The 141,895-nt window shown below is 44.8% G+C and overlaps 7 protein-coding genes across 11 annotated transcripts in view; 3 read left to right on the top strand and 4 right to left on the bottom strand.

Annotated features, from left to right (window-relative positions):
• Positions 1-15,378: 15,378 nt before the first annotated feature.
• On the bottom strand, positions 15,379-26,653 carry LOC149311520 (lithostathine-like). Its single transcript, XM_089526569.1, has 5 exons — positions 26,587-26,653; positions 25,951-26,066; positions 24,238-24,378; positions 17,658-17,787; positions 15,379-15,543 (listed from the first exon to the last, which is right to left on the bottom strand). Exons 1-5 carry the CDS (start codon positions 26,651-26,653, stop codon positions 15,470-15,472), a joined length of 528 nt encoding a protein of 175 aa, XP_089382695.1. The 3' UTR covers positions 15,379-15,469.
• A 6,774-nt stretch (positions 26,654-33,427) lies between these two features.
• On the top strand, positions 33,428-36,355 carry LOC149311519 (cytochrome c oxidase assembly protein SCO2-like). The gene is made up of 3 exons (XM_089526634.1): positions 33,428-33,464; positions 34,175-34,336; positions 35,127-36,355. Exon 3 carries the CDS (start codon positions 35,139-35,141, stop codon positions 36,105-36,107), a length of 969 nt encoding a protein of 322 aa, XP_089382760.1. The 5' UTR covers positions 33,428-33,464; positions 34,175-34,336; positions 35,127-35,138; the 3' UTR covers positions 36,108-36,355.
• A 1,533-nt stretch (positions 36,356-37,888) lies between these two features.
• On the bottom strand, positions 37,889-63,945 carry LOC149311518 (condensin-2 complex subunit H2-like). Of its 2 annotated transcripts, none has more exons than XM_089526632.1 (20): positions 63,691-63,945; positions 62,466-62,677; positions 60,017-60,118; positions 59,024-59,079; positions 56,382-56,463; positions 54,954-55,025; positions 52,435-52,514; positions 52,162-52,316; positions 50,971-51,066; positions 49,941-50,062; positions 49,761-49,826; positions 49,287-49,353; positions 47,893-48,000; positions 46,641-46,694; positions 44,343-44,413; positions 43,075-43,237; positions 42,056-42,111; positions 41,707-41,808; positions 38,944-39,093; positions 37,889-38,202 (listed from the first exon to the last, which is right to left on the bottom strand). In XM_089526632.1, the coding sequence occupies exons 1-20, from the start codon at positions 63,881-63,883 to the stop codon at positions 38,062-38,064; spliced, it is 2,148 nt and encodes a 715-aa protein (XP_089382758.1). In that variant the 5' UTR covers positions 63,884-63,945; the 3' UTR covers positions 37,889-38,061. The 2 variants fall into 2 exon arrangements, with proteins under 2 accessions (XP_089382758.1, XP_089382759.1); XM_089526633.1 differs by having other exon boundaries at positions 49,941-50,059.
• A 469-nt stretch (positions 63,946-64,414) lies between these two features.
• LMF2 (lipase maturation factor 2) lies at positions 64,415-96,417 on the top strand. The gene is made up of 14 exons (XM_089527346.1): positions 64,415-64,552; positions 70,168-70,421; positions 77,607-77,635; positions 78,541-78,737; positions 81,012-81,190; positions 83,544-83,682; positions 85,307-85,441; positions 88,368-88,473; positions 89,073-89,169; positions 91,030-91,212; positions 92,528-92,696; positions 93,132-93,243; positions 93,883-93,991; positions 95,519-96,417. The coding sequence occupies exons 1-14, from the start codon at positions 64,420-64,422 to the stop codon at positions 95,879-95,881; spliced, it is 2,205 nt and encodes a 734-aa protein (XP_089383472.1). The 5' UTR covers positions 64,415-64,419; the 3' UTR covers positions 95,882-96,417.
• A 2,824-nt stretch (positions 96,418-99,241) lies between these two features.
• Positions 99,242-116,544, bottom strand: LOC149311516 (inositol oxygenase-like). Its single transcript, XM_089526631.1, has 10 exons — positions 116,523-116,544; positions 114,529-114,605; positions 112,883-112,963; positions 111,077-111,239; positions 109,170-109,237; positions 106,675-106,784; positions 106,378-106,445; positions 105,145-105,194; positions 101,232-101,344; positions 99,242-99,350 (listed from the first exon to the last, which is right to left on the bottom strand). The coding sequence occupies exons 1-10, from the start codon at positions 116,542-116,544 to the stop codon at positions 99,242-99,244; spliced, it is 861 nt and encodes a 286-aa protein (XP_089382757.1).
• Positions 116,545-118,705: 2,161 nt separating this feature from the next.
• Positions 118,706-137,871, bottom strand: LOC149311515 (guanylyl cyclase-activating protein 1-like). The gene is made up of 4 exons (XM_089527345.1): positions 137,230-137,871; positions 130,508-130,657; positions 124,677-124,767; positions 118,706-122,878 (listed from the first exon to the last, which is right to left on the bottom strand). The coding sequence occupies exons 1-4, from the start codon at positions 137,422-137,424 to the stop codon at positions 122,748-122,750; spliced, it is 567 nt and encodes a 188-aa protein (XP_089383471.1). The 5' UTR covers positions 137,425-137,871; the 3' UTR covers positions 118,706-122,747.
• Positions 137,872-140,293: 2,422 nt separating this feature from the next.
• LOC149311514 (src substrate cortactin-like) overlaps positions 140,294-141,895 on the top strand; it is a 78,587-nt gene continuing 76,985 nt past the window's right edge. For 3 of the 4 annotated variants that reach the window (XM_089527343.1, XM_089527339.1, XM_089527337.1), the window contains exon 1: positions 140,294-140,397. The gene's annotated coding sequence lies outside the window, so the exon portion shown is untranslated. The remainder of the gene's footprint in view (positions 140,398-141,895) is intronic. The other variant, XM_089527338.1, reaches the window with a different exon arrangement.

Genomic DNA, 141,895 nt, shown 5'->3' with positions numbered 1-141,895 from the left:
AGCCCCCTTAGGACTTCCTAGGCCTTTGCCCTCTTTATAGAAGGTCTAGAAACATTGAAGGACCAGCCTGCATCCAGCAACTAGTCTCAAGACAAGGACACTCCACCGAGTCAATGGAACACACAACAGTGTAGATTGATCAACTTTCCAGTGGGTCTGTTTGGACTGGGACATGCAGTTAAATGGAGGGCATAAACCAGCAGTTCCCAGCCTTTGGTCCTCCAGATGCTTTGGCTTTCAGCTCCCATCATTCATGACTCTGAGCCAAGTTGGCTGAGGCTGGAATCCAAAACAAATGGAGGCCCAAAGGTTGGGAACCACTGGCACGTATCATAAATCCAAATGATGAATTCTGCCTCCGATACCCAATTCCCCAAGGCTGTATCATCGTGGATGCAAAGGTTGCTTCCCATCTCATCCTAACTCTAGGATGGGGAAGGGGAGGGAGCAAGAGCCGTGGAGGATTCAAGGAACCGTAGAGTTGGAAGGGTCCCCCAGAGGCCATTCAATCCAATCCTGTGCTCAATTCAGGATCTCCAGCTAAAGTATCCCCAGCAGGTACCTGTCCAGCCTCTATCTGAAGACATCCAGAGACAGAGTCCCTCCTCCACCTCTCTAGGCATTTGGTTCCATTGGCCAATTGCACTTACTGTATATACTCATGTATGTCTAGAGATTATAGTCAAAAAATTGACCTCCAAAAACTAAGTCGACATATCCATGGCTCAGTGAAGGTACTGTACTTTAACTCTTATTTAAAAAGGAACCATCTCCTGGTGAAAAGCAAGAGCCTAATCTGTCCTGGAAGCACTGGCCCTCCTCTACTCTCTCATCCATCCATCCTTAAGAGTAAGCACAAAGAGTTATGTCTGCTGGAATTTTATAAATTCTTTGACATTGTTTTCTTTGCATCATCCTTTACATCCTTGGTTACATGCCCCTACGTTTTACCCTCGACTTATCTATGGGTCATATCAAAGTTCATAATTTTGACCCCAGGACCTACCCTCAATTTATACATGAGGTCAACTTATAGTCGAGTATATACAGGACTTGCAAGCAGTTCTTTCTAATGTGCAACCACAATCTACTCTCTTGTAATTTCCAAACATTAGACCTGGCCTTCCCTTTGGGCCAGCAGTGAATAAGCCTGCTCCAACTTGGTTACTTCTTTCTTAAAACAAGGCTCCCAAAACTGAACACAGGACTCCAGATGTGGCCTAAATATAATGGGACCGTGGCTTCTCTCCCAGCCTTCCCTTCCATTCATTCCTCTGCTGAAAGCCTTCATACGTACTCGATGGAGAATGAACATTGATGAGGGCAACACATTCGGAGGTGGAGATGGCGGTGCTGGGAGCCCTACCATCCCAGAGGATGGATCCAGATTTATAGGGGGACTTGTCACTCCATTCCCAGGTCAGCCTCTGTCAGAGAGAGAAAAGAAAATCCCTATTATGAGGAAAGCAGTTGCCTCAAACTCTGGGCAACCAGGGGCATCAACGCAAGTCAGGATCCTTGGCAGCGAGAGGGAAGGAGAACGCACTCAATGCCTCTGTCTAGAGTCAACCACAGGGCAGACCTCAGTTGCCGGCTGTCTTGCTTTCAGAGCTTGGATGGGAAATTTAGGAATACACTTTCAAGGATCCCAAGTGCCATTGCCAACCCCAGAGGACTTTGCCAGCATGAAGGACATGGAGCTTCCAAAACTCCATGGAGGACAGCAAGACACTGAGTGTGTCTGCAGACCCAGGACTCTCAGGATGGCTGATGCCAGAATCTGGCATATTCTGTCATATGTTGGATATTGCTGTAATGTATAAATGTGTCCAGCTGGGGATTTGTAGTGTTTTAGAATGTTTTAAACAAAGGCTGGGTGGCCATCTGCCAGGGATACTTTGTGTATTTGTATATTCTTGCATGTCGAGGGGTTGGATTTGATGGCATGTGGGGTCATAGAATCATAGAGTTGGAAGAGACCTCAAGGCCAGTCCAACCACGTTCTGCCATGCAGGAACTCTCAATCAAAGCATCCCCTGTGACAGATGCCCATCCAGCCTCTGTTTAAAGACCTCCAAAGAAGGAGAGTCTACCAAACACCAAGGGAGTTTGATCCACTGTCGAACAGCTCTTACTATCAGGAAGTTCCTCCTAATTTTTACCTGGAATCTCTTTTCCTGGAGCTTGCATCCACTGCTCCATTGTGTCCTATTCTCTGGAGCAACATGTTGCTCTAGCCTCAACATGAAACCCTTCAAATACTTAAATAGCGCTATCATATCACCTCTTAACCTTCTCTTCTCCAGACTAAATATCCCCAGCTACATAAGTCTTTCTCATAAGACATGGTTTCCAGACCCTTCACCATTTTAGCCGTCCTCCTTTGGACACATGGCTCCAGCTTCTCAACATCCTTTTTGAATTGCGTTGCCCAGAACTGGACACAGTATTCCAAGTGAAGCCTGACCAAAGCTGAATGGAGTGGCACTATTACTTCCCTTAATTTAGACACTATAGTTCTATTGATACAGCCTAAAATAAAATAATAAATAAAACTTTTATTAATAACCTGGTTTTCTGCTACAGGAGCAATCAAGGCGGCTTACATGATTAAAAGGCAGTCAATATACACTACATACAGCCTGCATAATACTATATCTAACCTACCCACCCCCATTAAAAAACGATTAAACACATTGCAATTTAAAATCAATTGTTAAAATACTGATAATAACAACAATCTGCTGGAAAAAAGTAGAATGATACTGATGGTGGGGAGAAATCATTAGCTGATTGTTCTATTTGGGAAGGCCAGCCAGAAGAGATCTGTCTATAATGGAAATTTGATGGCTCTCCTCCGGCAAGGCATTCCTCCCAGAGGACCTGAGGGTGCAGGGTGGATTATACAGATTGCATTGGCCTTTTTAGCTGCCTCATCGCACTGTTGACTCATGTTCAACTTGTGGTCTACTAGGATTCCTTGATGATCTATGATCCGATGATATGTAGAAGAATTATATGAATGTTAAGGTATATTGGGATATGATAGGATGATGGGAGGCACAGTACTAATGTAAATAAATGGTGGTGCATCAAAGGGATGCTTGTGGCCTGGCACAGGGATGTGCGGATGTCTGGAGGATGAATTTTCTCAGAGTCTTCTGGTGGGAAACCAAAAGTCAGGATGGACGATATTGGGAGCTGGGTGAATGAGGCTAATAAGGTAGAGAGGATTGGTATGTTTTAATTAGTAAATGAATTTAAGATGAAGCCCATGAAGTGTTGGGGGGGCATTGTGAATGTTATGCCAATGTGTGTGGATGATGGTCCTTCTCTCTGCAGATGTCTTCCTGCTAACACCTATGTCTTTTTCTGGAATAAAGTTTTACTGTTTGCAATAGAGAAGACTTGTCTACTGAATTCTGGAGAGAAATGGCAGTTCTTGACAGTTGAGGGCAAACCCTTGGTACCAACAGTCTGCAAAGGGATCCTGTAGCACCTTTAAGACTAACTGGAAGAAATAAGAAAGAAGCATAAGCTTTCGTGGACTTGAGTCTACTTCCACTCCAAACATGCATCTTAGGAAGTCAGCTCAAGAGTCTACGAAAGCTCATGCTTCTTTCTTTCCACACCTTGGGCTCATTCCCACTATGATTTAAAGCAAATTGCTGATTGGTTTATATAACTGTCATTCCCATTTTGAAACTGGTTCCAATCAGGAGAAGGAAGACCAGAATATCCATAGAGTTTACCACACGAAAGAGACTGGGAGTTTATCCCGTGAATATTCCAGAAAAATCACAAAATTACACAAAACAACATCACACAGGACATCACACAAAATCCATCATTAAAGTGGTCACAAAGAGGCATTAATGCACATCTTTTTACTTTTGGGCTTTCAGTGACAATGCATTTCTGCTATCACTTTATTTGAGCAATTACATGTGATAATCATTCACACAATTACTCACCATTTTTGCTTTATTTGTTGGATGCTTGACATGCACTTTAATCTCTCTTTAATGCTGAAATTAGCCCCAGTGTGATAAACTCCAATGAAAGCTTATGCTATGAAGTCTTTTACACAGTTAGTCTTGAAAGTGCTATAAGATCCTTCTGCATACTAATATTCCAGACTAACACAGCTATGAACTTTAGCTGATGAATGACAAAGAATCCTCAGTTCGTCTAAAGCAGTGTTTCCTAAACTTTGGTCCTCTGGGGATTATGGACTTCAATTCCCAGAAGCCCTAGCCAGTTTGGCCAACAATCAGGAATTTGGGGAGCTGAACTCCAAAAAATCTGGGGGACTGAACTTTGGGAAACACTGGTCTAAAGAGTGAAAGCTGCAGAATTACCCGTGTTTCACATTCCCACCAGACATAGATGGGAAAGCCAAATGATCAAGAAAGAGTCCTCCCCAAGAGCCCAGCAGGCTTGGATAGAAGGAGAGAGTTCCTTGGAGAGCCAAGGCTAGAATGAAGGAAGAGAATGAAGGAAGTCCAAGTGTGGCGCACGAACCGTGGGGTTGGCGATGGGCGTGCGTGTGGCTTGAAGACCAAGCCAGACGCAACAGGTAGAGCTCACACGCTTGATGTAGCTGGAAATCCTCCTTTCCTCCGTTGCCGAGAGAATGGAAGCCAGGTGGCCGTCCTTCCTCCAGTACTCACATTCCAGCTGCAAAATGGGAAACAGATCCAACTATTCAGTGATTTATTTGGTAAGGATTACCAAGATGCTGAGAACTGAACATGGTGCAGTGGTCTGAGTGTTGGGTTATGACTTGAGACTGGGGTTTGAATCCCTGTTTAGCCATGGAGCCCCATGGATTGGCCTCCTCAAGCCCTCTCTCCCCCATTCTTTTATCCTAAACAACACGTTGCACCTAGGAACCTTATCACACCACCTTCTTGTCCTACCACCATTGCACCTAGGAACCTTATCACACCACCTTCTTGTCCCACCACTAGTTTAAGAATGGAAGCATACTGGTTTGGCATCATTTCATATCATACTTTCCCCCATGATAGCACTTTGGAAATCCATGATTGCATGATCTGTCCTCTGGCACCATTTTCTGGTAGGAAGGAAAGGAACAAGTGATCGCAGCTGCCTACTGCCTCCCAAAGCTAGCTGTTGTGCGAATATGTACAAAGCAGCCAGCTCTGGGAAGGTACTGGCAACTGTATGTGTTGCTCCTCTACAGGGCTCTACAGATTGCCCCTAAGGGGCTGTGGGAAGCCACCCCTTTCCTGGCCGGATCGGGGATGCGGCAACATCAATCTGGTCTTTAAAGGACACCCTTTTTGCACCCTGCAAAGCTCACCATAGTCATGACTGTGCTGCCCCTTCAGTGCTGCACCATCTGGAGTGACACGTGGCATCATGGCACCCTGGAGGCAGAGTCAGGGCATACGTCATCAGGATGCTGCCCCCCCCCCCAACTCTGCCCACAGGCCGGCATTTTGGGCCGGTCTATATAGGGCTTACCTTCCTAACGCTTGACACTATTATGTGCACATTCTTACAGCAGCTGCGTGCAAGCGATTGTGGCCACCAACTGTCTCCCAAAGCTGGCAGCTCTGTGAATGTGCATACAGCAACCAGCTTTGGGAAGATATTGGCCTCCACAGTCACTGTGAAGGGGATGGGGGAAAGGAGCACAATCACAATTCAGCACACACCATGCAGCTGCCTGAGAAGCAGAACTGCAGCAGAAGAAACTCATCACAGGGAGACGATTGTAGAATAGCAATGAGATTGAGAGCCTATTGATGGGTTTTGCCCATCAGTGAAAAGGTGCACTGCAATAATAAATGGAATGCAAGACAGCAGCAGGACAGATGCAACGTTGTGCAATAGGTACTGGCCAAAGAAACTTTTGTCGTGTTAAAATTCCTTTTTTTTATAGCATTGTGTGGTAAATTCCCTAGTTCCCTGAACGAGATATCAGGTACACAGAGCACTGAGCAGTTAAAGCAGTGTTGAACTGCATTAATTCTGCAGAGTAGATACAGCCAAAGCTTCCCCTTCCTTGCATTTGGGTGTGCACTAATCCATGCTTTCCCACCCAGTTGCTGCAGTTGCACATACCTCTGCATCCTCCCAGGAGATAGGATCCGAAAAAAATTCATAGCAGAACCTGTTGTAGTAAAGGACCCCGGGAGGACATTGTGAGCGAGGAGAAAGCCGTGAACTCTTTTGGGCGCCTGCAATGGAGAAAGAGAGAGAAAAGAAAGGAGATTCGTTTGGACTGATTAGTGGGACATTTTGTATAACCATTTGTCCCGGGGGGGACTGGACAGTCACCCAGAGGATGAAATCCCAGTCCTTTAACTGGTTCAAAAGAAACACAAGCAACATTTTGGGTTGAAAATCCCAGTGCTCACCTACAACTGCCGCGTGAAAGAGCAGACAGCCCAGGAGGCAAAGTCCAAAATAGACCACTTGTCTCATTTTCAGGTTCTTCTGAGGAAACAACAACAAACATCAGAAGGGTCCCTGCTTTTGATATTCTTCTTCAAGAAAACAATCCTGCAACTGGCCAAACTAGATGCGATGCTGGATTCATGAATGCACTTTCATGTGTCCTTTATTTAATATTTCAAAATAACAAATCTGGGAGGATTGGGACCAGAGCATATGGAGAGCAGGTTCTAACTTTGGACTACAAATCCCATCATCTTCAGACAACACAGCCAAGGGTGAAGTCTGAAGGACAAGGGCATCTGCAGGGCTGCAAACTGCCTAACCCTTTCCCCTGTGCCATTCTCCTTAAAATCTGCCCACACCTGAAGTGGCTACTTGTTCCATATGGAAATGTGAAGCCAAAGTAGCCTGAACTTAGGCACTGGATCCTGCCTGGTCTTGGAAGCTAAGCAGGGACACCCTGGTTAGTACTTGGGTGGGAAACCACCAATGGATACCAGATGCTAGAGACTAGTTTGTTGTCAGCGGTGCATCTACACCATAGAAATAATATAATTTGGCACCATACTGTACCTTCATCCTATGGAATCCTGGGATTTGTTGTTTGTTGTGTCAACAGAGAAGGCTAAATAGCTCACAAAACTACAAATTCCAGAATCCCATAGCATTCAGAGGCTGAAGCAGTGCCAAACTGCATTAATTCTGCGGTGTAGATGCAGCCAAAGTTTCCCCTTCCTTGCCTTTGGTTGGGTACCTGCTCCACTGTCTAGAAATGCAGATTGGAGGGAGGATGGAAGAAAGAGGGACAGGGAAAGGCCTGGAGAATATGCCAAGGCTCTCACCTCTTTGTCTGACTTCTTCTCGGAAGCTGGTCCAATGTCTCTCTCTGAAGGGTTTGCTGTGCAAGGTGGTTGTGTGGTTCCTAGGGATATTTATAGGAAGGCAGATGGGGTGGTTGTTATCTGGACAAACAAACCCAACCCATGTCAAACAAGTCTTCCAGGAAATCAGGCAAGAGGGAAGCTTTCCTTCTTAAAATTGACTCTAGGGTGGTCTACAAGGTCAGAGCTTAGAAATGTTACAACCCACAGGGTCTTGGATTTGGGGAGCTGTGGTCTAAACACAGTGACCATAATGTACATAAATTGAACCTAGATGGTGAGGAAATGGAAATAAAGATTTCCCATTCCTTGGATCAAACACTGACCAGAATGGAGACTGCAGTCAAGAAATCGGAAGAAGATTAGGAATGGAGCGGACAGCTATTAAGGAGCTAGACAGGATCCTGAAGTGCAAAGCTATATAGCCGAGTACTAAAGTTAGAATCATCCAAGCTGTTGTATTCCTCATCATCCCCATGTACGGATTGAGAGCTGGACAATGAAGAAAGCAAAGAGGAAGAAGATCAATTCATTTGAGACGTGGTGCTGGAGAAGATTGCTGAGGTTACCATGGACAGCCAAAAAGACAGACAAATGGGCCCTAGAACAGATCAAGCCTGAACTCTCCCTGGAAGCCAAGATGACAAAATTGAGGCTGTCCTACTTTGGCCACATCCTGAGAAGGCAGGACTCATTGAAAAAAGCAATGATGCTGGGGAAGGTGGAGGGAAGTAGAAAGAGGAAGGCCCCATGCCAGATGGCTAGGCTCAATAAGAGAACATGGGTCTGAGCCTGCAGGACCTGAGCAGAGAGGTTGAGGATAGGAGAGCTTGGAGACTTCTCACTCACATGGTCACCATGAGCTGAGGTTGAATCAAAGGCAGCTGACAGCAACAATAGGTCTAAAAAAGTAACTTTTCCAAGCTGGGAAGGTTAGCACCCTGTATTATCAAGTGCAACACACACACAACTAATGGATTGTTATGAGAGCTTAAAAGCAGTCTCAGTTTGGCTTGACCCACATAGGTGTCTTTCTGGCAGTCCAGATATCATCAGAACCCTCCTCCAGCAGAACATTTCAAACGAGTTGATTTTCTTCCTGTCTGCTTTCTTCACTGTCCAGTTTTCTCAACCACACATAGAAATTGGAAATACAATGGTATGGAGAACCCTAACTTGTAAGTAATATGTTGCATGTCAATCCACAACTGGTTTGGGGCTATCACCAGTGGGAGGCAATGTGGTGTAATGGTCTGAACATTGGACTAGGACTCTGGAGACCAGGATTCAAAGGCCCGCTCGGCCATGGAAACCCAAGGGGTGAGCTTGGGAAAATCACACTCTCTCAGCCTCAGAGGATGGCCATGGCAAACTCCCTCTGAAGAAACTTGACAAGAAAACCCCACAATAGGGTCACCATAAGTCAGGAATGACTTGAAGGAACACAACAACAACTTGTCTAAAGTGCAAAGATATATAACAGAGCACTAAAGTTAGAATCTTCCAGTCCACAGTATTCTTCTTTTCTAAGTATGGATGAGAAAGCTGGACAGTGAGGAAAGCGGATAAGAAGAAAATCAACTCCTTGGAGATGTGGGGCTGGAGAAGAGTGCTGAGGATGGACCATGGATGGCCAAAAAGACAAACAAATGGGTCCTTGAACAGATCAAGCCTGAAATCTCCCTGGAAGACACGATGGTCAAATTGAGGCTGTTATACCTTGGCCACATTATGAGGCAGCAGGACTCACTAGAAAGGACAATAATGCTGAGAAAGATGGAAAGCAGCAGAAAGAGGGGAAGCCCGCATGTCAGATGGATGGACTCAATCAGAAAGGACCTGAGCAAAGCGGTTGAGGATGGAGGTCTTGGAGGTGTCTCATCCACAGGGTCACCTTGAGTCGAGGTTGACTCCAAGGCAGTTAACAACAACAGCAACATGATTAATGTCAGATCTGTGTCCATTTTTCCTTCTGAATAGTTCTCCAGCCATCAGAAGGAAAATCTAATTGCTGACTTCTGACTTCACCACAGTTTATTGTATTTGGTGTTGTGGATGACATTATTGCTGTTGTTGTGTGCTTTCCAACTTATGGCGACCCTAAGGGGGACCTATCATGGCATTTTCTTGGCAAGATTTGTTCCAAGGAGGTTTGCCATGGCCTTTCTTTGAGGCTGAGAGTGTGACTTGGCCATGGTCATCCAGTGGGTATCATGGCCGAGCTGGGAATTGAACCTTGTTCTCCAGAGTTGTCATCCAACCCTCAGACTACTACGCCACATTGACATTACTAGCACCTGCAATATTGCAGTAGTGAGTAGGGTAGCCCTTCTCCAATGAACCACCAGAAGAGGTGAACTGGATCCATGGAAAGTCTTCCTCCAGTGTCCTCAAAAGACATGACAGCACCCTGGAAGGAAAGACACAGAAGGCGGTGGATCCTTTTCCTTATTGCCTTTGCAGCCCAGCTGATCCCTCTATCTGGAGTCTCCTTGTTCTCTTTCTCTTTTATCTTATCTTTGAGCAGAAAGTGAGAGATAAGAAAACAGTGTCAATAGTTTTAGCCTTGGTTCCTGGAACGAAGCTGTTGGTGCTGGAGTTTGCAAACACTCTGATCAGCATAGAAGCCTTTGCCAGGCCTTTCCCTAGAGATGCCGCTTTTGCAACATCCCAGAAGAGCACAGCTGGCAGCTAGAATCCTTCCCTTTATCAGGTCTCCAGCCCTTCTCATTGACACCTCCCCATGGATCCCAGCTGCTATCTCTCTCCCTCCTTGGTCTTTGTTCTCCTATCCACCTTATCATTACTATTCCACCTTTCCCCGCAACCCTCTTTTATACCTGAGATTGTTTGCAATGGGTGCCATCCCTGTTCAAGGCAAGGGAGGTGGTGAAGATGGTGGAAAATCAAAAGGTCCCTTTCCTGCTGGGATAAAGATAAAGAAGACATCACTGACCACCTTCTCGGGGGCTTGAGATGGCTTGCCTCACTCTGGGAAAAGGATGAAGGCCTTTCATCTGTTCTGCCTTCTACACTCCTCCTTCCAGTAAATAAATGGGATGCATAGGATCAGTCCACCAGTGACAAAGGCATGTGGCTCTCTGGGGGACCAGGCATGAAGGGGACAGGGGCTGCCTTTGTCATTCCATGCATGCAGTCAGAACTGATGCATCTAATGGCTCTTCCATGGTACACACCTATAGCGGTTTGATGCCACTTTATTCTCCAAGGCTCCACTCACAAAACTACCATTCCCAGACTTCTATAGTATTGAGCCATGGCTGTTAGAACTGTGTCAACCTGGATTATTTCTGCAGTGCAGATGCAGCTTCAGAGTATCGTAGCGAAAACAGGTTTTGGCGTTAAAGGTAGTGTTCACCAGTGTACAAAGTGGCTCCCAGAAGACAGGGGTTTGGGGAAGATGCTGGAGGCAGGTGCTAAGAGGGAAGGCGTCAGGATTGGTCATGTTTTAATGTTTGAATTATGGAGGAAATAAGATGTTTGGCGGTATAAGCTGAATATGCTTATACTGTATATGTTTGCATTATCTGGACATGAGCAGTAGCTTTCCATTTGTTTCATCTGTTTATAATACGTATCAATTGTCCATAACCTCCCCGGCCTGTGATGGATACGCCTATTGATCTGTTGTTGTTGTTGTTGTTGTTGTTAGCTGCCTTTCCTAGCATTATTGTTTTTTTCCAGTGATTTGTGCCTTCTCATGATGTGGCCAAAGTACAATAGTCTCAACTTGATCATCTTGATTTCCAAGGAGAGCCTAGGTCTGATTTGTTCAAGGACCCATTTGTTTGTCTTCTTGGCTTTCCATGGGATCATCCTAAGTCCTCTTCTCCAGAACCACTTTCCAAAGAGTTGCTTTTCTTTCTGTCCATTTCCTTCACTCTCCAGATCTCACATCCATAACTGGGGATGATGGGGGATACAGTGGCCTGAACGATTTTAGTGCTCAGTTCTTTGTCTTTGCTCTTCAGTATCTTTCCCAGTTCTTTCATAGCTGCCCTTCCCATCCCTAGTCGTCTTCTTCTTTCTTGACTGCCATCTCCATTCTGGTCAAGGTTTGATCCTAGATATGGGAATTCTTTAAGTATTTCCACTTCCTTGTTGTCTAGATTGAATTTGTGTGTTTCTTCTGTGGCCATTCTTTTTCTTTCCTTTATGTTCAGCATCAGACATGCTTTTGCACTTTCAGCTTTGACCTTCCTTATTAACTGTTCCAGATCCTGAATGTCTTCTGCTAATATTATGGTGCCCTCTGCATATCTTAGGTTTTTAATGTTGCTTCCTCCTATCTTCACTCCTCCTTTTTCTGATTCTAATTCTGCTTTCTTATGATGTTTTCAGCATATAAGTTAAACAGGGAAGGGAATAGGATGCATCCTTGCCTGACCCATTTTCCTATTGGGAACCACTCTGTTTCCCCAAATTTTGTTCTGATGGTGGCCCTTTGTCCTTGGTACAGATTCCTCATCAGGACTATCAGATATAATGAAGTCAGCTCTCCACATCCATGGATTCCTCATACATACATATATATATATATACACGTTCCAAAAAGCAAACCTTGATTTTGTCATTTTAGATAAGGGACACCATTTTACTAAGCCACTGTATATAATAGGACCTGAGCATCCACTGGTTTTGGTATTCTTGAGGTCTCCTGGAACCAAACCCCAGTAGATATCAAAGGCCCACTGTAGTCATAATAATAATAATAATAATAATAATAATAATAATAATAATATCCCATTGCATTTAATGGGACTTAAGCTTCCACTGGTTTTGGTATCCACCGGTCCTGGAACCCAACCTCTGTGGATACCAAGGACCCATTGTAGTAGTCATAGTAGTTGTTACTGTAATAATAATAATAATAATAATGCAAGATGGTATATAATGGGACTTGAGCATCCCTGGATTTGGGTATCCACGGGGGTCCAGGAAATAAACCCCAGCAGATACCAAGGGCCTGCTGTATCGCAGTATAACATCAAGCTGTGTAATTATGTGTTTTGTTTTTAACATGATATACTGTTCAGTCATATGTGTTCTTGTTAGAAAAACTCTTTGTTATGGGTGATGTCTCTTGTTGCTGGTGGTTCTGAACTGGTACCAACTGGAACAGATACAGTCTTCTCTGGAACTCAGGAACAAAGTAACTTCAACACAGATTTTCACTCAAATGAGGGTTTATTATTTACACAATGCACAGCAAACTACTATACATCTATTCTCTTTCAGAGTCCATGCTAGAAGAAGAAGAAACCTTGAATGTGACATCAGTCTTTGTTCTCTCAAAAGATCAACTTTCCCACCAAGTGGACGCACCTCTTTCCCATGAAGTCACCATGCAACACAAGAGCATAACAACAACATATTTTGCTTCTGTTTTGTCTCAGCCAATGTCCTTGAGCCCTTGTTTCTTCCAGGCCTAGGCTTTCTGGCCTTCAACAGGAACCATTTTAAACTTTAGTTAACCATTGACACATCTGAACATTTTCAATACAAATAGAAATATATTTTAACAGTTCTCTCTCTCTCTCTCTCTTTATATATATATATATATATATATTGCACTGCTTGGATATATGTTATTAGCAGCTAAATATTGGTTGTTTAACAGGGGAAGGTAAAGATGGGCTGGGCTGTCTTTGAAGCAGAACGGGGAAGGTTGGCATGCCAGCTGTGCCTGGGTTGAGTTTGTTCCAGATGGGCTTAATCAACTAGCAGCTTCTTAGCTGAAGTGGGAAGCACAGGCAAAAAAGAAAAAGACATGGGCCCAGGACATACCTGGGGTTTTGTCCAGCGCAGCGTTTTTTCCTGCGGAGGGAAGCTGCAGCCACCAAACCATGCGGCTTCACTCCACAGGAAAAAGAAACTGAACAGCTAATTCCTCCTAATATTGAATCTCTTTTCCTTCAGCTTGCATCTATTGCTCCATTGTGTCCTATTCTCTGGAGCAGCAGAAAACAAGCTTGCTCCCTCCTCAACATGACCTCCCTTCAAATACTTAAACAGGGCTCTCATATCACCTCTTAACCTTCTTTTCTCCAGGCTAAACATCCCCAGCTCCTAAGTCGTTCCTCATAGGGCTTCATGGTTTCCAGACCCTTCACCATTTTAGTCGCCCTCCTCTGGACACACTCAGATCCTTTTATGTTACCAAAGCCTTCTCACTGCTTCCTATTGAGCCAAATCAGTTTCCCCATTGAATACAATTTGTGGGTGCTCTCTCAGGATTCCCCTGCAATTTAAGTAACAAAACCCCAAGTTGGCTGAATAAGACACAGGAGACCTTCCCAGAAATTCATGCTCAGAAAAGAATTTCTTATTATTCTGGGGCAGAGTGAAGGGGAAGAGAAACATCAACAAAGACAGAAGCTGGCCAGAGGGTCAACTGCCACAACATACTTATGTGCGTCGTAGGCCTTCTTTATTTAAATTGTAAAATTTTGACGATGAATTTTAAGTGCAGATTGTTTTAATATGTATGTGTCATGTTTGTTCTTTTAAACTAATGTATGTTTTCACTGATGTTGCATTTTTAATTGATGTATATTTGTTGTTCTGTTGTTGTTCTCCCCTCAAACATGGGGAGACTCGGCATGGGTGAGAAACAACAACAACAATAACTATTATTATTGCTGTTCCATTTTCAAAGCCCACATGTAAAAGAACAGCCAAGATTATGCATTTTGGGGATGTTTTTTTCTTTAAGAAAACCTCAGCCTCTTTCCACAATGCCACCAATCTTGCTTTCTAACTCACACACTTTGCAAAATGCAGATAGTATGCTTTCTGTGCAAAATCCGAATGTGTCCCTTTTCAGTCCAAGGTGGGATGTTCTCCAGCAGAAGATTCTACATTTGCCCCATGGCAAGTAATTTCAAACCTAAACTAGTAGATGGCTCTTAAAACTAGCAGGAAGATGGGAGGAAAACCCTGTTGGGATTCATTTCCTTTGAGCAGGATTTAGGGGTCCTCTGCACTGGCCAAATAAAGCAGCTTCAAACTGCTTTGAAGCCCGACTGTTCAGATGACACGTGAGATGAAAACGGGTGGAAAGAGAAATGAAGCTGTGCTCCGGGGCTAAAAACTGGAGCAAAAAGAAGCTGGGATATTCCGACTGAAGGTGGAAAATGTGCATCGTCGCATGGCATATAAACAGCCCAGGGCAAGTGTGAGACTATGGCAAAGCAAAAATGCGAAAGTTCGCCAAACAGGGCAGGTCACCAATCACAGAATCATAGAATCCTAGAGTTGGAAGAGACCCCCAAGGGCCACCCAGTCCAACCCCATTCTGCCATGCAGGAACTCTCAATAAATGCATCCCAAACAGATGGCCATCTTGTCTTTCTACCTTAATGCAATGCAAATAATGCAATGGATGTAATTATAACACACAAAAACCAGACAGTACAGCAATGGGGTATGGGGTGAAGGGGGGTGAAGGGAGCATGCAGGGGGAACCTCTGTGATTGTGTTTTGCCAATGTATCACTGGGCACACCAATGCACCAAGGCACTGTGCAAATGGTGCATCGTCCGTGCGACTGTGTGGCCGGTCACACAGGTGGGCCTCCAATGGAATGGCATCTGGGTGGGAAGAAGGAATTAACTGGAGGTTGCAGGTGGTGTGCTTGTGCGATGGTGAACATGCATGGTGGGAAAGCAACAAAAATAATAATAACTATGCGGCACAGCTTGATGCCATGAGGTGTGGACAGCCCATGAGTGTTTGGCCCATCTTGGTAGCAGGCCGTGAGGAAAGTAGGGTTTTGACCCACATTCAGAAAACCCAAGACTGAGCCACTTTTTCCTGCCCCTCTGCTCTGGCCCTTAAGAAGCAAAATGGGTTGGGGGGGGGGTGACTCTTGGTTTCTGCTCTGGCACAAAAGTTTAAAAACTCTGAAAGAGGAAAGGAGCGATGATGGGCAAGTAGACCCAGCAGCACTTTGGAAAAGGAATGATACAACTGGAATTTGAAGGAAAACCACCAGAATAAGAGAAGAGTTGGGTACTTCTTGATTCTGCAGCTTTGAGGAAACCAGGGGTCTTGCAAGATGGAGTCTTCTCCTCTTGGTCACTGAGGAGGCCTTCTCTTCATGCGCCAGGGGATGCTGGGTGCCCACCTCGCGCCTAGTATGCCGCTGGGTACTTGCAAAGGTATGGGTAGTTGCGGTTGCAATGAGTATACGTCCACCTGGTAGTAGCTGTAAGGTAGTGGATGATAGTGATAATGAACTCGACTTATGTATATATTATTATTGTTACTTTATTATTTTTGCTTACTTATATTCCATCTTTCTCCCAATATAGGCATTCAAGGCAGCGATCAGAAAATTTAAAACAATATAGTAATTTTAAAATAATACAAAAGCATCAAAATGTATAAATATATAAATTTAAAAAACAATGAAACAATTTTAAAAGTTAAAATGGCTGTGGTTTAAAATGTAAAATATGTTTAAAATGCTATGCAAACCTTGAAATCTAAATAGCTTTTTAAAGCCCAACTTGTGTCAGTTTGAAAAAGCTTAATTGTACAAAAATATTTTTATCAGCCCCCAAAAGGACAGCAGGAATGGGGCCATCCTGGCCTCTCCAGGGATGGAGTTTCAGACCCTGGGAGTAGCCACCAAGAAAGGAGGTCTTGTCTCCTTTGTTTCTACCCTCCCAAAAATGAGAAGATGGACAATCTTAGCACTCCCATGAGCTTATAAATAGAAATACAGTCCTTCAAATAATCTGGAACTAACCTGCATAGCGCTTTATAGGTCAAAACCAGCATTTTGAATTGTGCCTGGAAATGGACTGGCAGCCAATGGAGCTGTTGCAACAAGGGAAGTGTATGCTCCCTGTAACCAGCTCCCGTTAACAGCTTGGCTGCAGCTCTTTTGGCCAGCTGAAGTGTCTGACCACTTTTCAAAGGTAGTCCCACCTATAGCACATTGCAGTACTCCTAAAGGAGTTGTAACTAAGGCATGTACCACCGTGGCCAGATCTGACTTCTCCAGGAACGGGCAAAGTTGGCGCACAAGTTTTAGCTGTGAAAAGGGACTCCTGGTCACCGCTGAAACCTGGGCTTCCAGACTCAGTGCTGAATCCAGAAGTACCCCCAAACTATGCACCTAAGTTTTCAGGGGAGGTGTACTCCCATCTAACACCGGCTGAATCCCTATTCCCAGATCTGTCTTTCGGCTGACCAGGAGCACCTATGTTCAAGCTTCAATTTGTTTGCCCTCATCCAGTCTATTACAGCAGCCAGACACTGGTTTAGGACAGGAACAGCTTTCTTGGAATTAGGTGGAAAAGAGTGATAGAGCTGGGTATCATCAGCATATAGATGATACCTTACTCCAAAACTCTGGACGACCTCTCCCAGTGGTTTCATGTAGATGTTAAAGAGCATAGGGGACAGGACTGAGCCCTGAGGGACCCCAGAAGCCAATGGCCAAGGAGTCAAACAGGAATCCCCCAGCACCACCTTCTGAGAACACCCTTCCAAGAAAGAATGGAGCCACTGTAAAACAGGACCTCCAAGCCCCATCCCAGTGAGGCGACTTGTTTTCTCTTGCTTTCCCTGACAATAGAAGGAACCCAGGGATGGGAAGACTAGAACTTAGAATCATAGAGTTGGAAGAGACCTCAGTGGCCACCCAGTTCAACCCTCTTCTGCCATTCAGGAAGATACAACCAAAGGACCATCCAGCCTCTGCTTAAAGACCTCCAAAGGTGGTGGATCTGTCTAGTTCAACCAGGTAATCTATTCCACTTCCCCTGCAACCTGACCATTCCTGGGAAACACTGGGAAATTCCTTTTTGCATGCAAAGCATCAGCAGAGATTCAGCTCTAGCAATTGTGTCCAAGGATCTTAGAAAAGAGGACACACATTCTAGACCTAGTAGCCCTTCCCATCAGCACACTGGGTGACAACCCCCTTTTGAGGTGTTAGCAGGAGTGATCTGCACCCCCTGCACTTCCCTGATGGCACCCTTGTTCAGACCGGAGGGACTGGGAAACCAAGAAGCAAGCTGCTACTACATCTTTCCTTCTTCAGCACATAGTTCCCTATGGACTTTTTCATACGGCAACCTATGTGCTCCCATCCCGAAAACTGACTCCTCATTGACCCTGGGATAACCTTCCAATTTCCCCTGTGTGAAAAAGTCCTAAGATGCGAAAGGCCTGGAGCAACCACACCTATTAAAACATATAACCTCGCCCTGGCTGTTGGGTGCTCTCTGACATCTCACTCATCATCGCCAAGCAGTAGAGGACTGCTCTGCTCTCAAGAATTTGTCTGCCGCGAGCCTTAATACGCACCTGCTGGATTCCGCACATTGGTGAGTGAAATGCACTGATAGGATGAGATGCTGTTGCTGGGTCTCCTCCCGTCCCAGAGAGCAGATCCAGGCATGTAAGTGGAGTTGTCACTCCATCTCCAGACTAGCTTCTGTGAGAGAGATGAAAGAACATTTTGATGAATTAAGGGGTCTTCAAGAATTCCAGGCGCTCAGTGATGGGAAAAGAAGAGAGGGAGAAAGAGATTTCTGTTAAGGTACATTCGCATCCAGAAAACGTATCTAGGATAGCCTTGTTGGCCATATACCATAGCAAAGTATGGTATGTTCTGTGAATTTCGGGTGTTAAAGTATATTGTTAGACATTCCCCAATTTTCTTTGGCAGAGGAAATAATTGGAGACTTCTTGGCCTGAATTCTATTGTCAAGATTGAAGTAGAGTAGACCCATTCACTCAGTTATTGAATGTAGCTCGACATAGATAAACCCCACTGATTCAATGGCTCTGCTCAAGCAGTTTGTTAGTGTTTATTCTACTGGCCAACTTTGGTCTTGTCTGCCCTGACCAGGATACTCCAGGAGCAACCTGGAGTATCCTGGCCCTTCAGATGCATGATATCCCCTATTACCTCGGCCTCTGTTTCCATGCTCTGCTACCACAAGAAACCACAAACCCCAGAATCCCATAGCACTGAGCTATGGCAGTTAAAGCAGTATCACACTGTATTAATACTGCAATGCAGATGCAGCCTCAGACCGTGTATATGTGTGTCTTCAAGTCACCCTGCTGACTTGTGACAACACCATGAATCTCACAAGAGCTTTCTTAAGTATGTAGAAGGGGTTTGGCATTTCCTTCTTCTCAATATAGCCTACACCACCTACTATCTCTTGGTGGTCCCCCATCCAAGTAGTAAACAGGTCTGATTCTGTTTAGCTTTTAAGAAGAAATAGTATCTGAGCCCTTCAGGATGTTGTCTCTGACCCCTTATAGACAGCTCAAAATAAAGCTGCTTTGGGTCACTTTGGAAGTACAGTAGAGTCTTGATTATCCGACATAAACGGGACCGGCTTGTAGTCGGATAACCGAATATGTCAGATAATCCAGACTTCCCCCTCCACTTCTCCCCGCGGGTTCTGGCGCTGGAGCAGGCACCGCGCGGGGAAAAGGGGATGGGGCGGGGCCCTTCCTTCCTGCGGGTGCAGACCCCCATGGGGAGGAAGGGATGGGTGTGGGCTGCCTCCTCCTCTTCTCCCTGGGGCTGCCAGGCAACCGCAGGGAGAAGGGGACGGGACCCCTTTCCCCTCGGCGGCCTCCCTAATTGGTTGGGAGGGTGGGAAGGGGCGGGGCTTCCAGCCGCAAAGCCCCCTGGGGCTTGTAGGCAGCCGAGGGGAAAGGGGCAGGACTTCCAGCCGCAAGGGGAGGCGAGCCGAGGGACTTTTGTCCCCAATCCGACGTCCCATGCTGCTTCTCATGAAGAAGCATGGGACGTCGGATAATCCGAAGTGTCGGTTAACCGAGACTCTACTGTATGCTGTTTAAATGATGCATGCGTCCAAAGAGTCCAGAAGCTGTACCAAAGCCATGCTCCAGTCCTTAGGCTTCTGGCCTCTTAAGATGCATGTGTCATTTAAATAGCATACCTCCAAAGTGACCCGAAGCAGCTTTATTTTGGCCTGTCTGTTTGGGGCCTTTCATACATAAAGAGGGGAAAGACCCTAAGGAACCAGGCAGTTATAGACCTATATCATTGACTAATAGTGATTATAAACTTTTAATTGCTCAAAGGATTAAAAAGATATTAAAAGATTATATCCACTCTGACCAAGCAGGCTTTTTACCGGAAGGCAAATCCAAGATAATATAAGAATAGGTCTTAATATGATTGAATATTTTGATAAGCACATTGATAAGACCTTTGCTATGATTTGTGTAGCTGCCGAAAAAGCCTTTGACTGTGTACATTGGAGTTTTCTCATTTTAGAAAATGAACTGTGGTAGTAATTTTCTAACATGGATAGCAGGAATCTATGGAAAACAAACTGCATGGATGATTGTTAACCAAGAGAAAACAAACCCGGTTAATATACACAGGGGACAAGGCACAGATATCCCATTCACCTTTACCCTTTTTGTTGATAAGAAAGATATTAATGAGAAGAATAAGACAAATAAAAGAAATAAGCAGGGTGAAGATAAAAGGGCAAATCTACAAAGTCAAAGCTTGTGCAGATGACTTGATTTTGTTTTTAGAAGACCCATTGAGAAGTGTATCTCAAATGATAGAGGCGACAAAAGAGTTTGGAACCTACGCTGGCTTTAAAATGAACAAGGATAAAATAATAATGTTAACTAAGAATATGTCTGAAACGGAGGGAAGAGAATTGTCCGAAAAAACTGGTTTTAAAATTAATAACAAATTGAAATATTTAAGTATAACAATCTCAAAAAGGAAAAAAACCTCAGAACTTTTTGCAAATAATTATGAGAAAACATGGAATGAAATTAAAAATAATCTTGAAAAATGGAAAACTTTGAATCTATTGTTATTATTATTATTATTATTAATAAATAATTTTATAATTTTTTTATTTATATACCGCTATTCCTGTGTAGATCATAGCGGTTTCCAACAATAAATTGCAACAAAATTATTATTATACTTTATTTATATAGCACTGTAGATTTACACAGCGCTGTACATAGAGACAATAAAATCAATAAAAATGAAACCTGCCAATGGCACACATTCTACAAAAGACATATAAAATAATAGATAATAATACAAGATAGAATTAGATAAAATAAGGAGGCAACAGATTAAGTCCAGCAAGTATCAAATAAAATAAAATGTCATATAACAATCTGATAAACATTCACACAATGCCTGGGAACCTTCCCTGAACAATATAGTCTTCAACTCAGTGCTAGGATTTCTACCATAAAAATGATGGTATTAACAACACTCATCTTCCTATTTCAGAATATTCCTGTTCTTTTAAATGCCAAGCCTTTTATTGCTTGGAATAAATGTTTATCCAAGTTTATATGGAATAGGAAGAAACCCCGAATAAGTTGGGTAACACTTCAAGACGACAGAGAGAGAGGAGGTTTGGATTTACTGGATTTGAAATCCTGCCATGAAGCATGTGCCCTAAATTGGAAAACTGAATGGTTAGAATTAGAGAAAGATGATGTATCAAAGCTAGAAGGAGAGGATGCGGAATTCGGGTTCCATGCTTATATATGGTACGACAAAAATAAAACAGACAGGGATTTTTATGATTGCCAAGTAAGGAAAGCCCTAATGAGGATTTGAGCTAAACATAAAAGGAAATGGGGAGATAAGGAACCGCTTTGGGTATCAACACACGTCAAATGAACAGCTTAGATAGTGTTTAAAAAGCTGTCAAGACAGATCTGTTCACATTAATTGTAATGTGTTTAATTCTTTTTTTTTGGGGGGGGGGATATTGAGATATTATATGCATTACGTATTGCATACTGGATGGCTTTAACTATGTAAGCCACTTTGATTGTTTTATAACAGAAAAGCGGGATACAAATAAATGTATTATTATTATTATTATTATTATTATTACATGAGGGTTTATATGGAAGATGGAGAGACCCGAAGGAAAAATGGCTGAGATATAAGGATATCTTAAAGGTATCTACTGATAACACTGTATTCCAATCTAAGGATAACTGAATGAAAGAAGGAGTGGGATGCCAATGGTTTCTTCACAGACAAATACATGAAAGATACATAATGGACAAGAAGTTACATGGTTTTAATTTTGATAAGCCTGAATTAGAGGGAATTATGATGGCAGAATATTCCCATAAAATTAAAAATCTCTGCAAGGTGTTATTAAAATGGAATACTGAACAAGAAACCGTTGAAGAAGGAATTACAATTTGGGCTAGAAATGTTGGCCACTCTGTTAATTTGAAACACTGGGAAAGTCATGGAAACCAAACATAAGATTTACGCTTAGTTATGATGATAAAATGTTGTTCCGCTGGCATCAGACCCCAGAGAAATTGGCTAAAATGTTTAAAGATTTGGATCTGAATGGTTGGAAATGTGAAGAGAAAATGGGCACCTCCTATCATTTCTGGTGGTCTTGCCCTAAAGCTAAAATATTTTGGAGAAATATCTATAATATTATATAGGAAATTCTGAATATAAAGATACCTTTAACACCAGAAATGTTTTTGTTAAATACTTTACATATGTCGCATAAAAAAGGAAAGGAAAGATTTTGTTATATATGGCCACAGCTGCAAAGTTAGTATAAGCTCACAAATGGAAAGATCCAGAAATACCTGGCATAGAAGACTGGCCCCTTAAATGATATGATCAGTTGAGCATGGATAAGTTAACGCATATGCTCAAAAAAGGGATTGTAGATAACTGGAATGAAGGAAGGACAGAGGAAATTCAATTTTGGAAAGAAAATTGTGGCCAATTAGAAATCATATTTTTTTGAAAAATGATGAACTGAATAATATAAATGGAAAAAGAAAATAGCAAGATGTATTAAAAATGTTTGGAATATGGAAATATGAGAAAAGAAATAGGGACTAGTATAATAGTAATGAAGAGAAAGAAATGGAACTTGGAAGACAAACCAGTAAGGTTAAGGGGTGATATGATAGCTCTGTTTAAATATTTGAAGGGATGTCATAATGAGGAGGGAGCAAGCTTGTTTTCTGCTGCTCCAGAGACTAGGAACCAGAGCAATGGATGCAAGCTGCAGGAAAAGAGATTCCAGCTCAACATTAGGAGGAACTTCCTGAGAGTAAGGGCTGTTTGACAGTGGAACACACTCCTTCCTCGGAGATTGTGGAGGAGTCTCCCTCCTTGGAGGTCTTCAAATGGAGGCTGGACGGCCATCAGTCGGGGATGCTTTGATTTGGATTTCCTGCATGGCAGAAGAAGGGGGTTGAACTGGATCAGGGCCCTTGTGTCTCTTCCAACTCTATGATTCTATGATTCTAAGATGAGGAGGAGCCCATTTGCCCTGGATGGAACTGGCCCCCTTCCCCTGAATTTCTTACAGCGATTGGCCAACTGGATGATGGGTGATTTACCCCTTTCCCCCTCCCTTAAAAAAACAACAGGTGCCCAGGATGTCAAACCTAAAAACCTCCTCTGTGTGTGTGTGTGTATGTTGTGGGGATTTGGGTCACTGCAGGTCATGGATCTTCCCTTGGCCCCATTTGCCCCAAAATGCAATCTAATGCCATCTCTGCATCCTTTCTCCCTGCCGCCCCAGAATGCCTCATAATTAATTAATTAATTAATTAATTAATTCCTCACCTCGGAATGCCAGAAAAGGATGCCATGCATCCATTGCTTTTCCTCATCTACCTCTGAATTCCTTAGAGACAGAAGCAAAAGCATTCTGTATCAATTTGCCAAACTGGAAAGAGCAACGTTTTTAACATTCGCATTGTATTGTTCGCAAAAGGGCAGGGAAATGTCTAATTCACACACTGTAAGCCACTTTGATAGCCTTGAATAAATTATTATTATTATTATTATTATTATTATTATTATTATTATTATTATTATTAAGCCTTTTGCAAATGCCTTTTGCAAAGTGCCTTGCTGCTGGAAGTGGAAATGAAAGGGAAAGGAAAACAGGCAGCCAGCAATATTCTATCTATCTATATATCTACCTGAAGCTAAAACTATGCACATAGTTTGTCAAAAATATTTTTAAAAAACATGACAAAAGAGCAATCTGCCCGGTGGGAGACAGAGGCTTGCTCCGTTCAGTGCCCTCCCTCTGCCCTGCCCTGGACCTCTTGCTGCTCCATTACCCCAATTGCCCTCCATGGCTCCCTTCTCTCCCCCGGCTCTTCATCCTCCTCCTCCTCCTGCTGCTCCCCCTCCATCCCCAATTCTCCTGGCACCCTTCGGCTCCTTCCTTCTCCTCCTGGTCCTGCTCCCGATTGCCCTCCCTGGCCCCCTGCTTTCCCCCGGCTCCTTCATCCTCCTCCGTCTCTTGGGACCCTTTGGCTCCCTCCTCCTCCTCCTCTGATGAAGGGGAGGGAATGCTCACCCTCTGACTACCCCCCCCCATGAACTTCACCCAGCCATGATCAGGGGCAAGTTCATATTCACCAAACCCGTTCTTTAAAAAAAGAGATGGCCTTTTCTCCGAGCTGAAGGGGCATTTGCCCCTGAACTGATGTGAAAGCCTCTGATTTGCTTGTGATAAATTCAGGGCCAATATGAACTTCACATGCAAAAACTGGTTCCTGATCTGGGGTAAAAGGTAATCTGAATGGCCCCAAGGAAAGGAAGTCAATGTAAATGTTATCTTCTTTGTTCATTTTTGGAATTTTGATGTGTATGTGTTATATTATGTATTGTGTTTATGTAATATGTTTAATGTGTATGTTTTTTGTTTTGTTTATGTGCTGTTTTAATATATGTTGGCAAAATACCTTTAATAAAAACTAATTTTAAAAAACCACGTTCTCCATGTCAGGATTGCATGCGCCAAAGGGAAGCTCTCATTCATGAACCATTTGAGTGAGAAAATGGGAACCCAGTAACATCTTTAAACATGGTCTTGCTCACTGTGGGTTTGGCAGTGGCTTTAAGGCCTATCCAGACATCATATGCATGGCTAGAGCTTCTGATGTAATCGGTAATGATCTTTTCCTCTGTTGCAGAGTGAATGGAAGCCAAGTGAGCCTTTCTCCAAAAGCGGCAGGAATCCTGCAGAGTAAGAGAGAGAAAGAACAAAATACGATCTGATGGAGGGATCACTCATTAGGTTGCAACCCCTCAGTCCCATCTCATTGGAAGAGCCACCAATTTGCAGTCCATGGCTGTGGGCAAAGGAAAGATGCTGGGGCCCAAAGCACCAAACAGCCTCCCTGGGATCCAGCAGAGAACAAGAAACCCAGCCAAGGAGTGGCAGCCTGGCTGGCTGGCAGGAGCCAGGGCTTGAGAGGGCTTCCCGAGTCTCCATAGGCTGCTTTCTTTACCCTACAAACAGTCCTATCCAAGGGTAGCTGTATAGCAAAAGTATAGCATAATCCAATAAACAATATTTATTTCATGGTAGCACTCTTTTTGTGGATTTTGGATTATGCTGTAATCTGAAAATGGTCAATTAGCTTTCATCATCAACTGCTCCAGAATAAGATCTTGGCCCCAATCCTGTTGACTAAACCCAACTAGAGGAGACCAATTCATTGAATTGCTGAATTTTCATAGGTAACTCCCATTATGAGTTTACAGTGAGCCCTTGGTATCGGCTGGGTTTGGCTCCAGGAGCCCCCATGGGCATCAAAATCCATGGATGCCCACGTCCCTCTAAATGCAATGGCAGAGTAAAATGGTATGTGTCCCTGATATGAAATGGCAAAATCAAGATTTGCTTTTTGGAATATTTTCAAGGCATGGATGGTAGAATCTGTGGATACAGAATCCATGGATATGGAGAGCTGACTGTACTTTGTTTGGGGCTAATGATATGGACCTTTCCATGGCTACCAAAATCCCTGGATGCTCAAGTCCCATTATATACAATAGTGTATTATTGTTGTTGTTGTTGTTGTTAGAGTATGCCGTTGGTATACATGTTTGCTCGTGTAATTTTGTTTGTTTTAAAAAGACTTTTGCATGATCCAGTTTTGGAATTGTCTTTTGTTTTAACTTACATTGTGAACCGCCTCAAGTCCCATACTGGGGGAAAGGCAGGATATTAATCATTTAATACAGATGGCCCTCCCTATCTATGGATTCTGCATTCTACAAAATGAAAATATTCCAGTAATAATAATAATGATCATTATCCAAAAAACAAACCTTGTTTTTACCATTTTATATAAGGGATGCAATTTTAATATGCCATTGTATATAATGAGACTTGTGCATCCATGAATGTGTGTGTGTGTCCTGGAACCAAATCCCAGCAGATATCAAAGTCCCAATTATAGTGTTATAACCAAACATTATAGTGTTAAATGGGGCTACATCTGCACTGCAAGAATAATCCAGTTTGACACCACTTTAACTGCCATGGCTCAATGGTATTGAATTCTAGAGATTTTCATTTTGTGGATTATTTAGCCTTCCTATGTCAGAGAGCTCTGGTGCCACAGCAAACTACAAATGCCAGGATTTCATAGCATTGAGCAATAGCAGTTAAAATGGTATCAAACTGGATTATTTCTGTAGTGCGGATGCAGCCTGGGTCTGTGAGTTCTTCTGGCTTCTCGGCAGGATTGCACCATGCAATGTCCTTCTTGGATCCATTTGGCTAAAATCCAGCACACTCACCTCTGCTTCTTGCCATCCCACAGAGTCATCAAGAAATTCATAGCACAAGTTCTTGTAGCGAAGGGCACCAGGAGGACATGGAGAGCGAGGGAGAGCTAAAGACGCATTCCTGGCACCTGCAAGAGGCCAAGGAAGCATCTCTTTGCAGAATGAGTAAAGGCTTTGTGTGGGGCACCTATGACCCCACACTCCAAATATACAGCAAACTTGGCAAAGCCCAAACAATGACCCAAGGTACCTCAAAACAAAACAAAAGCACTCAATCAGTTTATCCACCAATGTCATTATTTCTTCCTTTTACTTTCATTATATGTGGAAGTGCATACATTCAGATATGAGGGCAGATAAGAGAGAACTAGAAAATATCCTAAAACGTAAAGATCTACTGCTGAGCACAAAAGTTAGAATTGTACAACCATTGTATTCCTTATTTCCATGGCAAGTGGATAGGAAGAGAATCAATTCATTTGAGATTATGGCTGGGATGGCTCTAATGTTAGAACTCAGTTGTATATCTTAACTCTCTGGTTCTTTCATGGGATTAAAAGAAGGACAAGCAACTCTTTGCTTGAAAATCCAACCGGAAGAAAGGCAGGATATAAATCCATACAAAAGGAAATAATTAAAAATGCTCACCTTCCACTGTGGGGTTAAAGAGCAAGCAGCCCAGGAGGCACAGGCCGAAATAGAGCACCGGTCCCATCTTTTAGTTCTCTGACCTGGGAGAAAATATATATAGGAATATAATTAAATGCATTCTCCACCAAGGAAGAAAAAAGGCAGCATCTGGCCAAATCAGATGCAATATCAGATTCATGAAAGTGTTTCTCTCTCTTTCACTCATGCAAGCCTGGACTAAAAAACCCATCATCCCTAGAGAGAGAGAGAGAGAGAGAGGAGTTTGCATGCAGGAAATCTCTATCTATGTAAAGAGGGGGGGGGGGGGAGAATGCAAAAATCTTCCAACGGAAGAAGACTAAAATGGTGAAGGGCCTGGAAACCATCAAGCCTTATGAGGAGAGACTTAGGGAGCTGGGGATGTTTAGCCTGGAGAAGAGAAGGTTAAGAGGTGATATGATCATAGCCCTGTTTGAGTATTTGAAGGGGTGTCATGTTGAAGATGGAGCAAGCTTGTTTTCTGCTGTTCCAGAGAATAGGACCCGGAACAATGGATGCAAGCTCCAGGAAAAGAGATTCCAGCTCAACATTCGGAGGAATTTCCTCACAGTAAGGGCTGCTTGACAGTGGAACACAAATTCCTCAGAGATTTTGGTGGAGTCTCCTTCTTTGGAGGTTTGTAAACAGATGGGCATTTGCTGGGGTGCTTTGGTTGTGTCTTCCTGCATGGCAGGATGGGGCTGGGCTGGATGGCCCTTGAGGACTCTCCCAACTCTGTGATTCTATGCAACCCCAACAGGGAGCTATCCAGTCTTTTTTTTGGAAGACGTCCAGAAAAGAAGATCCCACCACCTCTCCAGGGAATCGGTTCCATTGTCAATTGCCATTGTCAACTGGTTCTCACTATCAAGATGTTCCTTCTAATGTTCAGCTGAGATCTACCCATCTGTAACATAAAACCACTAGACCTGGTCCTTGCCTTTGGGGCATCAGAGAACAAACCTGTCCCCTGCTCTCTGGGCCAGTCCTTGAGGTATTTAAGGAGTGTGGCCATGCCACTTGACTGAATGCATTTGGCCCTCAACATTTGCGGCTTTGACTTTTGTGGATTTGATTGTTTGCAATGTTGATTAATGTGTCCTCTCTAGGAATCTCTCGGTCCTCCAGCGCAACTGTTGACTATAGAGAACCTAGAGGTTCCTAGAGAAAACACTTCTCTAGGCATTTGTAGGTCCTCCAGTATGATTCGATAGTCAACCTCTGGCTGATGTTGTCCACAGAGTTGCACTGGAGGGCCTGGCGATCCCTAGAGAGGTCTTCTCTAAGATAAAAATAATAGGGTTTTTGGTAGAGTCGCCATAATTTTCCTCTATTACCAGGGACAAAATGTAGGACAACTTTGAGACCAAACTGTAGGACAACTGCAGAACAAAACTCAGCCCAAAATGTAAGACATTTAAGAAAAAGGGAGGACCTTAAATATCCTACATTTTTGGCTGAGTTTTGTCCTGCAGTAGTCCTACAGTTTGGTCTCAAGTTGTCCTACATTTTGTCCCTGGTAATAGTGGACAATGGGTTTCCCACATTAACAGGGGTCCTTCTCCCCTAACCCCAATGAATGTGGAGGATCCACTGTTCACCCAATTCCCTTGACCTTGCTTCATGTGTTTCGATTTCCACACCTCTTATCTTTCTTGCTGCCCTCCTCTGATTCTGCTTCACTTTGTCTTAGGAGCATCATAACCTAGAGTTGGAAGGGGTCTCCTGCCTCTGCTCCTCCACTGCCTCCTGCTCAATGCAGGATCTGCAGGTATAGCATCCCCAACAGGTGGTTGTCCAGCCTCTTTTTGAGGACAGCCAGAGGAGGAGAGCCTACCATCTCCCCAGGAAATGGGTTCCATTGTTGAACCAGTCTTACTGTCAAGACAGGTTCTTTCTGATAGAATCATAGAATCCAAGAGTTGGAAGAGACCCCAAGAAAGGCCCTGATCCAGTCCAACCCCATTCTTCTGCCATGCAGGAACTTCAATCAAAGCATCCCCAATAGATGGTCATCCAGCCTCTGTTTAAAGACCTCCAAAGAAGGAGAACCCATCATTCTCCATTGAGGGAGTGCATTCCACTGTCAAACAGCTTTTACTGTCAGGAAGTTCCTCCTAATGTTCTTCCACTTTAATGGCGGGTTATGTGCGACGTCATGTGAAATCGTTGCACATAATTATACGATTTTTCCAGGATGCTCACAGGATAAACTCCCAATCTCCTTCCTATGATAAACTCAGACGTCCAGATTAACCCAACATTAACCTGGATAGAAAGTAGAAAAGACACGCAAAAGCACAATTGATTTTCAGACAACATTGTTGTTAAGGTGCATTAAGGCAACATTCACCCGGTTAGAAAGCAGAAAAAATGTGACTCTTTTTACTTCTGGTAAATCCTGAAAGTACAAAAGATTGCCTTTTGTCAACAGTTTAATGTTGTGGTAACCTCAATGGGTCTGAAAATCAATCACGATGCTACAGAAATAATCCAGTTTGACACCGCTTCAATTGACATGTCTCAATGCTATGGAATTTTTGGAAATTGTAGTTTTGTGACATGTAACAAACAATGAATCCCAGAATTTCATAGCATTGAACTGTGGCCATTGAAGCAGTGCAGATGCAGCCCTAGAGAAGAAGTGGGGCTCTCACCTCTTTGCTCGTCTTCTGTGCAGCTGATCCAATGCTCCTTCCAAGAGTTTGTGTGGCTCCTAGGAATATTTATAGGCAGATTGATAGAGATATTTATGGGCAGATTGATAGGATTATTGATAGGCAGATGGGGTGCTTGTTGTCTGAACAAACAAAGGCAAGCATCCAGCCACACTTCAAAGCAAAGTGGATTTCCAGCAAGAGCTCCTCCCTTCTTAGAACAAAAAGGGTACTATAAAGCACATATATATGAGCAGGAAACAAAAAAGAGACAAGCTCCACGTGTTTATTGGGGGGTCAACCCTTTATTCCTTTAAAAAGACTCTTTGTGAAACTTTATGCCTCATTTTTTTGGAGAGCATTGTTATGACTCCAGTGATCTCTGTTAAATGTCCCCAAAGAAGCCCCTTTCTTGCAAAGGCTGAAACATGACCAAGAGTGAACAGAGCTTCTCTCTTTTCTGTTTCCCAACCATGATAGCAAACCCTCCAGGAGGTCAGGTATTTGGGGGGAGGGTTTAAAATAATCCATTATGGGGGGGGGGGGTCTACAAAGGTTCAGGGTGGAGGAAATGCGATAGTCCTTAAGATACAACAGGAGACCTTCGGGGCCTCTTCCAACTTTACAATTCTATGCTTCTACGATTCTATGCCCAGTGACCCAAGGGACCAAAAAGTGTCAGAACTAAAATGAAATTACTGACAGCAGAAACATCATTGGGATAGTTTAAGAATACAGCAATAAGCAAGGCAATCTCCCAGCACATTTGTCCCACATGAAATGCCAAAGGGGCTGAAATGAGCCATCCTATAAAGTCTTCTTCTGGCTTGGAGTTGAAGGCTTTCATGGCTGGCAACCATAGTTTTTTGTGGGTTTTTCGGGCTGTGTGGCCATGTTCTAAAGGAGTTTCTTCCTGACGTTTCGCCAGCATCTGTGGCTATGGGCATCTTCAGAGAATGGTGTTGTCCAAGGACAGAACACAGCATCCCAGGGTTGCATTCCCACTATGATTTGAAGCGAATTGCTGATTGCTTTATATGTACCTCGTTCCCATTGGAAACAGTGCTTGCATCAACAATGATGCAAATTTGCGATCATTTGACTGACATTTTTTAAAAACCTTGCAACGGATCAATCACCATCAATTCCTGGAATGCATCCTCTGGCGGCACAAATCCAGTGGAAACGACACTCATGTTAAATAAAATATGAATGCATGGGATAGGGAAATAATTTGCTTCCATAGTGAGAACTATGCACTGAAGTGAATTGATCAATCGATCCGATGTCAATGCAATTGGCAAACCGATTCAAATGCAAGTGGGAATGAGCTCCTGGAAGGAACAATGGATCTGGCGAATGCAGGCTCCTTTTCCTTATTGCCTTTTCGGCCCTGCTGATCCCTCTATAGGGATATCCCCCCTCCTTTTAATTTCTCTTTTATCTTATCTTGTAGCAGACGTTGAAAGTTAAGCAAACAGTGGCAACATTGGCTCTTTTTCTGGAAGAAGGCTCCCAGTGTTGGAGTCTGCAAATACTGAGCAGCACAGAGGACTGTGAAAGGGCACCGCTGGCAGACGGATGGGCCAGGATCCTCCTTCTCATCACTCCTCCAGCCTGGCTCTTAGCGACATGCGTTCCCAGTCTGCTCCCCCTGATTCCCTTTGATTTTCAGCCTGTAAAGAGGATAGATAATAATATAATAATTCTGTATCCTGGATGCTCAAACAGTTTGTTGGACCCTTGCAATTTGTTTGGGCATCCTGGATACAGAATTATTATCAGCCCGATCTATTCTACTTACATACTGGATGACTCTTGGCAAAAGTGTAGCCAAGGGTCTGGTCAGGGAAATTTATTATTATTATTATTATTATTATTATTATTATTATTTCAATAATGCAAGAGGGGCCCTGCTACGACAGCCTTGCGAGGTTGCCTCCCGTTGTGTATACTGAGCAGACCAGGAATTCCAATAAACAGAGCAGAAGCAGACTTTTCTAAGTAAGTTCAATTTCTTAAAGCAGGGGGAAAACACACGCAATTCACTAACGCACACACAAACACACACACACATACAAGGCTCAGGAAAAGCAGAGGTTAGCACTGAATAGGATTTCAGGCATCACTGGGGTGATAAGTACCAGAATGTAGACTCCCTCCAGGAATCGAATTGGGAAGTGGTGAGACAAGTCTGTTCCGCAGCGTGGGTTTGAGCAGAAACGCCCGTGTCCAAGTTAAAGGCCTGACGGACGTGGAGTAAGTAGGCTTCTCAGATGGCAAAGTCTGGGCCTTTTATAGGGCAAGATCTTGCCCCTGGCAAAGGTGATTAATTGCTTTCTTTCCACCTGGACAACTATGTCTGACTCTCTTAGTGGTCTTAAGCTGCTCAGACAAACAGACTCAGGGAGGGATAAGTGCCTCAGGGAAGGCAAGCATTTGCTCTTCGTGGGCACTAGGATAATCCCATTTGCGACTCCCTAGACTATCTCTCATGACAATGGGGTGCCCCTTAGGGGTGGTGTGTACATGTCCTCACGCTTTGCTCTTAATGGCGGACGGGCAGCCAGAGTTCATCTAGGGGTCATAAGGGCTATCATTTATACCACAATTTATAGGGAGCAGCATGGGTAACAATAGGATAATTGTTTTTGCTGCTACTACAGCTTTGCTTTACCACTGAGGAAGACTTTTGATGTTTTGATACTATCTACTTTTAAAGTACTTGTCTTTCATGCATTTTTGCACAGTGTTTTGCACTGTTGATAGACTGCCTATTTTGATGTAAGGGAATGCTTTGCCATTGCATCCTCAGAATATTGTAGACATTAAAACTGTTTTTTTGTTTTACGCTGTGAACCCCTTTTTCAGAGACCCTCTCAGCCCACCCGCCATCCCTCCATTTTCCAAAGGGAGAAGAGGAGGAAACAGAGGGGACAGGCAAGGAAAACCAAACAAGGGCCAGAAGACAGATGAGAGACCTAAATAAAGAAGGTCGTGTAGGTGATCCTCCTTGTGTAAGCCCCACTTAGAAGACCCTATCTGGAGGCATCAAAAGTGTCACACAAGCAGGACAAGACCACTAAGTGAGAGACAGATGGGAACTCAAGGAAACCACACTTGCAAGAGCTGCTAAAGGCAGTCAGAAATGACAAAGCAGGCACTAAACACTCTCAGAGGGACAGACCCCATCAGAAGCAACACCAGACATAAAACAGGGACATGGAGTGTGAGAAGCATACAATCATAGAGTTGGAAGAGACCCCAAGAAGGGCCATCCAGTCTAACTCCTATTCTGCCATGCAGGAACTCTCAGTCAAAGCATCCCCATTGACGGATGGCCATCCAGCCTCTGTTTAAAGACTTCCAAAGATGGAGACCCCACCACAATCTCCACTGAAGGAGTTTGTTCCTCTGTTGACTCTTAGGAAGTTCCTCCTGATGTTCAGATGGAATCTCTTTTCCTGAGGTTTGCATCCATTCTTCCATTCTGTCCTATTCTCTGGAGCAGCAGAAAACAAGCTTGCTCCCTCCTCAATATGGCATCTCTTCCAATACTTAAGCAGGGCTATCATATCACCCCTTAATCTTCTCTTCTCCAGGCTGAACATCCCCAGCTCTCTGAGTCTTTCCTCAAAGGGCTTTATAGGTTCAAGACCCTTCATCATTTTGGACACATGGCTCCAGTTTCTCAACATCCTTTTTTAATTGTTTTGTCCGGAACTGGACACAGGATTATTCCAGGTGAAGCCTGACCAAAACAGAACAGAGTGGCACTATGACTTCCCTTGATCTCGGCACTATACTTCTATTGATGCAGCCTAGAATAGCATTACATCTCCAGATGTTGCTGGACTGGGCTGAGAAGGATGGGACTGACATACCACCCCTGGCGTGTAGGACCCCTAAACTTCCCTCTTGGTTGACGTTTATTCGCATATAGACTAATATTCCCATGTGGACTAATATGATCATATACAGTATTAGACTTTCTACATCTTTGCTGCAGGGACCGTGCAGGCGCTCCCTCTGCTGGCCACTGGGAGCAACAGCAGCCTTTCTCCCCAGGCAAGAAAAGAGGGCGTGGCAGGAGGAGTCGATGGAAAAGAAGGCATGCCGCGCGCATGCGCACCCCGAGCTGCCCTTTCCTAAGCAGAAGGAACCATTTGCAGTAAGGGAAAGGTGAGCCAGAACCCGGAAGTAAGCAGCAAGGGGAGCCACGTGGGTGGGTCTTTGGGGTGGGAGGGAGGAAGTGAGAGAGGCAGGTGGGGATGGGTCGTTTTTTGGAGGAAGAGAGCTGTAAACCGCTTAGACACTGCCAGTGCAGTATGAAGCGGTATACAAATGAAGCTGTTTTGTTTTGGCTCCTTGGACTGCAGCTCCCATCATCCCTCACCCAGGGGATTCTGGGAGTTGCAGTCCAAAGGGGCTGGAGTTTCCAGGGTCCCTTAGTTTTGCATGAAGGGTGTGTGTTAGTTTTGAAATGATTGAAGTGCAGTTTGGGGGGAAAGGGCCTCCGGGGGGGAAACAAAATGGCATTTTGTTTAAACTTTAAATGTTAATAATAGAATGTTTTTCATTGTTTGAATTGTATAATCTTTTTTTAAAACTTGTATTTTGCATGTTTTATAATGTTTTAATTTAGACTGTTGCATCCACACTGGAGAGATAATCCGGTTTGGCACCACTTTAATTAACTCTTTCAGGCTCAAGGCTATGGAATTCTGGGAGCTGGAGCTTGTTGTGGGCCTCAGAGCGGAGCATCCATTGCTTCATCTAAGTTCTGCCCGAAAGAGTTAAAGCGGTCCCAAACTGGGTTATCTTTCCAGTGTGGACGCAGCCTCCATAAAATGCCGTGAACAAGGAAAGCATTTCAGGTATTTAAATTGTATTGTTCTGCCCCGATTTAGACCTTCCTCAGCCTGAGTGGCTCTTGCCTACTTTTGGAACCCAAGGAGCGTCTGGATAGTCCTTGCGCAGGAGGAGACCTGACATCTCCTTGGATTGACGATCACTTGAGTCCAGCCTCTTGCTCTTTGCAGCATCTCCAGCTAAAGCGTCCCCAGCAGCAGGTATCTTGGCGACTGTTGTTGTGCACCAAGTCGTTTTGGACTTATGCCGACCCTAAAGCGAACCCAAAGGGTCTCAGCAATTGCTCCTGTTCTTCATCCTGGAGAGAAGAGGCCAGTGGGGTGTCCAGTGGGGTCCTGTGCTGGGCCCAGTTTGCTATTCAACATCTCTAGCAACGACGTGGATGAAGGAATAGGGGGCATGCTTATCAAATTTGCAGATGACACCAAACTAGGAGGAGCAGCTAATACCCCAGAGGGCAGGATCAACATTCAAAATGACCTGAATAGGCTGGAAAGCTGGGCCAAAGCTAACAAAATGATTCCTAGAGAGAACACTCCTCTGGACATTTGTAGGTCCTCCAGCACAACTCTGTGGTCACCTCACAGCAGATGTTGACCAAAGTGTTGCACCAGAGGATGTAGGGATCCCTAGAGAGGGGTTCTTTCAGGTTAAACAATAGTTTTTATTTTCTTATAAGTGGTTTTCCCACTTTCGCAAGGGTCCCGTGTCTCTCACCCCAACCAATGTGGAGGGCCCATTGCCCCTTCCGAATATTTTGAGGGAAATGGACCCCAATGATGGAGGGAGAAATGCAAGCCCTGCCTAGCTCAGCTTTTCACTGATTGCTCTTCTTTTAAATTAATGTACTGCATGTTTTAACTGATATGCTTTAACTGATGTTTGTTAATTGTTGTCCTCTGCCTCAATCCAGGGGGAGAGGCACATAATAATAATAATAATAATAATAATAATAATAATAGTATTTTTTTTCCTATTCTCTCCTCCCAGCTCAGTCTTGCCATGCTTCGGTCCTTTGGCAACCGGGGGTCTTGGCTTGGGCAGCAATATGCCATCCTCTGGGGGAGATACCAGTCGGTCAGCAAGAAGGTTAAGCATCCGCTCTTACCCACCTGCCACAAGCACTTTGTATGTTTGATCAGTAGTACAGGCTGGTGGCAAAAACCTTTGCAGAAGGCCTGGCATGTGGGCAATGCCAATGTTTCTAAATCTGCATCAGCATCAACAGAGGGCATCTTTTGTAGAACCAGAGGGCTTTTGTACTCCAGTAGAATCAGGTACCAAAGACCTTTCTCCCAGGGAAGTCCGCAGAGCCCTGGATCCGGCCCCCGGTTCCAACTGAAGACGCGGCTGCTCATCACTTTTCTCTTTGGGAGCGGGATCGTGGCCGCTTGGCTGTATGTTCGGGCCGAGAAGGAGCAGAGGGAGAAGCTGCTGCGCCTCGAGGAGCTGAGGAAGTTGGCCATTGGGCAAGGAGACTTCCACCTGGTGGACCACACGGGGCGGCCCCGCTCCAAGGCCGACCTAAGGGGCAGCTGGGTCCTGCTTTACTTCGGTTTCACCCACTGCCCAGACATCTGTCCTGAGGAGCTGGAGAAGATGAGCCGCGTGGTGGATCTCCTTGACCAAGATGCCAACCTGCCCCAGGTCCAGCCCGTCTTCATCACAGTTGACCCAGAGCGGGATGATGTGGCAGCCGTGGCCAAGTATGTGCAGGAGTTCCACCCACGGCTTTTGGGGCTGACCGGCACACCGGAGCAAGTGCGAGAAGCTGGGCGGGGCTACCGGGTTTACTATAGCGCTGGCCCAAAAGACCAGGACAATGACTACATTGTGGACCACACGGTGATCATCTACCTACTCAGCCCAGATGGACTTTTCACGGACTATTACCAGCGGAACAAGACAGATGCCAAGATCGCTGAGAGCATTAAGAAGCACATGGAGACATACAAGAGCCTCTTTGGTTGAGCATACAGACAGCTGTGGCTTCCCAGATGTTTACATCCTTCAACTCCCGTCTATATTTGCTGATGGTGGGGGATTGTGGGAGTTGAACTCCAAAAGCATCTGCAGGGCCTCTGTTGCTTTGCTCTGCTTAAGTGTGCCCAAACTCTTTTGAAGGAGGGACTTATTTATACTCATAGACTTTCCGGGTGGCATCTTGTGGCAAATGAGTTCCAAAGGCTGTACTGAAATAATATTAATGCAAAATATTATGCAGCATGTGTGTGCCTTTCTTACACATATTTGGGATATAGGATTTCCACTTGTTTCTTGCAAACCCATCTATTTTACTTCCATTTTCCTTTTGCTTATACACTCTGTTGTGGTTGCCATTTGTGATTTTATAGTTGCACCAGATAACAGAGTTTCCATTAATTGCTTCTGACGCTGCTATGGGTTGTCAACTGGGCACCACACACAATTCAAGAAAGATCTGGAGAGCAACCAAAATGATGACCTGTCTGGGAAAAGCCCTATGAGGAGCAACCTCAGGAGCTGGGTAGGATAAGCCTGGAGAAGAGATTGTAGAGGTGATATGATAGCCCTGTTTAAATATTTGAAGGGAAGTCATATTGATGAAGCAAACTTGTTCTCTTTCATCTGGAAAAGGGGGGCTCCATGCTTTTGCTGTCTGTGAAGGGTGTGAGGACTTTTCTGTCCCTACCCAGCTATCCCAGTTCACCCTTCTTCACATACAGCTTAAAATTAATTTCTAAAAAACGCACATCCTCACAAAACCTTACACATTAGTTAAAAGTCATTTGTGGGACCAGCAAAGCTGTGCTGCTTACCATCTTCTGAAGTGGGAGGTTAAAAATTTGGGGCATGTGTACTCTTCCCCTCTAACTCTGTGAACAGCTTTCTATATCATCCTGCATCTAGCAGCAGCCAAGCACTTTCTGGGGGAACCAAATGGGCCAATCTGAGCTTGCTCTGTCTTCAATATAGCTCCTTTTCAAATTATTAAACATGGCTATCATGTTGAAACCTTTTCTTCCTCAACATAAACATCCCTAATCCGCTCTTCATAGGGAATGGTTTCCAGAGCTATTACCTTCTGGGAGCTGAAGTCTAAAACAGCAAAGGGACCAAAGACTGGTAACCATGTTGCAGTATCACAATAGCCCTTGACCTTTGGTCTTCCGGGTGGTTTTGGACTTGATCTCCCAAGAATCCCTGGCCACTCTCCAAGCCGACTGGGAGGGAGAGGGGTCTGGAAAGCCAACCCAAAACAGGTTGAAGGCCAAAGGTTGAGAACTCTCTGCTCTGGAAGCTATGTTGCCCTAGAGGTGTCTGTGAATCTCCCCAACAAACCCACTACAAAAGACAACAGGAATTTCTTTTAGCAGAAGAGGTCCTATGAAGGCAGCATGACTGCAGAAGGGGCAGCCCTGCTGAGAAGAGACAGGTAACTTTGGATTCACAAGAGCTTTTAGCAGAGTATTTACACTTAATAACTACAGACCAGCCCTTTCTTGACATGGCTGCAAGATATAAAACTAATAATACACAAAACTTTTGAGTTACTGCCTTGACAATTCTCTTTCAACAATCATCCATTCTTTGAGCACTGAGGATGGATGGAAGATGAAGAGCTGTGTACCACTCCCCAGTGCTTTCAACCTGTTGTTATAAATTTACTGTGCTACCTTCTCAGTCCCAACAGATGAAACAAACCTCCACTTTTCCCCATAACTTTCAGACCCAGTGCTTAAAACAGAGAAGCCAGCAGAGGTCCAGCACACACCATTTATTGGAGGAAAGCAAGGCTGAAGGAGGTACTGGGTCAGGGATTGGGGGGGGGGGGGGAAGCAGAAAGCGAAGAATGGAGTTCAGCTGGAAGAAGCTGTACAAAATACATTCATATATATACATACACAAACACAAATGCACGGACAGGGAGGAAGGCAGCGAGGTGTCATTGCTGGGCGAGCGAGGGAGCTGTGTAGGTGCGGAAACGCTCATGCGCTTTCTCTTGGGTCAGCAGACGGAGAGCCATGGTGTCCACTCCTTCCTCCAGGCCAGGCTTTTGGGAGATTTCTACTGTGTAGTCATTGGCCTAAAGGACAGACAAAAAATTCAGGGCCTTAAGAGCAGGGAACCAGGGACAGAAGTCTGTGTTTCATTCCTCGCTGCTGCTTCTATCTGCTGGGCTCCTGACAGAGGAGAGGGGTGGTCATGGCTGGCAGGGGCTGGAGAAGGTGGGATGTGATCCAAAGCATCAGGAGAGGCATATCTCCAGCAGACACAAAGTTATTTATTGATGGTTTCATTCAGTTTATCTCCTGACTTTCCCACAAGTGTCTTATTGTAGAGGTGAAAGAAAATGGTTGCTGTGTGCCTTCAAGTCGTTTCTGACCTATGGTAACCCTAAGATGAACCTATCATGCTGCTTTCTTGACAAGATTTGTTCAGGGGGGTTTTGCCACTGCCTTCCTTTGAAGCTGAAAGTGTGTGACTTTTTTAAAATTAAGCAATCCTATTAAAAGTATCAATTTGCTTTTTAAAAAACAAAGCATTTAAAATATAATAGTGAAGATAAAGTATAGCACCCGTTAAAAAATCCTCCTGAAATGGCCAGTCTAAACCAACACGTCTTTGCCTGTCAGAAGAAAAAGAGGAGAGCAGAGGCCAAATGAACCTCCAGTGGGAGGGAGTTCCACAGTCTGGGAGCAGCCATTAAGAAAGCATATTCGCACCACATGCTCCTGTGACAGCGGGGGGACCCAGAGAAATCCTTCCCCCAAGGATCTCCTTTTCTGCTCCCTCTTTTCTCTCCCCAATTTCCAGCCATACTCACGAGCTGCAGGGATGCCAGCATGCAGCGGCAGACCTCAAAGGCCGGCTGCCCAGCCACTAGGCTGGCAAAGGAGCGCCACTCGCCCACACGGCCCAAGCTGGACACCAGGCGGTCCCCGTAGTTGTGTATGTCAAAGGCAACCCGTGCTTCCTGTGCAGAAAAGGGCAGAGGGTTAGGAAAGGTGCACCCTGTGCAGCAACTTTTACAGAGCTCCAGCTGTTCACCCTCTTCCTGGCGCCACCTCAACCCCCTTAACTGTGTAAGGGGTTGGGCATGGACTCCTAGGCTTGGAGTGCCTGGGGCCAGCTTCAACTAGTCCATCATCTATAGACAGGGGATAATGCAGCCACAGCAGTCTATCCACTATCCACTAGTAACATCCAGTTTAGACTACTGTATTCACTGTACTTGGGGCTGTGCTTGAAGACATCTTGGAAGCTGCAGTTAATGTAAAGCGCAGAGGCTAGAGTAGTGTAGAGGCCATTTAATCCAGTGGCTTATTTATTTATTATATTTATTTATATCCTGCCCTTCTTCCAGACTGGGTCTCAGGGTGGCTTACAACATTATAAACAATACAATTAAAAAGGTACAAAAATAATACGTTTGGTTTCAAACTTTGGTCCTTCAGACATTTTGGACTTCAGCTCCTGGCCCAGCTGGGTGGGAAATCTGGGAGATGATGTCCAAAACGCCCAGACGACAAAAATTTGGGAACCACTGATCTAACAGTTGTCTTAAAGGAGTGGCACTGGGTGCCAATTCACTTCCAGTTTGCACAAGGAAAGTCAGTAGGTTAGGTATGCATCCTGCCACATAGAATTGGAAGAGACCCCAAAAAGGCCATCCAGTTCAACCCCCTTCTGCCATGCAGGAAATCTCAATCAAAGCATTCCCGACAGATAGCCATCCAGCCTCTGCTTAAAGACCTCCAGAGAAGGAGACTCCACCACTCTCAGTGGAAGGAGTGTGCTCCACTGTTGAACAGCCCTTACTCTCAGAAGTTCCTCCTAATGTTGACGTGCAATCTCTGTTCCTGGAGCTTGCATCCATTGCTCCATTGTGTGCTAGTCTCTGGAGCAGCAGAAAACAAGTTAGTTCCTTCCTCAAAATGGCATCCCTTGAAGTATTTAAACAGGGCTATCATATCGCCTCTTAACCTTCTATTCTCCAGACTAAACATTCCCAGCTCTCTCAATCATTCCTCATAGGACATGGTTTCCATACCTTTCACCATTTTGGTCTCCCTCCTTTGGACACATGGCTCCAGTTTCTCAGTGTCCTTTTTGAATTGTGGCGCCCAGAACTGGACACAATATTCCAGGTGGGGCCTGATCAGAGCAGAATATAGTTGCACTATTACTTCCCTTGATCTAGACACTATACTTCTATTGATGCAGCCTAACATTGCATTGGCCTTTTTAGCTGCCCCATCGCACTGTTGACTCATGTTCAATTTGTGGTCTACTTGGACTCCCAGATCCCTTTCACACATATAAATATCATTCAGCCAGCTGTCCCCCATAATCCTATATCTGTGCATTTCATTTTTCTGTCCTAAGTGCAGTACCTTACATTTCACCGTGTTGAAGTTCATTTTGTGAGCTTTGGCCCAGCTTTCTAGTCTATTCAGAGCATTTTGAATCTTGATCCTGTCCTCTGGGGTATTAGCTATTGCTCCTAATTTGGTGTCATCTGCAAATTTGATAAGTATGCCCCCAATTCTGTCATTCAGGTCATTGATAAAGATGTTGAATAACACTGGGTCCAGGACAGAGCCCCACTGGACACCCCACTGATCACTTCTCTCCAGGATGAAAAGGAGCCATGGTTGAGCACCCTTTGGGTTTGGTCAGTCAACCAATTCCAAATCCATGTAACAGTTGCCTTGTCTAGCCCAACTTTTACAAGCTTGTTTGCAAGAATGTCAAGGGGAACTTTGTCAAAAGCCTTACTATATCCACAGCATTCCCTTCATCTAACAAGATGGTAATTCTATTAAAAAAAAAAAAAAAGAGATTAGATTTGTCTGGTATAACTTCCAGCAAATATCAGGATAGTTGAAGTCACCCATCACTACTACATCTCTCCTTTCTCAGTGTGTGGTCATCTGTTCTAGAAAGACACCATCCAATTCCTCTGTCTTACCGGGGAGTCTGTAGTAGACTCCCATAATAACATCCCTGTTATTGACATTCCTCCAACTATCTACTTCTGTTGTATGTGAAGTGACCTCCTCCTCCCCAGCAACTTCCTCTGTGTGTTTCCCGTTCAGGATCGTCTGGTTTGTTCTGGTCAGGAAAACCTCTTGCTCCCTGGGATGCTGAAGTGTAGCTATCTGGGCCTCCAGCTGCTGTACATACATACAAGTTGAGTATCCCTTATCTGGAATTCCAAAATCTGAAATTCTCCCAATCTGTTCACATGGATGGCTGAGACAGTGACACCTTTGCCGTCTGATTCAGTGTGCACAAACTTTGCTGCACAAAATAACTAAAACTATTATGTGTAACATTAACTTCAGGCTATGTGTATAAGGTGAATATGAAACATAGATGAATTTCATGTTTAGACTTGGGTCCCATCTCCAAGAAATCTCATTAGATATGTGCAAATATTCCAAAATCCAAATAAAATGAAATACCCAAAATCCAAAACACTTCTGGCCCCAAGCATTTCAGATGAGGGAGACTCAACATGCACGGCTTTCGCAGGTCTCCATCTGTTGCACTCCTCCTGCCAACGCATCCAATGACTCCTTACCTGCTCCTCCAGCTCTGGCCCCATCATCTCTTCCCAGTCCCGCACACGTCGGGACAGCACCGTCTCTCGGGCGTACTTCTGGGAATGGGCGAGGAACAGGTCCTGGGAGAACATGGAAAAAGAAATTGGAGATTTCTCACAACAGGCTTTGGGCAAGAAGGATCCCAAGAACCAATCCCAGACTCATAAACAGCACTCTTTGGGTGGAATAATAAAGATTCTTCCACCTCCACCCCCATAAAGCAAGAAGTAAGTGAGTAAACAAACGTGAAATTCAGCAAGGTCTGGATCCAGCAAAAAGCTAGAGAGCCCATTATCATATTCCTCTTCTCAGGAACAAAACACATACCACGTTCCTCCGTACCAGCTCCTCATAGCTGATGGAAGAAGGGATTCCATCAGGATCTATAAAAATAAATAAATGAATGAATGAATTAGAGGTCTGCCTGAGCACAGATACTCCCATGTTCACTGCATCCCAAAGCATCCTGAAATAGAGCCATGGAGATTGGAGTAAAAACAGAGAATCACTGCCTGAAGCAGCTGCAGGATGTCTGCTTGTGTGTGTGTCAGAGTTTTGGCCAGTTCCCGGAATCCCCAGGTCTGCAGCGTTTCTGATGTTCGGAAAAATGAAATCCAAAAAAGTAATTTTTCACTGGCACACACAGATAGTTACTTAACAAACCCCTATCCTTCTTCCTAAGAAAGCCCCATCCTCTGTATTTCATACTGGTCCTGTCCATTCAGCTTTCTGTACATAGAACTGGAAGAGACTGCAAGGGCCATCCAGTCCAACCCCATTCTGTCATGCAGGAAATCACAGTTAAAGCATCCCTGACAGATAGCCATCCAGCCTGTTTAAAAACCTCCAAAGAAAGAGACTCTACCACCCTCCGAGGGAGTGTGTTCCACCACCAAACAGCTCTTAATTTCAGAAATCTCCTCCTAATGTTGAGATGGAATCTCTTTTCTGTACCTTGCATCCATTGTTCTGTGTCCTACTCCCTGGAGCAGCAGAAAACAAGCTTGCTCCATCCTCAATGTGATACCTCTTCAAATACTTAAAGAGGGCTATCATATCACCCCTCAACCGTCACTTCTCTAGAATAAACATAAGCTCCCTAAGTATTTCCTCATAAGGCACGGTTTCTAGACCCTTCACCATTTTAGTCGCCCTTCTCTTGACATGCTCCCATTGCCAACATCCTTTTTAAATTGTGGTGCTCAGAACTAGATACACTTCATTCTGCCATTATTCTTTTAGTCTTTCTGCTGTCAGGGTATATAGTGTGCACAAGCAGCATAGTTGGGTTGTGGGCTCACATTCTGCTTGGGTCTCCCTCTATGGCTACCATCACTGCCTCTTACCCATCATGCCCTCTGGTGCCATCTCAGGGGCTTCTAACGGGGGACCATCTTCATCCTCCAGGAAGTCATCTTCCACAGGATTGTCCACGGCGTCCTCTTCCTCCTCCCGCTCTTCCTCTTGGGCCTCCGGATCCTCAAAGGCATTGGCCTGCAGCTGATATTGCTTCAGGGTAAAAACAAAGAACAAGTCAGGTGGTCACTACTTAGCATTTATTGACAGGTGTCAGGAATTCTGGCGAGTGAGTTTTCTCTCTTTGGAAGCTCTGAGGGCAGCAGAGACTGCCAAAGATGCCAAAAAGAGGAAGAAAATAAAATCAGAAGTGGCTGGAAGTCCACTTTTGGCTTTGAAAATCAATTTAAAATAATATTCCACAGGACAGACTCCCCCTCACCCCCACCGCTTACGTAAAAAATGAATTGCAGTACCCAGAGGGCTCCAGGATGGGCAATTCACTCCTTTTTGGACTGTAAAAGAGTAGCCAGGGATTCAAGAGGGGTCAAAGACCAGAATAACAGTGTTCAGGGCAACCCTTGGGAAGCCCTTTACCCAGCCATGGTTTTCCAGGTTTCTAGACAACAAACCTACTGCTTAAAAATATTATGAGAACAGTACACTCTGTTTGGAAAAGTATGTCTTTTATCACTCCATTGTCACAGTTGCTCTCTTCTTCATCCCAGAGAGAATATTTCAGTACCTGTGAGATTTAGGCTGTGGGACTCTGGTGGGCTGAGAAAATATGCCCTACAGAAGTTGCATCCAGGGACATGGTCAGAGAATGTTTCACCCTCAGTACATCCTGTCTTTGCTGTAATGCACTATGACTTGTTCCCCAAGAGTGATGCTGCAGGGTTTTGAGCCAGGAAAGGGGTACCAAAGCTGTGCACGCCTCCCCTTTTGCAATAAGCCTGTTTACTTCAAATGGTAAAAAGTATTTGGTGCATTGGCAAAAAAGCTACATATAAATCAGGGGGTGGGCAAATTGTGGGCCACAGTGGCACCCCAGCATACCTTGGAGGACTACTCACATGATTCTTTTTTTAAATAAATTTGCCCCCAAATGCCACGGTGGGGACTTCAGAGAGTTCAATTCCGCCATGCCTTGACCCTCTTTGGGCTATTTTAGGCCCAGAAGGGACACTTTTTTCGCATTGATTTGGAGGGTCACATGTGGCTCAAGGACCATGTTTCCTTCCCCTCAATATAAAAGCGCCAAATAAACTATTACACAAGCCCACCCCATCCTCTCCCACCCCCACAATGTCCTCACCATCCTCCTCTGCAGCTTCTTCTGGACAGCCAAACGCTCCTTCATGTGCTTCCAGTAGAGGACCTCCAGATCTGCCAGGAAGATTAAGAGAGGGTCAGGCCCTTCTACAGCAGAGATGGGATTCAGGCAGCATCCTTGGGAGCCCTTCTAGGACTGCCTTGATGGCTCTGCCCAAACCTTTTGCTTACAAATGAGAATATCTGCTCCTGGAAGTGTCCAGGAATGTTGATTCCCCTTAAAAATGAAGCACAGCCTTCTCCTCTCCTCTTGTCCCCACCCCAGCGTTTCCAGACACTTCAGGTCTTGTTGTCTTGTCTTTTTTTAAAAAAAGCATTTTGGGGAGGGGGATTGACATGAGCTGAAGGGGGTAGCAAAGAAGAACTGGTCCCCAGACCCCCAGAGTTTGCCCGTTCCTGCTCTGCAGTCACCCTTTGACACCTTTTTCCTGCTTCCATCTTGGGGAGCTTCGTATATTGACAGATGTTGAGGCAAGTGAAGCAGCGCTTTGCACCCATTTGGTGGCTCTCCTAGATAAGAGATCAAGGCTTGCAGTCTGCAAGACCACCCCTCTTTTCACCAGGCTGCCTCCCAATCCCCATTTTAAGGTCCAATTTCCCCCCAAAATCCTTTCCAACAGAGTCTGGCCTTGGCCTAGCTTTCCTTCTGAGGGAGAGATGGATGTGTGTTTATTAGAATGAAAGAAGAGTTACAGGAGAACAGAAGAAGCTGCTCCTCTACTGGGTCAGAGCCTTCCTCTGCCTAGGGCAGCCAATGTTGTCCGCTCTGACTTGTAGCAACAGACCTCTCCAGGGTTTCATGCACGACTCTTTTCCCAGTCATGCCACGGGTCTTCTTTCCTAGTGGCCTGCCACGCAAGAACTAGCCAGAACTGATCTCACTTGGTTTCCAACAATGTGCAAAACTGGACAAAGGGCCAGTCTTGCCAGTTAGACCTGTAATGCCAACTTTGATTGGCATCCATGGTTTTCAACTAGATTCTCAGACTAGAATGATGATAAGCTAGAGCACGTCCAGAGGACATTGGTTATACTAGAAATGGGATTTTGGGAGTTGAGGTTTTCCAGTTCCACTACCACCCACCTTCTGGAGACCACTAGTCCAGGCAGCCCAGCCTGGAGATGTCTGGTGTTCCCTCCTGGTGGTCTTTCATCCAAGTATTAAACAGACCTAACCTTCATTGGCTTCATGAATGCAGGTATGACTGATGTGTTCCAGGGAGTACCTTCTTCATTATCGTTTCTGACTTATGATAACGGGAAGGCAAACCTATCATGGGATTTTTTTGACAGGTTTTGTCCAGAGGAGTTTTGCCATGGCCACTCTCTGAGGCTGAAAGAGTGGGACTTGCCCAAGGTTCCCCAATAGTCAAGTGGGGAATCCTGATCTCATAGAGTCCTATGCCAACATTCAAACCACTACACCATATCAGTGTGTATGGTGGGCTATGCATTCAGTATTCCACAGGTGATGGACACCGTTTTTGGTCCAGGGAATGCTTTCCAAAGGTAGGAAAACCAGAGCAGGTAGGATCACATGTCAATTCTTACCCATTTGGACATTTCCCCTCTAAGCATACAAAAATGTAGCTCTGTTTTATGCAAGAGAATAAACTGAAGACTAGCCCCAGAGTAACATTAGCTTTTCTGATGGCACAGCACTGTCCTGTGTAAGGTAGTTAAAACCTAAATAGTTTTTAGGTCTCTTTCACACTGAACAATTACAACAACAGGGTGTCACTTTTAACTGCCACAGCTACATCCTCTGATAGCCTTTAGGGCTGAAGGGCGGGGTATAAATACCATAATAAATAAAATAAAATAAAATCCTATGGAATGCTGGAATTTGTGATTTGGTTGGACATTACAGAAAAGAATTGTATGTGCCTCAACAAAACTAGAGCCCAGGACTCCATAGGATGCAGCCACAACAATTAAAATGATAACATAGGGCTTTAACTGTGTAGTGTGAAAGACCCTCTTGGTCACTGATCAGAAGTAACAGAAGCAAACAGCCCAAGGAACTGGAGATTCACCATCATCTGGGCTCTGAGCAACTCTCAGCTAGTTCAAGAAGGAACACATAGGTGCCACCATCACCAACTCTCTCCAAGTAAAGTGTTGAAGTCTATGAAGCAAGACACAGGGAAGTCTGCAAGATCCCATCTTTGCCTGAGGCCAAAGTCTTAAAAACACCAGAAGTGAAACGGAACCAGCAAAGGGACCATGGAGCTGCATTCCTGTCTTTCCCTTATCTCCCCTCTTGCTATGCAAAACTCACCAGCAAATGTTGGGCCTTTCCTCCTGCTTCTTGTGTTGCCGGCTCTGTCCTTCTCTGGGGAGACAAGTCAAACATGTTTAGAAAGAGGGTTCCAAGAGGTTTCTTTGCCCTTTCTCCCCATCCCTTGCAGTATCTTGTGTCTCTCCCCAAGATATACCTGTTGGTGGTCTGCAGGAAGTTGGCGTCAAAACACTGTGAAAGGATGTGGGAGCAGGGCTTTCTTTGCTGTGGCACCCCAGTTATAGAACGCCATTCCTTTAGAGACCTGATTGAAACCAACATTGGCTTCATGCCAGTACCAAGGAAAAATGTGGCCTTTCGGGGCCTTACTGATTTCATCCTAATTATTACTTAATATGTAACTTAAAAATAGAGAAAGACTTTTTGTTTTTTAGGAAAACCTTGAGACTATACCAAGGAGTGTTCCATCAAGAGGAGACAAAACCTGGGACTGAGGCTGTATCAAAGAAGCACCAATGTTCACTTGCATTCCCAGCAGAGGGACATGCTCAGTCTTGGCAACAGGGGTCTTTGGGACAGAAAGTTAACAGCTGCCCCCAAACACTTCCCATTCAAATGGGCTGGTATGGCCGAGACAAAGACCAGCTCCCATCCAGACTTACGATACACGCATTTAAAGGGAGATCAGATAAATGTGTAAAAATAGGTTTGTCACTGAGGGAAGAGAATGTTGGACTAGAGAGCATGACTAAGGAGTTGAAAGCAATTTTGGGTGGACTCAGCAGAAACGTACTGCTGCTGACTGCAGCTTCAAAATAAAAACTTATAACAATATATGGTAAATATATAATTTTATACTTGTATTTTACTTTTTAAAAGAAATATTAAATACCTAGATTGTTGCATATTTGCTTTCATAGGAATGCAGGAAGGTTTCTTGTTTGGAAATTTTAATCAGGTAAATGTATTTTTCCCTATCAATCTAAGTAGACTAATGATTCAAATGAGGGTGAGAAAATGCCTTGTGCTGCCATTTCATGACAGCAAATCTATTATTATTGATTAATATGCATTTGCCATTTATGGAAGAGAAGGGCGTTGGGAGTAAGGCAATGGAAATATAGAGGAGTCGGAGCCAACAGCTCGATGTACCAATGCCACATGCTGACAAGAGAGGCCTCTGGCCTGAGCCATTATGGTTCCCATTACGATCTCATCCCACTTCGGTCTCTTCTAATCCCTTCTGTTCTAATCCCATTCCTTTCCAAGCACCAGAAGTCATGGCCCTCACCTGTGGCTGAGAACCATGCCGCAAAGTCCTGCAGTTTGCTGGATAGCCTCCTCTTCCGTTTGGTGCCGGGCAAGTCTTCCAAGCCACGGGGCACCGTGAAAGGCCTGCCTGGAGCCAGAGAAAAATCAAAGAGGAAAGCAGGAGGTGTCTCTCAGTTCTTGCATCTGAGACAGAAACAAGCTTTCTAAATTACAGCCCTCAGCCTCTCACCATCTCCTATCCCTCTACTGCTGCCTCAGAGTGTAATGGAGCCCCCTTCTATAGAAGTTTTTATATGGAGGCTGGATGGCCATCTGGCACAAGGAGGGCTTGCATGGTGCATCCTATAATGATGGTGTTGGGACTACTAAGTATGTATTCCTGCATGGCAGAACGGGGTTGGACTGGGTGGCCCTTGGGACCAACTCTGAGATTGTATTATCCATGATGATGCTATCTAGGATGAACAACTATTGTTGTTGTATTTATAGCCCACCCTTTTCCTGGTTTGGAATTTAAGGCAGCTTACAATAGCTTAAAACAAATACACTGTATACACTCATGTATAAGTCTAGAAATTTTAGTCAAAAAATTGACCCAAAAAACCTGAGTCGACTTATCCATGGGTCAAGGTAAGTATCATATGCCAACTCTTACCAAAAAAAGGAACCAGCCTCTGATGAAAGGCAAGAGCTTAATCTGTCTCGGAAGCACTGATTCTTCTCCATTCTCTCATCCATCCAGACTTTAGTATGAGCACAAACCGTGATGCCTGCTTGAATTTTGTAAGTTGTTGGGCATTGTTTCCCTTTGCTTTATTCTTTACATCTTTTTACATGCCCCTAAGTTTTACCCTTGATTTATGGGGTCATATCAAAAGCCCTAATTTTGGCCCCAAAATCTGTCCTTGACTTATACATGAGGTCAACTTATACAGGTAGTTAAAATTCAAGAAACAGAAATGTTACAGGATGATAGTTAAACTATATAAAAAATGAAAACAAGTTAATAACTTAGATCATTTAAAAAACATAGCACAACAAAAATATCAGACAGAAAGTCCTGCACGTTGTTTAGGTGGAACGAGGCTCATATAGTCAGTCTTGCAAGGCCTGTCAAAACTGAGAGGTCCTTTTCACGTGTCACAAGAAATAAAGGAGGGAGGGTGCCATCCAACCTCTCTGGGCAGGGAGTTGCAGAGCCTGTGGGCAGCCCTTGATGGATGGCTACACAGTGATGTTCAGGAAGGATTCACTCAACACTGAGGGACCTACAGGGCACCAATAAGGCCTCTCACAGACCCCATGATGCTGCCCCTAAGATCTCAAGAGGAAAACTCTTCATTTCCATCTCCTCATATAGGGACTTTGGAAAGACCCACTAAGCAGCCAATCCACCTCCATCTTTCCTTGTACCTTTCTTGAGTGGCTTGTCATCTGAGGAGCTAAAGGGGTCGAGGCTGTGCCAGGGGTCTTGCATCTCCTGAAAGAGAGGAAGCATGTAATAAGGGTTGGGTCAAGATGCAGAAACAAATACAGGAGGGAAGGGTCCCATCCATAGATGCACAAACCACAAAAATACCATCACAAAAACATTGACAAAAGAATGTTAAAGAATGCACTAACAATTATAAATGAAAATCGTATTTACAATCAATATTGTTAACAAATGGATGCATGTTTGATATATGTGCCTTCACAAAATACATTTGATATTCAGAGGTACACTACTTCTGAGCCTGGAGGTTCCACTTTGCTACAAGGAACTTAAAATAAAGAACTAAATGAAATAAAAATACTCAAAAGGAAGGTTGAAAATAACCTCAGCAACAAAAAGACAGTTTCAAGTGACTGTTGCTTATCCCAAATCTTGTGCATTTCAGTTCATACCTTGACATGCTGTTGACATGCGGGAGCCCTCTCTCGCAGCATGTACCCTTTCCTCTGAGGGAGACTCTGGAAGACAGAGAGAGCAAAGCTGTCAGGGCCTCTCATGAAGCCTAAAACAGACCCCTCACCTTGCCAGCTGGGAATGAACAATGATCCTTCTCATTCATCCCCGCTGCCTACCGTCTGATGTGCCAAATGCTCCTTCACTCTATCTGGAGAGGCTCCTGGAAGATCCTCTGGAGCATCTGGCAGGAAATCACCACAACTGTCATCGTTCTCACAAAAAGCTTCCTCTGCTCCTGCTTTTGGGGACAGAGAAGAGAAAGAAGAGTGAGTTTAGCCCAGTCTTGCAAAATAACAAGGCTGTGGGGTGACCGCTCAATGCTGTTTCCACTGCATTTCTTAGTATGCCTTTCAGATCTTTACAGTGGTCAGTTAGCGTTGATGTGTGATGTCCTTATTTACCCTCACAACAGGTTTATAGAGCTGGCCAGGCTGAGAGTGAAAAGCTTGAACTAAACCAAACAAGTAAGCATCTAAGCTACAGGTCTGTACCCATCTCCCACTGAAGTCCTCTGTTATTAATCTAGGTAGAGTCCACCAAAGAAAAGCAGTTTTCTGGCCCCTGCTTTAGCTGACAAATGTTACTAATTAATCAGGTAGACCAAAACCACACACAGCAAATTTAAATTATTGAATACAGTTGATAAAATCCAGCAATACAAAAGCAAAACAAGAAATGAAACAGGAACAATACAGCTGGATATTCTTACACACATCACTACTCTGTCATAAGCAATACATCAAAATAGTGTACAACAAATTTCAGGAATACAACCCAAAAAGGTAGAAAGGACAAAAAAGCAACAACAATCCAAAATCAAAAAGACAAACAGAACAATACAGTTAAATATCTGGAGATATTTGCCAGGATGTATTAAGAAGGTGAGGCCTACCTATTACAACTTGGTCTGTTGGGTAGCTATAATTATATAAGCTGGCCTGAGAGTTTTACTAATTGGGTTTCCTTCTAAAGTCTTTCAAGAAAGAAAACTTAGCCAAGTCACCTGCTGAGGATGCTTCAGAGATGGGATAGCCCAGCTCCAGCCTAGGATTCAGATCAGGTAGGCTTTGTGACCCTACACAGTTTGGATTAAGTGTTCCCTTGAGCCAACTGAATTTAGGTTCAGGAACTCAGTCAAAAGCTCACCTCCTTCTCCAGAGAAGTTCAGGGCAAGAACTGGTGTGTTACACACGCTGACCTCCATGGGAGTGGAACCAGTTGCTGGGACGAGACTCTGAGCTCCTGCAAGGGAGGAAGAGGAGTGTGAGAAAGAACCATGCAAGGGTACAAGACACACACATACCTGCCAAACATCAACACAAGTGCAAACGGCAGCTACAGGAAGTGTCAAATTTCTAGATCAAATAGACCAGTCCAGACTAATACATAGCCAGGTGATCTGGATACCAGGCTAATCCAAAGCAAAAGTGCAAGTCTAGCAAAAAAAATTCTTAAAGGAATCCCATGAGTTCAGACACACATCAAGTGTTTCTGCCTCAGCTAGTCAGCCAAGCAAGCTGAACATGAACACAGATCATCAATGGCATGCTGCATTAGGAAATAACTTGTTTAAAAAGAAATTTGCTCAATATTGGCACACACCAGTTTTCCAGTGCAAGTAGCAGCCTGTTAAAAGAGAGCTCTGTTATCAGCTGTTCCTTTTGTGAAGCCTTGGCTATGTGCTCCCCAAGAGACATTTGGAACACAAAGGTGAGGCAGAAGGAAAATGGTCTGCTCCCACAGGGCTTCATACCAACTCCTGAACTAAATGTGGCCCTTCCTGAGGCTAGGTCTCCTACTAGTCTAGGGATGGACAGGATCTAAAGCTCAGACAAGTGCATCTTCACATTTTTCTTTCTTTTTTTGCTCCTCCAGAGCTCTAGAGGGCCTCACCACATCTCCGTGGATTCCATTTTGGACTACTGGAAGCAACCACTTAATAAGTTCTGCTCACTTTTCAGTCTGTTGCAGACAAGAGGGAGGGGAGATGGCTGGTTGTTTTAGGTGAAATGTCCCTGAATCAGGATTGTACAGCCCCAGAAAGTGAGTTTTTACAATGCTTGAAGAATTTTCTTGGTTGAAAAATTACTTCCTTTTGGCAAAAAAGAGGGGGTCTCCTAGACCTTTGATAACTCCCCAAAGTGAGTCTGCACTGGACTCTCCCTAGGACCAAATGATTCTCTTACCTGCTTTATTTTATTGCTGTACTTTTATTGAATATTATACTGGGTTGTAATCCTGCCTCGATCCACCTGGGAGAGGCGGGGAACTATAAATAAATTTATTATTATTATTATTATTAATTAAAGGGAATAAGGGCAGTGTGCCTGTCCATACCTATAGAGTTGCCACGCCCCCACTCAGCGTTCCTTGCTGGTGGGCACTGGGTGGGTGAGATTCCTGCCAGCTCCAGCATGAAGGTGCCAGTGACATGTGGGGTGCAAGTGTTCATGCGGAAATCCCGCCGGCTGGCCAGCATCTCTCCCTTCTGGCTGCAAGGGAACAGAAGGAAGGTGAAGCGAAGTGAATACAACAACACCCACCTATGCATTACATTGGCCCTTTGCAGGGCATGGGCAAGAAGGAATGATAATTCCATTTAAAGCTTACCTCAAGAGAGGGTTGCCCTTCTTTTCTGCCTCCTCTGGAGGAACCAAGGACATTGGAGTCAAGGGCACAATGTTAACCACCTGGAAAAACAAGGCAAGGGAGTACCATATTTAACTATGAAGCAGTAGTTTAAGTAGTGCACTGTATTTTTAAACTTTTACTGGTAATTGTGTTTTGTGTGTTTTGAATGTTTTTTACTATGTTATTTTTGAAAAATAATATTGTTATTGAATTCTTTAAAAATTTTGAAGACTAATATTTTAGCCTAATATTATTTATTTAATTTTTATCCTGCATTTCTCCCAAAGTGGGACCCAAGGCGACTAACAACATATATAAAACGCTTTAAAACAACAATTAAAATCATACAATTAAAATTGAGAAAATTTTAAAAATTACAAATATAAAATTTAAAACATATGAAGTTAAAAATAATAATCTAAAACCAACAAGCTTAATCATTTTTAAATTATTGTAAGCCACTTTGAATCCCAAAGGCAGGATAGAAATTCAATAAATAAAATATTGCTGCAGAAAAGTTGTGGGCAGCAGCAGCAGCAGGTAAGGTTAATTTATTCATTTGCTTTATCTACCACCTTTCTTTCAATGCGGGGCCCAAGAAGGCTCACAAGATGCGTTCAAACAAAGTAAAGTGTGCTCTTGGTATCTACTGAGGTTTGGGTCTAGGACCAGCTGTGGATACCAGTGGATGTTCAAGTTCCATTATAAACAATGGAGTAGTAAAATGATGTCCCTTATATAAAAAGGTAAAATCAAGGCGCAGTTTTGGATCTTTTTTTTTAATTGCTTGATATGAAGGGCAGCCTGTAGAGTTAAAAATCATGGACAATACAATTGTACAAACAAAAAATCCTATTGAACAAGCCTTCATATTAAATCTATTCATTTAAAACAGTTTTCAAGGGTGTTAAAACCCAGTGATGATGATCATTTTTAAAAAGAAAAACCCCAACACATTCCAGTTAAAAGACCTTCAGTGACAGGCACTTAACAGGCCTGTCACTGAAGGTAAACAGAAAAGTATTTGCTAGGTGATGGAAAGAGAGCAAGGAGGGTGACAGCCTAGCCTCTTCTGGGAGGCAATTGCACAGATTGGGAGCAATGACCAAGAAGGTCCTGTCTTCCATATCCTCACCAAATACACCTCTGATGATTGTGGGAAAATCCTCCCCTAAGGATCTTAAAATTTGGGCAGGCTCATATTGTGTGATGCATGTTAGAAAAAACTCTTTGTTATGGGTGATGTCTTGTGCTGCCGGTGGTTTGAACTGGTACCAACTGGAACAGATGCAGTCTTCTCTGCTACTCAGGGACAAAGTAACTTCAACACAGATTTTCACTCAAATGAGGGTTTATTGACTTTGTTGCTATTTACACAATGCACAGCAAACTTCTATACATCTATTCTCTTTTAGAGTCCATGCTAGAAGCTCGAATGTGACATCAGTCTTTGTTCTCTCAAAAGATCAACCTTCCCACCAAGTGGACACACTTCTTTCCCATGAAGTCACCACACTACACAAGAGCATAACAATAATACATTTGTTTATATTATGTCTCAGCACATGTCCTTGAAGACTTGTTCTTCCAGGCCTAGTCTTTCTGGCCTGCAACAGGAACCATTTTAAACTTTAGTTAACCACTGCCACATCTGAACATTTTCCATACAAATTAGAAATATATTTCAACAATGCAGTCTTTCAGATGCTCTGGACCCAAGTCAGGGGATAGGAAAACATTATCATCGGCTGTTGCTCAGTATTTTGGGGACGAGTAGATAGCAGTGAATGACCAATGACCTCCTGGAACTCCATTCCTGCCCAGCTGGAGGGCAGCAACTTGTTGGATTTCCCTCCTTAGTAGCTAGAGCAGTGGTCCCCAAACTGTACTCTCAGCTCCCAGAATCCTAGACTATTGGCCAATATGGCTGAAGCTTCTGGGAGCTGAAGTCCAAAATCTCTTAAAGGGCAGTTTGGGGACCACTGAGCTAGAGGGTCCTTCTTAATTCATTTAGAGGGAGTTGTTGCAGTCAGCAAAGGGAAGATCAGATTGTGCAGAACAAAAGAGCATGCAGTTCAGACGGAGAGACAGCAACAATTAAGGCCAACAATGCAGAGAAAGAACTGAGCAATGTTTGTGAGGCTGAGAAAGGGCTTAAGAGGAAAGCCATTTCCAGGACCAGCCTTTGCAGAAGCCTACAAGCAAGCCACAAAGGCAAAGGCACATAATATATCACCGTCCTAAGTAGCTCACAGCCATGTGATGTTTTGGTGGCCTTTAACATGAATAAGCCAGAGACTTAATCAGAAGAGCATCATATTTTATTTCAAGTGGGAACACTGCAAGATGTGTGGAGCTGATTTCAGTTTCGTTTTAATTGGAATGTTTCATTTTATATACTGTTTTTCTTACAGTACAGGATCCAAGTCAGATTACAATGCAGATTAAATGAAATGAAATTTAAAAATCCATGGATATAGAGGGCCAACTGTACTCACACTGTGCTGTCGGTCATCCCTCAAGTCCATATTTGCTCTGCTGGTATCCTGAATATCATTCAAAGAGAGGAACTGCAAACAGAGACATTTGGTTAATAGCACATACTCTTCACTGGAACAAGAGAGCATCTCTTTCCTTCTAAGTAAGCAAGCCGAGGACATGCTCAAAGCTACATTGTATGGCTGCAAAGAAAGCCAGACCTTAGATCTTCTGTTCCTTTACATTTCAAGCATGCACCCATTCTAGGGTTCAAGACACATTACAATTTTGAAGTAACGGCATCATGAATCTTTGTTGTTGTTGTGTGCCTTGAAGTTGTTTCTGACCTACGATGACCCAAAGGTGAACCTATCATAGGGTTTTCTTGGCAAGATTTGTCCATAGGAGGTTGGCCATTGCCTCCCTCTGAGGCTGAGAGAGTGTGACTTGCCCAAGGTCTCCCAGTGGGTTTTCTATAACTGAGGAGCAATTCAAAACTATGGTCTTCTAGAGTCCTAGTTCAATATTCCAGCCACTATATCACACTCTCTCTCACCTTCTCAATATATTGGGCTTTAATATCATAACAACCAGATTCAGCTCCCTTAAAGGTCCTTCCCGAGACGTGTTTGTTGTTGTTGTGCCTTCAAGTCGTTTATAACTTATGGTGACTCTAAGGCAAACCTATCATGAGGTTTTCTTGGCGTGTTTCTTCAGAGGTTTGCCATTGTCTTCCCCTGAGCTGGGGAGAATGTGACTTGCCTAAGGTCAGCCAGTGGGTTACATGACCAAGCCTGGATTTGAACCCTGTTTTCCAGAGGCATAGTAAAACAATTATTATTATTATTATTATTATTATTATTATTAACCTTTATTTACACAGCGCTGTACATACAATCTTTTTAATTGGACGGTTCCCTGCCCTCAGGCTTACCATCTAAAACTACACCTCAGTGTAGGAACACCAAAATATCTCACAAACTGGAAGCCTGGGGAAGGCAGAGAGAAAGAGAAACAGACTGTTCGGTTGCTCTGGGGCAGAAAAAGAAGCACCAGGCACAAACTTCAAGGAGGCAGATTAGTATTAAATATTTATTTATTTATTTTAATCTGAATAGCATGAGCCATTCAGTAGTGAAACAGGCTGCCTCAAAAGGTGTGTGGGTTGCCCCATCCCTGAGGCATTTAAGCAGATGCTGATCATCTATCTATCTATCATGCAGCAGCTGAATCTGGCAGTGAACAGGGGCTGGACTGGATGACCTCCATGGTCCCTTCTAAACTCAACAATACTTTTCTCTTCACCATGTCCCTGTGGTTGTTCAAAGGTAACCACCTTCCACAGCATGACTTGCACAGATCCTGTTCTGGCACTCCTTTCCCACCGCTGACCCTCCATGACGGAAGAAAACAAACCCACCCCTGGACATACCCTGCCCAGCCCTCACCTCTTCTTTCTCTGCAGCAGGTCCAGCGTTGGCATCAGAGTCAGCCCCATCCGCTCCTACTGATGCAGGCAGCTTCTCTCGTCTAGTTGGTGCGGATGGAGGGTGAGAAGTAAACCACAAAAAAATTAATTTAAAATTTACCTTTGGTTGTTGTTGAGCTAACTAGCTTTTCTCAGGAAGGGTGAACAACTAGACAGGGAACAAGAAGCAGTGGCTAAGCAGGAATAAAAAGATTTTATAACAAGGAGCCTTTTGTTTGTCTGTTAGAGCCTTACAGAATCATAGAACTGAAAATGACCTCACATCCAATGCCTTGCTCAATGCAGGATCTCCAGCTAGAGCAACCTCACCAGGTAGCTCTCTTTCTGAAGACTTCCAGAGAAGGAGGCCTCACCACTTCTCTAGGCAAGTGGTTCCACTGCTGAACCAACTAAAGCACTAACTTCTTTGGTTCCAGTGACTAATTCTTCTCTCTTGGTTAGGATCAAATACTGGTTTGCCGGTCCTTTGTTCCTTTCTCCACCTTTTGGAAAGATGAAGTTACAGTGGATTCTTGTTATACGCTGGGGTTTAGTTCCAAGATCCCCCGTGTATAACAAAATCCGTGTATGCTCAAGTCCCATTAAGTATAATGACATAGCAAAATGGTGTCCCTAATAAACAATGGAACATCAAGGTAAATGTATACTTTTTTTGGAACATTTTCAAACCGTGTATAAAAAATCCGTGTATAAGAAGGACCGACTGTATTTGCAAGGCACATCAGCAATGTGTTAGCAATCTTACGTTTAGCATGGGGGAGAAGAAAGGAAGAAGGGCTATCTCGCTGCTTCTCAATTGGTTGTAGAATCATAGAATCTTAGAGTTTGAAGGGACCCTGCAAGGTAGGAGCATACAGCTAAAGCACTCTTGAGAGATGGCCATCCAACCTCTGGTTAAAGAGTGATGCTAGGAAGCTCCTGAAAGCAGCAGTTAAGAGCAGATCACTCCTGTGTTCTCCTCTTCCTCCAGCAAAGAGATGTATGGGACTGTTCTTGACTGGTTTAGATCTTACTTGTCTGGCAGATCTTTTGCAGTAGTTGCAGGGGGTCAGACTTCATCCTCCGTTCCCTTATCTGTTGGAGTTCCCCAGGGCTCTGTTCTGGGTCCCCTTCTGTTTTCTCTCTACACACTGTCCTTAGGAAAACTCATTAGCTCTTTTGGTTTTTCCTACCATCTCTATGCCGATGACAACCAGTTGTATCTTTCCACCCCTGACCTTTCTCCAAGGCTTGAACAGCAAGTTTCGTCTTGCTTCACAGCTGTCTCGCAGTGGATGCACCATCGGCGTTTGAAGCTCAACATGTCCAAGACGGAGCTTCTTGTCTTTCATCCTAAGTCCACCCTTCAACTCTCCTTTTCTGTCTCTGTGGACAACATTTCTATTCAACCAGTCCAGCAAGCCCAGTGTCTTTGATTCTTTTCTGTCATGTATCCCTCAGATCCAAACCACAGCCAAGGCTTGTAGATTCTTTTTGTATAATATTGCCAAAATCCGACCATATCTCTCGGACTCTACTGCCAAGATCCTGGTCCATGCCCTAGTGATCTCACGACTTGATTACTGAAACATCCTCCTGGCTGGGCTTCCTCTTTCTCACCTCCGTCCTTTAATCTCTGTCCAGCATTCAGCTGCACGCATTATCACTTCCACCCACCGCTCTGACCACATCTCTCCTGTGTTGGCATCCCTTCACTGGCTCCCTCTCCCTTTCCAGATTCAGTATAAGCTCCTGCTGTTGACGTTTAAAGCCCTCCATGGACTGGCCCCTCCTTACTTATCAGACCTTCTTTCTCCTCACCTTCCCACCAGGACCCCCCATTCTGGTAGTCAAGGTCTGCTGTCCCAGCCCAGGATTTCCTCTGCCCCATCCCGGATTCGCCCCTTTTCACTCGCTGCTCCTCACTCCTGGAACCTTCTTCCCCCACAAGCAAGAGCCATCACTTCTTTCACTAGCTTCAAAATGGAGTTGAAAACCATCCTGTTCAGAGAAGCCTTCCCAGGCATTGCATAATTGTCGCTTACTATCTGATGTTCTTTTGTTGCCTGTTTATCGAACCATTTCCTGTATTGCTATGTATTGTATATGTATTATCCTACTTGAGAGTATGTATTTTCCCTGGATGAAGATTAACCTTCCATTATGAAGCCAAGCCCTCCCTCCAGTCCATCTGCCTTGGTCCAGGCCTCGGAGGCAGAGAGGAACTGCTGGACCTCTTACCTTTTCCCTCCACCGCTCCCTTCTCCTTCTGTGTCATGTCTTTTTAGATTGTAAGCCCGAGGGCAGGGAACCGTCTAACTAAAAAGATTGCATGTACAGCGCTGGGTAAATTTACAGCGCTTCATAAATAAAGGTTAATAATAATGATGATGATGATGATGATGATGATGGGAGAGCAAAAGAAAATACTCTCTGCCAGGTGCCCCAAGAGCTCCTCTGTTTGCTACCTTAGGTAGGAGTGAGTGAGCAAAAGACAGGCAGAGCTATATCCTGCCCTTTTCCCAATGTGAGACCCAAAGCAGCTTCACTATGTAAAGAAAGGTACACCTTTTCCTCTCCTACAGAAGTAATTTTCCTCCCAGCCCTAAAGCGTTCACTCACTTCTTATTGGAGATGAAATCAAGAGCCTGGTAGACCAGTGAGTAGAGATACTCCACCTGAGAAAACAAAAACAAAAGCAAGAGACTTAGAGGGGAGGTTGGGCAAGGGTTTTCAAGGGGACAACCCACAAGGAGTTCATGCTGCATCCCACTGAAAAGAGGACCCTATAGAGACCAACCAGAGGATGGGCCAACAGAATCAACCGGGTTTTCTGAGCATATGAAGGAAAGCTGTAGAGCCCCTGGCTGCTGTGCCAAAGAGCACAGGGATAGCATTTTTGGAACTTCCAATCAGATTTACACAACAGTCCAGTACATGGTAGCTCTTTATCTACTTTGCAGTTTAACCACTACTTTAAAAGCACAGAAGGCAGGATTAGAAAAACAACAAACATCTTTTGTTCAAAAACCGCATTAGCTCCCAAGAAACCTTGGAGGGTTATCAACCCCCCAACAGTCTGGCTCCAGGAGAAAAAATGACACCCCCCCCTCCCAAGATGCTCTCCAGGTGTCACTGGGAGGTACTGCTATCATGTTTGGGGTCCCCTTTTTCTAACACCAGGTGAGCAGAAATTATTTCCTGTTTCAAAAGACGGCTTTATTGAGATTAAATTGCACTCCCATTAAAAAATGAACCCTTTGTGGATATATCCCACTGGATCCCTAGAAAACATTTTGAAGCAATATATTTAAAGATTTTCATTTTTAAACCTTTCAGAGGTTGCAGGGGGGCTCCTAACATGGTGAAAATGCCCCATGCACCCAGAGGTCATTTGGGGACATGTTTCAAATAGTAATTTTTTTTTACCATAGGGCCATAAAATAGCCCTGGAGGGCTACATGTGGCCAGTGAGCCATGCTTTGTCCACTCGTGTTAAAGACTGTTAAGGTTTGCAAAGTTGAAATTGTCCTTGGTAGTACAAACTACTCCATTAGCCTGACTGACACATACACTCAGATACATCCCCCCTGCGCTGGAGAATGTCCTCCTCACCTTCTTACTGTAAATGCAGGCAGAACCTTGGATCAGCAGAGCTGCTTCTATAAAGTTCATGGTGGTTTTGCCGCCATCAAACGAAATACAGATCTGTTCAAGCTACCAGATAAAAACACAAAGTTACAAGTGAGCATAAGAAGGAAGGTCTATTTAATTGACTGAGCTGAGTTAAATGCAAATATATAGTGAGTTGCCCATTTCTGAAGTGCCTCTTTTTATGGGTTAAGGGGAATTTGATGAATTACAGCCAAATTAGCAAGCATCGCACCCATTTATGAGGAGGCTGAAGGAAACATGATCAATCTCTGGAAGCAGGAACAGTGTAACCTAAAACATATGCAGTATCAGTTTATGATTTAAACTTCTTGCTTTCTTTCAGGGACAGCAAGTTCAGTCTTGGCAACTAAGAGCGAGTGCTTGCATCCAACCTAAGCGGGAGCTAGAAGAATTGTGAAATGTGCTGCATTTCTAAAACAACTGTCAGATCTGAAAACTACAATAATACTCCTGACTTCTTTCAGTGCTGGCAGCTGTTCTGAGCAGTAATTAGTTGCAATTCCAAGCCTCTCCAAGAATTCATGTGGCACCAAAAAGGGACAGAGCCAGTGTGGCTCAGTGTTTTGAGTGTTGGGCTAGGACTCTGGAGACCAGGGTTCGAATCCTCACTTGGCCATGAAAACTGCCTGGGCGACTCTCTCAGCCTCAGAGGGAGCCAATGGCAACTACCCTCAGGCTCTGAACAAATTTTGCCAAGAAAACCCCATGATAATTTTGCTTTAGTGTTACCATAAGTCAGAAATGACTTGAAGCTACACAACAACTACAAGGAACAGACCCCACTGCTATAAGATAGGTTTCTTTATGGCAATCTGATGGAGCAAGTGGACTACAGCAGAGGAAAAAGAGCACTGAAGTCCTTTAAATGATGAATTCCCGCATCCCTTTGCAGCAAGTGGTTAGAATTAAGCGCCTAAACAACAGATTCTACCTCAACCACCTTACACTGAATAATGGAAATGCCCATGGCTGGATTAACCCTCTTGGGCTGGAGCCAGGGAGAGATAATGGTAACATGGATCTGCAGGATTATATATATGACAGGCTAATGGACTGCCTATGTCTGTCCCCATCTCCAATCCTTATAGTTGTGGGGAAAGCACAAGCAAGTTGGTAGCAAAAAAGGTTTATTCCTACCAGTCCCCTGCCAGCCTTGAACTGTTGGCCTATTGCACACAAACTAACCCTTTCAGATTATGGTTTGAGTCTCCCTTGTCTGAAATGTTTGGGGCAGAAGCATTTTGGATTCTGGAATACCTGTATTTGTACATATGTACATAATGAGGTTATCTTCGAGATGGGACCCAAGTCTAAACAAAAAATTAATTGATGTTTAGCCTGAAGGTAATTTTACACAATGTTATTAACAATTTTGTGGATTGAAACACTGAGAACTTTGAAGTATCGGAAGCCAAAGGTGTCCCTTTTCTCAGCCACTATGAAAAGGGTTTTCGATTTTGGAGTATTTTGGATTTCAGAATTATAGATAAGGAGGCTCAGCCTGTACAGGGAGCTGTTAACATTTGAGCACAATGTTAATAAGGACCTGCTTAGCCACATCCACCTCGCCTTTCACAACCCTAATGTCATCTACAGACCTGGTAGCTCAGGTCTTCCATAGAAGGTAATTGATTTCTGCCAATATAGGGGCTTTTTGGCTCCACTGCAGAGGACTGGAACACATCTCAAGGCAATAGCTATAGAACTCAAATGTTATGACAGCTTCTTTGGCAGCTTTTGTCTCTGTTGTTGCTCAGTCTCATTTTTGGGAGGAGGGGGAGGCTCAGTTTTCTGCCTGCCTGAAAATGTCATTCTTTGACATTCGACACTACAAGATGCTTTACTCTTGCTTCCCCCGCATGATATTTTAAAAACCATTTCTGCCTGACAAAGAAGCTGTGAGAGCTAGCCTAATAGTTTTTGTGGCTTACGGTTGCTTAATAAAGACATCACTAATATGCATTTTGGATTTTTTAGAAATATATATATATATATATATATATTTGGAGTTTCTTTGGAAAAAAATATAACTAAAACAGGAATCTGCATAGAAAGCGGGGCAGAGCAGGCCTCCCTCTTCCTCCTCGGTCCTTGTTCTCTCCGTCTTTCCTCTTGGCTCCTCTCTTCCAGGTCAGGCTGCATCCGCACTGCGGAGGTGGCCCACTCTGGGACCGCTTTGGGCTGCCCTGGCTCTGCGCTGGGGAGTCCTGGGAGTTGTGGTTTTGTGAGCCATTGAGCCTTCTCTGTCGGAGAGAGAGGGATCTCTGGTGCCATGACAGAGAAGGCTCAATGGCTCACAAAACCTCATGTCATTTGACCTGCCTACTAGCTTACAACTCAAGCGATCTCCTTGCTGTCCCCATTTGTCCCTCAGTGTTTTGGGCCTTACCTCCTCCAGGTACTCTCCCAGCTGAGAGGCCACATCCACCTCCCAGTTCTTGGTGAGGTCCCTTATGGGCTGGAGGAAGTGCGTGAAGCGCGTCTCCGCATCTTCCATGGCGGACGGTCCCTGGCAGGAGCATGGACGGATGGACAGAAGGAGGGACAGGCGCTGGCAGCCTACGGCATCCGGCTCTTTGGAAACCCAGGCTTGGGCTGGCTCTGAAAGGCAAGTGTTCAGATTAAGCAAACAGTGAACCAATGAGACAAAAGTCCATCTGATGCGCCAGTTGGGGAGAAATAAACAGCGTTGCTCACAGCTCCTTCATGGCTTTGAAACGACTGACAATGAGAGGATTTCAAGACGCGCCGGTTCTTTTTCCCTTGAGGCCGTGTGATGCTTTATTGATTATTGTTTAGTGATGACTCTTGTTCTATATGCGGTGGGTGGCTTTGGAACGCTATAACGGAAGGACTTCTGCTTCAAGCCATTCCAGTGAATCCCTCTCCTAGTCTCCTGCTTCCAGTATTCGGAGTATCCCGAAAGTGGGCCAGGGCTGCTCCGAGGGGGCTGCTGCCCTGCGGCCGATTCAGCCTCTTCCTGCATTTGGACCCGGCTAAAGAGGCGACGCTTCTGGGACCCTGAAAAGCCTGGCCTTCTCTCGCTAAGCCCCGCTCTTGGCGCAGAAGAGGGAGCGGGAGAGGCTGAGGGTCCAGAGTCCTGAGTGGAAACCAAACTCCAAAGGAGGGACCGCGGCCTGGAGCAAAAGGCATTGGCGGCCCATGCAGCGGTTCCAGCCAGGAGGCCCCTGAGGGGCGCTTCAGAGGACAAACCCTGCTTGCGATCAAGGCAGAGAGAGGCGCTCAGGGCCCCTTTGCAGCATGCCCTCCTCCTGGCCCTCGGCTTCCAGAGCCTCCAAAGGCCACTTGGGCTCTAGGCATTCCCTTCTCAAGGCCTCCCCCGAATCCATTCTGGGGACAGGAACCGTTGAAGCCCATCAATGCCCTCTTAAGGAGCTGCTCTTGGGCAGCATTCTGGGGCAGCCTTCCCTTCCACTGCGAACCCAGCCAGGACGCAACGGGAGGCGACTGAAGCGGGCGGAGCAGCAGCCTACCTCCGAGCGTCTCGGTTCGTGCTTAAGCCTGGCTGCAGGATTCGCCATGACTCTCTGGAGTCCCAAGGGTCTCCTGAGCATGCGCAGAGCGCCCTCCGCGACAGGAGCCCCAAGACCCACCTGATTTAAGCGGAGGGAGAGGCTCCTCTTCAACGGTAACAGCCCTTTGCTTTTCGTTTTTCCCGCCCGGCGCGCTGATGACGCCATCTAGGGGGGGGAGGGCGATCAGCGATGACGCAAAAGGCCGCGCGACCGTTGAAGCGAGGGGAGGCGCCCGAGGCCTGGAGCCACGCCCCCTTCCTGCGTTCTCCATTCTCCCTCCTCCTCCAATCTCCTTATTTGCCTCGCCCCTTTCCTCGCGCCTCAGCCACTCAGCGTCCTCCCCGGGGCGTTCTAAGGCCGCCCCCTTGCCGCTCCCCGCCCCTTCTCTTCTCTTCCCTTCCATTGGTACATCGCCCTACCTTCCCACCCCCTTCTTCGCGCCTCAGCCACTCAGCGCGCTCCTCGGGGCGTTCTAAGCCCGCCCATAGACCTTTTCCCCCGCCCCCCTCAGGCGCGCCTCATCCACTCAGCGCCCTCTCCGCGGCGTTCTAAGCCCGCCCTCTGCCTCTCCCATCTCCTCTTCCCTTATTTTCCCTCCGTCCATCACCCCAGGACCCCGCCCCTTTTCCTTGCGCTCCAGCCACTCAGCGCCCTCCCACTCCTTCCCTCTCCCTGTGTTCGCCCCGCCCCTTTCTCTGCGCCTCAGCCACTCAGCGCGCTCCTCGGGGCGTTCTAAGACCGCCTCCCGTCTTCCTCAGTCCGCTCAGCGGTGCGTTTTGGGAGCGCGGCTCAGTATCGTCGGTGGCGATGGGGGCTTCCGGCGGCTCTTCCTCCTCCTCCTCCGTGGCGGACCCTCCCCGCTTGGCCCGGCAGCTCTTCCTCGGCGGACTGGCCGCAGCCTACCTGGCCGCCTTCGCCTCGCTCTACCTCCAGGTCCCCGGTAAGAGGCGCAGGCCCGGCTGGAGGGGCCTACCTGGCGGGGCGGTGGTTGCCCTCCTTCCCCGGCGGAGAGGGCTTCCTCCGCAGCCAGAGGAGGAGGCACTCTGCACATGGTCAGAGCACCCCTCGCCTTTCCCCCTCTTCCGCTTGGACTGAGGCCTGGACTGGGCTGGCTTTTAAGGGGAACAAGTAGTAATAATAACAACAACAATAATAATAGCAAAAGGCAGTGCTTATTATTATTATTATTATTATTACCTCTATTCTGTAATTTTTATATTGCTCTTATTATTGTTATTAATGTTGTTGTTATTATTACATACTCGCTGCTTGGCCTTAAAATATGCTTAGAATTAATAACAATAACATATAAAATACACAATATATGTAACAATAAATAAATAAAAACATATAATAATAATAATAATAATATATTACAATACGCATTATGTTATATTATTATTATTACTACTATTAACTTTCTTTAAAAGGCTAGGCCTCAATATATGGCTTTTTAGAATAATAATAATAATAATGCAACATAATATAAATTATATTTTGTATTTGTATTTATTTATTATTACATGTCTTATATATATTTTATATGTTGTTATTGCTTTTTGGTATATGCTGAGGCCTGACCTGGAATGGCTTTTAAAAAGCAATAGTAATAACAATACAGTAACAATAACAGCAATGCAAGTATATACATATAGATTCTAATCTAGAGATAGTATTTCAGTATATATTTATAATTACATATCTGATGTATTTGTACAAAACTCATATTGCTAGCAGTGCTATAGTTACTGCTGTATTGTATGCCACCTTCCTCCCAGAAGGAACCCGAGGCGGCTCTCGGATTTAAAAGAAACACAAAAAGGGGCACAAAAATAGCCTCAAGACCCCTATTATTGTTATTAATACACAATTAATAATGACATGTCAGGAGTAAGAACTGACATTGCTTTGTGGGGAGGTTGGTGGAGGGGAAAGGAGGGGTCTGCTAAGAGAAGCCCCCCCAAAATAGGCTATAAATAATAACGATGATGATCATGATGATATTATTATTATTATTATTATTTCAGGAGGAAGAACTGATATTGCTTTATGGAGAAAAGGGGCTCTGGGAAGAGAGAGGATCACAGAAAGAGCCTTCAGACCCCTTTAATAATAGTAATAATAATAATAATAATAATAATAGCATTTTAGGAGGAAGAACTCGCTTTGCTTTGTGGGGAGCTTAGTGAAGGAAAAAGGGAGTGTCACAAAAAAAGCTTTGAGACCCATTATTATTATTATTATTATTATTATTGTTATTGTTCCAACTTTCTCCCAAGAGAAAGCGCCTTCCTGAATTGTGTGTGTGTGTGTGTGTTGTGTTGTTTCTGACATACGGCAACCCTAATGTGAACCTTTTGCGTTAGGATTTGGTAAGATTTGTTCCGAGGACAAAATCAATTCAAGTCAGAAATGGCTTGAAGGCACAACAACAACAACAACGAGTTAAAAAACCGTTATATAAATGTCCATGTTAAAACAACAATACTTTACAAGGGAATGTTTGGCCCCAAACCTCTTATTTCAGGCCTAGCGATGGCTCCCCAAAATGGGGCAGGGCTGGGGCTGGGTGGCCTCAAGGGGACCCCAAAGCAGCAAAGGGAGGGTTTGAGGTCTTTTCATTGCAGGCCGTCCATGTCGTTTATTATTCTAGGGGGTGGGATATAAAGACCATGTTGTGTCTTGTCCTTGTGTGCCTTCAAGCGATTTCTGACTTACAGCAACCCTAAAGCAGCCCTATCCTGGGGTTTTCTTGGCAAGGTTTGTTCAGAGGGGGTTTGCCTTTGCCATCCTCTGAGGCTGAGAGAGTGTGACTTATTGCCCAAGGGCACCCAGTGGGTTTCCATGGCAGAGCTGGGATTTGAACCCTGGTCTCCAAAGTCATAGTCCAACATGAAAAACGCTGTGCCACGCTGGCTCACAAAGATAATGTATATCCCACCCTCATTACACAGGGAAGGAAATAAAGATAATTTCTACCTCCTTGAACATAATTTCAACAATTTAGGGAAGGGATGGCCCCAAACCAGAGGACTTTTTCCTACTCTCTGCCCTGCAGGCTTTAAAATGCGCCCGGCCTGGAAGGATGATTTCCCATTCAACCCCCCAGGCATTGTTGGCACTGCTTAACATTTTGGAATGTGATCTTTTGGGCTTGTGCCCATTTCCACGGCTCAAAATAATTCCCAGAGCGGTCGAAACGCCTGGCCTCTCCTTCGCTGGCCTTTGGAGAGCTAGGCTGCCAGGGTCCAAGTTTCCAGAAGCCGAAATCTCTGCCTACCCCCAGCCTTGATCCAGGGGACTTTCTGGAGCATTTATATAAAATAACAACAACTAATAATAGTAATGCCGTGGGCCCTTGGTGTCTGCTGGGGTTTGGTATCCCCCCATGGATACCAGGATGTCCAATGGGGTAGAGAATAGGATCCAGAGCAATGGATGCAAGCTACAGGAAAGGCGATTCCGCCTCAACATTAGGAGGAACTTTCTGACACTAAGAGCTGTTTGACAGTGGAATACTCTTCCTTGGAGGGTGATGGAGTCCTCTCCTTTGGAGGTTTTTTAAACAGAGGCTGGATGGCCATCTGTCAGGGGTGCTTTGATTGAGAGTTCCTGCATGGCAGATTGGGGTTGGACTGGATGGCCTTTGGGTTCTCTTCCAACTCTAGGATCCCTGCTCTTCTCTTCAAGCCATGTGCAGGAGAGGAATGGAGCTCCCATGGTTAAGAAAATATCCCATGGAGCTGCATTCCCCTCGGCCTCCCCTTTCCACTCACAGGCCTCCCTCCATGTGGCACCAAAGGCGGTTCTGGCCACGTGTGCAATGCCAGGCTTTTGCAGAAGGCAGTTACACAGGCTCCTCTCCTTGCGTGGATGGGGGATTCCTGCCTGCCTGTGCCTTTCCTCCTTGCAGCCTCTGTGCCATCTCCACCCAAAAACTAGTCCTCCCTCCCCTTTCCCTGAATCCTGCCAGCCCTGGCATCTGGGAGTCCTGCCAGATGCTTCTGGCGGTTCCAAGTACGGCTTTTAATCCACTTAACCCCCAAGAGCTGAGCCGAAAAAGTTAGCCTGAGGCCTCTGGGCTGCCTCTTGGAGGTGAGAGGAGTCCCACCTTTCAGTAGCCAAAACTAGGATGTCTAAAGCTCAGCCCTGGGGCTGTGTGCATCCCTTCGGAGGGCATCTGTCTGGTGCTTGATCCTCTCCAAATTCCCTGTATTGCTCCTGCAACAAAATTTGCATTGCTTCCTCTGGGAAGCAATTCATTATATTAAAAGCATAATGAACATTAATGCACTTGAATGTTATATAACAGAAGTTGCACAAACAAAGACATAGCTGTGTAAGGCTACATCCACATTGCAGAAATAATCTAGTTTGGCTCCAGTTTAACTGCTCTGGTTCAATGCTGTGGAATTCTGGGAAATTGTAGTTTGTTGCATCACCAGGGCTCCTCGACAAAGAGGGCTAAATGTCCCAGAATACTACAGTCTGAGGGTTCGATGTACGCAAACTTAGTTTCATGCACAAAATTATTTTTTAATGTACTTTCAATCTATGTGTACAGTATATGAAACATAATTGAATTTTGTATTTAGACCTGGGTCCCATTCCAAGCAGGGAGGCCAGACATCCTCCTTTTCCAGGACATGTCCTACATTTCACCCTTCTGTCCAGGCAGAATTCCAGGATGTCCTCTGTTTTGACTAAGAAGCATGGATTTACATTTATAAGTGTGTTTTTGGCTTTTAATGAATAAAGTCCTATGTTTTTCTCGAACGCCCTACATTTTGCAGTGCCTTGTCCTCCTTAGTGGTTATGGCATTTGGTCACCATGATTCCAAGATACCTTGTGGTGTATGTATATGCAGATATAGCTGTTTGAAAATTTATAAAATCAAAAGCTAAAATCTAAAGCGCTTTAGGTCCAAGCATTTCTGAGAAGGGAAACTCAACTTGTACCAACGTCTATCTTTTGCTCAGTTAATCTCATAAGTGGTGCAAGCTCCCTTTGCGTTGTGCAAACATTACACTTTAAAAAGTTCACCTTTTGAATAGCTTCCAAGAATGGCAGTGGAATCTTAACACTAAAAAGAATAAGGCCTACCTTTTAAAACCAGAAATGGACCTCTAACCATTTCAGCTTGGTTTGAATGGATGCACATTTTCTGTGCATCCATTCAGCCGTTGGAGAGTCCCAAGGTAGGGGAAAAATAGTTCCTGGACCTGAGAAAGATGTCTAGTCCTGGTCCTAAGCACTCTTGTATGCCACCTTTCCACCCACCTTTCCCCAGGTTAATTCCTGCACCGATCAGCCTGGTAAATGGACTGGGACATGGATGATTTGCTACCTTTGGGCCTGGAGAGAGGTGAATGTGAGAGCCTCCAGCCTGTCACTTGGTCTGCAAGCATAAAATAAAATAGAATAAATAGTAGTATCACAGGTGGGTGAAGGGGCCAGCATGATGTAGTGGTCTGAGCATTGGTTTAGGACAGTGGTGGCGAACCTTTTACAGACCAAGTGCCCAAATTGCAACCCAAAACCCACTTATTTATCACAAAGTGCCACATTCTTCTGGCTTTCTAGTAACAAACTCTGGCAAATTCTGTGCTGGGGTGACAGAGCGTGTGCCTACAGAGAGGGCTCTAAGTGCCACCTCTGGCATGTGTGCCATAGGTTCACCACCACTGGTCTATGACACTGACAGTCCAAAGTTTGAATCCCAGCTCACCCATGGAAACCCATAGAGTAACCTTGGCCAGGTCTCACACTCTCAGCCCCAGAGGAAGGCAAAAGCAAATCCCCTCTCCTCCAGCACCACATATCAAATGAGTTTATTTTGTTTCCATTGGCTTCCTGATGCTTTCACAACCATACATAGAAATTGGAAATATGGCATGGATAATCCTACAGCTGCATCCGTGCTGCAGAAATAATCTGGTTTGACACCACTTTAACCTCAAAACTGTGGAATTCTGGCAATTGTAGTTTGTTGTGGCACCAGAGTGACTCAAAGGCATGCACCCCTGCCCCTGAAATTTTCAGTCCTCAAATTTCTAGCATTGTAGTAAGTGAAAACTTCACTTGAACATTTATTCTGAGTCTACACTGCAGAATTAATGCAGTTTGACGCTGATTTAATTGCCCTAGCTCAATGCTATGAAATTCTGGATTTTATAGTTTTGTAAGATATTCTGATTTCCCTGTCAGAGAGCTCTGATGCCACAACAAATAACAGTTCCCAGATTTCCATACCATTGAACCATGGCCATTAAAGTGGTGCTAAACTGAATTATTTCTGCAGTTCGGATGCAGCCCTAAATGTGGAAAAACCACCCCGGGACAGATGAACGATCCATGTACACATGTAAATAGGTTGTACCTGTGTGAGTAGCACCTGTGAACATCCCTCCATTGAATGTTACATGTTGGGAGAGTCTGCCTATGTACATACTTTGTGTGGAGATGTACCTGGACTGTACAAAAAGGGTGACTCTCACCTTGGCAATGGAAGATGGTCTCTCCTCCCTTAGCTCCTTCTCTTTTCTCTTTTCTAGGCCTGTATGGGAAAGATGGGATCCTTCCGGCCCGGAAGATGCTCCGCTTCACCGGCAAGGGCTTCTGGGAGCAGCTGCGGGATTCGCCCACTCTGCTGTGGCTTGGGCCTCATGTGGGCCTGGACACGGAGCAAGGCATGGAGCTTCTCTGTCTCCTGGGGACCTTGCTTTCCTTCGGGGCCCTGATCCTGGAGCCCCTGCGTGACAGCCTGGTCTTCCTGCTGCTCTGGGCCCTCTACTTCTCCCTGTACCAGGTACGAAGAATGTCCCCAAATGCAAAAGAGATTAACAGTCCCCCACCTAGAGGGACTGGGTGCCTGGGGTTGCTGTTGTTGTGTCAGTGCCTTTATTGAAAACCAATGAATGTAGATAAATTGACTACAATGATAGGCATGCATACCAGAGAGGTGAGCAAAAGACCACATCTGCCCAATTTTCACTTGCAATTCCCTTGAAATATCAACAAAGGAAATAAATAATAACAATAAGAAGAAATAATCAGTGGTTTGATTGTAGGACTAGGACTCTGGAGATTGGGATTTGATTCCCTGCTTGGCCATGGAAAACTAAGTGACCTTGGGTGAGTCACACCCTCTCAGCCCCAGAAAACACTGTGATAGGGTCGCCTTAAGTCAGAAACAACTTGAAGGCACTCAACAACAACAAATTTAATTTCTTATCCATCTCTCCCCAAGGCTTGATGCAGGGTACAACACATAAAACCATTTAAACACATAAGTAAACACACACAAACATAGGACAAATTAACATCATCTAACATGAAATTGAAAACATACCCATACTTTAAAATTGACTGGATGGGCCTGCTGGAAAAGATAGGTCTTCAGTACTGTTTTAAATTCAGACAGCATGTTTAGCTGTTGAATTTCTCCTAGCAGGTCATCCCACAGTCTTGGGGCGGCCGATGAAATGTCCTCTCGGTGACAGTTGCCAGTCTAGTTCTGACTGGTTGGAGTAAATGTCCCCCAGAGGACCTGATTTTATAGGACAGATGATAAGAAAGGAGGTGATCCCCTTTGGTAAAATGGACCTAAACTCTGTAGTTATGGGAAAATAGTGCTTGCTTGTATCCAGTGCAGGCAGAGATACCTGCAGATTAAAAAGAAATTCAAATCTATGCATGTGATTCATGCCACCAAGAAATAGAACAGGGAGGCAATTGAACAGTGTGATGCGACAGCAAAAAAAGCCAATGCAGTTCTAGGCTGCATCAACAGAAGTCTAGTGTCAAGATCAAAGGAAGTCATAGTGCCATTCTATTCTTCTTTGATCAGGCCTCACCTGGAATAGTCCTGTGTCCAATTCTGGGCACCACAATTCAAAAAGGATGTCGAGAAACTGGAGCATTTCCAGAACAGGGCAACAAAAATGGTGAAAGGTCTGGGAACCATAAAGCCCTATGAGGAGCGATTTAGGGATCTGTGTATGTTTAGCCTGGAGAAGAAAAGTTTAAAACACTATAGCCAGAATGCTGACTGGGGCCAGTTACAAGGAGTGTATAACTCCCTTGTTAAACTAGCTCTACTAGCTACCCGTTCATTTCTGGGCTCAATTCAAAGTGATCTATAAACCTGCACAGCTTGGGTCCAGACTATCTGAGAGACCATATCTTCCCATATGAACTTGCAAAAGCCTAAGATCTGCAGGAGAAGGCTTTCTCTCGTTCCTTCCACCATCATGAGGACACGAGAGAGAGCCTTCTTGGTGGCTGCTCCCATCCTCTGGAACTATGCCCTTCCTTGGAGGCTAGGCTGGCCCCCTCCCTGCTGGCTTTTCGCCACCAAGTAAAAACATTTTTATGCCAGCAGGGTTTCTGTACATAATGCATAGCAGAGTGGTTTTATGGAGCAGGTGGGTTTTAGTCTGTTTTAAGGTTTTATCTGTGAACCGCCTTGGGTCCCTCCAGGGAGACAGGTGGGATATAAATGAAATAAATAAATAGGTTAAGAGGTGATATAAGGGGAGAGGAGGAGACAAGCTTGTTCCATCTTCCACCTGGCGACCCTTCAGATGCCGATTTAATTGTTAATTTCTTGGAGCGGAAGGCAACTTGATGGTTGGGATGGAGGGGCTGCAATGATGGCTTGCCACCGGCTTTGGAGCACTGTTCTTTCCCAGCCCAAACTAGAGATCTTTTGTGGTGGTCCATCCACAGTGACCAGATGTCATCACTGTTAAGGAGGACAAGGCACCAGAAGATGTTGGACATTCCAGCATAATAGCTAAAAACACCCATGTAAATATGCTTCTTGGTCATGCTTAAAATAGAGGACATTTGGAATTTCTCCTGGATAAGAAGCCTGAAATGTAGGACATTTGGAGGGCTTGCCTGGTCACCCTGCTGCTATCCAAGTTGTCAGCCCTGCCTGACCTGAGGTAGTTTCCCGAATCCGGTGAGATCAGGTATGTTCTGGTGGTATTATGCACAAATCCTATTAAGCCTTTGGAGGCGCTAATTGTTTTGAATTCTGTAAACAAAGTGCCTGCATTGGGCCTCATCTGCCCTTAAAGTCTGCCAGGGTTCAAAAGAAATATTATCGTCAGTTTAAAAAAAAGAAATTCTTTGCCCCCCAAATGCCTTCTATTTAGTTATTTTATTTATTGGACTTATATCCTACTCGCTCCACAAACTGGGATCCAAAGTGGCTCTAAGTGTAAAGGTATATTGGCTGTCTTTTGGGCTATTGGGGGGGGGGGCACATTTTAGGCCCAGAAAGTTCCTCTTTTAAAACTGGAAATAAATCCGAAAAGACTTCCAATCAGTTCCTGTTTTTAAAAAGGGCCTCTCCTGGACCGAAAATGAAACACAAAGGACTAAAAACATGGCAAAAATACCTTCCACTGCTCCTGAATTAGCCACTTTGAGTCCCTATTTTGGGAGAAAAGCAGGATACAAATTAATATAATAAATAAGTAGATGAATAAAAGCCATGGGGGGGGGGGGGGGCAGAATATTTAGGGATTTGCAGTGAGGGGTCTCCCAGGAGGCTGATTTCCCCCCATTGCCCTCCCCAGCGTACATGGTTTTAACTATTTTGGTGTGTTTTGAATAGTTTCCAATCTGTCATAAATTTCACAGCAAACAAACAGCAATACAAACAGCATTGCAACATTACAAACAACAAATCTACCATCATCACACTGACATAATAAACTCATATATTAGGACATGTCACCTTACCTTGCTTTACATTACAAGTAAAAAAGACTTCCTGAATCTCTTCCCTCCGCCTATAGCTTCATTTATCTTTACCACTTCTGTCTTTCCGTCTTAATTTTTTCTCCTTACTCTTCCTTGTTATCTTGCAAACCTCTGTCTCCTGTCCTTAGTAAACTTCTGCGGAATGATTTCCTTCTTCTGTGAATTTTACTAGTTTTACCTTAAGTAGCTTTATCATGTCTGACCATTCTTTCTTATATTTATCTATTGATTTATTTCTGATCAAGTTCCTTAACCTGTCAATTTCTAAATAGTCGAGCATTTTCCATATCCGTTCTATAGTTCCTGTGTTTAATGTGTTTTAAATTGTTCCACCGTTTAATGTGTTTTTGGACTGTGAAAGGTCTCCTGCTATTTTTAACATGATGAAACTGATTTTGTCGTCTCCCGTCCTGACGTCTGTGTGTATGGGGCAGGCTGTAAACATCTTAATAAATAAGTCAGGGGGAAGATGACAGAGCAGCACTGGCTTTGATACAGAAGCAGGTGTGGGGATGGATCTGGATTTGGGCTCCGTTCGGATTAAGAATTGGGACGGGTGGCACCAGCATCCTCACCCTGAGTAGCAGCCTTGTTTTTTGTAAACTAATGCAGAACCTCTGTGCCAAAACCTGAGATTTGTGCATGGCTTTGTTGTTTAAAGGTAAGCAGGAAAAATCAGAATACAAAAGCAGTTTTTGCCCTTGCTTTTAAAATGTCTGAAGTGACATTTTTAGCCTCTCTTTGTCTGTGCCTTTAATTCTCTCTCTTGCCTTTTAAGGCCGCCTGGGAGCAAAGGGATTGCTCAGCCCTGCCTTACAGAATTCTCTTTTGGCCAAACAAAACTCCAGCCAAGCTCTGGAGTTGCCACTCCTCTCAGCCTTTCACAATAGTTTCCCCTCCGGTCACATTTTCCAGCTTTCTTTTGCCTGATATTACTTCTCTTTTTTTATCTAAACAGGGTCCAGTTAATGAGAGAACCTCTCAGCTGTAGGCATTTAACTTGTTCTTTTAGTGGTATTTGTAAGCAACCCTGAGATCATTTTGGTCCAGCTTGAGTCTCCCTGGGACTGGAAGTGTTTGGGATTTTTTGGGTGCTGGAATTCCTGCATTTGCAAATGCATACATAATGAGATATCGTGAAGATGGAACCCAAGTCTAGAAAGATTCAAATCATGTCCCTTGCCTTACATTTTCAAAGTGCTGGGAGAGGTGATGCAGAGAGATTACAAGTGACTGATATATTATAGATTGATATACTGACTGATATAGCAAGTTTGCAAGGCCTGAGTAGGGATGTTGGTGACTGGGGCTCTAGGAGAGCTCTCATTCAGAGGGTTGCCATGTGTTGAAGGCCACCTGATGGCAAATCACACCTAAAGCACACATTTAGGGGCTTATGGACGCCTGGTTTGCATACCCTAAAGACACCAGATGCCATCAGGTCTTGGAAGATAATCAGAGTCAGCCCTGATTAGGACTTGGATGAGAGACCACCAGTGAATACCTGGTGCTGTGGGCTCGGTTTCAGAGGAAGGAATTGGCAAAACCACTTCAGAAGATTCCTTGCCTAAGACAACCCAGTGAAAAATTCATAGGGTCACCATACGTCAACAGGAAAATTGATGGGACGGACATACAGACACCTAAGTTGCTAAATACCCTAAAGCAGCGGTTCTCAACCGTTCACAGTGTTTGCCTAAGACCATTGGAAAACCACCCCTCTTTCCGTCTCCAGCCATAATTTTATGGTTGGGGGTCACCACAACATGAGGAACTGTATTAAAAAGTTGCTGCATTAGGAAAGTTGAGAATCACTGCCCTAAAGGGACCAGATCCTGTCTAATTGGAGAAGCTGAGCAGGCTCAGTCCGGGTTAGGATTTGGATGGGAGTCTGCTAATGGATGCCAAGTGCTGTTGGCAATATTTCAGAGGAAGGAACTGGGAAAACATTCCTTGCCTAAGGAAATCCCATGAAAGTCATAGGGTCATGAGTCAACAGGAGACTTGAAGGCACACACATGCACATATCATCTTGGAAGCTTAGCAGGATCAACCTTGGTGAGTCCTTGGATGGGGGACTGCCAATGAATACTAGGTGCTGCAGGCTCCTTGATTATTCCTTTCCTTAAAAAAACCCTGTGAAATTCAAGGTGATCACCATAAGTCAACAGGTGACTTGAAGGCCTATACATAAACACATGGAAGCCTGTCCCTGTTATATTGTGTTATATATAAATTTCATTTAGGTTATTGATTTCTGTGCTGAAATTGCACAGCCTTCCCAATGTGGTTGGACTGCAGGCCCTGCCAGCCCCGTTGCCATCATAGGATGAGGAGGGATGGGGCTTGCAGTCCACCAACATCTGGATGATTCCCAAACGGGGGGGGGGGGGGGGAGGCTCCAACCCGGATGTCCAGCCTCCTGTGGGCACCCAATTCCTGCTCCTGGCCCATTGTCCTGTCGCACGCTGATGGCTGCTGTGCCTCCCAGCTGTGTGCAGGCGCTGGAGCACAACCCACCGGATCCCTGGGATTTGGAGCGGAGCCCGTAACAAAGCCAGCTGGCTCCCATCCCAGGGAACTGCAGTGGATTCTCTGTCTCCTTGGCTTTTTCTTGCAGGTGGTACGTCCTGCATCCTTTTGGCGGGTGATGTAACCCTTCTGCAGGTGGACTTTAGTGAAGTGTTGCAGTGGGGAGGAACCCACTGTTGGATCAAGAAAAGCAAATCTGCCATGATTCGTTGGCCTTGGAGCAAGGTGAAGGAGGCACCCTTCCCTTTGGTGCTGATATAATATTCTCATCACTGTGTAGAACTTCACAAGTAAAAACAACAAAACAGCCAGCCCTGTCAAAGGGAAACAATCATACACACACAGAGAGAGAGAGAGAGAGAGAGAGAGAGAGAGAGAGAGAGAGAGAGATACACTCATAAAGGTTGAGTCTTCCTTGTCTGAAATGCTTGGGTCCTGCAGGGTTTTGGATTTTTGTTTTTATTTTTTGGGATTTTGGAATGCCTGCTTTTGCATATATGTACATAATAGGATGCCATGGAGATGGTACCCAAGTCTCAAGACAAAATTCATTTATGTAATTTTGTACACAACGCAATTTTGTGCATAAAATAAAGTTTGGGTACATTGAACGAACAGAAAACCATGGTGTCACTCTTTTAGCTGCCCATGAAGACATTTTTGGCTTTTGATGTATTTTGGTTTTCAAAAATCTTGGTAAGAGGACCCATCCTGTAATGCCATCACCCTACATGGGACTTTACAATAAAAGAAAGACCAAAACCAGCTAGCCCTGTCAAAGGCATTCAGTAAGTGATATATACTGTACATATCCACACATAAATACGTGCATACATGCACATGCGGGGAAAGGAAGGAGTAATGAAAATATACAACTATACAATACAAGTTTATTGTAATGTTCGTGAAGCGATGGCTGCAGCTAACAATTTGACTTTGACAAGCAAGGCAGGACAGATGCTTTTGCTTGATGGGTTTTTAATGGTACCTGGCCCTATTTCTTAAAATAGCACTGTCAGGCCTGCCAAAACCATATAATCTAATGCACACACACACATCCATATAAAAAGAAAGAAGTAATACAAATAAAAAAACTGCACTACAATTGTAAAACAAGTAATCCAGGCAGAAATACAAAAACCAGTACAATATAATACAGAACAAACTCACCAATGTATACATAACCAAAATATGCAAGATTATAAAACAACATTAAACTAAAATTCCAAAAGCTTTAGAAAGCCAGAAAGTTTTGTAGTTGAAATTTAAAAATAATGCAGGAAGGAGCAGTCTGCAAATATTCAGAGAGGCAATTCAGAGAGTCTGCAAGTGATAAAGGCTGAAGCCAAGCCAAAGAAGGGAAAGCTTTGGTTGAGTGAGAAGCCTGGTGTTCCTTGAACAGATCCCTACCAAGCTGGTGAAAAGAAATGAGGGCTGAAAGATAAGGAGAAGAGAGGTTGTGTAGGGCTGTGTTTGTCCAAAATCCATAAAGTTTGCTTGCATTAGCCTGATTTGTTGCAGTCTCCTTTCAGGTGTCAAAAAGGGCCAATGTAGTTGCAAAGCTAGGGCTGAATTTCAGACCAGCTAGGTTTGTTTGTGTGAGAATAACAGCCATCTTAAATTCCTTTCTGCAAATTGTTTTCTGAAACCTCTTTAAATATGGTCTTTTCTCCTTCCACTGCAGGTTGGACAAGTATTCCTGTATTTCCAGTGGTAAGTAACCTAAGTATCTATAGCACTATCAAATACGTTTCTGTAGTACTTAACCGTGAACTCAGCTCTCTCTAAGCAGTTCACAATGTGTAAGTTAATTGCCTCCAACAAGTTAGGTACTCATTTTAGCTCCCTACAAGGATGCCAGGCTGAATGGTCCTTGGAGCCCTGTGTGGGATCAAACAAACAGCATTGTGGCTACAGTAAACCCTTAGGGATTTGACCATTGAGCCACCAGGGCTCCTATCTCCTGGAGTTTGGTTTCAGGACCTCCATGAATACCAAAATCTGTAGATGCTCAAATCTCATTAAATACAATGGTGTAGTAAAGTAATGTCCCTTATATAAAATGGCATAATCAAGGTTTGCCTTTTGGGTTTATTTTTAATACTTTCAAGCAGTGGATAGCAATAGCAAGTACATTTCTATACTGCTTATGAGTGCACTTAAGCACTCCCTAAGGGGTTTACAAATTATAAGCTAATTGCTCCCAACACTCTAGGGACTTATTTTAGCGACCAACGGAAGGATGCAAGGCTGAGTTGAGCTTGAGCCCTTTTGCTGGTATTGAACTCCGCAACCTTATGGTTTTGAGTGAGTGGCTGCAGTACAGGCATTTAACCACTGTGCCACCAGTGCTTCCAATTGGATAATTGAGCTGATATCTAAAGATTGAAACTGCATAAGAAATAAACCTTGGGGGCTGCTCAGCTTAGAATCATAGAATCGTAGAGTTGAAAGAGACCCCAAGGGTCATCCAGTCCAACCCCATTCTTCCATGCAGGAAATCTCAATCAAAGCATCCCCGACAGATGGCCATCCAGCCTCTGCTTAAAGAACTCCAAAGAAGGAGACTCCACTACACTCCGAGGGAGTTTGTTTGACCTTGTCCTCCCTCCGTTTAGGGACAGCCTCTTGCTGGAGACGGGTTTCCTGGCCATTCTGGTGGCCCCGCTGCACCTGTTGAAGTGGCGCTCGACAGCCTGGCGGGCGCATGATGGGGTGACCTTCTGGCTGGCTCGCTGGCTCCTTTTTCGCCTGATGTTTGCCTCTGGGGTGGTGAAGCTGACCAGCCGCTGCCCCACCTGGTGGGGGCTCACAGGTAAGACCCAGTGGAGGAAAAGATTTGCGGCAAACGTGTGGAATTGTGGGCTGCAGGTTTGGATATAGTCATTGCCAGGGTGGGTAGGTGGAAGGAAGAAGCTTAAAACGTTTTGGGTCCAAACTATCTGGGACCGCCTCTTCCCATATAATCCTCCCCGCACACTCCAGTCCTCTGGGAGGAATTTGCTGCAGCCCCAAAGATCTAGGCTTTCGGCTACCTCCCAGAGGGCTTTTTCTGTTGTCGTCCCCAGATTGTGGAACGACCTGCCGGATGAGATCCATCAACTGACATCTTTAGACAGCTTTAAAAAGGCTGTCAAGACGGATCTCTTCCGGCAGGCCTTTCCTGGATAGATAATCCCACCCTCAAGAACCTTCTTCTCATGAGATTCCCTAAGGTCCTCTCTGGAAATTTGAGTGGATTGCTGCCACAGTTTGCTGTTTTGTTTTTGTCTGTTTTGTAATGGTGTGCATGTGTTATGTTGTTTAATTTGTTGGTTTTAATTATAATTGATTTAATAACTTTTTAAGGGGGGGAAGTTTTTGTATATATTGTATTGTATTTTATTATTGTTAGCCGCCCCGATTGACCTCAAAGGGGCGGGATATAAATAAAATTTTATTATTTATTATTATTATAAAACAAGAGGGTCAGAACTGGGTGGGGATTCCAGATGTTGCTGGACTGCACCTCCCAGCAGCCAGTGTTGAGGAATGCTGGGACTTGCAGGCAAACAACATCTGGAGGGCCTCACTAGAGGCTGAAAATTCCATGTTAACCTCTGGCAGAGAAGAGAAGTTGGGAGAAGGATAATTGTCCTAGCCTCCAGGAACCCAGTTTTAAGAAAAATAACAGTTCCAGGTCAAGCCGTCCTCCGTCTTGGGCCTTAGACCACATTTTCAATTATAATTATAATTCCTGCTTTAAACACCCCCCCCCCCAAAAAAAAATTGGGACATAAAACAGTGTAAAAATTAAAAGAACTATACAATTAATCCCCAGCATTAAGGGATTGTATACAATTATTTTGTATATTGTATACAATGCAATTAATCCCCCAGCCAGCAGTTGCATGGAGTGAAGTGCCTAGGAACAGACCTTTATGGCTATGAATGTGCTGGTTGCATGTGGTTCATTTTCTTCTGTGTATGAACCAGATGCAGACTATGAGGAGGAAGTGTTTAGGTGTGTTCAGGCTGGTATGGTGGCCCAAAATATTTTTTTAAACCTTCAGTCCCAAAGACTCCCATTTTCCCAGGAACCCCTGGGTGTTGAGTTGCTACCTAGAACCCTCTGGGGAAAAAAACGAACACACTATTCATCTTCTGGACCGTTATCTTCACTCCATGTGAAGTAGATGAAGACTCTGAGGCAGCCTGCAAACCATATAGTGACAGAGTTGGAAGAGATCTCAAGGGCTATCCAACCCTGTTCTGCCATATATAAACACACAATCAAAGCCTTCCCCGTGACAGATGTCCATCCAACTTCTGGTTAAAAACCTCCACCATCCTCTGAAGGAATATATTTCACTGTCCACTAGTTTTTAACCTTAAGAAGTTCTTCCTAATGTTGAGCTGGAATCTATTTTCTTGTAGTTTGAATCCATTGCTCCATGTCCTATTCTCTGGAGCAGCAGAAAACAAACTTGCTCCATCCTCAACATAATATCCCTTCAAATAGTTAAACAGGACTATCATGTCCCCTCTTAACCTTCTCTTTTCCAGGCTAAACATAGGCTAAGTCCCTCCTCATAGGGCACTGTTTCCAGACCTTTTACCATTTCGGCCGCCCTCCTCTGGACACACTCATGTTTTGGACTTCATCTCCCAGAATCCCTGACTCTTGGTTGTGCTGGCTAGGATTATGGGAGCAGAAGTCCAAAACTTCTGGAAGACTAGAGCTGCTGCACCAGACTAGAGCTCAAGCAACCATTTCCACTCCTGCAGGAATGGTACTTGTGACACCGCTCTGATGTAGTTGGACTGCACTTCCCATCCACATTTTACTCACTGTTTCATTTTGTAGTTGAGCAATACTTGCTTTGATCATTTCACAGTGTTTGCTTATGAGGGGCTTGGTGGTGCATGCATTAGCTTCTGGAGACAGAAAACTGGCCCCCAGACCCTTTAAAATTGCCCACCGCTTCTTAGAGGGTGGAGGAGATATACTGTAACATTTAAAGCCTGGTATCAAATCTTAATCTGGCATAGTTACTGGGATGCTGTGCTGCCATTTCCCCCAACTTTTCTCTTTCTCTCTGTTTTCCAGCTTTAACATACCACTACGAGACCCAGTGCATCCCCACACCGGCCGCATGGTTTTTCCATCAGCTACCTGTCTGGTTCCAGAAATTCAGTGTGGTGGGCACCTATGTCATCGAGATTGCCATTCCACCGCTCTTTTTTGTGCCAATTCGCCGGCTTCGCCTCTTTGCCTTCTACAGCCAGGTATTTCCCCCATTGATATCCTGTGTGGGGCTGATACACCTGTAAATAACCTAACTGGATGATGATGATGATGATGATGTCTTTTCCACGCCCTCCTCAAGGTGGTGTACACAGCATGTTAAAATACAAAACATAATTAAAACCACAGAAACCCACCGTTTAAATACAATACTTTAAAATCATTAAAATACACTCTAAGAGTTCATATTGAAAGCAAAGTTACTAGACCATAGAAAATCACACTGTCTGCTTTTCCATTCCTAGCATTATCACAGGATTTCCAATCAGTGGGTAAATATTAGCGGACAGGGAAAGAAAGGTATTGCATTACAGATGCAGAGAAACTTGAAATCTCTTTCCAACTAGAGAGTTGCAACACTGTGGTCCCAGTTTAACTGCCGTGGCTGCATCCCACATAATCCTGGGAGTTGTAGTTCAAGGAGTCAGTAAGACTTGTAAGTGCCTCTCATTTTTGTTATGTGCCTCAAGCCAACTTGGACTTGGAGCACCCCTCGGGGTATTCTTGGCTGGATTTTGTTATATGATGTTTGCCTTTGCTTTCCACTGAGGTCCAGAGAGTGTGACTTGCCCAAGGTCACCCAGTGGGTCTCCAGGGATGAGCAGTGATTTGAATCCTCCACTCCCAGAGTCCTACTCCAGCACTCAGACCATTATGCTGCATTGGTTTCTGTTAATGCTTCTCAGTGAAATCCCAGGATTCCATAAGATGGGGCTGTGATAATTAAAGCAGAATTTGCCACATATCTGTAGTTACACCACAGTTGGTAACTTCCAAGTTATGTTGGTAACAGGGTTGCTTCAAATGACTTTAGAAAAACAAAACACTCCTGTTTATTTATTTTTATAGATATAATCAGTTTTTAAAAGTTACAGTACTGCAGTCCCACTGCGAAAATAGCAATAATCGCCAAACTTTGTATATATATTAATGCAGTTTGAGACCACTTTAACTGCCATGGCTCGATGCTGTGGAATCCTTGGAGTGATAGTTTTGTGAGATATTGAGCCTTCACTGTCAGAGAGATCTGGTGCCACAACAGATTACAAATCCCAGGATTCCACAGCACTGAGCCATGGCCGTTAAAGTGGTCTCAAAATGCATTGATTCTGCAGTGTGGCAGAAGCCCAAGAAGCCCCCCCCCCTCCAGTCTTCTAGTGCCGTGATGTTTTGCTGGAACACATCCTTTGCTTTTGGACGAATGCTTGGATTCAGTCTCCAGCTTATAAAGATTTGAGCCCTCTTTCTTTATCCATTTAGGAGAGAGGTATAGCTCAGTTGTTCGGCTCCATTGAGATATCTTGATTCCTCCTTGCCGTCATGGGATAAGCATAGACAGTGAGCCCTCTGTTATTGGCAGGGGTTCAGTTCTAGGCCCAGACACACCCTGCCATGGATGCCAAAAAATGTGGACAATTGCGCCCCATATTATTCAATATTCAATATTTGCACATCACCATCATTGAATAATAAGGAGAGCGATAGTCTGCAGGCAGTTGAATTTCAGATGGGAAGCCTGTGTGTTGCAAGGGCTCACTTTCTGTGTAAACACAGATGTTTTAAAACTGGTTTTTACAGATTACTTTAATCTGTGCTTAAAAGATGGTTTTATTTGGGGGGTTTTGTTACGTGTTGTTATTATATTTATTTGTATCCCACTCCCCCCCCCCCCCAATAATTGGGGGACTCAGAGCAGCTTACAGTTCAAAAGAACAGTACAGTTAAAAGCAGACTGTTGCTTTGAGAGTGTTTGTGGGCAAAGTGGCAAGAAGTGAGTGCTGCTTAGTATTACAGAGTAGGAGGGAGGTATTCCCATCTAGTATAATCCTTTGCCACAGAGGCATCCACTGTTGAATTGCCCCTTAGAAACAGAAGGAGGAGGGGGAAATGTCTTATACAGTGGGCCCTCCACATTCGCTGGGGTTAGGGGCAAAGGATCCCCCGTGAAAGTGGAAAACCTGCAAATAAAAAATGCTATTTTGGGGTGTTTTTTGTTTGTTTGTTTGTTTTTGTGAATACCTCTCTGGGAATCTCTAGGTGTCCTCCAGAGCAACTCTGTGGTCAACAACTTCCAGAGGCATAGAATTGTTCTGGAGGACCTATAAATGCCTAGAGAAGTGTTTTCTCTTGGTCCTCCAGCACAACTCTGTGGCAGAGTTGTGCCGGAGGACTTACAGATTCCTAGAGAGAACATATTAATGAAATCTCCAAATAATCAAATTCGCAAAAATAAACACAGCAAATATGGAGTGCTAACTGTACTCACAACACTTGTATATCATCCTGTAGCATTCAGATTTTGGCACGGGCTAATATTTTACTCTATGGTTCCAGATTCTTTTGCAAGTCCTGATCATCATCACAGGCAACTACAACTTCTTCAACCTCTTGACTGTGGTGCTGAGCTTCTCTCTGCTTGATGATGAACACGTGGGACTGTGGTTGGGCCACGGCCGGAGGAAGACAAGCAGCAGTGAGTGTCTATAGGGAAGAGAAACTGCCATACTGAGCAACGCCCTTTCCCTCGTCTGATTTCAGAAGCTAATTGTTTGATGGAAGACTGCCAGAGATAGAATCAGGGGTCTCTGGATAGGACTGTGAAAAAGATCCTGTCTTAGACCCTGCAGAACACCAACTGGGAAACAAGCACAGGGTGTGAGGTCTGGTGGGGAAGCTCCAAACAGAAAACCGGCAGTGTGTTAATATGACAGTAAATAGTATTGTGAAAGATGAAAAGGATACAGAGCAACAGGAGCCTATAGCTGATAGTTTTCAAAGAAATGTTAGTCTCTTGCAGCAGAGCTCCCTCCCTTCAGCCACCATCTTGGGGGGAGAGAGGCAGGCAAGCTCCAACTGCCTGCCTGAAAGAAGAAAAGCCCTCCTTCCGACCACCATCTTGAGGGGGAGAGAGGCCTGTTTTATTTTATTTTGACTTTGTATTGTACTTCCTGTTGTACACCGCTTTGATCTAATTTGGAAAAGCGGTATATAAATAAACATTATTATTATTATTATTATTATTATTATTATTATTATTATTATTATAAAAAGGGAAGAGGGGGAAGAAGCATAAGTGTGGCAGCACCTTTAAAACTGACTGGTTTTGATTTTTGTATGAGCTTTTGTGGATATAAACCCACTTCTTTGGATAAATCTGCTTTATGTTGTTGTGAACTGCCATCAAGTTGAGTTAGACTCATGGCACCCTGTGAATGAGAGCCCTCCAAGCCCCCTTCATCCTCTACCATTCTGTCATACTTTGGACATACCATGAATAGACATACTCCATGAGAAAAGTTTACAGTGCTTGGTAATGTAGGGAGAAGTAGGATAAGAGAAAGACTACACTCCAGATGGATGGACTCCGTCAAGGAAGCCACAAAGGTCTTGCAGACTCAGGAAAGCCTTTATGGCTTCCTTGATGGAGTCCATCTAGAATGTAGTTTCTCTCTTTTCCTACTTCTCTCTACATTACTAAGAGCATTGTAATCTTCTTCCATTGAGTATGTCCAAAGTATGGCAGTTTCATTTTAGCCATCTTGGCTTCTATGGAGAGTTCAGGCTTGATCTGCTGTCAAACTCACTTATATGGTTTAAACCTGAGTCCTTAATATCACTCAGTGCTGCAGCCGAAAGCTCATGAAGAAATAAAAACCAGTTAGTCTTAAAGCTGTTGCCACGTTTCTTTTTTACCCTCTCTCTCCTTTCCGCCTTTTTAAACTGTAGCTGAATATCGAAGCATATAATGCAATATGAAGCAAGGGCAGCTAGCATAAAGGATGCAGATCCACAGACGCCTACAGGCAATGCAGTGTGGCTCTTTCAACACCACATTTCAAATGCAGTTATTTTCTCACTGTCTAGCAACAGCTTCTGGGTGATAGGTTATAATGTGAAAAATGCAGCAAAGCTGACTTATCTTTTTAAAAATCAGCCGAATTAAAAATTATTTAAAAGAGCATTGAGACCAAGGAGGGAGAAAAGCCTAGCACTGCCCTCCCCGGCATTGAAAGACCCGTCTTCAGCAGCCAGTCAGTTGCCATAAGCCAGCTGGAATTATTTTTAAACAGTCCTTGTGCCTTCTTTCTTTTCGGCAGCCAGGCCCCGGAGTCTGTTGTCCATCCTCTCCCTCCTGTCTGAGCTGGGCACCTATGGCCTCCTGGTCTACTGGACCAGCCTCTACTTTGAACTGGAGATCAACTGGGAGAAAAAGCGTCTGGAATCCAAGACAGGTAAGTGCTATTGGAGTAAGAGAAGGGAGCAGCAGGGTCCCTGTCAGTGGGTCAGAATCCTAGTGGTCACTACTGGAGTTCCAGGAAGTTCTAAGGAAGAGAAACAGTTGGAATGAATTTTATTCACAAATTCCAATCCCTTAGCAGAGGTAGGAACAAAGTCAATGGCTTTGTGGCGCATTATGTGTATTTATACATGGTTCTTTGATATTGCACATGTAACAAAAGGAATTTTCTCAGATGATATATCTGTACTGTGGAAATAATGCAGTTTGACGCCACTTTAAGTGCTGTAGTTCCATCCTTTGGAATCCTGGGATTTGTAGTTTTACAAGGCTTTTAGCACAAAAAGTGCTGGTGCCTTACCAGACTATAAATCCTAGCATACTATAGGACGGTGTCAAACTGCATTATTCCTACAGTGTAGATATACTGTGAGATAGTTTTGTCTTGGGGAAAATAGGTTTGTTGCTTTCGCACATCCACACTAACTGACCACTGTAAAGCTCTGAAAGTCCTGTATTGCGCCACCAAGCCCTCTGAAAAATTAGGGCAAGGTTATGATTTACATCCTTCTGGATCCTATTGCATTCTGTGTCACTCCCACAACTGCTGTTATATGCTTGCTTGCTTGCTTGCTTGTTTGTTTATTTATTTATTTATTTATTTATTTATTTCCCGCCTCTTCCGTTTGGGGATCGAGGTGGTAACAACAGAGTTTATATGATACACAATATAAAAACAGTAAAACCCCAAAACCCTGACCCAACCCTCCCTCCCAAACTATAAAATTAACATAAAACATGATTAAAATATATAGCAATACAACATTACAAGATTATTCTACAATCCGCGAATGACGAGGAGATATAGTAGGAAGGATGGATAGAGTCGGTTCTGGGTGGTTATCGCTCAGGGAAGGCCTGATGGAAGAGAAAGGTTTTTGTCGCTTTTTTAAAAGCCTCCAATGAGGATAAATGGCGAATCTCTTCCGGAGGTCATTCCAAGCTTTAGGAGCCGTAGCAGAAAAAGACCTCCAGGAATTTCACCGCCAATCTGGTCTTTTTTGGATGTAAAAGATTTTTCCCGGAGGATCGGAGTGTACAGGAAGGGTTATATAGGAGGAGGCATTCCTTCAAGTAGACTGGACCCAGGCCATATAGGGCTTTCTAGGTAATAACCAATACCTTGTATTGAGCCCAGAAGCTAATAGGCAGCCAGTGTAATACTTTAGAATAGGTGTAATTCAGTCAAACCTAGATTTTCCGGCAACCAGTCTGACTGCCATGTTTTGTATCAATTGAAGCTTCCAGACATGGCACAAGGGTTGCCCCATGTAGAGCGCATTACGGAAATCAAGATGAGAGGTTACCAGGGCATGTACAACCATTTCTAGGTCCTGCTGCTCCAGGTAGGGGCGCAACTGGCATATCAACTGAAGCTGATAACAGGCACTCCTGGCTGTTGCGTCAATCTGAGAGGACAGATGAAGTGATGAATACCTGAAGGCTTAATGCCACTCAGTACTGCCTTTGAAGAAGTTGGTTTATATCTATGAAAGCCCATACTAAAGATATTACGATACATGGAGAGGATAGGGCAGTAAGCACCATCTACTATATAAATTCATTACGAGATACAAGCAATTGAAAGCTTTTGTTGATTTATAGAATTAAGTTACAGAGATCTTACAGGGAAGATGATGCAAAAAGAGAAAAAGAGAGAGTGGAATTTGTAAAAACAAAACAAAACCCTACAAGTGGAACTGACCAAAACCAACACACTATACATCGGGATATAAGACCTAGTTTTGAAAAGTATATTTATGTTTTTAATAGAAATTGTCAGTAAAGATAATTAAAAAAGAGAAAGAAAAGAAAGCCTATACTAAAGTAAAAACAGTTTTAAAGGAATGCTCCCTTCCTCCTCCTTTTTTTAAAATGAATTAGCAACATTCAGAGGCTTGGTCCTCTGACCCCCATCCTCTGCATGCAAAGGGCTTTCACTGCAAATGTCAAGGGACAGCAATGATAATGTCATTGCCATCATCCACCTGTATGCTGCTTTTCCTCCTTGATTTTAATTTTGAATATTAAATCACAACACTTTAATTACAGAAATGGAAACTAATACAGAGCAAGGAACATACGACATCAATAAAAAGCAGTCAGAAACCTATTGTTAAAATGTGATTAAGGTATCTAGAATTTTATCTACTTAAAAAAAAAGTTTAAAGTAGCATCTAAATCCAAGGCAAGGATTTACTGCTGCAGAGGCAGAAATGAACAGCAGAGAGTGCCATCATAATGATGCAGGACGTCTGAAATACGAAATACTCCTAAAACCGAAACTATTTTCATGAGTGACTAAGACAGTGACACCTTTGCTTTCTGATAGTTGAGTAGCAGCAGAAAATGATATTGCTCTCTCCTCAATATGGCATCCCTTCAAATATTTAAACATTGCCATCATGTCACCTCTTAACCTTCTCTTCTCCAGGCTAGACACACCCAGCTCCCTCAACCGCTCTTCATAGGGCTTGGTGGTTTCCAGACCTTTCACCATTTTGCCCACCATCCTCTGGATACGCTTTAGAGGATTTATAGCCTGCTGTATGATGGGATCTAAAGACACCACCCCCCCATGTCAGCAACCCAAACTTTTCTATGCTGTCATGCACAGAGTAGATGGCATTTTGCCAGATAAGCTGATGATTTTTTTGCTTTCAACGATAATCAGATATGAGCCATACCAAATGCAGAAACCAGTACCAGTAGTTCTAAGTTAACTTCTTTCCTTTTTAGTTAGACCTTGGTTGGGATGGAGTAGGAGGAAGGGGAAGAGGTCTTCCTTGCTTCAACCCTCCCCATATGTACTCTTCCCAATTGGGATGTAAACACACACACTTTCTTCTTGATCTCTGCAGCTTTCACATACCACGAGTTCATGCAGTGGCTGAGGATGGTGACTCTCCCTCTTGTGGGCTTTGGATTCCTCTCCCTGGTTTGGGAGATCCTTCAGGCTGGATACAGGTGAGTGAACAGGTGACAGCCTGACAGGTGTTCGTTTTATGTGGGTCAAGACATCTGCTTGTCACAGCACATGATTTTCCTCACCTACTCATCTTGCATTCAACCTATTTTGTTTTGTAGTTGGTCCTCAAAAGTTTGAGTATGGACATAGTTTGCAAGACTGATTTGCTTAGGCACAAATTATTTTGGGGAAGAGAAGATGAGTTCATTAGGGAATGTTCCCTCCACTTAATGTCTAGTGTGATGCTACATCTATGTTAGGAGGAAGGCTGGGCCAGTTTCATGATCTTGTCCAAGTGGCAATACTGTGGCTGCATCTGCACTGCAGAAAGAATCCAGTTTGTCACCATTTTAACTGCCATGGCTCCATCCTATGGAATTTTGAAAATTGTAGTTTTGTGTGATATTTAACCTTCCCTATCAGAGAGCTCTGGTGCCACAACAGATTACAGTTCCCAGAATTGTAGAGTATTGAGGCATGGAAGTTAAAGTGGTGACAAACTGGATTATTTCTGCAGTGTGGATGCACCCTGTGTCTTTTTGGAAGCAGACATCCCTATTGCCTACCTAATCTTTCCTTTCTCTCTCATTTTCTCTAGGAGTGCTTGTGTGCGGGGCTTCCTTTGGAAACTCTGGGCTACAACCCAGTGGGCCATCTTTGCTGTGGCAGCTTTGGGGATGTTCACCATCAGTCTGGTAAGGGAGGAAGGTTGAATATTTTATCAGACCCTGGAGGTTGACGAAAACCAAAGGTTCCAACAACACAGGATGTGGACCAACAGCACCTGCAAGAGTGCAGAGTCTGGTGGACTTTGGAGAAGGGACATGATGGAGTTGATAGGGCCCTGAAGCCCACTCCCCCCTTTTCTTATTTATAGGGAATGTGTTGTCCCCATTCCCAGCTTCAAAAAGGAGAACAAGAAGTCCAAATCAATTACCACCCAGTTAGCCTGATATCAATACTAGGAAATATTCTAGAGCAGATCATTAAACAGGCAGTCTATAAACACTTAGAAAGGAATGCTGTGGTCACGAAAAGTCAGTATGGATTTCTCAAAAAAAAAGTCATGCCAGATTCATTTCTTTTTTTGATAGAGTTACTAGCTTGGTAGATAAAGGGAATGCTGTGTATAAGGCCATTATAAGGTCTGCCATGATATCTTTGCAAACAAGCTAGTAAAATATGGGCTAGAGATTGCAAACAGCTTCATTTATATACCGCTTCGTACAGCTTAAGCAGTGTTTAAGCGGTTTACAAAGTGTAAGCTAATTGCCCCCAACAATCTGGGTCCTCATTTTAGTGACATCCTTGGAAGGATGCAAGCCTGAGTCAAGCTTGAACCCTTTCGCTGGTATTGAACTTGCAACCTTATGGTTTTGAGTGAGTAGCTGCAGTACAGGCATTTAACCACTGCGCCACCAGGGCTCCTCAATGCAACTGCTGGGTGGATTTGTAATTGGTTGACCTGACGAACCCAAAGGGTGCTCAGCAATGGTTTCTCTTCCTCTTGGAGAGAATTGAAGAATTGATCAGTGGGGTGTCACAGGGTTCTGTCCTGAGCCCAGTGCCATTCAACCTCTTTATCAACGATTTGGACGAAAGAATAGAGGGCATGCTTATCAAATTTGCAGATGACACTGAGTAGCTAATACTCCAAAGAACAGGATGAAAATGATCATAATAGATTAGAAAGCTGGGTCAAATCAAACAAAGTGAATTTCAACAGGGAGAAATATAAGTTACTACACTTCGGCAGAAATAGTGAAATGCATATATATAGGAAGGGGGCACCTGACTTGACAGCAGTACACATGAAAGGGATCTAGGAGTCCTAGTAGACCACAAGTTGAACATGAGTCTATAAGGAAGAAATAGTATCACTTTTTCTGCTTCATACCTCCCCTGGAACAATACTGTGTCCAGTTCTGGGCACCATAATTCAAGAGGGATATTGGCAAGCTGGAGCATATCCATAGGAGGGCGACCGAAAGTGAAAGTTCTGGAAACCATATTCTCTGAAGATGCCAGCCACAGATGCTGGCAAAATATCAGGAATAAACTCTTCTAGAATATGGCCACATAGCCCAAAAACCCCACAAAAAACTATAGTTCTGGAAACCACCAAGCCCTGTGAATGGATGCTTAGAGAGCTGGGTATATTTAGCCTGGGGAAGAGAAGCTTAATGGGTGACAGGATCGCCATGTTTAAATATTTGAAGGGATGTCATATTAAGGATGCAGCAAGCTTGTTTTCTGCTGCTCCAGAGACCACAGCAGCAACATGTATGCCGGTTGAGTTTACACTTTGCCTGGACTGAACAGGTGCCCATACTCAATTAATTGTAATAGGTAGATAATTTGAAAGAATTTTCTGCAAAGTTCAGAGTGCTTCAATACAATGTTTAATATAAGTAATAACTACTATCTTAAAAAAGAGACTAACTTTTTATTGACATTATCACCAAGGTTTTGGCTAAGCTTTGACCCCTGTGCCATTGTAGCATCTCTGAAGGTGATGCTGATCCTCTGCGTGTTCTCTTCTTCCCTGCTCACAGGTCCCCTTCACCTACATCGAGTATGAATCCAATGGGAAGCTGTGGCCCAGCGTCCACCAGCTGTTCAGCGCTGTTGACCGATACCAGCTGGCCAATTCTTACGGACTCTTCCGGCGGATGACAGGGGTTGGGGGGCGCCCTGAAGTTGTGGTGGAAGGCAGCTATGACAAGAAGACGTGGACGGTAATGGCCTTGCCAGAGGGAAGAGATTGGGTTCCTTCTCAAAGTTCAGCTACTGCCCAGTATCACCTGTCAGAGGAAAACGAAGCTTTCCAGAAACTGTCCAGATGCTAGACCCTGAATGCCTCACCACTGACAGTACAACTCTTTTATCTGTGGGACCATTGCCTGCGGTTTCAAATTACCCATGTCAGAAAAAAATTATGTTATCTCTAGGCATTTACTCCAGCACAATTCTGTAGTATGCTTCCGGTGAAAGTTGAGCATAGAATCATGCTGGAAGTCCTAGAAATGCCTAGAGAGGTACTCTCTTTAGGAATCTCTAGGTCCTCCAGCATGACTGTGTGGTCAACTTCCACCGGAAGTCATTCATTTCAATAGGGTTTACTATTATCTGTGGTTTTGTATTTCCATGGTAAGTCTGGGAATCTATCCCTAGCAGATAAGGGTGTCATTCTGTATTACTGGGACTTTGAGTTCAACATCTGGAGAGCCCTGAGATGCCCAGCCACGAACTAGCAGCACTCATCTGGTCTTAGGAATGTAAGATAAGTTGTTCTTCCAGAGAATGGAAAAACTGAGTGTGACAGTGGCTGGGACACACAGCTGGTGATGGGAGAGAGAGAGGCTGGATAAATACATGTCTGGGAAGGCATAGGCTTGCGCTTGGGGATGGTGGAATTGGGAACTTGTTTTTTTGTGGGGTAGGAAAAGCCAAGCTGGAGTCAGGATGTAGCTTGATGATGTATGGTCAAATGACTTCATCTGGATTCCCTTGGAGGATTTCAGGACACCCTTTTCCACTGGCATGTAGCATCATTGTAATATTACAAGTAATGCTTGTATTGCAGTCTCTGACATTGTTTCAACAGTTGTCTCTGGAGCAATTGTAAAATGGAAAGGGTCTTTGTTAGGGAGTGAACTTCAGTAATAAAGAACGATGTGGCATATGGGGAGGACAAACTGTGAAAGACACAACAATTGAGGGGGGGGAATAGTATGTGGATTAGAAGCTTGAGAATGGAGGACATGGGAGAGCAGTGGAGAGAGAGAGAGAAATGGGTTCTGCACAGCTCTTTTGCATTTACAAAAGGAAAGAAGGTCCACCTGGGAGGGAAGCTAGAAGGAAGAGTTTTCAAGAGCCGAGCCAAGATTGGAGACAAACGGCTGTGAATTGGTGGCTATTAGGAACCCTCCTGTCAGACGTCTCTCTGACCAGGAACTAGGTGGTCCTTCCCCTCCCAGGCTCCGTTCATTGCAATGCATGAGCCACTTGTAGCCAGTGAGATGCCTAACCTGTGCTTTTCCTTGCACCTAGGAAATTGAGTTCATGTACAAGCCAGGCAATGTCAGTGCGCCTCCCCCTGTGGTCATCCCTCACCAGCCCCGTCTGGACTGGCAGATGTGGTTTGCCGCCCTGGGCCACCACACTCACAGCCCCTGGTTCACCAGCTTCGTCTATCGCCTCTTGCAGGGCAAGAAGGAAGGTGAGTACATCAAAGGCAGACAGGAAAGAGAGAGTGGCAAAGTGCTCACCGCTAACTCAGTTGCTGCTTGGGTTTGCAAAGTAACTTCCCAGTGTTGAATTCCAGGGATAATTGGATACCCCCCACTTTCTTCTGGGGAGAGAAAGGGAAAGTCTCTCTGGTCTCCACTTTTCAGAAGGTTAGGGAGGAGGTGAGTTAACCTTCCAGAATTGGAGACTGCATCTGCACTGCAGAGCTAATGCAGATTTAGAATGTGTTTTGCGTTGGAGAGCAGCCAGGAACATCTCTGCAGTACAGCTCATGAGCAACAGATCTCTTTTTCTTCCTGTTCCCCATCTCTTGCTTACCTTATGAACAGGGTGGTCAGATCTATCCAGAGAGTAAGCATGTGCTGAGGCTAGTGGCAGTGACACTGTCTTCTTCCTTTCCCTGCAGTGATCCATCTTGTGCAAGTAGATGACTCCAAATACCCCTTCAGGTCGAATCCACCTTCCTACATCCGGGCTCAGCTGTACAAGTACTGGTTCACGGAGGGTGCTGAGGATGGGTGAGTGAGGGGACAGGAGATTGGCAGTAGAGGAGGCCTCTGGGAAAGGTCACACATGGGGGAAGTTACATTTTTGTCAAATTCTATTTCATTTCATGTTTACAAAAAGGGCTTTCGTGGGTATAAAATGGCCCCTGGAGAGGTGAAAATGTGGTGGAATTACTACACTAGGAGCTCTTGGGGGCAATAAGTAAATAAAATTGGGCACTTTTTGGATGGCCTCAAAAATTACTTTGGTGGGCCATATGTGGCCTACAGGTGGCACCCTCCCTACCCCTTTCCTAATTAACAAGGAACACCTCTTAAAGCTCTAGGTCTGTATGTTCAAGTAGTGCTATTGGATTGATTGGGTCTACCCACCTGTTGACTCACCATTCAGCAATTGATTCAGTGGGTCTACTCTTGTTGACACTGACCAACAGGACACTGTTCCTAGTCTCCTGCCCTCATCCTGCCCATTTTACTTAGTCGTGAGATTATATTCTGCTTTTCCATGGTGCTGAAGGTGTGGCTAACAGGAATGATGCAAGTGGAGGCTCTTGCATTGCTGTCTTCCTGCCCTCCTCAAGGTGGTGGGTAGGGAGACATGCCTCCCACAGGCACATAACCATTCTAATGAGGCTTCCCATTGCCTTGCAGGTCTCTCCCTCAGCAGTGGTGGAGGAGGCAGCAGATTGAGGAATTCTACCCCATTGTCTTCCTGGGTGACTCCAACTTGGATGCCCTTTTAGCTCAGCATGGGCTTAAGGTAAGAGAGAGTGGGTGAGTGGGCTTGGGAGGGAGAAACCGGCCACATGAGGAAGGAGGAGATGAGCTGGGAAAGAGGGGCATGTGTCTTGGCAAGATGAGGAGAGGGGCATGGGCAGGGTGACTAGATGTCATAAACAGAAACCAGGACAAGGTGCCACAAAATGTAGAACATTCAAGAAAAATGGAGGATGTGACCAAATAAAAGCTAATAGCATTCCTATAAATATAAATTTATGCTTCTTGGTCATGCTGAAAACGGAGGATATTTTCCTGGACAGAAGGTTGAAATGTAGGGAAAATCCTGGAAAATGAGGCTGTTTTTTCACCCAGGGCATGGGCAGCCAGGCAGTCTGTTTTCAAGAGTATGGTGAAGCCACTGTGGGGTTTTCCTTCTTCAGCTGCTCCAAATTGCATGGGAATTCCACCAGTGCCAAATATATATATTCTGTGTGGGTCCAGGTTGCGTGTCAATTTATGGCGACCCCACAAACTTCACAGTGTTTTGTTAAACAAGTTATCCTCAGAGGTCAAGTCTTGCTTTATTTTTTTCTTTGTTTTGCTGAATCCTGAGGTCATAAATATTTTAAATGCATCAGATTCCATCTGATCTTGGAAGCTTAAGCAGGGTCAGCCATATTTAATCCTTGGCCATTGAATCCCAGGTACTGGAAGCTATGTTTCAGAGGAGGAAACTGGCAAAACCACTTCAGAGTCTTCCAGTGATGTAGACTTGAGTCAATTGACTCGGATTCAAGTTGAACTCAAGTTGCTTCAGTGACTTGGCTTGGACTTTACCTGGCAAAAATGACACACTGACTCGACTTGACTTGAGACATGTGTATTTTTAGTGACTGACCTGCTGGTGCCATTTCACTTCAAGCAGCAAGCAAATCCCACCCACAGAGCACAGGCTGCATTTCTTGGAAGGGAACAGCAAATGCATTAGGGAATGGGCTTGAGGTGGAAGGATCCTTCTTAAGCTTTTGAAAAACTTTAGAAGACTCTTCTGATGGGCAGAGCTTTCAGGCTACCAAACAGACCTGAGTCCTCCACCTCAGGCCCATTGCTTAATGTGTTTCCCTCCAAGAAATGCCCCTGCCTCCTTTTTTCTGTTAAAATTGGCTCCCAGACTTGAGACTTGACTTGAACATGTTTTGCAAGGACTTGAGACTTGACTTAAGATCTGAAGGGTAGAGACTTGAGACTTGGACTAAAAGACTGAAATACATCACTGGAGTCTTCCTTGTCTAAGAAAACCTTGTGAATTCTTTTTTATTCTTCCAAATAATATTTTTTATTACTTTCAACATTAAAAAACCTTGTGAATTCATGAGGTTGCCAGAAGTCGGCAGGCGACTTGAAGGCACAGTTGTTGTGACTGGTGCCAGAATGAAGGCAGCATTGGTGTCAGTTGGAGCTCTAAGGAAAAGATACTCCACAACTGGGGTTCCACGGCAGAGAAGGTCCTGCTCCCATTTCTCCTCTCCGTGGAGTGTCTGTCCTCACACCTTTTTTCTCTTCCCAGGACAAGACCCCCCTGAAGCGCCCCTCATCTTCCTTCTTGCCGATGGCCTTGCAGCGAGTGCGGGAGTTCGTCCACCCTCACACCAGCCCTGCTGTCATCTGGTCCTTGTACCTCACCGCGGCGGCCATTTCCCTCCTGAGGGTGATGGGGGGCTGGCTGCTGGCGGGAGGTGGACCAGCTGGGGGAAAGCATAAGACTGTCAAGCGGATGGATCCTGGCGTGGCTGATGCTAGTGGGGACCTGGCTGGCAACGAAAAGAATGGACAGGTGAGAAGGAAAGAGGCGGCTGCCACAGAAAGGTCCTCGGGGGTGGCGGCGGAGCCCCTGACGGATGGGCTGAGGAACATCAAGAAGAAGAAGTAGCCGTCTCGCCATCACTGTCTTCCGGCCACTGTGACTGACGCCACCATTTTCCTCCTGAACAATGCCTCCACGCTCTCCTTGGACCAGTTCCTCGTAGGGTATCTTAGGCGTGGGCAACTGGTATGTGGCACGTTGTGTGTCACTGGGTCTGGGGCCTTGCTCAGAATCTCCTTGCTGTTGCCTCAAGGTCCCTCATTTTTCTCTCTTTCACCCCACATCTCCCATTCAGAGTTGTTGGTCTGCTTCATTTAAACAAGGCTCTGTGAGATTGGGATCCTGTTGAATTGCCCTCTTCATGAATGTGTCCCCCTTTCCCCTCCTTCTGCCTGAGGATGAGGGCTCAGCTGTGATTCGGGGCTCTTCTTCTTAGACCTCCCATCCTTAATCATGTCTCTGAATTGAGCCCCCCATGCCTTGGAGCACTCTAAGGAGAGGGTGGCCTCTGCGGAAATCTCGGTGCCAGGGCTGAGAGGTGACCATCAGAGAGCAGAGGGTGGGCATTCCCCCCCATGCTTCTTCTTATCCCCCCTCCCCCCCCCCAAAAAAAAACAAAATCAGGCTGCAGCTTCATTCCTGACTCAATCAAAAGTGGAATATTGCAATGCCACTTTTGCTTTAGATTTTGGACCTTGGTGTTTTTGTTTTGGTTTATATTTTTTCTGACGGTTACTTTGGCTGCAAAACTGACCAATTTTAAACATGTTTTAGGGCCTTTGGGGCCCAACACATGACCCCCCCACCTTCCTGCTGCAGAAACATAATCCCATACGGCTCTTGAGGATGTGGTCAGAAGTGCTGTCCATTGTCCTTTGACACTAGCTATCCTCTTGTGAGACTTAGTGCACCATGCTGTGGCTTCTGGCAGATGGTTTGGAGCTGGCATAAAAGGGGGGTGGTCTGCACTTTTTTGTTTTTGGGTTTGTTTCTTTTGAAGGGAGGGAATACAATGAAGAAGAGTCTCCTTTCCTTTCCCTCCCTCAATTGGAAATGGTGGCTTCTCACACTCCCTGTTTTTTTAATGAGAATGGAAGAGTTTGGGCTTCCATAGTGCCAGAATTGGGGGTCTTATGGCCTTCCTACAGCCTCCCTCCCCAATACTCCTCTGACTAATTGGCCAGGCCAGCCCTCCTTTTCCCCTGCTTCCCCAATGATCTGTGGGTCTTCTTGTTCTTGCCTTCACCTCCTCTTGTGCCTCCATATCCCAGAAAGTGGAGGATAGTGGGGGCCCATTGCCATGACTGTGCCTGTCCAGTGAGATGGTGGAAGGTCAGGGCTGGGCTGTGCCCACATCAGACCCCTCAGCTTTGCCCCGAGCCCCTTGAGCTGAGCAGAGCTGCGCTTCTAGCCAGGACCAGAGAAAGAGAAATGAGAGAGTTACCTATAATTTTCTAAATAAAGCCTTTACATTCCACCTGTGTGTTCCTTGTGGGGATGCAGGGAGCTGGAGTTGGAGGGTAGCAAGCTGGGCGTAGGCTGCTATTTCCCCCAAATGCAAGTGGTGGTTCCAGTTTGCAAATGGGGGAGCATTTAGGGAATAATTCGTGGGATTAACCAAAAGCTTGATGCCTTCGTATCATGTCATGACCAGACTGTTTTTACAGGAGTTTGCTTGGCCCACATGGAAGGGAGTTGCACGATGCTTGGAATAGGACTATGGAGAGGACTGTTTCATGGCATCCATGGAGATGGCAAGGCACAAAATGCCAGGACAAGGGTGACCCCTGCAAGCTGCTATACCAGGGTGGATAAATATAAGGAGGCTTCATTTCCCCTTTCTAGGGACCCTGAAGGGCCACAGGGCCACATACAAACATCCAGATCATTTGCTGACAAAAAAGGCGTCTCCTGAGTCTAAAATATATTTATTATTTATTTATATACGGTATTTATACCCCGCCCTTCAACCCTAAAGGCTCTCAGAGCAGCTAAAATGCCCAGGGAGGGCTGAAAATGTAGCAGAAGTGGCCCCTGTGCTTTTTTGCATTTGAGAACATTAAAATGCCCCCCCCCAAATGAATGTTGGGGGCCACAAGCAACTTCGGCAACCATACTTCCCAATAGTTTCCAAACTCTGGCTTTGAGATGTTTTGGACTTTAGTTCCCAGAATCCCAACCCTTTGGCCAAGATGGCTGAATCTTTTAGGAGCTGAAGTCGAAAACATCTGGAAGACCTGAGTTTGGGAATTGCTATACTAGATGATAAAACCCTTCTCCCACAGGTGCTGTGACCAAGGCTGCATCTGCACTGGAGAATTACTGCAGCTTGGCACCACTTTAACTGTCATGGCCACTCAATGCTATGGAATTCTGGGATTTATTTTGTGAGATGTTTGTCCTTCTCCCCCAGAGAGCTCTGGTGCCATGACAAGCTACAAACCCTAGGATTCCATAGGATGAAGCCATGGCAATTAAAGCAGTGTCAGACTGCTTTAGTCCTGCAATGCAGATGCAGTCTTGGTTCAGCAAGACTGATGTTCATGCCCATAGTCCAGACCTGCACAACTTGGCAGTAGGTAGGGGCCAAAGGTAAAATAGGCTAAGCTTCTTGGGGCACAGATAGGTTTTAATTGAATGTTAATTATTCATTCCATCTTCCTCCTCCTTTGCCCAGACTTCTTGGGAGAGGGCTGAACAATGGAGGAGGCTTGAGGGGCGAATGTTTGCCCCTCTTCCTCCTCTGCTGCCTGGTCTTCTCAGGAGAAAGCCAGGCAAAGGAGGAACCTTGCAGGGCGAGCGTTTGCCCATCTTCCTCCTCCGTCACCCATCCTTCTCAGGAGAAAGCCAAGTAACGGAGGAGCCTTGCAGGGTGAGTGTTCACCCATCCTCCTCCACCGCCACCTGGCCTTCTCTTGAGAAAGCCAGGCAGTGGAGCAGCCTCGAGTGGCAAGCATTTCCCCTTCCTCCCAGCCTTCTTCTTGGGAGAAACAGGTGGCCTTCCCAGTTCCTTCCTCTGGAATAGAGCCTCCAACACCAGGCATTGTTTGGCGATCTCCCATCCAAGCACTAACCAGGGCTGACCTGGCTTAACTTCCAAGATCAGATGGGATCCAGTGCCTTTAGGGTACCTTTGCCATAATCATCTCTGCTGACCTATACAGAACCCGACAAAAACCTTTCTTAATCTATAATCTTGAATTGCATTTTATTGATTTTTAGGCAAAGCTATTCTTTCACTCCAAATACATTTCTCTGTACTTCTGGTGCCTCTGGCTGATTGCAAAAGGTGGAAGGTGCCTTTCCCTGGATTCTTCCATCACAGAAGCTAAGTCATGAAAGGACTGGTGTATCTGCAAATCCCGCTAAAATCTGGAACGTCCGTGGGGTCAGCGAGTCCCAAGTAGATCTCATCCAGGGTCATCTTCACCAGGACAACTGACCTGGACAATACTTGTCTATGAGGCCTTGGTAGTAAGGCTTCAGCTCCTGGGGGTCTGGAAGGTCCTCAGATTTGGTGTAGAGGTCAAATTTGCTGTAGAAAGGAGAGTAGATACTTCAGATTTACTATCCGTCGGATCCTCTGCAATGGCGTCATATCACTTGCTGAAAAATAGCAAAGACTTGGAACAAGTATTGATGAAAGTGAAGCAAGAAAGTGAAAAGGCAGGGCTACAGTTGAATATTAAGAAGACAAATAATGACCACAGATTATGTACATAACTTTAAAAGGATGATAACACCCAAAATCCACAAAACAGTGATGCTTTTATCCTAGCTACCAAAATGCATAAAACACATGACACAAGCTGATCAAGAAGCTGATCAATACATAATGCAAACTGATCTTACCTTGATATAGGATGTCAAGCTGATCAACATGATCAAGAAGAAGCTGTTGGAGCCTTGACAGCTTGCATCATGTATTTGGTATATTTTGGTTAGCTGAACAAAGATATCACTGTTTTATGGATTTTGCATGTTGTTGTATTTTGCAATATGGCCAACATGTCCCTGAATATATAACTTTAAAGCGGGTCACAAAGACACTGAAATAGCTAAAGATTACCTATTCTTTGGCTCAATCATTAACCAAAATGGATGCTGCTGTCAAGAAATCCAAAAGCAAAGGCTTGGATAGAGAGCCAGGAAGGAACTAGGCAAGAGTCAAAACATTTCATTAAATACTAAAATCAGAATCATCCATAGTATTTCTGATTTCTGTGGGTGATTAGTAAAACTAGAGGATCAATTCATCTGAAATATGATGCTGAAGGACAGTTCTGTGCATACAATGGACTGAAAACACACAAAAGGGTATGAGAGCAAATCAAACCTGAACTCTCCTTTAGAAGCTAAAATGACTAAGCTGAGGCTGTTGTACTTTGGACATAGGAGGAAGAGGATTCATGAGAAAGTGGATAATATTTGGAAGAGAGGGAAACTGCATGACAGGTAGTTGGAAGAGACACAAGGGCCATCCAAGGAGTGATATGAGAGCCCTGTTTTTGAAAGGGTTTGGTATTGAACATGGAGCAAGCTTGTTTTCTGCTGCTCCAGAGAAGAGGAGCATACGTGTCAAAGGGATCTAGGAGTGCTAGTAGACCACAAGTTGAACATGAGAGTCAACAGTGTGATGCTGCAGAGATGTAGGAAAGGTCATTCGGAGATGGCAAATCCAGAACTGTTGTACTGTTTTGTTGTCTTCTTCAGTCCCAGTTTTCCTTATTAACAAACCGCTCCATTAGATCAGTACAATACCATATCTCCATGTGTTATGTATGCCAGCAATTCCAGTTTTGCTGTCTCTGCATGGTCTTTTCTACAGAATGCAGGATCATCCAGGAAGGCATGGGATGGTCTTCTAAAGGCAGGGAAAGACTGAAGAAGATAAGCCATTGAATATGTCTGAAGAAGGAAGGACAAAGCCAGCAGCATGCAAACTATAAGTCCCACCCAAGAAGAAATACACGAGTTTTTGGTATTGAAAGGGAGCATGGTAAGTGTTGATGCTCTTTGGGAAGAAAATGCAAAAGTCTGCTCTATCTTCCCCCAAATAAAAACCCACCAAACAGTGATACCTTTTATTGGCCAACCGAAATGCACAATATGCTTGTTGCAAGCTTTCAAAGCTCCACTGGCTTCTTCATCAGGCAAGAGGTTACAAAAGAGCCCATTGCTGAGAACGGACATTGCCAAACTGCTCAGTTGCATTTGCTGCAGACATAACTCTACTTACGGAGATGTAAGACCCATACTGCATTCTGGGCATGCCTCCTTTAAGGTGCAGCATAGATCTTGGTGCGTTTGCAGCCCTGCCTTGTTCCCAGTCTAGACCTATCTTCCCCCTTCTTTCCTCCTCCTTGACATCTATGCATCCACCCTTGTCTTCCTTCTTTGGGAGGGGAGAACTTACTTGAATTCTTTAATCCAAGGAAGCATCTGGAGATCCTCTTCGTTGCAGAGGTGCATGTAATCGCCTCCCGTGTGCCAGGGATAGAAGGAGTGGAAGCGGATCATATAGAAAGCCTGGGGGGGGGGGGGGCACAGATTAGGATTGTCACAATGGCTGCCATGGCTAGACCTCTTCTGTTTCATGCCTCCATAGTCTGCAAGGACCACCGTTGCTGCTATGAAGACCCTGAGGCCTCCCATCTTGTCTGTATTTTGCTCTGACACTCTTATCATTAGCGGTAGAATGCAAAGATATAGCCATGTTAGTCCGTAGAATCAGCACGTAGAGAGATCTTGTAGCACCTTTGAGACTCACTGAAAGAAAGAAGTTGGCACAAACTTTCCTAGACTTCAGTCTTCTTCCTCAGGTGCATTTGGTGGAGTGGAAGCCAGGGACAGACTTATATGTGCCACTGGTATGTGAGGATGTCAATCCTAATTGCAAATCCTTTGTGTATGGAAATGAAGTTGCAGGTCCAATTTTAATGGCGATCCTTAGTGCACAAAGGCATAGGAAACTGGTCTTAGTGCATGGAGATGAACTGGCAGATCCGGTTTTGCAATGGGACTGGCCTTTGGTGAGGAGAAGAGATGAATGTAGGGGTCATGAGGATGGGGTCCAATAGTGTTGAAGTGTGTGTAGTGTTTTACCTGCAACTTCATTTCCATACACAAAGGATTTGCAATTTGAATTGACATCCTCATACCTATGGCATATATAGGTCTGTCCCTGACTTCCACTCCAACAAATGAATCTGAGGAAGTGGACTGAAGTCTAGGAAAGCTCAGGCTGCCAATTTCTTTCTTCCAGTGAGTCTCAAAGCCGCTGCAAGATCTCTCTACTCTTACTATTAGGCAGAGTAAGGAAACTACTTCCAACAGCTGGTTCAGTTTACCCTGAAAGGGCAGCAAATTCCTCATTAGTTCATGGCTGTCTTTGCTTTCTGTCTCTGGTTAGCCTTACTATATATTTATAGTTAGTTATTTCCCACCTTCCCCCCCAAAGTTGGAACTCAAAGCGGCTGCAAACATTAGATGTTCTTATGTGCCATTCAGCCCTCTCCTAAGGTTATCTTGGCAAGATGATCAGAAGACGCTTGCTGCCATTGCCTTCCCCTGATGAGGCTGAGAGAGTGTGACTTCTCAGGGTCACCCACTGGGCTTCTGGGGCTGAATGGAAATTTGAACCCTGGTTTTCCAGAGTCTTAGTCCAACACTCAAACCACTATACCTCACTGGTTATGAACAGTTATGTGCTTTTAAGTTGACTCCAACTTACGGTGACCCTTTGCTTGGGTTTTCTTGGGAAGAATAAGCTATGGCCTTCCTCTGCGGATGAGAGAGTGTGACTCCCCCAAGGTGACCTTGAGTGGTTTCCATAGCTGAACAAGGATTTGAACGTTGGCCTCCCAGAGTCCTAAGGACTCCAACCACTATGCCACACTGCCTCCCACCTTTGACTTTTTGGCAACTCTACTCCCAGGCTTTCTTTTGTCAAGACTCCCTTGCGTTCCTCTGAGGTTGAGAGAATGCAACTTGGCCAAAGTCACCTGCTGGTTTCCAAGGAGTATTTGGCCAACGCTGAAACCACTACACCACACTGCCCCTCTGTATCTACCACAACTTTTCAGGCAGCAAGATCTAGAGGCTACAGTTATGGGCTCCATAATCGCCAGCCTTTGGAAAGACTGACGAAATGAACCTATCAGCAACGGCAGAGGATTTAACGGTAGGATTTTTGCTGCCATGGTGCCTTTTTAGAAATGAAAGTACAGAGCAAACCTAATAAGAAATACAGGTTGAGTCTCCCTTATCTGGAAAGCTCAAATACTCCAAAATCCAAAACTTCCCTCATGCTTCCTGATGGCTCAATATGCGCAGACTTCATTTCATGCTCAAATTTATTTTTTTAAATACTGGTACTATACAAAAATTATCTCCAGTCTAGGTGCATAAGGCATATATGAAACATACATGGATTTTGTATTTGGACTTGGGTCCCATCTCCAAGATATCTCATTATATCTATGCAAATATTCCAAATTTTTTTTTGGGGGGGGGGGAATCCAAATCCGAAACACTTCTGGTCCCAAGCATTTTGGAGACTGGAGCCTCAACCTGTTTGCATCTCAATTCTGAGCCATTTTTGGTGGCCCAAGTTACTCCTTTCTAAAATCCTAGGCAGATTAACCTGAGAGCAGGTGTCAAACACCTTGAGATTTCCCATCTTGAACATGACAGACTCTCTAATTGAAATGGAGAAGAAAAGCAAGTGAGAGGGGCGCCTGGTTGCCCTTTTCTCTCCTGTCCTACTTTTAAAACCATCCTGGCTTTGTGCTTTACTGGCTCTTTGGGGAGCTTTGGCTCAGCCAGGATTAGCTCCTTGTTCTTATCTCTCACGCACATCTCTTTTGTCGGTTCACAAGGCTCTTTCACAACTGTCTATCCTTGGATCGGCTGTTTTCCTGAGCAACCCACCAAATGCACCGGGTTCCAATCTCTGGCTGACTTTGAAAGGAAAATTATACCTGGTGCATGGGGTGCATTCCAGCTCCATCTCTGTCTGGCCAGCAAACATTAAAAGAAGATTTTTTTTTATCTTTAATAGTAGTCCAAAACGCACTGCAAAAATAACCCAGTTTGGGATCACTTTAACTGCCCTGGCTGAGTGCTAGGGAATTCTGGGAATGGTAGTTTTGTGAAACATTTAGCCTTCTTTGTCAGAGAGCTCTGAGGCCAGAATAAACTACAGTTCCCAGGATTCCCTAGCACTGAGCCAGGTCTCAAACTGGATTATTTTTGGTGTGTTTTGGACTGTTTCCCACCTATCTACCTGCATCACATACTAGGCCATATTATAATGAATGCAAAGGTATAGCAACAAAAGTAATAAAACAAGAACATGGTTTAACTCTCTATTAATCCCAATTTCCTTTAATTTCCAGTAATACCCTTCATAATAGTGAATTTTGCATTTCTCTCACAATGACAAGCCAATGGAAGTCAAGATGAGAAAACTGACTGTTGTACTTTGGGTATATCCTAATATGACGTGCCTCACTGGAAATAGTGGTAATCCTTGGTAGGTGCAAAATATGAGATGCACCAATTTGTTTTATTTTATAGGGGGTGGCCATCCATTTGAATAATATGTTGGGAAGGTGATATGTGAGTTGCTGTTCAGCTTCTGCCTTGCCAAGAGACCACTCTGCTTTGCCAAGTGATTACAACCAACAAACCGATTGTTGTTCAGCTTCTGCCTTGCTAAGTCATTACTCTGAATGTTCAGCTTCAGACCCACTTGGTTGTTTGGTTGTTTGCACTAGTTGTTGTTCAGCTTCTGCCTTGCCTAGTGATTACTCTATCAGATTACGCCATCACTTGGCAAGGCAGAAGCTGAACAATTATCTGTGTTTTTTCTCCTCCTATTTATCACTGGTTAAAAAACACCGCCTAAACAAACCTTTGTTGTTATTTGTCATTAAGTAGATTGGTTTTCAGTGGCCCTATGAAAAAGAGACCTCCAAGCGCCTGATTGTTCAGCTTCTGCCCCACCAAGTGATAGACTAGTCTGATAGAGTAATCACTAGACAAGGCAGAAGCTGAACAACAACCAGTGCAACAAGCAAACTCCAGTAGAGGTGAATGGACTCTGATTCTGCAAGACCTGAGTAGGGCAGCTGATGCATGGCCCTTGAAGGTCTCTTTTTCAGAGGGACAAAGTCAAAGTCAGTATGGGTGGCAAATAACAACAAAGGTTTGTTTGGATGATGTTGTTGTTGTTTGTAACCAGTAATAAGTAGGAGAACAAACCCAGGGGAAATCGGAGCAGCTCTGGATCCCGGCGATCTCCTCCCGTGGCAAAGCTGACTTACCTCTTGAGGAAGGGTGAACTTATTGTACTTCATGACTTTGTACATGTACTCTGGAGGGAAAAAGAGAAAAGCAGACAGCGCATTGCCTTGGTGGTTGATCCTGGTACATACACATAGGATCCTAAAGTAGGAAGAGACCCCAAAGGGCCATCTAATCCAACCCTCTTCTGCCATGCAGGAATACACAATCAAAGCACTCCCAAATGATGGCCATCCAGCCTCTGTCGAAAAACAGCCTCCAAAGAAGACGAGCCCATCAGCCTTCGAGGCGCCAGCATCTTTTATTTTATTTATTTTTATTTATTTATGGTGTTTATACCCCGCTTTTCAGCCCTAAAGGCTCTCAGAGTGGCTTACAATTACTATTATTTGTATGATTATTATCTTTGACTGTCTAACAGCTCTTGCGCTCAGGAAGTTCTTCATAAGGTTCAGGTTGAATCCCTTTTCCTGTTGTCTGGCATCTGGACACCTTCCCTGCCACAAAGAGACCCCTAGAGCCACCACTACCACTACATAAAATAATAATAATAATAATAATAATAATAATAATAATAATAATATCCAAAGGAGTACAGCTCACAAAGCTTTGAAGAAAAGGGGGATATCGGACAGGGCAAGAAGGCAAAGTGCAGAAATTTTGCAGATTCAAGAAGCCAAGCCTGCAATCCTATGCTATGGAATTGCCTTCGCTTGCAATAAAAAGAGGAATGCAAGTAAGAACACGGTTTGATTTAATTTTTTTTTTAAATGCATGCAAAAACTGATGTTTAAAATGTAGCTAAACTGCTGGAAGGAATAAAATAAATCATTTGAAACCTATGCCTAAAGAAAGTAAAAGTTAAAGATACTACACATATTAAAAAAAAGAATAGAGGGCCTTTTCTGTAAAATGGACTGTGCCCAAAAGTTGACTGGAATAAAAAGGGCTTTCAGTAAGGGACCTTCCCTTCCTTGTCTTCCCAAAACAAAGCATTATTGGAGATGAATCCACTCTGGATTTTAGTGCAAATTTTAAAAGTGTAATTCAGGATGCTGGACCTGTTTGGGGTGAATAGGGGTCAGCAACCTGGATGATTTAACGTCCCAGCTAAGCCTTGGAGATACTACCCCACAAGGAAGGGATCACTCCTTTCAATTTTGGACTAAAATCCAGAGTGGATTCATGGCCCCACCGACATGGGAGCTGCCGGTTTCCATGCCAAGCCCCTTTTGGGATTCTGGAGCTCTTACCATCATGTCCCCAAGACATCAGGACGTTCTCCAAGCCACAGTTGGGTTGGTACATGCCATACTTGGTGCTATGGAAGCAAGAAAAAAGAGTGCCTCAGGATATAGTCATGACCTGAACTCAAGACATCTCATGCACAGCAGTAGACCACTTCAACTGGATGCATCCTATGGACGTAATGCTGGGATTTGTTAGTTGAGGGCAGCTTGCTAAAGATGGAGCCCTTGACCTGCTATTCAGTAATCAACCACAGCAACAGCCAAGAACAACCCAAGAGAGGTGTGTGAAGATGCACTTACTTGTACAAGGGGTTCTTCACATCTGGATTGTCATGGAAAGTGGAGTCATGGAAGACGACTGAGCCTTGGACCTGGCAGCCCACCGGGAAAGTGTCTCCCACCACGGCCCACTAGAGAGAGAGAGAGAGAGAGAGAGAAGTTGGGACAAAATGGCAATGGCACCCTTGTTGACTCTTCTTTGCTCTCTGGTGTGGCTACTAAGGGCCGGTTATGACCTTCAAAGCCCTACATAGCTCAGCTCCACATCATTTGAAGGATCCTATTCTTCCTTATGAACTTGTCCATTCTTTGAGATCTTCTGGAGAGTGTCTTCTCCCCGTCCCACAAGTCCATCTATTGGAAATACAGGAGATGGAGCCTTCTTGGTAACTACCACCAGGATTTCTGGAACTCCCTTCTCAAAGAAGTGAGACTGACACCTCCCTACTTTCCCTCTGCAAACAAAGACTTTCTGATTCCTCTCTGGTGCGGCTACTATGGGCTAGTCATGACTTTCAAAGCCCCACATGGCTTAGGTCCACAACAACAACAACAAGAGAGCTAAACTTCCCAATATCAGATCATGTATACAGGCAGGAAGGGTCAGGGACTCATAAAGGTGGAAGAGACCCCAAAAGTCACCAAGCCCAAACTGCTTTGGCCAAGCAGGAAGACACCATGCAAGCCTTCCCTGGGACAGCTGTCCACCCAGCCTCTGTTTAAAGACCTCCAAGGAAGGAGACTCCACTCCAAGGAAGGAGTTTGTTCCACTGTTGAACAGCCTTACTGTCAGGAAGTTCCTCCTAATGTTGAGCTGGAATCTCTTTTCCTGTAACTTGCATCCATTGTTCCAGGTCCTGTTCTCTGGAGCAGCAGAAAACAAGCTAGCTCCCTCCTCAATATGACATCCCTTCAAATATTCAAACAGGGCTATCATCTCCCCTCTTAACCTTCTCTTCTCCAGGCTAAACACCCCCAGCTCCCTAAGTCTCTCCTCATAGGGCTCTATGGTTTCCAGGCACTTCACCATTTTCATAAAATCATAGAATCGTAGAGTTGGAAGAGACCCCAAGAAGGGCCCTGATCCAGTCCAACCCCCTTCTTCTGCCATGCAGGAAATCTCAATCAAAGCATCCCCGACAGATGGCCATCCCGCCTCTGTTTGAAGACCTCCCTCCTTTGGACACATGGCTCCAGTTTCTCAATGTCCATTTTGAATTGTTTTGCCCAGAACTGGACACTGTGTTATCCCAGGTGAGGCCTGACCAAAGCAGAACAGACTGGCACTATGGCTTCCCTCGGGTGGCTTCCCCAGTCAGCAACGGTTGCAAATCTGCTCCATTTTTTGTTCAACAGCTTAAAGAGTCACTCAAAATATGTTCAGGACCTTAGAGATTTCCTTTCAAGGGTGAAACATACAATCCCTCTAGATTCATTCAGCACCTTGAGGAGTTCCTTTAAAGGTTGGAACGGACCAACTCTTGCCACTACATTCAGCATCTTGGAGAGCTGTTTTAAAGATATCCAAAGCCTGGCATAGATTCACTGCTCCCTTTCTTGGGTGCAAAAGTGTTTTCGACCATTTAGTCTTTTATTCCTATGCACTTAAGCCATTCAAAATGAAGTCACTCAGTAGTCATTCTTTTTGAGTCTCTCACTGGCTTTCTGCAAATTGTTCCAGCTGCAAGAACTGTGACCAGGTCCAATGTCACAGATCAAGTAAATGAAAACAATTTTGAAGTTGACTGTCCTGCCCTGAGAACATCCGTCTGTTCACAAGGAACGATGATATGCAAAGGGGTCTTGTAGCATCTTTGAGACTAACTGGAAGAAAGAAGTTGGTAGCATGAGCTTTCCTAGACTTGAGTCTACTTTCTCAGATTCCTTGTAGTAGGTTCAAGTCTGCAAAAGCTCATGCTATTCACTTGTTCCTTTCCTTAGTCTCAAATGTGCTACAAGAGCCCTTTGCATACTGATTTTCCAGACTAATATGGCTATATTTACCACGAAGGAATGATGATGTTACAGTAAGATTCTGCTCTCTTTCCTAGCATTATTTCTTTTCCAGTTATTCATGCCTTCTCATGTTGTGCCCAAACTACAGCAGCCTCAGTTTCATCTGAAGTAAGAAATGGCACCAATGCAATAGTGAAACTTTAGCTTTGTTCATGCTCTTGTAACCCTGAAACCTCTATAAAATGCTACCACTATTACATACAGTTTATCCATCAGAGGCATTGCTGTGAGTCAGTTGGACTGAAAGTAGTCCTATTTTCTTGGGCATCCTTTGGCCAAAGTCTCTGTGTGGGACCTTCCTGTCCAGGTTCAATCCGTTTCCTTCGTGTCCTACTCAGGGGATACAATAGAGCTAATATCTTACTCCAACCCAACACTCTGACATGGGAGACAGCAGTCTCTCTATATCGTGTGCTTTCTTCCCGTACATATTTTTCCATTGACCCCTGGGGATGCTAATTGTTTTCATGGCAAATATGGGGAAAGGGGTGTCTTCTCACTTGAGGTTCTCCAACCAGCGCCAGGATCTTCCCCATGTCATGCAGCAGTCCGACCAGGTGGAACCAATCTGTGCCAAGGAGAGAGAAAGAGTGTCGGTGTGTCTTTGTGTATCTTTCTGAAGGCTTCCATGTAAAGAAATAGGAATTCCAGTTGTAATAATTTGCCCCTCAGGGACCTTGGTTTCCAATTGTAAAAATTTGGTCCTGAGGGAATTCAGTTTCCATGCTGCCCTGCCTTTATCTGTGCATCGACTGAGGACTGGTGCTATTTGCAGAATGCCAGTGCAAGCAGCAGAGACAGACCCAGCTCAATGGCTGCATCTGCACTGCAGAAATAATCCAGTTTAACACTGCATTAACTGTCATAACACAATGTTGCAGAATTGTGGGGTTTGTAGTTTTGTGAGATATTCAGACTTTAAAGGAACTGTCCAGCATGCTGATCCCCAAAAGGGTTTCAGTGCCTTGGAGTCCTCCCAGTAAAACCGTCTTACTGGTCCCCACTGTCTAAGGGTCAATGGCTGGGATCTCCAAGTCAGAACAAGAATTGCTGGGAAAGGTCTTTTGTGCTCCAGGCATTGGGACTCATGGCCTGCAGGGAAAACCTGGACTACTGCAAGCGGCCATAGGTCCCATGCTATATGTCCCTTATATCTCTGGTATAGAGTTGCCAGAGTGAAAACTGGAGTGGGTTCCTATACCTTTAATGGTTGTATAGAAGAGGGAATTTTGCCAGGTGTTTGTTACTAGGTTGCAAATTAGCTCTTGTTGTGTGCCTTCAAGTCATTCCCAACTTATGGTGACCCTAAAATGACCCTATAATGGCAGGCTGAGAGTATGTGACTTGGGTTTCCATGGATTCCATAGGCTGGAGATACAGCACTTAAAGTGGTGTCAAACTCTTTATTTCTACAGTGTAAATGTATGGAAGCCACCGCTCACAGCTGCTCCAGATGTTTGGACTCCAGTTCCCAGAAGCCCCACTCAGCTTGGCCCACTGTCAAGAATTCTGGGAGCTAAAGTCCAAAACACATGGAGGACCAAAGTTTGGGGACCTCATTCCCACTTATAAATAAATTGCTTTGTGATCCGAATCAATGGATCGGTTTGTCATCAGAGCGTGGTTCACGCTACATTTGCCCCGATGGCATTTTCTCACTGTAAAACCAAATAAAATAAGCCACTTGCGGCTCACACTGACGAATGAATCGATTCAATTCAAACTGTTTCCTGCGAGGGTCTCTCAGAATAACCCACTTGTAGTTCACATTGGCAAATGAATCCGTTTCAGTTTGAAGCGTTTCCAGTGGTATTTCCCCCCCTCTGTCTATCACTGCAGTCGCATTTACGTACTTCCGTATGCGCCTCAAAGGGTGGGTGAACGCAGGTGGTTAATTTCTGCTTCCTCACCCAGCAAGCCCTTATCACGCCATAGTAAATCAATTCCGATTCGCATCTCGTTCACACTAACACTGAATCGATACGTGGATTCGATTCTTCAAATCAATTCTTAAAATAAACTCTGATCGGTCTCTGTTTCACACTTGCACAGAATAGATTTATCCAAAAAGATGCAGAAAAAAATCATTGTTAAAAAGACGCAGGTTAAATGGGTCTCGCGCATGGCCCCCCACTCTGAATCGCTTCAAGTGCGAACCAGGGTCATTGAAACCACTTCAAAACGATTTGCAAACCGGTGTAAAACGTAGTGGGAATGAGGCCTAGGAGTCCAGAACATCTGGAGCATCCATGAGTGGTGGATTTCATGCCAAGTAGGTTGAATCAATAGGATCTGTGATCCAAGGCGTCCTTCCGTCTTTCCAGAAATAGCATCTCAGATTGAAAAGTTCCCCACTTTTCCAAAACACCATCAGATGGAAAGGGATCACTTCCGACTCGGGGCTCACCTTTGTCCGGGTGCGCCTTCCGAATGCCCTCCGCCGTCTGGTAGGCGTGATAGGAGTTGGGGAAGTCGACGTCGGGGTCCGACTCGTCCACCACATTGTCCAGCAGGTCCAGGGCTTCCATGACGGTCATCTGGCGGAGGCGGCAGCCACCGTATTCCTCATGCTGTGGAGAGGGGACTGTGAGGATACTGTTACTGAAGAGAAGGGGAGCTGGTCCTCCAGGAATAACTAGAAATATGCTGAGGGCTAGGCCAGATCTTAAAAATCAAAAGGGACACATGCTCCAGACATTTAAGGGACGCAGACTATGATGCACTATGCAGATTACACAGTCAGCCCTCCACATTTGTGGCTTTGGCTTTTGCGGCTTTGACTATCCACAGATTTGATTAATAAGTTCTCTCTGGGAATCTCTAGGGCCTTCAGCACAACTCTGTGGTCAATGTCTAGCCAAAGTTGTCCTGGAGGACTTAGAGAGAGAGAGAAGACTTATCTAGGCATTTGTAGTTCCAACAATGCAATTCTATGGTCAACTTCTGACAGATGTTGACCACAGAGTTGAACTGGAGGAGCTAGAGATTCCTAGAGAGAAGACTTATCTAGGTATTTGTAGGTCCACCAATGCAATTCTATTGCCAACCTCTGATAGATGTTGACCACAGAGATGAGCTAGAGGAGCTAGAGATTCCTAGAGAGGTGTTCTCTCAGGTAAATCAAAAACAGTGGGCTTTTATTTGTGGGGTTTCCACTTCCATGGGCGCCCTGCACCCCTGACTCCAGCAAACGTGGAGGGCATTCCCTCTTATATGTATTTAGAAGACAGCGCCCTCTAGTGGTGAAAGATGTCTCTTTGTCATAGTGCATACTTTGCCTCCCTTGCTATGAACATGCTTTCTATTGTTATTGGTTGCTGGGAGGTAAAGACAGGCTTAATTTGCAAGTGTGATTATTGAGGTTCCTCTATCTGTCTAAGACTAATCCTCTTATGGGAAGGAAAACTGTTTAACTGGAAGGAGTACATATTCCTCTTAACGTCTGGTTTGACTTAAAACAAACTTCGGTAGTAAGCCTAACAGGTATAGATTTAACAAAACATGGTTGTTGTGAAGTGTTTTGGGGTGGAATCTAATAGACAGAAGATCACTTTACTTTGTTGGAGAGGGGACCTGGAGAATGTATATGACACAAAGCTGGAGAGAAGCTGGCCCTGAAGCTGTTCAAGGCTGGGAAGAGTCAGCTTCCCCTCTTTTCAGAAGTACTTTTAACAATATAAATCTTCACCTTCTTCATCCTCAAACCCAAGAATAAATAGTTCTTCAAACATCCTTCCCACTGGAAGTGAGCAAAATGATTTCTGTGCAGTTTGCCATTTCTATTTCTATTCTATTTTTATCCATATTTCCTGCAAGATTTTTGTGCCGGGGAATGCATTTCTTGCACTAGAGACAGTGTTTTCTGTGCAAAATTTATTTATCTATTGTTTTATTTTTATTCCGCCTTTCTCCCAAGTTTGGACCCAAGGCGGCAATTTTAAAACATACAAAATTTAAACTATCCAAGGTTAAATGCACTGTTTCCTCTGCAGAAGGAACATTTATGCACATAATTTGTCCTCTGCACAGACACAAAAGAACCCAACAACTCACATGCATTTTCACACGGGAGAAGGATTAGCAAAATGTGAAGGATCTATGTTTCTAGTGGGTTTTCTTGAGCATTGGGAACCCAGTTTCTCAGTCAAGAAATGAATAATTGCAAATATTATTTCCATTCCTAGGAGAGGCAACCTTTTCTCAGCAGACTCACCTTCTTCCGCACAAAGTCCACCGTCTGGTTTGTGTGCATCTGAAGGTAAGTGTTGTACACTCGCTCCATCAGTGGACTGTCCTGAAAAGTGGGACCAAAACAGCTAAAAATGTATAGTTGTTGGCAGTTTGACAGCCAAAGGAGTCCTGTGCAACCTGCCCTAAAGCAGGAATGGGTAAAGTGTAGCCACAATTTTGCATCCTTTCTCAGTCCCCCAAAACCTGCTAAACCCCTGCATCATTTTTATTTTTTATTTTTTCCTGGGGCGCTTTTTCGAGTGATTCTCATCACCCCAAATGTCCCACAAATGTTGCAGACATGGGGGAAAATGCCCTCGCCCCCAAACCATCCATCCTTCTAAAATCCCTCCATTGCCTTCCACGGTTGTCACGTTCCCCTTGTCCCAGGACTTGATTTTTCAGTACCAAAATCTAGAGCCAACCCCCATTGATGTTATTAATCTCAGAGAGATGGGAGGAGCCACCTTTAATCTAGACTACTACTGGCATCAAGCAAAATGGTGGATGCAGAGCAGAATGGAGGGTGAGTCCTGGCGCCACAAGGACCAGGAGCGAAGGAGGAGGCTAACCAAATAAACACAGCAACCCCTTGGCAAGTCTTGGGAAGTTGCAGCAACACCTTTCAATTAATCCTTGCAAACTGTGGCAAGCTGCTGCTCTAACAGGTGAGCTGGAGATTTGTGCAAAGTCCTTTCCTCTTGCCTCTTGCCTCTTCCCTTTTTTGGGGGGCTGTAGTCCCAAAATGACTTTTTCTAAGCTCTCCCCTGTGCATCTCCCACAAACCAACCTTGCCACCGTCTCTCTTATGCGTACTGTCCAAGCAAATATTTATTTATTTTTATCTCTTAGGAGTTTATCACATGAAGGAAATCGGGAGTTTATCCCGGGAATATCCTGGAAAAATAGTGTAATCATGTGCAACCATTTTACACAATGTCACACAAAACCTGACATTAAAGTAGTCACAAAGAAACATTGACACACATCTTTTTATTTTTGGGATTTCAGAGACAATGCATTTCTGGTATCACTTTATTTGCGCAATTGAGTGTGATAATCAATTGCGCAATTACTCACCACTTCTGCTTCATTTGCGGGATGCTTTAAATGCGCTTTAATCTCTCTTTAATTCTGAAATTAGCCCCAGTGTGATAAACTCCTTAGAGGGAATTTAGGTGATAAGAAAGTGGACAGTTAGTTGTGTATCCTTGTAGCTTAATCGCTGGCTCCAACTCGCAGAAGGAAAGTCTCAAAGTTCAGGCCAGGTTCCCCGAAGGACCAGATGCCCCCCATGAGACTGCCCTGGCTTTGAGACCTTCGAGAGGGACCCTTCTCTCCATCCCACCACCCTCGCAGGCACATTTTGTGGGGACCCATGGGCAGGGTCTTCTTGGTGGCTGCTTCCAGGCTTGGGAACACCTTCCCTAGAGAGATCAGGAGGGCCCTCTCCTTGTTTTCCTTCCATCAGCAAGTGAAAACTTTTCTATTAAGGGAATTATGGGTGCCGTAGTCCAGAAAAAGGAACTTTTCCAAGCTAGGCTGCTAGCAGATGCAGCCCAAGGAAATACATGGGAAACAGCTCCTTTCCTGTACAGTAATTGGAAAGTATCCACCGACTTTACTGACCTTGAAATTTCGGTAGTCATCCTTGGGCTTCCCACTCTCAAAGTGGACATCTGGCCGGTAGATTTCAGATGGATCGCCTCCCTGAGGAAAGAAGCTCTGTGAGAACCAGGGAGGGCAAGTCCAGATCAAAATGGGAAAATACAAGGGGAATAGGTTGCCCTAATGGCAAAATAATTAGCCAATTGCTTCTTGCACAGGCCAGTGAGGGTCATCTGCTCCAATCTTTAGCAGCCAGGATGAAAGAGGTATGTAGGCTTAGGTTAGAAAAGATGGAGAGGTGGTATTGTGCACCATCTTTAAATGAAGGTCTGCAGAAGATGGAGATAGCAAGCTTGTCTTCTGCTGCTTATAGCATCCTAGAGTTGGAAGGGATCCCAGAGGCCATGCAGTTGAACCCCTTTCTGCCATGCAGGAAGACTCCATCCAAAGCCTCCCTGGGACAGATGGCCATCCAGCCTCTGGTTGAAAACCTCCAAAGAAGGAGACTCCAGCATTCCAACCAGTAGCATCTTCCACTGTCAAACAGCTCTGAATATCAGGATGTTCTTCCTAATGTTGAGGTGGAATCTCTTTTCCTGTAGTTGGCATCCACTGTACCATGTCCCAGTCTCTTGAGCAGCAGAAAACAAGCTTGCTCCTTCCTCAGAGACTAGGACTACTCCAGAAGGTAGGACCTGAACCAATGGATTCACAAGAGTAGGTTTGGACTCAACGTTAGGTAGAAAGGTTGGTAACAGCCATTGGAGAGTGTAACAGACTCCCTTCGAAAGTGGTGGACTCTCCTTTGCTGGAAGGTATTAAAAATGGAGGTTGAATGCCCATTCTATGGAGTGGTTTAGTGGTGGATTGCCCTTTGCCAATACCTCCAGGGCTGCCACAGAGAGAAGGATGCAGGTTTATTCTCTGCTGCCCCGGAGGGTAGGACCAGGCCGAACGGTTTTCTGTTACGGGAGGGTAGATTTCTATTGAACGTTGGAAGGAGTGTCTTGATGGCAAGAGCAATGGAACCAATTGCCTGGAAAGGTGGTGGGGTCTCCTTCTCTGGATGTCTTTTGAAAAAGGCTGGGCAAGTACCTCCTGAGGATGCTTTAGCTGGAGATCCTGCACTGAGCAAGAGGTTGGACTCCATGGTCCTCTGGGGGACCTTTCTGACTCTATGGTTCTATGACAAGTTGGAGTAGAGTCAGAGAAGGATAACAGGGGATGGTAAGCGGTATGGAGAACAAAACCTATGAGGAAAGGTTGAAGGAGTGGGACAGGTCTCATGGTTTTAATTACAGGAGGGTATATTGGAAGGAACCTCTTGATAGTCAGAGTGGGTGGGCAAAGGGACCAACTTCCTAGAGAAATGGTGAGGTCTTCTTCTCTGGACTTCTTCAAAAAGAGGCTGGAAAGCTACCTGGTGCTGGTGATGCTTGAGCTGGAGATCATGCCCTGAACAGTGGGTTGGACTCCATGGCCTATGGGACTCCTTCCAACGCTAGGCTTCGATGACTGTATGATCTCTGGAGGACCAAGGTCTGTACCAGAGGAGACACTTAGAAGCCAATTCCTCTAATTCAGGAGTGCAAGGTGAATTAGCATGGCAGGAGACCTTGGAGACCCATCCTCCCAATGCACACCTACCAGAAGGGGATACTCTAGCTGCAGAGATGGCGGGATCTCCTGCTCTGGATGTCTTTAAAAAGAGGCTGGTCAGATACCAGCTGGGGATACTCTCGCTGGAGACCCTGCACTAACCAGAGGGGTGGACTCCATGGGCTCTGGAGGACCCTTCCACCTTTACAATTCTGTGATTCCTGCACTATCAGGGAGTTGAGTCCCTTCCAGTTCTATGATTCTCCAGTCCCATGCCCAATTAAGCCTCCTTTTTCTCCAACGTGTACCAGTTTTGCCTCCTGGCCTCCTTGTCCATCTCTTCCTCTTTCTCTCTCGCTTGAGCGCTCCTCTTTCTCCTGCCAGAGAAGTTTTGGGTTTGGGCTTGGACAGGACACTCACCAAGTTCACCACCTTCATCTTCTCAGCTCCAGGCAAGCAAAGGAAAGCAAGCCAATGGTTTCTCTCTGTCAGGGAAGAGCCTGCTCTGGCCTTTCTTTATAGCCCTGGGTCTTGTACAAGGAGAACCAACCGGAACCTGAGCTAACTGGAGCTAAAATTGGGGGCAATAAGTCACCTGTTAACCCAGTCCGGGCCAAACTCCTTTTCCTGAGCAGGTCACCTGAGCAAACAGTTAATGCCTCTTCTTGCAAGGAGGTGGAAGTTTCCCCAGCATCCTCCAGGAACCGAGAAAACAACCACCCCACAACCTTCCCCACAAAGCGTTGGGTACAAACAAGGACCCGGTGTCCCCAGTCAACAACACTAAGGGTGGATACCTGGTCAGCCGTGTCAAAACACACAGGACACGATGCAGGCGGCTGGAGCATGACCAACTGTGTCCCTTGGAAAGAGAGCATGATGGTGGTCCCAGGCCAGAAGATGTTCCGGTCCTTTATGTTCCAGGGCAAGGTGGTTTCGCTGGGGAAAGAGACAGGGATCCAAGAGAGGAAAGAAGCTGGTCTCCTGCTGGTTGGTCCCAACTGGAGTACATTGGGCCCTCCACAAGCACTAATAAAAAATGACTATATTTTTAACCTGAGAAAACACATCTCTAGGAATCTCTAGGTCATCCAGGGTGACTCTATGGTGACCTTCCACCAGAAAGTGACCATAGAATTGTGCTGGATGTTCTCTCTAGGAATTGTTACTTTGGCCCAGCTTTCTAATCTATTCAGGCTGTCTTGAATTTTGATCCTCTCTTCTGGGGTATTAGCTGTTCCTCCTAATTTGATAAGTGTGCCCTCTATTCTTTCAACCAAGTCATTGATAAAGATATTGAATAGCAAATGGGACCCAGGACAGACCCCCCACTGGACACCTCACTGGTCACTTCTCTCCAAGATGAAGCAGTGCAGCCATTGCTGAGCACCCTTTGAGTTTGGCCGGTCAACCAAGTACAAATCCATTTAACATTGTAAAGTCCACATTTTACTAGCTTGTTAGCAAGAATATCATGGGGACCTTGCTGAAGGCCTTACTGAAATCAAGATCAAGGTCAATGGCCATAGAATTATTGGAAATGGAAGGGGCAACTAGGATCAAATCCAACCCTCCCCTCATTGCAGGAAATGGCCACAGAATTGTTGGAAGAGCCCTCATAGATTCAAACCCAACATTGTAGGAAATCTAGCAAGAACATCCCCAGCAAGTAGCTGTCTATCCTTTTTCTGAAGACGTCCTGAGAAAGAGACCCTACCACTTGTGTAAGTAAGAATTTGCATTGTTGAGCAGCCCTTGCTGTCAAGACACTCCTTCTAATGCTGGTTTAGGGATTGGTAGAAGTTGCAATATATCCAAAGGTGACTTTGCAATTCACAACTGAGGTCATGAAGCTGCATCGTGTCCTAACATCCCCTTTCTTGGACTCTAATTTTCCTTGCATTCCTCTTGACCATTGAGATGGCCTCTAGCCCATTGGACCTCCGGTTCAATATCCTCTGTCTTTGCTTGATAGGGATTTAAACAATCACTGGGCTCTTTTGATGCCATCGCTGGCTGCCAAGTGGCATCCTGCCCAGCCGGCAGAAAGAGCAAAAAGCATGGGAGAGAGGCAGAGGCTGTTCTGAGCTGGAAGTAGTTGCCATCCTAGACCTTCTAAGACTTCATTTAATACCAAAACCTGCCAGAACATCCCTGCTATAGGATAAACTTTTATTGCTGGTCAATGGATGCAGTCAGTGGTCTACAACAGAGGAAAGCATCACAGTCCTTTCCATGATGGGGTACAGCATCCCTTGCAGTGAGTGCCATTGTATATATTGGGGTATCATCATCATCATCATCATCATCATCATCATCATCATCATCATCACAGCGGGTGTTTGGTATCCACTGGGGTTTGGTTCCAGGCCCCCCCCCTCCCCATTGGATACCAAAATCTATGGATTTTCAAGTTGTATTCTATACGATGGTGGAGTAAAATGGTGCTCCTTATATAAAATGGCAAACCCAAGGTTTTGCTTTTTGGAATTTATACTTTTCAAAAAATATTTTCAAGTCTTGGATGGTGGAACCTGTGGATAAAGAATCAGTGGATAAGGAGAGCCAGCTGCACCGGCTAACGTCAGTTCAGAAAAAACACAAGCCTCAGCAGAGTCAGAAAGCTTTATGCGGAAAAATGGGTTGGTTGCAGCATTAACAATGTTGTCAGGACTGAAGCGTTTTCAGTTACACAGTATATTGAAAGCACATAACAATTCCAGTTAGTGTATTAGAAGCACATAACAATTCCATTCTTGTGGGCTTGCACCCCATCTGACTACAAACCTAAATTATTTGTTTTCCCAAAGTTCCCCCACTTTCTCTCTTGAACCAGGCTGACCTTTGCAGCTTGCAGATCGGTTGCTCCTTCCCATACATCTCATTAATCCGATGATTGGAATGCTAAACAACCTTTCTACCCAGCATCAGCGTATCCCATCATCCAGTATTACCAAGCGTATAAAAAAATATAACTAACACACATGACAGGATCTATATTCCTGGCGATATCGTCTGCTGTTTCATTTACCACAAATAAAGCTTATGCTACAGCAGCAACCTGCCTCAGAGTTTGGCACCAAAAGAACTTTTAGGGGACGACTGGAATTGCATCCAGTTCCGGAACTGGACGGCCAGTGTCCAGTATATAACCAAAATGCCCTTTTCCAGTGCAAAAGCATCCAAGTCTTTCTCAACAGATATATAAAGGGTAAAGTATCAGCACTGAATAGCCACAGAAAATAAGGGCATTTGCTTTAATGGCAGACATGCCCGCGGTGCGTGGCTCTTTACTCTTTCTCTGATTTCATCTGCTAGAGGGTGAAACCTCCCAGATATGTTTGCCCATTCAGGGACAAACCCTGGAAGACATACAGCCAGAAAGACAGAATTAGAAGATGTTTCAGTGGCCAGGTATAGGATGGGGGACGTTTGGGTTAACAATACTACATGTGAAAGTGATCTAGGAGTCTTCACAGACCACAAGTTGAACATGAGTCAACAGTGTGATGCAGCAGCTAAAAAGGCCAATGCCATTCTAGGTTGCATCAATAGGAGAAAAGTGCCTAGAAAAAGATACCTGCCGCACCTCAAATCTACCCCTAATTTTAGAAAATTTGTTTTAGTTTTTTTTAAATGTATACTGTTTAATTTTAATTTTTATTGCTTTTTAGCTGTTATTTTTATGATCGGGGGAGGGTTGGGATAGAGGGCTGTTTATTATTATTATTATTATTATTATTATTATTATTATTATTATTAACCTTTATGTATAAAGTGCTGTAAATTTACACAGCGCTGTACATACAATCTTTTAGTCAGACGGTTCCCTGCCCTCAGGCTTACAATCTAAGAAGACACGACACAAAAGGAGAAGGGAGTGGTGGTGGGGAATGGGATCAGGTCCAGCAGTTCTTCTCCACCTCCGAGGCCTGGACCAAGGCAGATGGACTGGAGGAAGGGCTTGGCTTCTTAATGGATGGTTAAAAGGAGGCTTCCTGGGTCAGAGAGGGGCTTGCCTCTGGGAATGCTTCTCTAAACAATATAGTCTTTAACTCAGTTGTGAAACTGGGTAGAGAAGTGATGAGGTGTGCATGTGGGGGAAGAAGGTTCCAGGAGTAAGGGGCAGCAAGCGAGAAGGGATGAATTTGGGAGGGGGCAGTGGTAGTCCTAGACTGTGACAGGAGACCTTGACTACCAGAGCGGAGGGTGCGAGTAGGAATGTAAGGAGAAAGAAGGTCAGATAAGTAAGGAGGGGCCAATCCATGGAGGGCTTTGAAAGTCAATAATAAAAGCTTGTACCGGATGCGGAAGGGGAGCCAATGAAGGGAGGAGAAAAGAGGTGAAACATGGTCAAAGTGGCGAGCGGTCGCGAAACCACTAGGGCATGGACCAGAGTCTTGGCAGTAGAGATTGAGAGGAATGGATGGATCTTGGCAATGTTGTAGAGAAAGAATCTACAGGCCTTGGCAGTGGCCTGGATCTGGGGAATGAATGACAGAGAAGAGTCAAAAATGAGGCCAAGATTGCGGACTTGATGAACCAGGTGAATAGAAGTGTCATCGACAGAAACAGAAAAGGAATAGTGAAGGGTGGGTTTAGGTGAAAAGACAAGAAGCTCAGTCTTAGACATGTTGAGCTTCAAGCGCCGAAGCCGCATCCACTGAGAGATGGCAGCCAGACAAGAAGAAACTTGCTGTTCAAGCCTTGGAGAAAGGTCAGGGGTGGAGAGATACAGCTGAGTGTCGTTGGCGTACAGATGATAGGAGAAACCAAAAGAACTGATGAGTTTACCTAGGGACAGTGTATATAGAGAGAACAGAAGGGGACCCAAGACAGAGCCCTGGGGAACTCCAACAGATAGCGGAACAGAGGACGAAGTCTGACCACCCGTGACCACTGCAAAAGATCTGTCTGACAAGTAAGATTTAAACCATGTTTATAATTATGAATTTTTATTCCTTATTATATTTTAATGTTATATTTGTTCTGTAATCCGCCTTGATTCCCACAGGAAAAGGTGGAATATAAATAAATTATTATCATCATCATCATCATCATCATCATCATCATCATCATCATCATCAAGGGAAGTAATAGCACCACTCTATTCTGCTTTGATCGGGCCTCCCTTGGAATAACAGTGTGTCCAGTTCTGGGCACCACAATTCAAAAAGGATGTTGAGAAAATTGAACATTGTCTAGAGGAGGACAACTAAAATGGTGAAGGGTTGGAAACCATAAAGCGATACGAGGGACAGCTTAGGGAGCTGGGGATGTTCAGTATGGAGAAGAGAAGGTTAAGAGGTGATATGGTAGCCCTGTTTAAGTATTTGAAGGGGTGTCATGTTGAGGAGGGAGCAAGCTTGTTTTCTGCTGCTCCAGAGTATAGGACACAAAGGAACAATAGATGCAAACTGGAGGAAAAGAGATTCCAGCTCAACATTAGGAGGAACTTCCTGAGAGTAAGGGCTGTTTGACAGTGGAACACACTCCTTCCTCTGAGACTGTGGTGGAGTCTCCTTCTTTGGAGGTCTTTAAGCAGAGGCTGGATGGCCATCTGTCAATGGGGATGCATTGATTGAGAGTTCCTGCATGGCAAAATGGGGTTGGACTGGATCAGGGCCCTTGGGGTCTCCTCCAACTCTAGGGTTCTATGATTTTATGATTCTAAGTAATGTCCACAATATTAACATTAAGTGGGGTACCTAGAATATTTGACACCTGGATGATTTTTTAATACTTCACTGCAACAGAATTATTCTTAGTAATAATCATGAGATGAAACTAATACTTCTGATTTTGCAAGTGATTCCACCCAAGAGATGGCCAGTAGCAGCAGTGGTGACTCCATGTTTCTTGTGCCACTGCTGCTGCTGCTGTTGCCCCAGTGGCATCACTAGGGTTGGTGTTGCTCTGCCCCAGTGACCTCCTCCCATCCCACTCCCTACAGAACCCACAGTAATGTTTCTTTTGTACTAATATTAGTCATGGATCACTGAATGCAATAGTTGTGACATAAACAATTAGCAAAATCAAAATTATCCCTGAAGGCTCTTAACACCTTCCTGAAAAAATATGAAAGCTGTTCTTCCAAGTCTAGGAAATCCTAGTGGATTTAGCATGTGCAAATTTCCCAGGACTAGTGAGTGCCCATCATGATGCGGGGTGACCAGGCGTTCTCCTTTCCCAGGGCACTGTCCTCCTTCTGCCCAGGAGGATTCCAAAACGTCCTCCATTTTGAGCGTGACTAAGGAGCATGAATTTATACCACTGTGAGTAGTTTTTATTGCATCATGTCCTCCGTTCTTCTTGAATGTGCTACTTTGCAGGGCCTTCTTTTCTTTGCAGTGAGCACATCTGGTCACCCTGATCATGGTGAAGATGGGCAAGCTTGACCTCCAAGTCAGGGGCAAATCAGATTTCAAAGAGAATGCGGCATTCGGAGACTTGCAGGACCAGCCTAAGTGCAACTAGTTGTTTGTACTGATATTGCGGGTTTTGTTCTGACCCCAAGTGCCCTGGCTCTCATTTGGGGTCTCCACATCTCCAATGGCACCTCACTCCACAAAAATGCTCTCACTTGCTTCCACATGCCACCTATTGCATTTCATCTCCACTGTCTCCGACCAGGTCTGCTCCTAGATGCTGTTGCGCCGGCCGCTGTTGATCATGGACACAATGTGGTCCAAGTCCAAACTCTTCATCATCACCTCCATGAATTCGTCATCTTTCCGGGCGCCTTCCACAAACTCCTCCAGAGAAAGCTCACCTGTGGCAGGTGGAGAGGAATGGAGAAAAAGAGAGGCATGTTGAGCAAAGGGAGGGAAGGTCTCAAGTCAAAGGCTTTCATGGCTGGCATCCATAGGTGTTTTGTGGGTTTTTTGGGGGCTATGTGGCCATGTTCTAGAAGAGTTTATTCCTGATGTTTGGCATCGGTCCTGTCCTTTCACACATTATGGACCATGGGAAGGGGAACCCATTTATGGTCCTGGGATCCTTTCACACAATACAGTTGTACCGCTATGATTCTTCTTTAACTGGGTTCCTTTGGGTTGCATCCTACAAAATCCTGAGATCTGCCATTTAGAATTCTTTGCCTGAGGGCTCATTTGCCTTACAACAACAACAACAACAACAACAACAACATAATTACTGAACTATGAAAGCTTGGCTGAACATGACCTAGGAGTTTATCACACTGGGACTAATTTCATATATAAAACGGAATTAAAATAGAATTAAATGGGACTAATTTCAGCATTAAATAGAGGGTAAAGAGCATTTAAAGCTTCCCACAAATTAAGCAAAAATGGTGAATCATTGCAAGAATGATTACTATTGTTTATATTAATTATATTATATTATATTATATTAAATTATATTATATTATTATATTCCACCCTTCTCCCAAGGCTGGGACCCAGGGCAACTTACAACATTAAAAAACACCATACTGTTAAAAACATACAAAAATAGTACAGTGTATAAAACGGAATTAAAATAGAACTAAATAGCTACAGTTATCACATGTAATTGCGCAAATAAAGTGATATCACAAATTGTTGCTGAAATCCTGAAAGTAAAAAGATGTGCGTTAATGCTTCTTTGTGACCACTTTAATGGTGGGTTTTGTGCGACGTCGTGTGAAATCGTTTCACGTAATTACATGATGTTTTGGGGATATTCACGGGATAAACTCCCGATCTCCTTCGTGGGATAAACTCCCTCAGCTGTTTGTAAGTATTCTAAAGTAATGCCTGAAGGGATGTGCCTTCATGTATAGAACCATGCCCTCTTGCCAATGTAGACTGCTTGCTTAGAATAAAGCTTTCCTTGAAAAAAATCTCCTTTTCCCAACGTCATTTTCATGTGCCTTGTTGTGTGTAGGATTCTCATCTCTCGAAAGGAAAGCCTCTGCAGAACTGGAGGTGGAAGAGTGCAAGTGACATCCCTCCATAACTCTCCATTGAGTTATTAGGTCAAAAAGGTTAAAATCAATGGGTGATGGCAGCTAGACGATTGCAAGGAGTCCCCTTTCCAACCAAGAAGCAGAAGAGGGAATCTCTTTACAAAGCGGGACGTTTTAAAAGCAGCTGAAAAATTGAGGTGGCAAGAGAGGCTCAACTGAAACCGTCCCTCTCACTTGTGACACTTTTGGGTCCTCACTGGGCACACACCAGTGGGGCTGGCAACAACTGGAAGCAACTTTGGGGAGACCAGAGGTCCCTTTGTGTGGCTTTTGGAAGTAACCGTGGGCTGCTGTTTAGGTGTGGGGTGGAAACGATATTTTACAATCAAAGGCATGGCCTTTTTTTAAAAAAGCATACCTATATATTCCCAAAGTTCACATCTAGCGTAGAGGCCACAGGATTGCCAACCACGCAATAGTGTACAATAAATGACATTCTGGGCACAGAGATTTTCCTCCTCCATTGGATTTGGAGCTACACTGAAATGTTGGACAGGATGGGAAGTGATGGATGCTCACCCCAAGTGTAAATGTGTGTCCATGTGTGTAGTGTATGTGTGTATGGGGAGTGTGCGTGGGCTGCTCCAGGGGCTCTCACCGTCTCCGTTGACATCAATCCTATCAAAGACTCGGTTGGTGAATTCCTCTGCGCTCGTCTCGTGGTCGCAGCCATTGATGGCCCGGATCGCCTGCAATGGAAGAGTTTATCACTTATTTAATGGGATTAATAATCTCCCAGATTTCCTCCAAGGAACTGAAACAGGCAGCAAGCTTGCAAAAACACGATCATACACATCAATTGTAAAAACCAGATCCAACACTCAGACCACTAACTAGACCATGCTGGGTCTCTTTCAAATCAGTGCTTTTCCAAAGAGACACATTAATGCGCCCACATTAAGGAGTTGGTCAGCAGCTGAATGGAGGGCATCTTCTGCTGAAAGCAGGTAAGGCAGGGATGGGTTTTTGTGGCTTGCCATTCCTTTCCTGTTTTAGGCTAAGAGCGTGTGACTTGCCCAAGACAGCCAATGGGTTTCCATGGCAGAACAAAGATTTGAACCCTGGTCCAGCACTGAGAAATTTGACATTTATTATGCAGGAATGAAGCAGATGTGACCAAAAAAAATCACAGCATCAATTTACATTGGAAACCATTATCAATAATTAATCAAAATAAGAACCCAGAAAGGCTAAAAAACAACAAATGGTAAACTGGGGAATTCATTATAAATGAATTAAAGACACATCTTTTCTGGCAGGCTTATTTTAAAGAAGGGTTTAATGGTTTTATAAGATTGCAGTTTAGCTGTTGGTTTTATGGGTTTTCTTTTTTTATTGTGTTTTGTATTTTAACATGTACCTCACCTCGAGTCTTGAGAAGAGGAGGGAAAGAAAAACTACTACTACTACTACTACTACTACTACTATTATTATTTCATTTTAAACATGAGTCTCACCTCCAAGATCTATCATTATATGGATGCAAATATTTCAAAATTATTTTAAAAAATCTAAAATCCACTGGTGCCAAGCATTTTGCATAAAACAGACTCAACCTGTATTATATCCCTGTATTATATCCCCATGTCTGCATTCACACTGCAGAAATAATCCAGTCTGACACCACTTTAACTGCCATGGGTCAATGCTATGGATCTGGGAAATGTAGTTTCCTGAACTATTTAGCCTCCTTTGTCAGAGAACTCTAGTGCCACAACAAACTACAATTCCCAAGATCACATAGCATTGAGTCTTGTAAAGTGGTTTCAAACTGGATTATTTCTGCTGTGTGGATGCAGCCTATACCATCTTCCTATATTTATACTTATATCCCTATATTGTGAGAACTCTGGACAGCGTACAAAGCAAAACAAATGTAAACAGTTTAACACAACTACAGCTTTAAGACAATAATCTAGAGATGCTGGAAGTATATTAAACAATTTAGCAGATTTTAAGCAGCTTTAAAAGTTAAAACAATTAAAACTATGGGGATGTGTGTTACGCCAGCACCACAAAGGGTTGTATTTGCTGGCTGAAAGAGCTGCACTGAAGGCCTTTCTCTCTACAACACATAAACACACACCTCTGACCCTATTTGATGACCAGGGTTTCTTTCTGTTACGCTATGGAGCATGACCAAAACCTTTTGGTGCAGACTCAGCTTTTCCTTGTGCAACAACAACTCCTTCCAAAACACAGTCGGAAAGTGGAATGGCCTTCCTCCATGGAGACATCAGAGAAGAAAGGAAAGGTCTGAGAGTCCCAGCGGATGCCTTGGGATGGGATCTAGAGGTATCCATCCCTGGAAAGCCCTCCCTGGCCATTGCATCATTAAATAAAATTAATGCAACTTGTTTCCTTGATGGAGGCTGGATGGCCATCTGTCACAGGGGATGCTTTGATGGAGAGTTGCTGCATGGCAGAAGGGGTTTGGTTTGGATGACCCTTGGAGTCTCTTCTGACTCTAGGATTCTATGACTCACATGAAAGTCATAGAGCAAGGCTGCACAAAATGGGGGGAACCTCAATGGATGGCAATTCACCTTTCATATAGATTGTACCCCCTTGCATTGTTTAGTACTGTTTTTACTCTTAAAAAGTAAAGGTTTTGGAACTCTGGCTGGGCATCTGTATTGCAGTTATGGATTCGTAACCTAGCGCTACAGATTTGTAACTACACAATATTCAAGGGTAGCTGGATTAGTGCCTCCTTTGCCTTCAGGGACTGCCATGGTGGAATGCACAGGGTTCAAGAACAGCCCATTCCAACCCAGTATAAGAGTCTACCTTGACAAAGAGCATCGCAATAGGGCCAATCCGGCCGTCTTATTCGGACTGAGCCTCATCCTCCGTTTGTTAGCCCTTATCCAGTACATTACTGTGGCCAGACGCTGCATTGATCAGGCTAGCTGCTCTTTTAATTCCATAAGCGGCTTTCTGCGTTCCAGGGAGAGGAAAGCAGGACAGAAATAATAAATCTAATCTAATGTAAGCTGATCTAATCTTTGGAATCACTCGCAATTTCCCAAGGAGGGAGGCAGGAGACGTGTGTGAATGAACACTTTACAAGACAGAAACATAGAATTGGAAGAGGCCACAAAAGGGCCACCCAGTCCATCCCCATCCTGCCATGCAGGAACTCACAATCAAAGCATCCCCAGTGACAGATGGCCATCCAGCCTCTGTTTAAAGATGTTGAACATCTCTTACTGTCAGGAAGTTCTTTTTAATGTTTAGGTGGAATCTCTTTTCCTGGAACTTGCATTCATTGCTCCGTTTTGTCCTATTCCCTAGAGCAGCAGAAAACAAGTTTGCTCCATCTTCAATATAAAATCCTTTCAAATACTTCAACAGGGCTATCATATCACCTCTTAACCTTCTCTTCTCCAGGCTAGACATACCAAGCAGCTCCCTGAGAGGCAGAAGTATTCAGGATACTTTAGTGGTGGAGTCAGGCATTGGCAAGGGGCTGCCCTAGATGGCCCTATGGGGCCCTTCCAACTCTGATCCCATGAAAAATGAGGTTGCCTGACTTCTGGTCATGCAAAGGGATCTAGTAGCACCTTTGAGACTAACTGGAAGAAAGACATTTGTAGCATGAGCTTTGCTAGTCTTAAGTCTACTTCCTCAGATGCATTTGGTGGAGTGGAAAGCCATGGACAGAACTATATATACATCGTAGCATAAGCTTTCAAAGGAGTTTGTTACACGGGGACAATTGGAAGTGTAAACAGGGTTTATCCCATGAAAATTGCCCATTCACAATTAAAATTTTCACATGACATGATTATCCTGGGAATATCCCACAAAAATTGTGCAATCGCAATGAAGTTTTTCACACAACATTGTGATCTAAAGTGATTAAAGCACCATTAACCCAGGAATAACAAGGCAATAAACAACAACAAATCATACGCGGGAAAAACCTATGAATGATTTATTGCTGTTTAGTGTCTGGTTATTCCCGGAATAATGACTGCTGTGTGTGAAAATTGTAATTGCGATTTAATAATAATTGCACAATTTTCATGGGATAAACCCCATTTAAACTTCCAATTTTCCTCTGTGTGTGAAACTCCACCGGCTTAGACTGCATCCACACTACAGAAACAATCCAGTTTGACACCATTTTAATTGCCATGGCTATGGAATCCTGGGATCTGTAGTTTGCTGTGCCACCAGCGCTCTCCAACAGCGAAGGCTCAATATCTCACCAAAAACAAATCCTGGGATTCTGTAGCATGGAGCCATGGCAGTTAACATGGTGTCAAACCGGATTATTTCTGCAGTGCGGACGCAGCCAGAATACCTAGGAAGGCGCTGGACTCTCCTTCTTTGGAGGTTTTTAAGCAGAGGTTGGATGGCCACCTCTCAGGAGTGATTTGGTGGGGAATTTCCTGCACTTTTCTGGGGGTTGGACTACATGGCCCTTGGGGATCCCTTCCAGCTCTATGGTTTTACAACCAAGGAGCCAGAGTCCATTGACTCTAATCAAGGAAGTTCCTATTCCTAAGTCGTGTATCAGGACGCAAGTGCAGGAATCGATGAACCCTTGGGTTACAAGGTCCAAGTTGAACAGTAAGGTATTAACAGGCGGACAGAGGATGGAAAACAGAGTCAGAGCTTTTGCAAGCCAGTCAGTTCTGCTTGTTTCTGAAACACCTGCAGCTTCTGCTCTGGTATAAAACTGAGCAGGATCGGGCTCTGGAAAGGAAAGCCAATGGAGGCAGAGACTGTTTTCTGTGTTGAAAAATGAAATTCCACCCTGGAGAAGAAAGAGTATCTTGATTCTGTCCTTGGTGGGATGGTCTCATAGAATCTTAGAGTTGGAAGAGACCCCAAAGACCATCCAGTCCAACCCCATTCTGCCATGCAGGAACTCTACATCAAAGCATACCTGACAGATGGCCATCCGGCCTCTGCTTAAAGACCTCCAAGGAGGGATACTCCACCAAATGTCTTGATGGAGTGTGTTTCGCTGTCGAACAGCTTTTACTGTCAGGGAATTCTTCCTAATATTTAGGTGGAATCTCTTTTCCTGGAGCTTGCATCCATTGCTCTGGGTCCTAGTTTCTGGAGCAGCAGAAAACAAGCTTTCTTCCTCCTCAATATGACATCCCTTCAAGTATTTAAACAGGGCTATCATATCATCTCTTAACCATCTTTTCTCCAGGTTAAACATACCCAGCTCCCTAAGTCTTGCCTGATAAGGCATGGCTTCAGACCCTTCAAAACAAAACAAACAAGCAGCTTCATTTATATACCAATTCATACTGAACTAGCAGTGTTTAAGTGGTTTACAACTGTAAGCTAATTGCCCCCAACATTCTGGGGACTCATTTTAGCGACCTCCTTGGAAGGATGCAAGCCTAAGTCAAGCATGAGCCCTTTCGCTGGTATTGAACTTGCAACCGAGTGAGTGGCTGCAATATAGGTATTTAACCACTGCGCCACCATTTTGGTGGCCCTCCTCTGGAAAAGCTCCAGCTTGGCAACATCATTTTTGGACTGTAGTGCCCAGAAGTGGAGACAGTATTCCAGGTGAGGCCTGACCAAAGCAGAATAGAGTAGTACTATTACTTCCCTTGATCTAGTAGACACTATACCTCTATTGATGCAGCCTAGAATCACATTGGCCGTTTTAACTGCTGCATCACACTGCTGACTCATGTTCAACTTGTGGTCTGCTAAGACTCCCAGATCCCTTTGGCATGTACTGCTATCAAGCCAGGCGTCCCCCATCCTATATCTGTGCATTTCGTTTTTACTGCACAGGCTTCCTTGTCTATCATTCCTTCCCTGTCCAGGGCCATGGTTGACTGTTCTTGTCTGCACTGTAAAAGTCATACAATTTGACACCACTTTAACAGCCATGGCTCAATGCTATGAAATTCTGGGACTGGTAGTTATATGAGATATTTATGCTTCCCTGTCAGAGAGCTCTGGTAACCCACCAAACTACAAATCCCAGAATTCCATAGCATTGAGCTATGGCAGTTAAAGTGGTATCGAACTGCATTATTTCTGCAGTGCAAATGCAATTGCAGCCCTATTCTACATGTACAAAATGTGACCAAGATGGTTGTTAGTGAAGGACAACAGACAAGCTAGGAAAGGCTGCAGCAGTTTGCTTTTGCCTAAATATCTCACGAAGGACAAAATTCTGCCCCTTGTCCTCTCCTTTCATCCCTGCTGAGCTGATGGAGTGTAAACAACTTTTGAGCTTTGGACTCTGTCTGCAGCAATGGAAGGAAGCTGAGGACAAAGGGGGAAGGAGGGATAGAGAAAATGGGACTTTTTAAAAGCTGTTGAGAAAGTGGGACGGCAGAGGATTAACCAAGGCTGTTCCTGCCGAATCAGGACAGTTGGAGGGCATGAAATTAGCCCCACGACTGGCTCTCCCATCAGGACAGCGGTTCCTCTCACCTGAATGATGTTGAGGAGCTCACTGCGGTCGATGCATCCGTTCCCGTCCACGTCGTAGAGCTTGAAGTACCAGCGCAGTTTCTGCTCCATCTTCCCCTTCAGGATCAGGCTGAGGGCGGCCACGTACTCCATGAAGTCAATATGGCCATCCTAATCGGGGTACGAGGAGGAGAGAAGATGGAGGGAGGATTGAGACCAGACCAGAGGAAAAGTGGGCTGAGGAAATGAGGTATCTTGGCTTGGCCTGCACCACAAGATGCTTGAATTAATCAAGGACCTATAATGGAGAAGGGTTGACCCTCCAGATGTTAAGTTGAAAGCTTTCATGGCTGGCATCATAGTTTTATGTGGGTTTTTCGGGCTCTGTGGCCATGTTCGAGAAGAGTTTATTCCTAACGTTTTCCCTGCATCTGTGACTTTGGCATCTTCAGAGAATTTGCATTCTCTGAAGATGCCAGCCACAGATGCTGGCAAAGCGTCAGGAATAAACTCTTCTCAAACATGGCCTCAGAGCCCGAAAACCCTCCAGATGTTGTTGGGCTACAATTCCCATTGGTCCTTGTCGGGAGAGCTGATGGTGGGCAACAATGGGAGTAGTTGTCCAATGACATCTGGAAGGGCACATGTTCCTCAACCCATATCTTGGGTGCTGCATATTCCATCATGCCCTTGGTGGGCAAAGTGTGGTCAATGGGCCACATGCACCTCCCAAAATCATTTTGTGGTCCTCAAAGCCCACCGGGGGTCAAAATTGCCATCAAAAGCCATTTCCACTGTATTTTGTGTGTGTGTGGGGGGGACTTTTTTGTGGGAGCGGGTACAGCAGGGTGCTGTAAGCTGTGTGTATGACCTGTATATCTATTCTGCCCCCATATTTACAGAATCATAGAAGCAGGGACCACACAAATCACTCCTGAAAGATGTCCATCCAACCTCTTTTGAAAGACCTCCAAAGATGGAGAGTCCACCTCTTGCCCCAAGACAGTCCACTGTCAAACAGCTCTTACAGATTGGTGACTGGATGTCCCAGGATGTCAAATTGGTTCCTGGGACATCCAGGAGTGAAGGAGTCTCCTTCTTTGGGGGTCTTTAAATAGAGGCTGGATGGCCATCTGTCATTGAGGATGGTGGCCTTGTTGTGCAACACAGGTGAGCAATAAGGCAATGAATAATAAATCTTCCTATCCCCAGGTTCCTTTCTTTAGCAAAGGAAGAAAGAGAAAACGGGTCACCTCTCTGAGATGGGGCCTGGAAGTCCTCTTCGACAGCAGCTCCCTTCTTTCTTGTTCAGCTCCTTGGCCATTGGCACGTGGGGTCCCTGAGAACTCAGTCCTATCCCCTATGCTTTTTAACATCTACAGTATGCCCTTGCCATACACAGGGGATCTGTTCTGCCCCCCCCCCCATGTAAGGCAAATTTCATGTATGCTGGAGTCCCATGTAATTGAATGGTGGTGCGCTCCTGTGTGTGGTGGCGTGCACATGCCTCTGGCACATGCAACATTTTGTCACTCACCACTCACCGTCTGCATAAGCTGGAATTTGTGTATGGCAAGAGCGCATATGTGGAGGGCGGACTGTACATGAAACCACTGGCAGAGATTGCCTAGAGTTTTGGAGAAAGGTGTCACCTGTACGCTGATGATACCCAGATCTATCATGCTTTTCCACTTAATTCCAAGGAAGCTGTTTCTGTTCTAAACTGGTGTCTGGATGCTGTAATGGACTGGATGAAACAAACTGAAGCTTAATCCAGACAAAACAGAGGTGCTCCTGGTCAGTCGAAAGACAGATCCGGGAATAGGGATTCTGCCTGTGTTAGATGGGGTTACAATTCCCCCGTAAATTTAGGATTCTAGTTTGGGGGTACGCCTGGATTTGGCTCTGAGCCTGGAGGTGCAGGTTTCAGGGAGACCGGAAGTGCTTTTTCACAGTTAAAGCTAGGCTCCATTCACACTACGAAATAACCCGGTTTGGAAACTGGGTTATTTCCCTGTCATTCAGACTTGCACCAATTGTACTCAACGCAGTTTGTGGGGAGGGCAACCGGTGCATTTGGCATTCCTTAGCAGTTCTTTTTTAGAGAACCACAACAATCCGCATCTCCAATAGTGTGAGTAAGCTATCGGATTGATTCAGATTGTGTAGCCACTGTTCAGGAATGGATGCGCCACCATTTTGATCCAGAACGGTGGTGAATTAGAACTTCAGACCGGATTTAAATGCCATGGAGAGATTAGCTGCCTTAAAACATAGTGGGAATGGTGAATCAGTTCAAAATGTGAATCTCTCAGTGCAAAAAATGTAAGCGTGACTGGCCCTAATGTGTCCCACTGCCAACTGCGCCCATTCTTTGAGACACCAGATTTGGCCACAGTGGTACATGCCTTATTTATATCCTGCTTGGAATTCAGTAATGCGCTCTATGTGGGGCTGCCTTTGCAAAGTGCTCAGAAACTTCAGCTGACCCAAAGAGCTGCAGCCAGGTTGATAAATGGAGCTGGCTACAAGGAGCATACATTTCCCTTGTTGCAACAGCTGCATTGGCTGCCAGTCTGTTTCCGGGCACAATCCAAAGTGCTGGTTTTGACCTATAAAGCCCTATATGGCTTGGGTCCAGGCTTTTTGAAGGACTGTATCTCCCTTTATGAGCCCACTAAAGTCCAGTTGACATTGTCCAGAGAGACCCTCCTCTCTGTCCCACCATCTTCCCAGGTTCATTTAGTGGGAACAAGAGAGAGGGGCTTCTTGCTGGTTGTTTCTCCCAGGCTCCAGAACTCCTTCCCTAGAGAGGCTAGATTGGCCCCATCCCTGTTTTCGTTTTGGCAGCAGGTTAAAAACATTTTTGTGCCATTTTTGATGAAAGTTGGGGTATTAAATGCATATACAGTGAGCCCTTGCCTTATGCAGGGGATCCATTCTGGACCCCCCCCCCCCCCGCATAAGTCAATTTCTGTCTAAGATTAAGCCCTATTCACCATATTAGAGCTCGCCTTATGCGTGAGCTCACGTCCGTGTATGGCGAGCTCGCATATAGCGCGGGCATGCTGTAGTAATGTTTGTACAAAGTTTAAAAAAATACTTTTTAGTATTCATTATTTTAAACTTTGTAAATTGTTTAATAGGTTTTATTTTGTTATATTTATACCTTTTAATGTTTTTTATTGCTTTTAATTTGTATGGTTTTAAACTTGTTGTGAACCACCTTGAGTCCCTTTATCGGGAGAAAGATATAAATAACATAAAATAAAATACTGTGGTCTCTTGGTATCTGCTAGGGTTTAGTTCCAAGGATTACCAAAGGATTACCAAACTCCATGGATGTTGTTGTTGTTATGTATGTTCAAGTCATTTCCAACTTATAGGCAACCCTAAGGTGACTCTATCATGGGGTTTTCTTGGTAAGATTTGTTCAGAAGTTTGCCATTGCTTTCCCTGAGGCTGAGCGAGTGTGACTTGTCCTAGTCATCCAATGGCTTTACATGGCTAAGCTGAGATTCGAACCTTGTCTCCAAATAGTCCAATGCTCAAGTTATATGCAATGGGGTAGTAAAATGGCGTTCCTTATATAAAATGGCAAAATCAAGGTTTGCTTTTGGGAAGAATTTTTGGGAATATTTTCAAGCTGTGGATGCAGAGTCCATGGATACAGAGTGATGACTGTAAAATAACATTAAAAAAATACTTGTATTGTGTGTTGTGTATTATGTATACGCAAACACAGGTATTCCAAAATCTGGGGGGGGGGGGGGAATATCCAAAATATGGAATACCTCTGGTCCCAAGCATTTTGGATAAGGGGTGCTCAGCCTGTCCTTGAAGCCACAGGTTCTTCTTCTAGTCTTTCTCCTGGACTACAAGATCCGCTCACCTCCTTTGGCCCCTCTCCATAAGACCGCTGTGCTGAAACTGGTTTCATCCAGGTAAGGCTGAGCTACCTGGAGGAGGCACCTGTTTGCATGCAAGATTTCTGGCCATTTCATAGCATTCCTGGCCTGTGACCTCCGTGTTGAGCTCCTGGTGCTTTTTAAGCTGCCTTTTGGTGAGGTGTCCCACAGGTAATTCCTGAATGGCTTATGATGCAACCATGGCTCCTTGAAGAAGGGCTGGGGTTCTTCCCCAATTCCACAAGCCCCTTTTTTGCTTTCTTGGCTACTTAATGAAAATATTTCTGCTCTGCCATAAAAAGGGGACTGCAGGGTCCCACTTTGTCCCATCGTGGGAGGAACGGATGGTTAAAGCCTCCAAATTTAGCTTTGCAATGTTGTTCTGAGGATTCAGAACCCAGACTCCTTCTGTTTAGCATGAAATAATTCTCCTTGCTCAACTAAGGGAGCACCTGTCTGAAGAGGTCAAGCATAAGTTGGATTAGCAAAATCAATCATTTTGCAAAATCAGTTTGCTAAATCAAACAGGAAATCAATGCAAAATCAATTTGCTAAGTAAAACGCAAAACCGTTTGCATTTTAAGGCGAGGGACTCACTAGCAACCTTCCAAATCCTGCTTCAAACATGTGAACTTATGAGTATGGTGGACAGTTTACACGAAATTATGGGTACATCATGTGCCTCAAAAATCCACACTTCATATTTGAGGCTTAAAGACCCTTATTAAATTTCCCAAAAACTCAGAAATTTCAACTCTTGGCCCATTTCCCTCCCATCTCCTGCAGCCTGAATAGAGCTGTAACTAAGGCAGGTTCACATCTGGCGTTTAGCGTTAGCAGAATGGAAACTGGAGAGGGCTCTTGAACCTTTAAAGGTCATGCAGAAGAGGGAATGTCTGCAGATGGGGCTTTAAACCATTAAAAGTACAACAGCCCTCTGAAGTTTCCAGTCTGGCAACCTCTGAACAAATTTTACCAAGAAAACCCCATGATAGCTTGGTTCTCTTTAGGGTTGCCATAAGTCAGAAACAACTTTAAGGCATATAATAACAACCGTATGGTGTGGCCCAACAGGCATTGAAGTGTTTGTGTGTGTAGACAGTGACACAGCTGGCAAGTATGATGTGAGGCTGCAGGGTTGTTGTGGCTTCAGGACAGAGGCATTACTCTTAAGCTTTAAGGGCAGAATCCACAGGTTTTGGATAGATTACTCATATATGTATATAGTCCTAACTAAAATGACCAGGCTTCGCTTAAGAGGAACTGCCTTTCCGTCCAATACACTGAAGCCATCAAGCAAACCTAGTAGCCATCTGAGTTGGAAAATAAATCCTATTGATTAATCCTAAATAGAGTAGAACCTTTGAATAAACGGCTGAATGGTGAGTCGACACACAGGGAAATCTCATCGACTGTCTCAGGCCATGTCTACATGGGCAAATGAACTGGCCTCCCCCTGTCCACTCAGCAGGCAGTCTGGACACAAATGGACCGGACAACATCTGGCCTGTTCAGTGGTACCCTTCTTAATATGGGGTTAAAAAGTCCCTGTTTGCTTTACAGCTTCCTGGAAAATCTGGATCCCAATGTTGGGGCCAGGATATTCCAGGTTGTCTCCAAAGTATCCTGGTCTGTACAGATAGGACCTCAGTCCTCTGAAGCTGCAACTTACAATGGAGTTTAGGTCGTTGATCCTGCCCAGAGTGAATGAGTCTGTGGGTTCTGGTCCTCCTAAGCATGTCAACTGCTATGCTCTACTCAAGGAGAACCAGCGTGTTGCAGTAGTTTGAGTGTTGGACTACAATTCTGGAGGCCAGGGTTTGATTCACAGCTTGGCCATGCAATCCACTGAGTGACCTTGGGCAAGAAGTCACACACTCTCAGCCTCAGGGGAAGGCAATGGCAAATCTCCTCTGAACAAATCTCAACAAGGATGTGGAGAAGCTGGAGCGTGTCCAAAGGAGGGCCATCAAAATGTTGAAGGGTCTGGAAACCATGCTGTATGAAGAAAGACTTAGGGAGCTGGGTATGCTTAGCCTGGAGAAAACATGGTTAAGGAGTGATATGATAGCCCTGTTTGAATATTTGAAGGGATGTCATATTGAGGAGGGAGCGAGCTTGTTTTCTGCTGCTCCAGAGACTAGGACCCGGAACAATGGATGCAAGCTCCAGGAAAAGAGATTCCACTGAAACACTAAACTTCCTGACAGCCAGAGGTTGGATGGCCATCTCTCAGGGATGTTTTGATGGTGTCTTCTTGCATGGCAGACTGTGTGGCCTTTGGGATCTCTTCCAAATCTATGATTCTATGAACTGTGCAATGGACTGCCTGGGAGGGTGCTGGACTCTCTACGTGGATGGTTTTGAAGCATCTAACAGGGATTCCTTAGCTGTCGGGTCTTGCTTGGCTGGGACTTGGACTAGACTGGCCCTTCCTATTCTCTGATTCGGCTGGTAGTGCCATCAAACTGGTCTCACGACTTCTAAAAAGTCACGTCTACTGTTGCTTTTGTGACCCTTCTCCAAACTAGCATAGACTCGTCCCTCCATATTCGCTAGGGTTAGGGGCACAAGACCCCCGTGAACATGAAAAATAACAAAAACACCATGTTTTTACCTGAGAAGACACCTCTCTAGGAATCTCTAGGTCCTCCAGTGCAACTCTGTGGTCAACGTCCAACAGACACTGACCATAGAGTTGCACTGGAGGAGCTAGATATTCCTAGAGGGAGAACATATTAATCAAATCCGTGAATAATCAAAGCCGCAACTATGGAGGGATGAGTGTACTTTAGAAAGGTGAGCTGATTTGACTGGAGGAGATCCTCTGCCTACCTTGTTCATGTCGAAGGTGTGGAACATCTGTTCTATGTACTTGTTGGCTTCGGGTTCCAAGCCTCGTAGTCCAAAGAAATGCTTGAACTCGTGTTCGGTCAGTTGCCCGGAGGGGCACTCGGTCATGAATTTCTTGTACCAATGGTGGATCTCCAACGTCTGGAGGTCGTCCAGAGTGCTGTTGCCGTTCCCCATTTTCCTCTGGCTACAGGACGCGAGGGACCTCCGCCGTCCACCTTCTCCCACTGGGTCTTGCTACGGACAGAACTGGTCTCTCCTTCCTTGCTCCTTTTACTAGAAGCATCCAGACAGAGTAAAGCAAGACTGGAGGCGGACGACTTTCCTGAGCCAATTACGGCCTTCTAATCTGGCCTGAGACCCATTTAGAAGCCTTAGAAGAGCGTCAACAATATCAAGAGGGAATGGAAAGAAGGAGGAGGGATAATCCAGGAAAAGCAGCCCTGTTATTTTGGGGAACAAAAACCACAAAAGGTTGAGAGGGTTAAGCGGCTATTGGCCTTACAAACTGACCTCAAGCCGTTCCAGACATTGTTTTCGCCACACGCTACTGCTATTCTCAGCTCCCCATTGATATTCTCGGTGGCACTCTTTGGATTAAATGGTTAAACACTGAGAGATCGCTTGAAGTTATAGGAAAAGTGAGACCCTTAAGGAACTCTTCCAGCAGCAAAGGAAAAGAGGAAGGCAGGGAAAGTGTGTCCCCATCGATAGATACCCCTTGATCTCTTGGTGCTATTTTGATATGAGTTGATTCTCCCTTATCTAGTCACTGCATGGGACCAGAAGTGTTTTGGATTGTTTCTGAATTTTGGAATATTTGGATATATTATTATTATTATTATTATTATTATTATCCCTCTCTTTCCCCAGAACTAGGACTCAAAGTGGCTTCACAATGTTGAAAAACAGTTTAATTAGAAACATAGAAGAAAAAGTACAATGAAAAAGGAATTAAATGACTACAATATTAAAATGGATAAACAGATATCTTGGAGATGAGACTCAAGTCTAAACATGACATTCATGCTTATGTTACGAAATTCAATGTGTTGAATACATCTTATATACACAGCCTGAATGGTACAGTCGTTGCTCCCTATCCACTGATTCTTTATCAACAAATTCAAACATCCACAGATTGAAAATATTAAAAGAAGTATAAATTCCAAATAGCAAACTTTGATGTAGCCATTTTACTATGCCATTTTATTTAGTGGGACTTGAGCATGCATGGATTTAGGTATCCATTGGAAGTCCTCGAACCAAACCCCAGAGAATAACAAGGCCCCACAGTACATAACGTTTTAAATAATTTTGCGCATGAAACAAAGTTTATACACTGAGCCATCAGAAAGCAAAGGTGTCACTATCTTAGGCCCGGGACAGACGGGAGGAGGGAAGCGCCGTCCTCCGGCCAATGCTAGGGTTCCGGAGTGTGCAGTAACCGCACACTCCGGAAACCTAGGACGTGTGACCATATGTGGGCCGCCATCATGACGCAAGTGATGCACAGCGTATAGACGTCGCTGCGTGTCACTTACATCAAGAGTGTGCCAATGGTGCACTTGTGACTTGCGTGTGGCATCCCAAGAAGAACCCGGTTCTTTTTGGGGTGGAGAGACACCGTGCAGTTTGGCTGCTGCAGTATCCCTTCATAGGAAAACCGGACACTTCCAGCCCGGACTTTCGGGGAGCTCTATGTCACCCCTGAAAAATGGGTTTGGGATTTTGAAACATTTCTATTTCAGAATTCCAGATAAGGGCCGGGGCCATGCTAATCCACCACACTCTGAGGCAGAAGTATGTTCCACTGTCGAACAGCCCTTACTCTCAAGAAGTCCCTCCTAATGTTGAGCTGGAATCTCCTTTCCTGCAGTTTGCATCCATTGCTGCGTTGCATCCTGTTCTCTGGAGCAGCAGAAAACAAGCTTGCTCCCTCCTGAATATGACATCCCTTCAAATATTTAAACAGGGTTCTCATCTCCCCTCTTAACCTTCTCTTCTCCAGGCTAAACATCCCCAGCTCCCTTTCCTCATAGGGATTCATGGTTTCCAGACCCTTTGCCATTTTGGCCGCCCTCCTTTGGACACATCATGGCTCCAGTTTCTCAGTGTCCTTTTTGAATTATGGAGCCCAGAACCGGTGGGGCCTGAGCAGAGCAGAATACAGCGGCAGTATTACATTCCTTGATCAAGACACTATACTTCTACTGATGCAGCTGAGGATTGCATTGGCCTTTTTAGCTGCTGCTGCACCACACTTTCTCTGGAAGCTTTTTAAGCAGAGGCTGGAGGGCCATCTGTCTCAGGGAGGGCTTTGACTGTGAATTCCTGCATGGCAAAATAAGGTGGAACTATATGACTCCTTGGGGCTCCCTTCCAACTCTAGGATTCTGTGTCATTAACTAAGGCTTAATGACTTTCCACTCAGTCAGTGGGGCTAGAGTGGCACTGAGGTGACTCTCCAGTCAGATCTTGGCGAACTACAACTCCCATGAGTCTGAGGGAGCAGACTCTGGACATATCTACACTGTAGGAATGATAATGGATTTTAATTGCTGTGTCACCATCCTGTGGAATCCTGGGACTGGTAGTTTCGCAAGGTTTTAGGCCTGTTTGCCTAGGGAGCCTCATAAAAACTACAAATCCCAGGGTTCTGTGCGATGGAGCCATTAAAGGGCCTTATTTCCCTCAGAGCAGACGCACCGCCCCTTTCACCAGTCGTCCTCCCTGATTGGCTAACAACTTTAACCTCCATAACCACAGCGCACCCTCCCATTGGCTCTCAGGGAAAGACTCCCCCCCCCGTAATTGGCTCATTTTATTTCGGAGGAGGAATGGTAGCCACTGATTGGCTGAATGGGAAAATAAAGCGTGTGACGTCATGACGTTCCCCGCCGCCGTCACCCCGGCAACCGCCCAAGCCGGGCTCGGCGGTTGGAGGGGCGGAGCCACGTCAGTCTCGTCGCTACTCGACTCCTGATTGGCCCACGGCTCGGAGGAGGCGGTGCCGGAAAAGCGGAAGTCCCTGGTGAGGCGAGTTTAGGGCGCTTCCGGTGCTGATGTGGCCGGAACCCAAGGCAGGAGAGCGCTGAGGAGAAGAGCCGAGAGTCGCCAGGCCGAAACCCAACAGGAGAAGCTGCGCCGGTGAGGCCTTGGGAAAAGGAACGATGCACTGCAGCAATAATCCAGTTTGAGACCTCCCTCGGGGATTCTGGGATTTGTAGTTTGGTGAGACACTGAGTCTCCTCCGTCAGAGAGGAGACTGAGCCAAGGCAGTTAGAGCGGCCTCAAACTGGGTTATCTCTGCAGTGCGTTTGGGGCCTAAGCTTTCATCGAGGGTTGGGAAGGACGAGGATAGTGCCCAGCATCCCCTCATGGCTGCAGGATGATGGGGGATGCAGCCAGGACTGCGCTTGGGGGGCGGGGGGCTCCCAAGCAGGTCCTGGCCAGCATCACCATCACCATCACCGTGATTGTTAAGTAACTGTTGTTGTTGTTGTTGTTGTTGTGTGCCTTCAAGCCATTCTGACTGACCCTCAGGGAAAGCTCTCCTGGGGTTTTGTTATCAAGGTTTCTTCAGAGGAGGCTTGCCCTTGCCTCCTCTGAGGCTGAGAGAGTGTCCCTTGTCCAAGGGCAGCCCCTGGGTTTGCACAGCCAGGCCGGTATTCGAACCCTCTTCCTCAGAGTTGTTCAACACTCAGACCCCAAGGAGGGCCCTGATCCAGTCCAAGCCCCTTCTTCTTCTGACATGCAGGAACTCTCTATCAAAGCATCCCCATTGAGAGATGGCCCTCCAGCCTCTGCTTAAAGGCAGCCTCCAAGGAAGGAGAGATTGGTGGAGTGTCTTCCTCTGTTGAACAGCCCTTACTCTCAGGAAGACCCTCCTAATGCTGAGCTGGAATCTCTTTTCCTGAAGTTTGCACCCATTGCTCTGTTTCCTAGTTCCTGGAAAACCATCTTGCTCCCTCCTCAATATGACCTCCCTTCAAGTATTTAAACAGGGCTATTATCATATCACCTCTTCACCTTCTCTTCTCCAGGCTAAACAGACAAGCTTGTTTCCTGCAGCTCCAGATACTAGAACCCGGAGCAATGGATTCAAGCTCCAGGAAAAGAGATTCCACCTCAACGTTGGGAACTACGTCTTCATTGCAAGAACTGTTCAACAGTGGAAGAGGCTGCCGCCTCCATGGAGGTGGTGGGGTCTCCTTCTTTGGGGGCTGTTTTTAAAGAGAGTAAGGATGTCCATCTGACCCAGGGAGGGCTTGGATGGTGCCTTCCTGAATGGCAGAATAGGGTTGGCCTGTGTGGTCCTTGAGTGTCTCTTCCAGCTCTAGGATTCTACGAGTCTTTCTTGGTTTGCCTGCCAGAAGAGAGTTGCAGGATACACACCTGGCCAGGTGAACCAGGCTGGGATCCCATGTGTTTTGACACTGTAATGAGGAAGGATGTGTTGACACAAGCGCTCTGTCAAACCAGACGCAGACGCCTCGGGGCTATGAACTAATCTTTGGCAGAGAAGGCTGCTGCCAAGGCTGAGTGCCCCAAGGAAGCCTTGTTTGGGTTGCCACCCAGCTGTGATTGAGCGATTCATCCTTGCAGCTCTTTGCAGAAGGTGGTTTTCTTTGGCTGATGTTAGTTA

The sequence above is a fragment of the Sceloporus occidentalis genome, unplaced genomic scaffold (genome assembly GCF_023333645.1).
Source record: "Sceloporus occidentalis isolate IW3139 unplaced genomic scaffold, rSceOcc1.0.p SCAF_5, whole genome shotgun sequence".
Taxonomy (NCBI): Eukaryota; Metazoa; Chordata; class Lepidosauria; order Squamata; family Phrynosomatidae; genus Sceloporus; species Sceloporus occidentalis.
This window is presented reverse-complemented; position numbering and strand designations above follow the sequence as displayed.

Excerpts from the sequence above, each read along its gene's own strand:
- LOC149311520 (XM_089526569.1), bottom strand. The coding sequence starts at position 26,653 with ATGGGACCGGTGCTCTATTTCGGCCTGTGCCTCCTGGGCTGCTTGCTC. Across the intron at positions 26,067-26,586 it reads CTTTAACCCCACAGTGGAAG|GTGCCAGGAATGCGTCTTTA; the intron begins GTGAGCATTTTT and ends GGCCTCTTGCAG. Across the intron at positions 17,788-24,237 it reads AAGCCACTGCCAAACCCACA|AAGCTAGTCTGGAGATGGAG; the intron begins GTGAGCAAGACC and ends TCTCTCTCACAG.
- LOC149311519 (XM_089526634.1), top strand. The coding sequence starts at position 35,139 with ATGCTTCGGTCCTTTGGCAACCGGGGGTCTTGGCTTGGGCAGCAATAT.
- LOC149311518 (XM_089526632.1), bottom strand. The coding sequence starts at position 63,883 with ATGGAGAACGCAGGAAGGGGGCGTGGCTCCAGGCCTCGGGCGCCTCCC. Across the intron at positions 48,001-49,286 it reads TGACAAGCCACTCAAGAAAG|GCAGGCCTTTCACGGTGCCC; the intron begins GTACAAGGAAAG and ends CTCTGGCTCCAG. Across the intron at positions 41,809-42,055 it reads AGCTGGTACGGAGGAACGTG|GACCTGTTCCTCGCCCATTC; the intron begins GTATGTGTTTTG and ends ATGTTCTCCCAG.
- LMF2 (XM_089527346.1), top strand. The coding sequence starts at position 64,420 with ATGGGGGCTTCCGGCGGCTCTTCCTCCTCCTCCTCCGTGGCGGACCCT. Across the intron at positions 64,553-70,167 it reads GCTCTACCTCCAGGTCCCCG|GCCTGTATGGGAAAGATGGG; the intron begins GTAAGAGGCGCA and ends TCTCTTTTCTAG. Across the intron at positions 88,474-89,072 it reads ATCCTTCAGGCTGGATACAG|GAGTGCTTGTGTGCGGGGCT; the intron begins GTGAGTGAACAG and ends CATTTTCTCTAG.
- LOC149311516 (XM_089526631.1), bottom strand. The coding sequence starts at position 116,544 with ATGAAGGTGGTGAACTTGGTGA. Across the intron at positions 112,964-114,528 it reads ATGACTACCGAAATTTCAAG|GACAGTCCACTGATGGAGCG; the intron begins GTCAGTAAAGTC and ends CCCACTTTTCAG. Across the intron at positions 101,345-105,144 it reads AGTTCACCCTTCCTCAAGAG|GCTTTCTATATGATCCGCTT; the intron begins GTAAGTCAGCTT and ends CCCCCCCCCCAG.
- LOC149311515 (XM_089527345.1), bottom strand. The coding sequence starts at position 137,424 with ATGGGGAACGGCAACAGCACTCTGGACGACCTCCAGACGTTGGAGATC. Across the intron at positions 130,658-137,229 it reads ACACCTTCGACATGAACAAG|GATGGCCATATTGACTTCAT; the intron begins GTAGGCAGAGGA and ends TACCCCGATTAG. Across the intron at positions 124,768-130,507 it reads AGCTCCTCAACATCATTCAG|GCGATCCGGGCCATCAATGG; the intron begins GTGAGAGGAACC and ends CTTCCATTGCAG.